The sequence below is a fragment of the Oncorhynchus clarkii genome, chromosome 20 (assembly GCF_045791955.1).
Source record: "Oncorhynchus clarkii lewisi isolate Uvic-CL-2024 chromosome 20, UVic_Ocla_1.0, whole genome shotgun sequence".
Lineage (NCBI taxonomy): Eukaryota > Metazoa > Chordata > Actinopteri > Salmoniformes > Salmonidae > Oncorhynchus > Oncorhynchus clarkii.
This window is the reverse complement of record NC_092166.1, coordinates 50,732,760-50,866,851: the sequence shown is the minus strand read 5'-3', so window position 1 is coordinate 50,866,851 and position 134,092 is coordinate 50,732,760. Positions and strand designations below refer to the sequence as shown.

The window sequence follows — 134,092 nt, the reverse complement described above, 5'->3', positions numbered from 1 at the left end:
GGAGCCTGGTTTGTAGGAAAGGGTGAACACAAAATGGGAGAAAAACATGGCCCACCTTGCCGAGGGTTCAGTCTCCTCGCTGCCCTAATGTACTCCAGATTGTGGTGGTCAGTCCAGATGAGAAAAGGGTGTCTAGCCCCCTCAACCCAATGTCTCCACACCTTCAAGGCCCTGACGACAGCCAACAGCTCCCGGTCCCCCACATCATAGTTTCGCTCCGCCGGTCTGAGCTTCCTCGAGAAGAACGCACAGGGGCGGAGCTTCGGTGGCTTACCCGAGCGCTGAGAAAATACGACTCCTATCCCATCCTCGGACACATCCACCTCCACTATGAACCACTCTCGCAACCACCCCGTGAGAGCCCTTTTTGGCCAAGAAACAGTGGGGTCATGACAAGCTAACCAGGGTAGGCCTAGCACCACGGGAAACGCAGGAGAGTCAATAAGGAAGACATTCTCTCCTTGTGACCGCCCTGCGTCACCATGCCCAGAGGAGCAGTGGCCTCCCTAATCAACCCTGACCCTAATGCTCAACTATCTAAGGCATGAATGGGGAAGGGCACGAGTGCCTTATGCTGGGAATGCGTGGCAAACTCAGGAAAAGTGACATACACAAATATATGTGCAACAGAGGGCTCTGGGTGAGAATGGTGCCGGCTCACCTGGGGTGACACCAGAGCGCCCTGCCTGCTGCCTCGATACCCAGAGGAACCAACCCAGCACCGACCGGCAGTGTGACCTCTGTGGCCACAGATGGTGCACGAGCTGGAACCCCCTCCGGTCTCCCTGCGCACCGCCCCTTCCAGCTCCATGGATATCAGAGAGGGGGTGCGGGGGGGTGGAAACAACATACCCCGATCTGAATGTCCGCGGGTAGCCAGCAGGTTATCCAGCCGGATGGACAGGTCCACCAGCTGGTCGAATGTGAGGGTGGTGTCTCTGCTGGCCAACTTTCGATGAACGTCCTCGCGCAGACTGCAGCGATAATGGTTGATCAGGGCCCTGTCGTTCCATCCCGCGCCGTCAACCAGTGTCTGAACCTTCAGGGCGAACTCCTGGGCGCTCCTCGTCCCCTGCCTCAGATGGAAGAGGCGTTCGCCCGCCGCTCTAAATTCGGGCGGGTGGTCGAAGACTGCCTGGGTGAACTCCTCAAACTGGTCCAATGCCTCATCTCCCTCTCTCCACATGGCGTTGGCCCACTCCAGGGCTTTCCCGGTTAGGCACGAGACGAGGGCGGACACCCTCTCACGGCCCGAAGGAGCCGGGTGGACGGTTGCCAGGAATAAGTCCAGCTGCAACAGGGACCCCTGGCAGTTCGCAGCTGTCCCATCGTATTCCTGGGGAAGGGAGAGACGAATCCCACTGGGACCAGGAGAAGAAGGGGCGCGTATTGGAGACTCTGGTTGTGCTGGTGGAGGCACTGGGAGAACTCACTGTCCCTCCCAGCGGTCCATTACCTGGACAATGCGGTCCATGGTGGTGCCAAGACGGTGGATCATATCTGCGTGCTCCCGGACGCGCTTCTCCACCCCTATACCCGGGGTACCTGCTCCTGCTGACTCCATAAGTTTGGTCCGGAATTCTGAAGGGGGTGCGTACTTGCGACAGAGAAGTCAGACTCAGGAGAGCAAAAACTGATGTACAACGGCGCAGTTTAAAAAATAAAACCACCGTAAACAGAACAATAAATCAATGGGTAACAAAACCTGTCACACACCAGCATAACTTGCACAAGCCCTACAATAAACAAATCCGGACAAGGACATGGGGGGAACAGAGGGTTAAATACACAACATGTAATGATGGAATTGAAACCAGGTGTGTGTGTGTGAAGACAAGACAAAACAAATCGAAAATTAAAAGTGGATTGATGATGGCTTGAAGACCGGCGACGTCGACCACCGCCCGAACAAGGAGAGGAACAAACTTTGGCAGAAGTAGTGACACCTACGTTGAACATAATAAATGGCTCCCTATCCACCTGATGTGTACCAAACTCACTAAAAGTTGCAGTAATAAAGCCTCTCTTGAAAAAGCCAAACCTTGACCCAGAAAATATAAAAAACTCTCGGCCTATATCGAATCTCCCATTCCTCTCAACATTTTTAGAAAAAGCTGTTGCACTGCAACTAACTGCCTTCCTGATGACTAACAATGTCTAAGAAACACTTCAGTCTGGTTTTAGACCCCATCACAGCACTGAGACTGCACTCGTGAAGGTGGTAAATTACCTTTTAATGGCGTCAGACCGAGGCTCTGCATCTGTCCTCGTGCTCCTACACCTTAGTGCTGCTTTTGACATCATCGATCACCACATTCTTTTGGAGAGATTGGAAACACTAAATGGTCTACATGGACAAGTTCTGGCCTGATTTAGAGCTTATCTGTCGGAAAGATATCAGTTTGTTTCTGTGGGTGGTTTGTCCTCTGACAAATCAGCTTTAAGTTTCGGGGTTCTAACATTGCAAAAATCAGCAACTTTCTGTCCAAAAATGATGCATAAAAGTTAATACATGCTTTTATCACTTTGACTACTACAAATGCTCTACTTTCTGGCTACCTGGATAAAGCACTAAATTATCTTCAGTTAGTGCTAAATACGGCTGCTAGAATCTTGACTAGAACCCCCAACAATTATAATTTACTCCAGTGCTAGCCTCTCTACACTGGCTTCCTGTTAAGGCTAGGGCTGATTTCAAAGTTTTACTGATGACCTACATAGCATTACATGGACATGCTCCTACCTATCTCTCCGATTTGGTCCTACCGTACATACCTACACGTACGCTATGGTCACAAGACGCAGGACTCCTTATTGTCCCTAGAATTTCTAATCAAACAGCTTGAGGCAGGCCTTTCTCCTATAGAGCTCCATTTATATGAAATTGTCTGCCTATCTACAGTGCCTTGCGAAAGTATTCGGTCCCCTTGAACTTTGCGACCTTTTGCCACATTTCAGGCTTCAAACATAAAGATATAAAACTGTATTTTTTTGTGAAGAATCAACAACAAGTGGGACACAATCATGAAGTGGAACGACATTTATTGGATATTTCAAACTTTTTTAACAAATCAAAAACTGAAAAATTGGGCGTGCAAAATTATTCAGCCCCCTTAAGTTAATACTTTGTAGCGCCACCTTTTGCTGCGATTACAGCTGTAAGTCGCTTGGGGTATGTCTCTATCAGTTTTGCACATCGAGAGACTGACATTTTTTCCCATTCCTCCTTGCAAAACAGCTCGAGCTCAGTGAGGTTGGATGGAGAGCATTTGTGAACAGCAGTTTTCAGTTCTTTCCACAGATTCTCGATTGGATTCAGGTCTGGACTTTGACTTGGCCATTCTAACACCTGGATATGTTTATTTTTGAACCATTCCATTGTAGATTTTGCTTTATGTTTTGGATCATTGTCTTGTTGGAAGACAAATCTCCGACCCAGTCTCAGGTCTTTTGCAGACTCCATCAGGTTTTCTTCCAGAATGGTCCTGTATTTGGCTCCATCCATCTTCCCATCAATTTTAACCATCTTCCCTGTCACTGCTGAAGAAAAGCAGGCCCAAACCATGATGCTGCCACCACCATGTTTGACAGTGGGGATGGTGTGTTCAGCTGTGTTGCTTTTATGCCAAACATAACGTTTTGCATTGTTGCCAAAAAGTTCAATTTTGGTTTCATCTGACCAGAGCACCTTCTTCCACATGTTTGGTGTGTCTACCAGGTGGCTTGTGGCAAACTTTAAACGACACTTTTTATGGATATCTTTAAGAAATGGCTTTCTTCTTGCCACTCTTCCATAAAGGCCAGATTTGTGCAATATACGACTGATTGTTGTCCTATGGACAGAGTCTCCCACCTCAGCTGTAGATCTCTGCAGTTCATCCAGAGTGATCATGGGCCTCTTGGCTGCATCTCTGATCAGTCTTCTCCTTGTATGAGCTGAAAGTTTAGAGGGACGGCCAGGTCTTGGTAGATTTGCAGTGGTCTGATACTCCTTCCATTTCAATATTATCGCTTGCACAGTGCTCCTTGGGATGTTTAAAGCTTGGGAAATCTTTTTGTATCCAAATCTGGCTTTATACTTCTTCACAACAGTATCTCGGACCTGCCTGGTGTGTTCCTTGTTCTTCATGATGCTCTCTGCGCTTTTAACGGACCTCTGAGACTATCACAGTGCAGGTGCATTTATACGGAGACTTGATTACACACAGGTGGATTGTATTTATCATCATTAGTCATTTAGGTCAACATTGGATCATTCAGAGATCCTCACTGAACTTCTGGAGAGAGTTTGCTGCACTGAAAGTAAAGGGGCTGAATAATTTTGCACGCCCAATTTTTCAGTTTTTGATTTGTTAAAAAAGTTTGAAATATCCAATAAATGTCGTTCCACTTCATGATTGTGTCCCACTTGTTGTTGATTCTTCACAAAAAAATACAGTTTTATATCTTTATGTTTGAAGCCTGAAATGTGGCAAAAGGTCTCAAAGTTCAAGGGGGCCGAATACTTTCGCAAGGCACTGTATGTGAGAGAAGCAGACTCGGTCTTGACCTTTAAATCTTTATTGAAGACTCCTCTTCAGTAGGTCCTATGATTGAGTGTAGTCTGGCCTAGGGGTGTGAAGGTGAACGGAAAGGCACTGGAGCAAAGAACCACCCTTGCTGTCTCTGCCTGGCCGGTTCCACTCTCTCCACCGGGATTCTCTACCTCTAACCCTGTTATTAAGGGGGCTGAGTCACTGGCTTAATGGTGCTCTTCCATCCCATCCCTAGGAGGGGTGCGTCACTTGAGTGGGTTGAATCACTGACATGATCTTCCTGTCTGGGTTTGGCTCCCACCTCGGGTTCGTAATGTGGGGGAGATCTTCGTGGGCTATACTCAGCCTTGTTGGTGGTTGAAGATATCCCTCTAGTGGTGTGGGGGCTGTGCTTTGGCAAAGTGGGTGGGGTTATATCCTGCCTTGTTGGCCCTGTCCGGGGGTATTGTTGGATGGGGCCACAGTGTTTCCCGACCCCCTCCTGTCTCAGCCTCCAGTATTTATGCTGTAGTAGTTTGTGTCGGGGGGCCAGGGTCAGTCTATTATAACTGGAGTATTTCACCTGTCTTATCTGGTGTCCTGTGTGAATTTAAGTGTCCTCCCTCTAATTCTCTTTTCTCTTTCCCTAATTCTCCCTCCCCTCCTAGAGGATCTGAGCCCTGGGACCATGCCTCAGGACTACCTGGGCTGATGATTCCTTGCTGCCATGTACTGTTATAATCTTGGTTCCTCTCTAGGTTTCTGCCTTTCCAGGGAGTTTTTCCTAGCCAATGTGCTTCTACATCTGCTTTGCTTGCTGTTTGGGGTTTTAGGCTGGGTTTCTGTATAGCACTTTGTGACATTGGCCGATGTAAAAAGGGTTTTATCAATACATTTGATTGAAATTTGCTTGAAACAACAGGGATTATCAAGTCCTCAGTACATTCTAATGTCCAAAGACATGACATTTCCACCTTTAGATTTTGTGACGTAGAGAAAGTCAAGATACCAGACAAAATAATACTCTGAGCAAAATATTATGTTTTTTGGATTCACCCTCCAGAACCCCAAAAGGTCTTAATGATGAAATGCATGTTACGTTGTAAATGTGAACATGAACTAATGCCACCACTTCAGCCTACTTCGACGTTTTTTCTTGCGCTGTACCCAATGATTTATGAAAACTTACTTGATAGGTCAATGTCCTCATTGAGGTTTTACAGATGTGTTTAATACGTTTTATGTACACACTTTATTAGAATACTTATTAAATGCACATTGTTATATATTTGGTAACACATGCTTATTTTCCCTAGACTCCAACCCCATTTGATGAGCTGAACAGATGTAGGTGGAGCAAAGTCTACATAAGGGTGCAAATTTAAAACACTCACAAAAGCTCTGAAGAAGGCCTTGAGGCCGATACGTAAAGCTTAATAAAGAGCAGTGATACTAGCAAGAGCAGTGTGTGGGTTTCTTCTTTTTTCTCAAGGGTAATTTGACCCAAATATAGATTTTGCATGAACTATCCCTTTAACTATCCCTCTTTGGACATTATTTGGCACTTAATAGGCTCTTACTATTGTTATTTCTTCATTTAACGTTTTAACGCAGTTATAAAGGCGTCATAAACACTGCATAAATGTGTTACAAATCATCTCTAACCATATGTCATGCTTTATATAAGGTTCATAAATGTGGCATAACTGTGTGACATAACCACCAATGTCAAATGTGACACAACCCACTATGTGAAATATGATATAAACCTGTGCTTTATAAAGGGTGGTATAAGCAACGCTAAATACAGTACATGCATTGTAAATCTAATTAAATCGGGGCTGTCATGCATCTTGGTAGAGCATTGCAATGCCAGGATAGTGGGTTCAATTCCCGGGACCACCCATATGTAAAAATGTAGTCGTGCATGATTTTAAGTCACTTTGGATAAAAGCGTCTTTAAATTTGACATATTATATTATTCCAAAACTTTTCTAGAATGGCACAATCTCTTTACCCCCATTTATTTTTTTATTAATAGAAAAAAACAAAATAGGATTTTCTGTGTTCACAAAAATGCTTTCACCACACACACCAGGGAATGATTATTGACGTCTGGGAAACTGTTTGTATTTTGTATTTATTTTTTGTATTTTACCCCCTTTTTCTCCCCAATTTCACGATATCCAATTCCGATCCAATTCCGATCTTGTCTCATCGCTGCAACTCCCCAACGGGCTTAGGAGAGGCGAAGGTTGAGTCATGCGTCCTCCGAAATATGATGCCGTAGCAGTGCAGACGTGGTTTGTCGTCCTCTCGTTTACTTTTTGTATTTTTCGTCTTTTTTGTAAATATTTCAATTTATTTCAATCTCTTTTCCATTAATGAATTAAATATGCCTTCCGGTAACCAGCCTCACCCAATGTGACACGGATCCGCTATTCTTTCGACCTTATAGCCAGAACCTCCATCAGAGGCTAGCCATCAGAAGCTAACTAGCTACTAGCTATTTAGTCATTGTTTGCCATTGTTAGCGGCCTTTACCTTCTGCACAGACACCAGCTGTTTTTAAGCCTGGATAATACTTGCCGGTATCGGACTGTTTTCGCCATTACAATGCCGGATTCCTTCCGTAAACCCTGGACCATTACTCATCTCTATGGGGGTGCCACAGGGTTCAAATCTTGGACCGACTCTCTTCTCTGTATACATCAATGATGTTGCTCTTGCTGCTGGAGTCTCTGATCCACCTCTATGCAGACGACACCACTCTGTATACTTCTGGCCCTTCTTTGGACACTGTGTTAACAACACTCCAGGCAAGCTTTAATGCCATACAACTCTCCTTCCGTGGCCTCCAATGGCTCTTAAATACAAGTAAAACTAAATGCATGCTCTTCAACCGATCACTGCCTGCACCTGCCCACCTGTCCAACATCACTACTCTGGACGGCTCTGATTTAGAATACGTGGACATCTACAAATACCTAGGTGTCTGGTTAGACTAAACTCTCCTTTCAGACCCACATCAAACATCTCCAATCCAAAGTTAAATATAGAATAGAACACTATGGTGTTGAACGCTGAACAGTATTCTCACAGGTGTTCCTTTTGTCCAGGTGGGAAAGGGAAGTGTGGAGCGCAATAGAGATTGCATCATCTGTGGATCTGTTGGGGCGGTATGCAAAATGCAGTGGGTTTGAGGTTTCTGGGATGATGGTGTTGATGTGAGCCATGACCAGCCTTTAAAAGCATTTCATGGCTACAGACATGAGTGCTACGGGTCAGTAGTCATTTAGTAACTGATGCAAGCAGTAAAATTAGATTGAAAAAACAGATAAAAATGCAACTTATGGAACAGCAGGACTGTGAAGAAACACAAACACAGGCACAGACACACGCTTACACACACTCACACAATAACATACACATACTATACACATACGTACACATGGATTTTGTATTGTAGATATGTGGTATTGGTGGAGTAGGGGCCTGAGGGCACAAATTGTGTTGTGAAATCTGTGAATGTATTGTAATGTTTAAAAAAAATTGTATAACAGCCTTAATTTTGCTGGACCCCAGGAAGAGTAGTTACTGCCAACCGCTAATGGGGACCATAATAAATACAAATACAAAGCTTATGTTTGTGTGTGTGTGTCAGAACCAAGATGTTTTGGGGTAGTCCAACATGAGACTACTGCACACGTTATTCCTCTTTGTTTCCCATGCCGGAGACCATGGCTTGATTAAAACTTGTTACAATGGTGCCAACATTTTGTGGCTGATCTTCCAGTGGACGAGTGGCTGAATGTGTCAAAGACATGACAGGACCCAGCACCGCACAGTATGGCTCGTTTTTGTTGTGTTTGGGAAGTGAAGAACATGTAGCGTGGTTCCAGAAGAAAGCCACTTTCAATTTCTTTAGGTTGGGGGCTTTCATCAAGGTAAGTATTGATTGGTGTAGCATCTTCCCCAGGCTATTGCACACACAGCACATATAAGTCTTGGATATCAATCATTCAAAGTTGGCCTTAATGGGAGTGACCACATAATTCTATAGGAGTGACCTTAGTAAAGTACTTGTCATCGTCACTAGTTAACACAAAGTCATAATTATGGCAAAACCCTGCACATATCCACAATGTATCTTCTCAAAATTAGATTTTAAACCTAACCCTAACTAATGAAGAGCCAATATGGCTGGAAGTGTCTGCGAACAAGATTAGATTTTAAACCTAACCCTAACTAATGAAGAGCCAAGTTGGCTGGAAATGTCTGCGAACAAGATTCGATTTTAAACCTAACCCTAACTAATGAAGAGCCAAGTTGGCTGGAAGTGTCTGCGAACAAGATTAGATTTTAAACCTAACCCTAACTAATGAAGAGCGAAGTTGGCTGGAAGTGTCTGCGAACAAGATTAGATTTTAAACCTAACCCTAACTAATGAAGAGCCAAGTTGGCTGGAAGTGTCTGCGAACAAGATTAGATTTTAAACCTAACCCTAACTAATGAAGAGCCAAGTTGGCTGGAAATGTCTGCGAACAAGATTAGATTTTAAACCTAACCCTAACTAATGAAGAGCCAAGTTGGCTGGAAGTGTCTGCGAACAAGATTAGATTTTAAACCTAACCCTAACTAATGAAGAGCCAAGTTGGATGGAAATGTCTGCGAACAAGATTTGATTTTAAATCTAACCCTAACTAATGAAGAGCCAAGTTGGCTGGAAGTGTCTGCGAACAAGATTAGATTTTAAACCTAACCCTAACTAATGAAGAGCCAAGTTGGCTGGAAATGTCTGCGAACAAGATTAGATTTTAAACCTAACCCTAACTAATGAAGAGCCAAGTTGGCTGGAAGTGTCTGCGAACAGGATTAGATTTTAAACCTAACCCTAACTAATGAAGAGCCAAGTTGGCTGGAAGTGTCTGCGAACAAGATTAGATTTTAAACCTAACCCTAACTAATGAAGAGCCAAGTTGGCTGGAAGTGTCTGCGAACAAGATTAGATTGTAAACCTAACCCTAACTAATGAAGAGCCAAGTTGGCTGGAAGTGTCTGCGAACAAGATTAGATTTTAAACCTAACCCTAACTAATGAAGAGCCAAGTTGGCTGGAAGTGTCTGCGAACCAGATTAGATTGTAAACCTAACCCTAACTAATGAAGAGCCAAGTTGGCTGGAAGTGTCTGCGAACAAGATTAGATTTTAAACCTAACCCTAACTAATGAAGAGCCAAGTTGGCTGGAAGAGTCTGCGAACAAGACTAGATTTTAAACCTAACCCTAACTAATGAAGAGCCAAGTTGGCTGGAAGTGTCTGCGAACAAGATTAGATTTTAAACCTAACCCTAACTAATGAAGAGCCAAGTTGGCTGGAAATGTCTGCGAACAAGATTAGATTTTAAACCTAACCCTAACTAATGAAGAGCCAAGTTGGCTGGAAGTGTCTGCGAACAAGATTAGATTTTAAACCTAACCCTAACTAATGAAGAGCCAAGTTGGCTGGAAATGTCTGCGAACAAGATTAGATTTTAAACCTAACCCTAACTAATGAAGAGCCAAGTTGGCTGGAAGTGTCTGCGAACAAGATTAGATTTTAAACCTAACCCTAACTAATGAAGAGCCAAGTTGGCTGGAAGTGTCTGCGAACAAGATTAGATTTTAAACCTAACCCTAACTAATGAAGATCCAAGTTGGCTGGAAGTGTCTGCGAACAAGATTAGATTTTAAACCTAACCCTAACTAATGAAGAGCCAAGTTGGATGGAAATGTCTGCGAACAAGATTTGATTTTAAACCTAACCCTAACTAATGAAGAGCCAAGTTGGCTGGAAGTGTCTGCGAACAAGATTAGATTTTAAACCTAACCCTAACTAATGAAGAGCCAAGTTGGCTGGAAATGTCTGCGAACAAGATTAGATTTTAAACCTAACCCTAACTAATGAAGAGCCAAGTTGGCTGGAAGTGTCTGCGAACAGGATTAGATTTTAAACCTAACCCTAACTAATGAAGAGCCAAGTTGGCTGGAAGTGTCTGCGAACAAGATTAGATTTTAAACCTAACCCTAACTAATGAAGAGCCAAGTTGGCTGGAAGTGTCTGCGAACAAGATTAGATTTTAAACCTAACCCTAACTAATGAAGAGCCAAGTTGGCTGGAAGTGTCTGCGAACAAGATTAGATTTTAAACCTAACCCTAACTAATGAAGAGCCAAGTTGGCTGGAAGTGTCTGCGAACCAGATTAGATTGTAAACCTAACCCTAACTAATGAAGAGCCAAGTTGGCTGGAAGTGTCTGCGAACAAGATTAGATTTTAAACCTAACCCTAACTAATGAAGAGCCAAGTTGGCTGGAAGAGTCTGCGAACAAGACTAGATTTTAAACCTAACCCTAACTAATGAAGAGCCAAGTTGGCTGGAAGTGTCTGCGAACAAGATTAGATTTTAAACCTAACCCTAACTAATGAAGAGCCAAGTTGGCTGGAAATGTCTGCGAACAAGATTAGATTTTAAACCTAACCCTAACTAATGAAGAGCCAAGTTGGCTGGAAGTGTCTGCGAACAAGATTAGATTTTAAACCTAACCCTAACTAATGAAGAGCCAAGTTGGCTGGAAGTGTCTGTGAACAAGATTAGATTTTAAACCTAACCCTAACTAATGAAGAGCCAAGTTGGCTGGAAATGTCTGCGAACAAGATTAGATTTTAAACCTAACCCTAACTAATGAAGAGCCAAGTTGGCTGGAAGTGTCTGCGAACAAGATTAGATTTTAAACCTAACCCTAACTAATGAAGAGCCAAGTTGGCTGGAAGTGTCTGCGAACAAGATTAGATTTTAAACCTAACCCTAACTAATGAAGAGCCAAGTTGGCTGGAAGTGTCTGCGAACAAGATTAGATTGTAAACCTAACCCTAACTAATGAAGAGCCAAGTTGGCTGGAAGTGTCTGCGAACAAGATTAGATTTTAAACCTAACCCTAACTAATGAAGAGCCAAGTTGGCTGGAAGTGTCTGCGAACAAGATTAGATTTTAAACCTAACCCTAACTAATGAAGAGCCAAGTTGGCTGGAAGTGTCTGCGAACAAGATGAGATTTTAAACCTAACCCTAACTAATGAAGAGCCAAGTTGGCTGGAAGTGTCTGCGAACAAGATTAGATTTTAAACCTAACCCTAACTAATGAAGAGCCAAGTTGGCTGGAAGTGTCTGCGAACAAGATTAGATTTTAAACCTAACCCTAACTAATGAAGAGCCAAGTTGGCTGGAAATGTCTGCGAACAAGATTAGATTTTAAACCTAACCCTAACTAATGAAGAGCCAAGTTGGCTGGAAGTGTCTGCGAACAAAATTAGATTTTAAACCTAACCCTAACTAATGAAGAGCCAAGTTGGCTGGAATTGTCTGCGAACAAGATTAGATTTTAAACCTAACCCTAACTAATGAAGAGCCAAGTTGGCTGGAAGTGTCTGCGAACAAGATTAGATTTTAAACCTAACCCTAACTAATGAAGAGCCAAGTTGGCTGGAAGTGTCTGCGAACAAGATTAGATTTTAAACCTAACCCTAACTAATGAAGAGCCAAGTTGGCTGGAAGTGTCTGCGAACAAGATGAGATTTTAAACCTAACCCTAACTAATGAAGAGCCAAGTTGGCTGGAAGTGTCTGCGAACAAGATTAGATTTGAAACCTAACCCTAACTAATGAAGAGCCAAGTTGGCTGGAAGTGTCTGCGAACAAGATTAGATTTTAAACCTAACCCTAACTAATGAAGAGCCAAGTTGGCTGGAAGTGTCTGCGAACAAGATTAGATTTTAAACCTAACCCTAACTAATGAAGAGCCAAGTTGGCTGGAAGTGTCTGCGAACAAGATGAGATTTTAAACCTAACCCTAACTAATGAAGAGCCAAGTTGGCTGGAAATGTCTGCGAACAAGATTAGATTTTAAACCTAACCCTAACTAATGAAGAGCCAAGTTGGCTGGAAATGTCTGCGAACAAGATTAGATTTTAAACCTAACCCTAACTAATGAAGAGCCAAGTTGGCTGGAAGTGTCTGCGAACAAAATTAGATTTTAAACCTAACCCTAACTAATGAAGAGCCAAGTTGGCTGGAATTGTCTGCGAACAAGATTAGATTTTAAACCTAACCCTAACTAATGAAGAGCCAAGTTGGCTGGAAGTGTCTGCGAACAAGATTAGATTTTAAACCTAACCCTAACTAATGAAGAGCCAAGTTGGCTGGAAGTGTCTGCGAACAAGATTAGATTTTAAACCTAACCCTAACTAATGAAGAGCCAAGTTGGCTGGAAGTGTCTGCGAACAAGATTAGATTTTAAACCTAACCCTAACTAATGAAGAGCCAAGTTGGCTGGAAGTGTCTGTGAACAAGATTAGATTTTAAACCTAACCCTAACTAATGAAGAGCCAAGTTGGCTGGAAATGTCTGCGAACAAGATTAGATTTTAAACCTAACCCTAACTAATGAAGAGCCACGTTGGCTGGAAGTGTCTGCGAACAAGATTAGATTTTAAACCTAACCCTAACTAATGAAGAGCCAAGTTGGCTGGAAGTGTCTGCGAACAAGATTAGATTTTAAACCTAACCCTAACTAATGAAGAGCCAAGTTGGCTGGAAGTGTCTGCGAACAAGATTAGATTGTAAACCTAACCCTAACTAATGAAGAGCCAAGATGGCTGGAAGTGTCTGCGAACAAGATTAGATTTTAAACCTAACCCTAACTAATGAAGAGCCAAGTTGGCTGGAAGTGTCTGCGAACAAGATTAGATTTTAAACCTAACCCTAACTAATGAAGAGCCAAGATGGCCGGAAGTGTCTGCGAACAAGATTCGATTTTAAACCTAACCCTAACTAATGAAGAGCCAAGTTGGCTGGAAGTGTCTGCGAACAAGATTAGATTTTAAACCTAACCCTAACTAATGAAGAGCCAAGTTGGCTGGAAGTGTCTGCGAACAAGATTAGATTTTAAACCTAACCCTAACTAATGAAGAGCCAAGTTGGCTGGAAGTGTCTGCGAACAAGATTAGATTTTAAACCTAACCCTAACTAATGAAGAGCCAAGTTGGCTGGAAGTGTCTGTGAACAAGATTAGATTTTAAACCTAACCCTAACTAATGAAGAGCCAAGTTGGCTGGAAATGTCTGCGAACAAGATTAGATTTTAAACCTAACCCTAACTAATGAAGAGCCACGTTGGCTGGAAGTGTCTGCGAACAAGATTAGATTTTAAACCTAACCCTAACTAATGAAGAGCCAAGTTGGCTGGAAGTGTCTGTGAACAAGATTAGATTTTAAACCTAACCCTAACTAATGAAGAGCCAAGTTGGCTGGAAATGTCTGCGAACAAGATTAGATTGTAAACCTAACCCTAACTAATGAAGAGCCAAGTTGGCTGGAAGTGTCTGCGAACAAGATTAGATTTTAAACCTAACCCTAACTAATGAAGAGCCAAGTTGGCTGGAAGTGTCTGCGAACAAGATTAGATTTTAAACCTAACCCTAACTAATGAAGAGCCAAGTTGGCTGGAAGTGTCTGCGAACAAGATGAGATTTTAAACCTAACCCTAACTAATGAAGAGCCAAGTTGGCTGGAAGTGTCTGCGAACAAGATTAGATTTTAAACCTAACCCTAACTAATGAAGAGCCAAGTTGGCTGGAAGTGTCTGCGAACAAGATTAGATTTTAAACCTAACCCTAACTAATGAAGAGCCAAGTTGGCTGGAAATGTCTGCGAACAAGATTAGATTTTAAACCTAACCCTAACTAATGAAGAGCCAAGTTGGCTGGAAGTGTCTGCGAACAAAATTAGATTTTAAACCTAACCCTAACTAATGAAGAGCCAAGTTGGCTGGAATTGTCTGCGAACAAGATTAGATTTTAAACCTAACCCTAACTAATGAAGAGCCAAGTTGGCTGGAAGTGTCTGCGAACAAGATTAGATTTTAAACCTAACCCTAACTAATGAAGAGCCAAGTTGGCTGGAAGTGTCTGCGAACAAGATTAGATTTTAAACCTAACCCTAACTAATGAAGAGCCAAGTTGGCTGGAAGTGTCTGCGAACAAGATTAGATTTTAAACCTAACCCTAACTAATGAAGAGCCACGTTGGCTGGAAGTGTCTGCGAACAAGATTAGATTTTAAACCTAACCCTAACTAATGAAGAGCCAAGTTGGCTGGAAGTGTCTGCGAACAAGATTAGATTTTAAACCTAACCCTAACTAATGAAGAGCCAAGTTGGCTGGAAGTGTCTGCGAACAAGATTAGATTGTAAACCTAACCCTAACTAATGAAGAGCCAAGATGGCTGGAAGTGTCTGCGAACAAGATTAGATTTTAAACCTAACCCTAACTAATGAAGAGCCAAGTTGGCTGGAAGTGTCTGCGAACAAGATTAGATTTTAAACCTAACCCTAACTAATGAAGAGCCAAGATGGCCGGAAGTGTCTGCGAACAAGATTCGATTTTAAACCTAACCCTAACTAATGAAGAGCCAAGTTGGCTGGAAGTGTCTGTGAACAAGATTAGATTTTAAACCTAACCCTAACTAATGAAGAGCCAAGTTGGCTGGAAGTGTCTGCGAACAAGATTAGATTTTAAACCTAACCCTAACTAATGAAGAGCCAAGTTGGCTGGAAGAGTCTGCGAACAAGATTAGATTTTAAACCTAACCCTAACTAATGAAGAGCCAAGTTGGCTGGAAGTGTCTGCGAACAAGATTAGATTTTAAACCTAACCCTAACTAATGAAGAGCCAAGTTGGCTGGAACAAAATGAGGTGTAATGTGACTGACATGACTGGACTTTAGAGCGTATGCCGTCTTTCAGCACAACGTCACCCTTTATCAGGAAATAACACAGATCAAAAACATTTTCACACTTTTACAGTGTTTGTTTCATCACTTGTTGTACAAAATGACAAAAACCACAGGTAAACTTAATGTTTACTGCACTGGGCCTTTAACAAAGCAGCCCATAACAATGAAGTAAAAACACAGAGCTCAAGGGATATTTTTCAGCTAAGCTGATTTTCTTTTTTATTCAAATGAAAACATCACTTGACAATGGAGTGCAGTAAGTAATACATTCTCAATATACAGCATGATATACAGTACCAGTCAAAAGTTGACACACCTACTCATTCAAGGGTTTTTCTTTATTTTTACTATTTTCTACATGTGTAGAATAATAGTGAAGACATCAAAACTATGAAGTAGTAACCAAAAAAGTTTGACTTTGCTTATTTGAGCTGTTCTTACCATAATATGGACTTGGTATTTTACCAAATAGGGCTATCTACTGTATACCAACCCCTATCTTGTCACAATTGATTGGCTCAAACGCATTAAGTAGGAAAGAAATTCCACAAATGTGCTTTTAAAAATGAATCTGGTTGAGAGAATACCAAGAGTGTGCAAAGCTGTCATGAAGGCAAAGGGTGGCTACTTTGAAGAATCTCAAATATAAAATATATTTTGATTTATTTAACACTTTTTTGGTTACTACATGATTCCATATGTGTTATTTCATAGTTTTGATGTATTCACTATTATTCTACAATGAAGAAAATGTTAAAATAAAGAAAAACCCTTGAATGAGTTGGTGTGAACAAACGTTTGACTGGTACCGTATATGTATGAGGAGAGCGAGAGACCAATCAGAGACAGATCGTCTTTGTCCCTATTGGTTAAACTCCCACCCTCACTATAGGAAAACCTTTCATCACCCTCAGCTTTTAAACACTCTGTCAAACCCAGTTGAATGGAGCTACAGAACCATTGCATTCAGATTCAAACTACAAACAGATCATTTTAAAGGAGTGCTTGCAATCCTCGTTTGTTCTTTTGATTTTTGAAATTTAAATAAGAGCATGTTTGTGATTATTTACATTTTTTATGGGCTTTAGGTTGGAATCTACACTTACAGTAGATATTACCTTTTGATCAACCCACAATAGTGTTCAATGCTCTAAACCACAGGAGGTTGGTGGCACCATAATTGGGGTGGACGGGCTCGTGGTAATGGCTGAAGTGGAATAGGTGGGATGGTATCAAATACATCAAACACATGGTTTCCATGTGTTTGATGCCATTCCATTTGCTCCGTTCCAGACATTATGATTCATCCTCCCCTCAGCAGCCTCTACTGCTCTAAACCCAACCTGCTTCTCAAGGCCACTTCATACTCACAATACCGGCGGTTTTTAACCTGGGCTGGGTTCCGATTCTCTACCCTTCTCCAGAAGTGTGCACTCGTTCACCCCCCATTCATTTAAAAGCATTGGATTGGTGCAAGCACGGCTGGAGAGTTTCCACCAACATATTCCTCAGACCAGTCCATTCCTTTTAAATCCACGAGGGGGAGTGAATGGGTGCACACTTCGGGAGAAGGGTAGAGAATTGGAATGTAGCACCAGTGTCTCACAAGTAGATTATATACTGCACAAAATCATTATCATCCTCGTCTCACTGTTCACTTTGTAGGATAATGCTCTAAATTACATACACACAATTTAAATGTTATACTGGAAGTCTTGTCTGAGTTTAGGCCTCAGGATATTTGAGTTTTGAAGTCTGAACCAAACCCCTTCAAATTCCTAACTCACAGCCCAATAAGCTTCCCCAATGAGGTTATCTAACATATAACCAACTCTATAGACCCTGTGTATTTGGTTCTGAGACTGGGCAACTCACAAGTGTATCACAGCATATGAGGGAAAAGAAAAGAGACACTCCCAAGTAGTAACAAAAATGAAAAAAGTCTATAAATACAGTATAGTCATTTAACAACTTTCAAAGAAGTGGATCAGCAGCACGGTAGAGCACCCCCCCCCCCCCCCCCTCCCAAATAAAACCTCAACCACAGATCCCCTTCAATTTTAAGGCACCAGATATCCTGTTGATGGTTTGGTCATTTGTTTAAGTGTTTGTTTAAGTGTTTGTTGTTGTTTGGAGTCTGGAGAGCAGTCTGCTATCACGGGGTGAGCTCATTCTAGTGTGGGGGCTCTGACTTTGGGGGTTAGGAGGCACCTTCCCCCAGGGGAATTTTTCAGGTGTACTCAGACTTGCGAATATAGTTGGAGGGGATGTAGCCTCGCCTGCCCCCCGCCTCACCGAGCCACCACTCGCTGTTGCCGTTCATGTCCTGGAACTCCAGGATGCGGACACGCTGATTGGCCGAGATGCTCAGCTCGTTAGCACAGCGGGCAGTGAATGAGTAGATGGCATAGTAAATCTAGAATGAAAAAAATATTAGATTGTCTTCTGTTAACAATGTCTGAACAAAGGAATAATGTAAAATCATAATACTGCATTCAAGATGGTTTCAAACAATAATATTTGGAGGAATACTTGAAAACCTATTCCAACATAATAAATACACAACATAACCATTTATCAAATGACTGATTTATCTACATTCCTCTAATAACAGACTTTATTTCGCAGTCTTATTGTAGGCCCGTCATACCTGATGCCCATCGAGCTCTGACTCTAGCTCAGGTTTGGGCTCCGCCTCTGGTTCAATGAACTCATCCCTTGAGTATGGGGACCTCCTCTGACCACCAAAGTCTCCATTCCGTTGGTGCGAGCCGAGGGCCGCCTCAGTTGGGCCAGATCTCTGAGATAGACCCAAACGGTTGTTTCTGTGCGAAGAACAAGATTCTGTCTCCGAAGAGTCAGACAGCTCCTTGTGATTGGTTGTTGTTGTTTTACTTGAGTCGAACGAGTCCCTGTGATTAGAGGACTGTCGGTAGGTGGGGTCTGTAATGTCTCTGTGATTGGGGGAGTTTCGGAGCGCTGGGTCCAACAGGTCCCGGTGATTGGAGGGATTTCTGGGGGAGTCTACAGGATTGCGGTTTGGCGAGGGAGTGTCTCTGTGGTGGGTTCTGCGGGAGAGGGTGGGGTCCTGGTTTAGGTCAAGGTTGGGGCGGGGTGAGGAGTGGCTTGTGTGAGGAGCAGTGGAGAAGCTGACGGCTGACGTTTCCTGGTTGAAGGTCAGCGTGCTGTTACTGTTCTGGCGGGAGAACACAGGGGATGAGCCACCATAGCCTGACTCATTGGAGGACTGGCTCTCAATGGAGACATCCGATTGGCTCCTGCGTTGGTTGTAGGGTTTCAGGAAGGAGCTGTACACAAAGCCCTTGGAGACTGCAGAGAGAAAAAATATGAATTAATCACTGATCAGCAATCATGCCAATGCAGAATCACATTAATTTTCACACTATACGACACTAATCAATGAGTTCTACTACCACCAACCAACTTCAGTGTAAACAAAAATAGCAAGTTACACTTTATTTTACAGTCTGCAGTCAAGGGTTTTGGGATCGGAACAAGCACGTACAATCAAATAAGTACGCAAAACTATCTATTGTCACCACATGATTTTGTAGAGTACCTACAGCCCCATTATTTCCCAACCAATATTGTCCATCTCAATAGCTCTGCTTCTTGTGTTGCACCCCATACCTACCCCCGTTATCGATGAGCCAGCGGTTGTTGCTGCCCATGGGGTCCTGTTGTTTGATGACGCCCACCATGTCTCCCACTAATATGGACACGTCCAACTCCTGGGCCGCGTTAAAGTTCCTCTCCGCCTGGAAGAGTTTCTCTGGGCTGTACCGGGCCAACAGTCCCGCTCTCTGCTCATCTGTCTGCAGGATGTAGTTAGGCTAAGATATCAAGAGAGAGAAACAGACATTCAACACCATTAATACATCATTATATATCATTATTATGCCAGTGGAACTGGCATCTAGGTAAGCAGAAACACTCACCGGTCCCTGCAACTGCTTCTTGGAGGTCTGTTTCTCCAGGGTCTTCTTGTCAAGAGGCTTGCGTGTGGAGGTGGAGGGTGGCAGGCTCTCTTGGCAGAAGCTGAAGCGCTGTAGAAGCTGGAGGACTCTACCATACTCCTCTTGGAACAATGATATCAGGTTCCCCTCATTGCCCCCAATGCATGATAACTGAAGCAAGAGAGAATCAAGAGAGAGAAAAAAGCAATAGACACTAGTTACTAAAGCCAGCAGTAACCCTTGTGTGCCAGTAAGACATTAACTAGAAATGAATGTGGTCTCATGCAGATGCCATTCACTCAGCTGGGAGCTAGATCAATTATGCCAATAACGCAAAGATACTGTAATAGTATAATACCTCTAGCACTCTGCACTCAAAAGTTGAATTCTGAATATCAAGAATACAAAAAAGATATATTGTAATAATTCCTGTATTGTCCATGCCTGTGGTGTCCAACATGTCCTGTCCTGAATTTGATTTAGAATAATCCCCATATGGCATGCAGGATTCAGGTCCCAACATAATGTCACCCTCTAGCACACACACACACACGCACGCACGCACGCACGCACGCACACACACACACACACACTTACCTGTAGCAAAGGCTGCAGCTGCCCTAGCGTTAGCTTGGTAAAATCTCTCTGCGCCTGTGCAAAGGCTCTCACACAGCCAGTAAACAGGTCTTCAGCGGCACGATGAAACTTGGGCAGCTCGTCCAACAGCTGGGCATTGAGCGCCTCGTAGTTGTTGCGTGCCGCCTGCAGCTCGTCCTGGACGCGGCGGTCTTTGAGGCGCTCAGCACGCTCCTTGCAGTTGTCGTAGTCCAGCAGCTTGTCAAAGCGCTTCTGAATGAGCTTGTGGGGCCCGGCAAACATGAGCAGAAGCTGGGTGAGAGGGAAGATGACTAAGGCTTCCGCTCGCTCCTTCTGCTTACACACATACACGCACGCGTACACACACACACAAACGGGAAAGGGAAGAACGTTTTAGTTTGTTTTCTATATAGGGACATGCTTCATAATGGTCTTATGATTAGAACAAAATTGGATGTCAACACTCACAAAGTGGGGGAACTGCTTGTCGCTAATGGAACGGTGGGCTCTCTGGAATCGTTCAGGGTCCAGCTGGCTCCGGTCTGTGTAGATGTCACAGAAACTGATAGCAGCCAGCACCTTCACTGAGGCCGATTCCTATTGGACAACACACACGCCAGTCAACACATGGGCCAGCCGATGACATGATAGAAGAAGAGTGATTGATCTGGGTCGTGTTCATTAGGCACCAATTGGAAGAAAATGGACTGAGGCAAAAAGGGACTTTTTAAAAATGGTTTTCAGTTGTATGCCCGAAGGAAGAAATCCCTGGTCAAAAGTCCATTTTGGAGCAAGTTTACAGTGCAGTAGAAACAGTCTAGGTGGGTATCGCTGATAGTGATTGAACATTAGCAATAGTGCATACCATTCATTATATGTGCTTTTTGACATGCACATATCTTTATTTTATTCACTTAACCTTTATTTAATTAGGCACGTCAGTCAAGAACAAATTCTTATTTACAATGACGGCCTACCCAGGCCAAACCAGGACAATGCTGGGTCAATTGTGCACCGCCCTATGGGACTCCCAATCACGGCCGGATGTGATACAGCCTAGATTCGAACCAGGGACCTTAGTGACGCCTCTTGCTCTGAGATGCAGTGCCTTAGACCGCTGTGCAACTCAGGTGTACTACAACTTGTGCTACAACAACAGCCGTTGCTATGATGCAGTGATTTAGACCACTGTGCCACTCAGGTGTACTACAACTTGTGCTACGACAACAGCCGTTGCTATGATGCAGTGATTTAGACCACTGTGCAACTCAGGTGTACTACAACTTGTGCTACGACAACAGCCGCTGCTATGATACAGTGATTTAGACCACTGTGCCACTCAGGTGTACTACAACTTGTGCTACGACAACAGCCGTTGCTATGATGCAGTGATTTAGACCACTGTGCCACTCAGGTGTACTACAACTTGTGCTACGACAACAGCCGTTGCTATGATGCAGTGATTTAGACCACTGTGCAACTCAGGTGTACTACAACTTGTGCTACGACAACAGCCGCTGCTATGATGCAGTGATTTAGACCACTGTGCCACTCGGGAGCCCAGTCTTCTGCTTGCATTCATTCTGAATGCTTGTATTTGAATGACCAACTCACTTGTATGTGAATGAATGCATTTGAAGTGTGATTCTACATACTATAGTGTGACTGTATGTAGTAGGATATTACTATTTACCCGAATATGCTGCAGGTACAGAGAGATGTCCCTGATGAAGGACTTGATGAGTCTCTCCTGGAGTCGGAACCTCTTCTCTGCCTCATCAAACGCCTCATCTTTGATCTGAAGAAAAGGGGGTGGAGAATCATCAGCAACTACAGATTTCATCACCAGTCCAAATTCAAATAGGAGCGCAAAGGGAAGACTGCCGCTAGTTTAGAGATGTTTAAAGATGTATGTGACAGACATAGTGAGACTTACGGCCACTTCTATTTTACACTCAATCAATGTAGTCATGGACAAATGTAATGTGACCATGGAGGTCATCTTTGGTCAACCTTTAGCCATACCTGGGGGGAGATCCCGGTGAGATGTTTGAGGTGGCTGCTCACGCGGTTGGACTTCTTAATGATTGAGTGCATGCTCAGCTTGGAGATCTTGTCAATGAGGGTGTCCTCGTCCCCTTTCCTGTACTTGAGCACTGTGGACAGAAGGGGACACGAGTTAAAAACTGTTGCTAAATACACTAGTAAACTAAAGTTTTGGAAGGGGACCAGCGTGTACAGGCTTTTGCTCATACCCAGGTCCTTCCTCCTCTTGTATTCATTTATGTTGACATTGATCTCTTTGATGGACAGCAGTGCCTGGGCCAGTAGGGGCCTGTCGTGGTGAGACTCGGGCGTGGCACTCAGCAGCTCCATTAGTAGCAGTGGGTACCGCATCACCCTCTGCACCGGCTTGATCAGGAATGAACCCAGGTTGATGTAGTTGGTCTTCCCCCTGAGACGGGGGATAATAGGAAGGAGATTGAGAGAAAGGTGGTGAGGATTGGGAATGGAGAAATACAGAGAGAGAGAGAGTTTGAAGGTAAAGGAGGAGTGAGGAGAAATGGGAAAGGACAGGATTGAAATTCAAAACAGAGAGAGAATTAGAATGTGAGCAAGAGATGCTTTGGAACACCCAACGGTCACTTTGGGAAGGGACACAACCACAAACCAAGCTGGCTACACCCACCAGTCACTTTGGGAAGGGACACAACCACAAACCAAGCTGGCTACACCCACCAGTCACTTTGGGAAGGGACACAACCACAAACCAAGCTGGCTACACCCACCAGTCACTTTGGGAAGGGACACAACCACAAACCAAGCTGGCTACACCCACCAGTCACTTTGGGAAGGGACACAACCACAAACCAAGCTGGCTACACCCACCAGTCACTTTGGGAAGGGACACAACCACAAACCAAGCTGGCTACACCCACCAGTCACTTCAGGAAGGGACACAACCACAAACCAGGCTGGCTACACCCACCAGTCACTTCAGGAAGGGACACAACCACAAACCAGGCTGGCTACACCCACCAGTCACTTCAGGAAGGGACACAACCACAAACCAGGCTGGCTACACCCACCAGTCACTTCGGGAAGGGACACAACCACAAACCAAGCTGGCTACACCCACCAGTCACTTCGGGAAGGGACACAACCACAAACCAAGCTGGCTACACCCACCAACTCTGACATCACTTGACACGTCCCTCGCCAAGTGATGCCCTATATCAGTGGTCACCAACCGGTCGATTTCCAAGGTATTCCTAGTCAACCAAACATTTATGTAAAAAACCCAACGATACCCGGTAGGCCTAGAGAGCAAATCAAGTGCACCTACAATATAGGCCTAACACTGGCCAATCAGATAGCTCAGATTACCGTGTCTGCACAGTTTCCTTGAACATCTGACTAAAAGGAAGACTCGAATGCACAGCAAAGTCGATACTGTGAGATTTCAAAACATTTAAAATCATGACTAGAGACTCAACGAATACAGCGAAAAGCTGCTGTTTTTATGTTATGTTTAAGTCGCTATTCAGCACTATCAACACTTATAAGCCATAAAATGCACTTTCTCCCTACTTCCACTCACACAGCACTGCATCTGCAATGAATTACATAAGCTTGCATTGTTATTATTTTGCGGCTTGTGTCTTTTTTTTAAATAATCGAGGAATATTTCTGTTCATAGGGGTAGCTAACAACATGAATTAGCGCGTGAGGCAGCAATAATGCAATGCGACTAGAGTTTTGCCATCAGCTGGAAGACTGTTTCCCTTTTCTCGAGGTAGCCTCACCACTGCTCTCTCCCTCTCCTCAGTCTGACCCTCAGATGCAGGCCATCGATCCAGGAAAAAAGGAAATCATTATGCTCACTCAGCTGTGCCTCACAAGTAATACAAAAACATTTATATTACCAGTGTGATCATATACCAAACTTTACAAAAACATATCATTTCAAAATGGTCTGAAAAGAACAACATCGGCAGGGCAATTCAAGCTTAGCCAATATGCAGTGATGACGTATTGGGCCTATAGATAAAAAAAATCTGCGTGGTAGATATCGGCTTGCATTGAGACTCCGGAAGTGATCTTGACTGAGAAAAGGTTGGTGACCACTGCCCTTCATCAATGACACTGAACACACGCTCACATTTGTGCCATTGATCCAGTTACAAGTGCATATGTACTGTAGGGCCCTGTAAAATTATTTGTATTTTTTCCCCAAATTCAGTTTTCTCCTTAATGATGTCCCAGGTGTCCATTTTCCCCTCTAAAATTCACTTTTTTAATAGAAAAAAAACCTAAATGTGATGTTCTAAGTCCAGAACAAACCACACCAGCAGAACACTTCTGAGTTCTGGATTACCCCTTAATTCCTAGCAAGATTTTGTTTAGCTGTGTTTTTGTAGAGTTTAGAGTCATTTGATGGTAGAGTTTGCAAAACAAATACCATAATTATTTGGATCAATCCAGTGGGTATCATTCTGCCAGGTAAGAATAGGCTACTTCGTATACTGAAAAAAATAAACGCAACATGCAACAATTTGAAAGATTTTGCTGAGTTACAGTTCATATAAGGAAATCAGTCAATTTAAATCAATTAATTAGGCCCTAACCTATGAATTTCACATGACTGGGAACACAGATATGCATCTGTTGGTCACAGATACTTTTAAAAAAAGTTATGGGTGTGGATCAGAAAACCAGTCAGTATCTGGTGTGACCACCATTAGCTTCATGCAGTGATTGTTGCCTGGAAGACTGTGGAATGTTGTCACACAGCCATTGAAGAGGGTGAGAAGTTACTGGACATGGGCAGGAACTCAATTTGTGACATGTCTTTGTTTTTTGTTGCTGGATATTGGTGGGAACTGGGACACGCTGTCCTACACGTCGATCCAGAGCATCCCAAACTTGCTCAATGGGTGACATGTCTGGTGATTATGCATGCCATGGAAGCTTCCAGGAATTGTGTACAGATCCTTGTGACATGGGGCCGTGCATCATCATGCTGAAACATGAGGTGATGGCGGCGGATGAATGGCACGACAATGGGCCTCAGGATCTCGTCACGGTAGCTCTGTGCATTCAAATTGCCATTGATAAAATGAATTGTGTTCGTTGTCCATAGCTTGAGCCTGCCCATAACATAACCCCACCTGGGGCACTCTGTTCACAGCGTTGACATCAGCAAACCGTACACCCACATGACCCCATACACATACGTGGTGTGTGGTTGTGAGGCCAGTTAGATGTACAGACAAATCCTCTAAAACGACATTGGAGGCAGCTTATGGTAGAGAAATTAGCATTACATTTTCTGGCAACAACTCTGGTGGACATTCCTGCAGTCAGCATGCCAATTGCACACTCCCTCAAAACTTGAAACATCTGTGGCATTCTGTTGTGTGACAAAACTGCACATTTTAGAGTGGCCTTTTATTGTCCCCACCACAAGGTGCACCTATGTAATGATCATGATGTTTAATCAGCTTCTTGATATGCCACACCTGTCAGGTGGAAGGATTATCTTGGCAAAGGAGAAATGCTCACTAACAGGGATGTAAACAAATGTGTGCACAAAATATGAGATCAATTAGCTTTTTGTGCATATGGAAAATTTCAGGGATCGTTTATTTCAGCTCATGAAACACTTTACATGTTGCATTAATATGTTTGTTCAGTGTAGTTAACATGTAATTTTTGGGAAGGTTTTTGGGAAAGCCTTTCCATCTACCAGAAGACTTCTCATTAACATCATCGCTAAATGCTACACAAAGTTGTAGATGTACGCACCGCACATACACAGATAGGGGGAATTCTCAATGCCTCTTCAGAGAGTTGTAGATGCACGCACCGCACATACACAGATAGGGGGAATTCTCAATGCCTCTTCAGAGAGTTGTAGATGCACGCACCGCACATACACAGATAGGGGGAATTCTCAATGCCTCTTCAGAGAGTTGTAGATGCATGCACCGCACATACACAGATAGGGGGAATTCTCAATGCCTCTTCAGAGAGTTGTAGATGCACGCACCACACATACACAGATAGGGGGAATTCTCAATGCCTCTTCAGAGAGTTGTAGGAAATACCAATCACTGATGCATTCTGCAAATTAATACATTTTCAATACATTTAGTTGATTCCCTACTAAGTTCAATACATTTAGTTGATTCCCTACTAAGTTCAATACATTTAGGTGATTCCCTACTAAGTTCAATACATTTAGGTGATTCCCTACTAAGTTCAATACATTTAGTTGATTCCATACTAAGTTCAATACATTTAGTTGATTCCCTACTAAGTTCAATACATTTTTGAATATTGTTGAATTCCTTTTTAATGTCTAGATTTCATGATTCCTTCCACGTTCTCCACATCACAGATTTTATAGGGCCCTACATGCACTATATGACCAAAAGTATGTCGACACCTGCATGTCGAACATCTCCTTCCAAAATCATGGACATTAATATGGAGTTGTTCCCCCATTTGCTGCTTCAACAGCCTCCACACTTCTGGGAAGGCTTTCCACTAGATGCTGAAAAATTGCTGTGGGGATTTCCTTCCATTCAGCCACAAGAGCATAAGTGAGGTCGGGTACTGATGTTGGGTGAACAGGCCTGGCTCACAGTCTGCGTTTCAATTCATCCCAAAGGTGATCGACGGGGTTGAAGTCAGGGCTCTGTGCTAGCCAATCAAGTTCTTCCACACCAATCTCAGCAAACCGCTTTGTGCTAAGAGGCATTGTCATGCTGAAACAGGAAAGGGCCTACCCCAAACTGTTGCCACAAAGTTGGAAGCACAGAATCGCTACAATTTCATTGTATGCTGTAGCATTTAGATTTCCCTTCACTGGAACTAAGGTGCCTAGCAAGAACCATGAAAAACAGCCCCACACCGTTATTCCTCCTCCACCTAACTTTACAGTTGGCACTATGCATTGGGACAGGTAGTGTTCTGGTGTCCTTCAAACCCAGATGATTCGTCCGTCGGACTGCCAGATGGTGAAGCGTAATTCATCACTCCAGAGAACGCATTTCCACTGCTCCAGAGTTCAATGGCGGCAAGCTTTACACCACTCCAGCTGACGCTTGGCATTGCGCACAGTGATCTAAGGCTTGTGTGCGTGAGGCTGCTTGGCCATGGACACCCATTTCATGACGATCCAACAAACAGTTGTTGTGCTGACGTTGCTTCCAGAGGCCGTTTGGAACTAGTGATCGGGAGTGGTAGTGTTGCAACCAAGGAGTAGTGGTAGTGTTTCAACAAAGGAGTAGTGGTAGTAGTGGTAGTGTTGCAACCAAGGAGTAGTGGTAGTAGTGGTAGTGTTGCAACCAATGAGTAGTGGTAGTAGTGGTAGTGTTGCAACCAAGGAGTAGTGGTAGTAGTGGTAGTGTTTTAACAAAGGAGTAGTGGTAGTAGTGGTAGTGTTGCAACCAAGGAGTAGTGGTAGTAGTGGTAGTGTTGCAACCAAGGAGTAGTGGTAGTAGTGGTAGTGTTGCAACCAAGGAGTAGTGGTAGTAGTGGTAGTAGTGCAACCAATTTTTTGGTGCTTCAGCACCCGGCGTTCCCGTTCTATGAGCTTGTGTGGCCTACAATTTCACGGCTAAGCCATCGTTGCTCCTAGACATTCCACAATAACAGCCCTTACAGTTGACCGGGCAGCTCTAGCAGGGCTTGTTGGAAAGGTGGTATCCTATGAGTGGTGGTATCCTATGAGTTCTTCAGTAAGGCTACTGCCAATGTTTTTCTATGGAAATTGCATGGCTGTGTGCTCAATTTTACACACCGGTCAGAAATGAGTGTAGCTGAAATAGCCAAATTGGCTAATTTGAAGCGGTGTCCACATACTTTTGTATATATAGTGAATGTAAGGAATGTGCTGGCCATTCAATCATTATCATCAAAAGTGCACATATTTGAATGATGAGTCTCATGTGGAAATGGAGGGACTCAACATGTGTCCAGTAACTATATAACATCCACCTTTACTGGCTTAGTTTTAATGTATTCCAAGAGAAAAAGCTACTTAGGCAACCTTACACAGGATTCAATTATTGATATTTCATTTATAGGTAAGATACTAAATGTAAAGCTAATTACAGCAAAGCAAATGAAGATCTGTATATTTTGAATGTTAAATTATTAGCTGGGGGCCTCCCGGGTGGCGCAGTGGTCTAGGGCACTGCTAGCTGTGCCACCAGAGAGTCTGGGTTCCAGGCGGCCAGAGAGTCTCAATTGGCCTAGCGTCGTCCGAGTTAGGGAGGGTTTGGCCGGTAGGGATATCCTTGTCTCATCGCGCACTAGTGACTCCTGTGGCGGGCTGGGCGCAGTGCACGCTAACCAGGTCGCCAGGTACAGTGTTTCCTCCGACACATTGGTGCGACTGGCTTCCGGGGTGTTTTGGAGGACGCATGGCTTTCGACCTTCGTCTCTCCCGAGCCCGTACGGGAGTTGTAGCGATGAGACAAGATAGTAACTACTAACAATTGGATACCACGAAATTGGGGAGAAAAATAATAAATAAATTATTAACTTTAAAAGCAATTTTTCTGATGAATATCTTAAAGTAGATTATTTCAGTTAATAAAATATTGTCCATACGTAAATGGTGAAGGGATTACTACTGTACTCCACTACGTCTGTTCAGTCACCAACAATAATCTTTGTTGGCCCTTAGAAAACTGGACCCACAAAACAGAAGTCAACATTTCACTTTACCAAAGGCAGTCACAACAGTAAACACAGATGCACATACACACACAGAGCATAAAACACAGCAGCACATTGTGTGAGCTCCAGACTTGTGCCAAAATAGTATTTGCTTTCTCTCAAATACTTAAGGTGTGCTTGATTTAACTCCCCCGATACAATGGAACTAATGGAATAGTATCATATTTGCAAACCCTGCCCCCCTAGACCCGAGGCAAGCTACAAGTGCCTTCAGAAAGTATTAATACCCCTTAATTTATTCCACATTTTTCTTTGTTACAGCCTGAATTAAAATGTATTACATTTATTTATTTCTCACACACAATACCCAATAATGACAAAGTTAAAAAAAATCAAAAAATATAAATGAAATACAGAAATATCTCATTTATATATATTAACCCTTTGTTATGAATTGAGCTCAGGTGCATCCCCATTTTCTTGGATCATCCTTGAGATGTCACTACAACTTGATTGGAGTCCACTTGTGGCCAATTCAATTGTTTGGACATGATTTAGGAAAAATTAACCTGTCTATATAAGGTCCAACAGTTGACAGTGCATGTCAGAGCAGACACTATACCATGTAGTCCAAGGAACTGTCCGTAGAGCTCCGAGATAGAATTCTGATGGGGCATATATCTGGGGAAGGGTATAAAACAATCTCTAGAGTGTTGAAAGAGTCCATAGTGGTCTCCATAGGGGCACTTCCAGTTGACACAGGAAGCTGAAAGTGAACAAATAGCCTCCTTGGGGTAGGCTCTTACGGAATCCTGCGTTTTAAGTCTTTACGTTAAGAAACGACTGATTTACACAGGGTTGAATGCGGTGTGTTTCACAAACTGCAGGTTGGGTATATCAAAACACCTTTAGGGTAAATTAAACCACTTCTGGTTGCTCCAGGAAGCTTAGAATCAACACAGGTAGACCTCATAGTGGCCTGATGGATTGTCATGCAATAAAATGCAAATTAATTACTTAAAAATCATACAATGTAATTTTCTGGATTTTTGTTTTAGATTCTGTCTCTCACAGTTGAAGTGTACCTATGATACAAATGACAGACCTCTACATGCTTTGTAAGTAGTAAAACCTGCAAAATCAGCAGTGTATCAAATACTTGTTCTCCCCTCTATATATCTGTATTTAATTTTCTCTAAATTTGAAAACATTTATAAAAACATGTTTTGACTGTCATTATAGGGTATTGTGTGTAGATGGGTGAGGAAAAAATCTATATTTATTCCATTTTGATTTCAGGCTGTAACAAGGGGTATGAACACCTTCTGAAGGCACTTTAAATCAAGTGCATCTAAGTAATATAAACATGTTCAGCACACACACACCAGCTTTAAAACTATTAAAGGAGAAAACACATGTAGACAAAGCTTATTTTGGGGTTAGTGAGCCACAGTCATGCAGTCCGGCGGTTTCTCATGCAGATATCATAGCAACACTCTTTAGGGAGACTTACCAGTCGCGATACACCGCCCTGGGATGGGGAAGAGGGTGGGAGAAGCAGAGGGATGGGGAGAGTGAGAGTGAGACAAGAACACATACAGAAGACATTATAAAGCTTGGCTAAAGAGCATACGGCCTGGGTCTTTGACATATACCTTCCTGTCCAGTAATCAGGTGTTTCCCTTACAGAGAGTCACTGCTATTGTCTAGCAGTTCAGAGTTTATTAGCACTAAGATGTGATAGGAAAGTTGATTTTGTTCATCTCAAAGACCACAGCTACATTCCAGGCTTTGGGAGGATCACACAAACAACCTTAGGAAACACAGCAGTAAACCGTACAGAGGTCATACAACCTGCAGTTTGTCAAATCCACTTAAATCTTAAAATACACTACATTAAATGTCAATTTCGATGCTACACTCAATTATGTGAGGATACACTTTTCTAATATAGCCTTGCATACCCTTGTAACATATACTGTAGTGCCAACTTTGGGTGTAGGGTAAAGTTGCCCCTACATGCTGATATTGGGTCAGTTTTCCATTTCCTTCACCAATGGTTAAGGTTAGGATTGGGGGAAGGAGAGCTGTTCCTAGATCTGTACCAAGAGGAAACTTCACCCTGGAGTGCTAATTTTAAGAGCTTTAAAGTTCGTAGTTCAACTGCAGAAATCCATGAATCCAAGTTAGAGTTAATAAACTGTCCAATGCTATAGCAACGGCTGTTGTTGTAGCACAAGTTGTTGTACACAGAGTTGCACAGCTGTCTAAGGCACTGCATCCTTTCCAACCAACAAGTGCGCTAACAAATAAAGAATGATTCATTTAAGATTGACTTTGAGTGTCCCTGTGGAAGAATTTCCACGACATTATGACCGTTGCCATAATGTGTTATGCCACTGGGTGTCAAGTAAAACGTGTTGCCGAATGAATAATCACCTTTGAAGCGCTGTCCATTTAGTTGTGTTTGGCTTAGAATCAGCATCCACAACGACTATGTTTTCCACTCAGTTTCAACCTATTCTTGAACTTCTTTCTTCAAACTGATCATCACAGTAGCTAGGTTTCCATCTAATTTGCGATATATTTTCATGCTAATATATATAGTTTTTGCATAAAACAATATGCACATTCTCTCCAGAGATGCTTCCATCAAACTTACTTTTTGTGGATAAAAGCCTGTGTGTGATGACTTTTACTGTTAAATTCCCATGCACCAAATTAAAAATACAAGTTAAATGGGTTTCCATTGCATTTTCAACTTTATTGGTGTTTTTGTCACAAAAACTGTTGCGTTATAGGGCAAACGTGCCCACTCTGGTCTTGGCACATGCGCTCTAGCCAACAGCTTGCAAATACAGTGCAGGTAAGCTACCTACACGATGAGATTATTATGGACAAAAGAGCGATATGATTTGTATTTGTCAAAAGGCAGCCAAGCATTGATCATCATGTCACCAGAATAAGACCCTTGATATTTATTGGAAAGGAGCATCAAGCTCATCACGCTGCACATTCACCAACCTGTGAAGTTCAACACAATTTATTTAATTTGTAGCCTAATAAACTGTACGGTTTGCCAAGTCGTAGTGAGAGGACCACACAGCATGTCATTGTCTGACTCCAAGTTTACGTCGATATGATGGTTATTATATCAATATTAAGGCGTTTCCGTCACCATTTCTCACGTAATTAATGTTACAGACACAAAAACATCCTACCATGTTGAATAGAAAGATTGTCTGCCGGGACCATGTATAAAACGGTCCCGGCATTTCATGTTTCCATCAGCCCGGTCGTCACTTTGTTGATGCATCAGGTAATTCATCCGCATTAAATGGTTGGATAGAAACGTGGTTAGTGAGGTCAAAACATGTAGATACTGTTTTGGTGATAAGTGTTTGATGTTTGACTGCATTTGCTTTGATGTCAGAATGGTTAGAGGGACAGTAGAGCCCTGAGTACGAGGCCATTCGCGACCTGATGGAGGGACAATAGAGCCCTGAGTACGAGGCCATTCGCGACCTGATGGAGGGACAATAGAGCCCTGAGTATGAGGCCATTAGCGACCTGATGGAGGGACAATAGAGCCCTGAGTACGAGGCCATTAGGACCTGATGGAGGGACAATAGAGCCCTGAGTACGAGGCCATTCGCGACCTGATGGAGGGACAATAGAGCCCTGAGTACGAGACCATTCGCGACCTGATGGAGGGACAATAGAGCCCTGAGTACGAGGCCATTAGCGACCTGATGGAGCGACAATAGAGCCCTGAGTACGAGGCCATTAGCAACCTGATGGAGCGACAATAGAGCCCTGAGTACGAGGGTATTAGGACCTGATGGAGCGACAATAGAGCCCTGAGTACGAGGCCATTAGCGACCTGATGGAGCGACAATAGAGCCTTGAGTACGAGGGTATTAGGACCTGATGGAGGGACAATAGAGCCCTGAGTACGAGGCCATTCGCGACCTGATGAGGGACAATAAAGCCCTGAGTACGAGGCCATTAGGACCTGATGGAGGGACAATAGAGCCCTGAGTACGAGGCCATTCGCGACCTGATGGTCAGGCACTATCAACGCATGTCCAGAGTGCATAAAAGGAGATTAACATGACTCAACGGTCACATGGAATTTGACTGCGGTCATGACTCATGACTGCCGGTGTGGCGGTAATATGGTCACAGCCCTAGGTAGGCCCTCTTTTCAGGGTGTGTACTCGTACATCAAGCTTACTTACGACATGTATTCTAGGCAATTGTGAAGAAAGTTGAGCCAAGTTGAACACAGAACGCCGTTGCCCAGGCCCTTCTTTTTAAATGAATCATAGTATCTTTCTTCAAACATGGCCCACACCAGCACACTAGTGGATAAACAAAACGGTGTTAGCCCTAGTCTCTGATGAAAGACTGGGTGAAACAAGACTGGAGAGGTGAAACTAGGCAGGGCACATTTTTCAAACTCCACATGATTACAATGTACTGGGACAGAAAGGACATCCCATGCATTGGACTACTCATACATAGTGTTTGTGCGTGAGTGTGCTTAGGGGTATAAGGCCAAATGATCTCGATGCCTATGCTCGAGATGAGTTCAAAGTATGGAAGCATGGCAAAGTAGCTCCACTCTACTCAGACTCATTTAAATCAAGGCATTACTAGTTGCTAGGCAGACAAAAAATTTGGATTTGACCAAATCCGAGCTCAATCAATAGAGGCGAGAATCTAGCTACATTAAAGATATGCAAAGATTTTCCTCCGATTGCCCAATGGTCATCATTGCTTGTAATATGCAATAATAAGTCCTTCATACACAGGCTCACACACATATTTTATATAATATTAAGTTCAGTAGTGAATGAATGGTCTCCAGACAGAATTGGCTATTGCTCCTGTCAATTTGGCTAGTCTTATATTTGCAATTATTGTAACAGGCATTCAGCAGTTTTTTTGTAAAACGCCCACTGATATTTGATTAGGTTTTTATTGCAGAGTGTGAACTAAAGGGGGCGAATTGTCAGAAATTGGGAAGCAGGGGTGAAAGTGGGAGGGTAGACTATATAAACTATAGACTATATAAACTATACTCAAGTGGGAGAGACACAACATAGCTAGACTGTTGTTTTACTATTCAACTCAATAGTACTGTTTTTAATTTTGTAAAGCAGCTTTGTGTTTCTTAACCAGGCAAAGGATAGCTAAATAGTAGGCTGGTGACTGGTTACGGGGAAGCAAGAGTCGCTTGTTCAATGAGTATGATCGGAGGCGGAGCCAGAGCAGAGCGGAGCCTGCCTGTTTGCCCACATTTATCGCTTGCTTCCCCCACAGTCCAGACTGCGCTGCGCTGAGTACCTAGTGCTGTTAATATTCTGTTCATAGCCTATCCAGTCTAAGTCTAAAATCCCAGTACAAAGAGAATGTGATCAGGCTATACTATCCCATAAGTCTAAAAACCCAGTACAAAGAGAATGTGATCAGGCTATACTATTCCATAAGTCTAAAATCCCAGTACAAAGAGAATGTGATCAGGCTATACTATTCCATAAGTCTAAAAACCCAGTACAAAGTATTCCATCTCTCAACCTCAATGAGGTGAGATTTCTATGACAACAATACGGTTTCCATTACAATCCATTTTCAACAACATGGTGCATCCATTTGGTCAATGTAGAATTATTTTCTAGATGTTGTCACAAGTAGACAGGCTCACACACAAACACGCCACTCGTTGCAGAAGGGTGAGTAAGGTTTCTCTATCAATTCACATGCAATAGTACATAATGGTACAATGTCTCATTAAACAAGGCTTTGTTTTAGTATGTCCCAATTCTCTTTTGAATATAACTCCCTTTCCTTGTGTCCGTTCATTCATGGTTGCTGGTAAACTAAAAAACTGGTTTCAATCCAAAGCAAAGAAAGGATGGGTTGAGGTTACGTAAGAGTTAAGAATTGTGACGCAACCATGGGGTATTTCTCAACAATCTGAAGTTTCTTCCTCGTCTCCTTTTCTTCTTCTACATTTATGTGAATACTGGTGGCATCCAGCATTTTGAAAAAGAGGAGAGGGGAAAAAAAAGGCACTATACATTGTTGAGAGCAGGGTTGGAGTCAATGTCATTCATTCCAGTGAAATCAGGAAGTTAACTGAAATTACAATGAAATAAAATAAAATATTCCTAATTTAAAATTGTAGTTTAAAAACCTTAATTTGAATGACTATTTATCTGCCAAATGCATTGCATTAAAATGGAATTGACCTGATAGCACTTATTGGCCTTGTCCCAAAAAACAATAACTTCTACCCCTTAGACACCTATGTAGATCTGAAATAGTCGGATTGGTTCAAGCAATGTGTTAGTACCTCTAAATTTCCCTCAGGTGGAAATTTTGCCATATTGCTTACACTTATCCAATTCTTTCAGATCTGCCCATGGTGGTATGGGCTTCTGGACGGGACTGTGGTCTCTCTCTCAGGCTTTAAATCTGCTCTGTTTGTGTGTAGTCACCTGAGTTTCTCCAGGCACTCCAGCACGTGTCTCTGGATGCTCTCGTCCTTCTCGTACATTTCCAGGAGAGAAATGGCGTCATCGTGGTTCTGACAGTAGATCTTGTACACCTCCTCGAGCTCTACCTTAAAGTCCAGGAACACTTTTCCTGGGAAATGCAACAGAGCAATATCACTGTCATTCTATTGTTCCTCATTTATCAATTCTTAAAGGTAAAGTTCATATTTTTTAACCAAATCTAAATGTTTTATGTAAATAGCATGTTAGAGAAGAGTCACTTGGTTTTGAGAATTTTACCCCAACCAGCAATATAGTCCCTCATGCTCATTCTGCACTACCAGGGCACGGCTAAAACCTGAACAAAGGCTCCAATAACACCCAAATACGTTGTTTTAGAAACGGCAACACTCTCAGTATAGTGATGCAGGTCTTTAGATGTTTTACACATGACATTGTGTAATTCTAAACTTTTTCTGCAAAGTTATATCCCATTTTGTTGGACTCGAGTGATACTTTACCATGTGTCCATGCGTTGGTTACACAGAGAAGTATCGCTCGAGTCCAACACAATGGAATATACTGCACTGCAGAATGAGCATAATTAAGTTTCTCAAAACCAAGTGAAATCGCCAAAAACATGTCTGGACTCTTCTATAACATGCCATTTACATCAAACATAGAGATTTGGTTAAACAAATATGAACTTATCCTTTAAAGAAAGTCATGGAAAACTGGTTTGGGACTTTTGTCTAGATTATTTCTTTAAGTCTACCATGTCCCACCAAACCGCATCTCCCAAAGTCAAGTGTGTGATGGCCATAGTGGGAGGAAGCCTGGCTGACGTGACCCACGAGGTACACAGCGAGAGAGAGCTGTGACACACTGGTCTGGAAAGGAGTCCATTTGTTGATGCAATATTCGCCTTGAGATTTTTAATTGGTTCTCTCAAATATTATTTTTTCCCTGAGGGATTGAGACCTCTCATTGTTGTTGAAAATACAACAGTTGTCATGGAAGGGAGCAGCGCTCAGGGCTGTGTGTGGCTGTACATGTGGCTGTTTGAGTGAGGAACAACCAACCAGTTAAAGCACATATTATTATCGATGTGCCAAAACAGTCCAGAGGACTTTGAGTTGGGTCTCAGTCAGACTTAGTGGGAGGCACATCTTTCAAGTCATTACGTTTTCAAATAAAAAGGGTTGGCATTACCAATGGAGTCAGTGTCCTGGAGGGTCTTGAAGAGACGACGCGAGAGGTCGATCACAGAGTTGATGTTGCCAAAGAGACCGTCATAGTCAATGTTCTGCACCTTTAGGATGAGCAGAGGTACAGAAATATTTACTGAACTTTTTAAATATTTTTTCTTACATAGACAATGCACATGAATCAACAACCCTGCAAGATGTATTTGTTTTTATATGTTGTCTCTGGGCAGTTGGGTAAACATTTTAGAATGACAAAATAGTGTGTGCGTAGGTGCGTGTGTATATAAGTTAGATGTGCAATACATAAGCTCTGTAAAGCTTATAATGTCTATAATAGTGGCATATGTCTTCTTCATTTGGGTGTAATATTTATTGTTATGAAGCTGACCATTAAAATCCATAAAGAATGATAGAGGACGCAATGTTGCATCTGTCCCATTATGGCGACTGTGAACGCACAGGCAGCGCCATTGAGGCATGTCCATTTTGAAGTAGTCAATTGTCTTCTTCTACTAGTTCTAGTAGTGTGTGTACCTGTTTGCGTTGGAGTGGTTGGATAATCTCCTTGACACACATCTGCAGGTCCTTGATGTAGTCCTTCTCTGTCTGCAGCAGCTCTTCTATGACCTTTGGCCTTTTCTCCAGCATCCTCTGCTCGGGGTCCTCGATGGCCACCACTGCAGAGACCGGGGCTGACTCCAGGCACTTGGGCTGGGTCGACAGGAGGGTCATCTCTGAAAGAAAAAAAGCGAGAAAATAGAGAGGGGGGAAAGAGAGAAAGAGATTTCATAGTTAGTGAATGGAATGTGAAAGTTAGCATGTCAACAAGCATAGTTGCCGTGAACGTTAAGCACCTGAGGAGCAGTGGAGAAAAATACAATTTATTCCACTCTTCTGATTAGGCATTTATACTACCTGGTTATAAACAACTTTGGAACAAGACCCATTATCTTTAGACATGTCAGGCTAGACTTTCATCTAGATCTCTGGTGTCAATGGCTGGTCTCTGTGGTGCATGGGAACGGACGGAGAGCCCGTTTCACGCACTGCTGAGCCTTCTGAATGGGCTATGGACTGGAGTGGACTCAGCTCTTTGTCAATGGCACAATAGACTATGACAGCAGCTAGTGAGATATAGGCCTCAGTGGGACAGCGGAGAGACGAGGGATGGGAAGGAGGACAGTTTTGGGAACGGAGAGGAGGAAAGAGGACTGTGGGGATAGAGGGAGAAAGAAAGTCAGGAATTAACAGGTGGGAAAGGAAGGGATGTGGGAATGGAAACTACCGAGAGGACATAAAGAGTGCGTGGAAGCATAGACAGAGAGATGAAAGTGAAGAACATAAGGAAGAGGAGGGACATGGATAAAGGAAAGAGGGAGATGGAGGAAGAAAGGCATTAATAATACATCTGGGAATATGGAAAGCATAAACAAAGATATACAATCAAGCAAAAAGGAGAGAGTGGAGTATGGATAGGACAGAGGGAAACTGGGAATTTAGGAGTGGGGGGGAGCATGGACAGAGGATAAAGGACCAGGGTTGATACCAAAAGTAGAATATATTATCAGATTAGGGTCATTGGGTGTGTGTGTGTGTCTATTAAAATATAATTACAGTCATTATCAAACAACACATTTCACTGCACCCCTCCGGTATATGTGACTATAACACTTGTTTTTTTCTTTACTAGGAGGGGGTCTCAGGAGAAGACAATGTCAACCTGTGTCACTACACCACAGCAAATGTGTAATGTTGCTGAATCATTAGAAGAGTGTTGTTTATAAATTAGCAAAGCCACCAAACCCTGTACAGGCCTAAGGCTCGACAGAACTCCTTCCCGTTTTTGTTCAGTATTTGGTCAGGACTGTTTCTATTATTAATAATAGGGCAAGGAGGGTGTCCAAATATGAAGTGGTTACCAGGGTTGGGTAGGTTACTTTCTAAATGTAATCCTTTACAGTTACTAGTTACCTGTCCAGAATTGTAGTCAGTAATGTAACTTCTGGATAACCCAAACTCAGTCACGTAATCTGATTACATTCAGTTGCTTTTAGATTACTTTCCCCTTAAGAGGCTTTAGAAGACAAAAATGTATGTTACCATTTGAACGCCGTCTATTGCAGGATTAATCAATGTTAAAGTTTATATAGTTGGCCATGTATGTATGTTAAATTGTACTTTATGGGTTTTTCACTGGCTGTCCACTGGTTTAAAAAACAATGATTGATAGGCAGCTTAAACTTCTTGAATTCAACCATTATTGGGTTTAAATACACATTTAGATTTATGAACATAGCCATCCACAACAACCACAATCCGTAAGGCACACATAGCTAAATGAGAGAGCAGCAGTGTGATTCACATCAATATGCTGTGTAGATATCAATAATAAGTGATATCCGTATCATCGTAGACTACACCACTACTGTCATTCTTACCTCCAAGCGTTTATTCAAGTTGGATAATCTTTGGTTGCTGACAGCAGTCGCACCATTGGAAGACATAGCTTGGACTGTAGCCTATAAAAGCTTATTCCTACTCTTTTCCCGCCATCCATCAAACACATTTGGTGTGTCATCATAGTGGTCAACTTGTGGTCAACCACACTGAGGTAGGGCTGGGCGATATGAAAATATATATCGTGTAACGATAGACGTTTTTCTATCGTTTCATATTATGCTCTGTTGTTTATTTTGTTGTGTTGCAAATCACACTCTTTACGACAATATTTTTTGTTAATTGGATGATGCTTTGCGTCCACACGTATCGTGTGGAAGGAAATTTGAAACACAAACAAACATGGAGGAGAGTGAACGACACAGAGACACGGAGCTCGTACCTAAAAGAGGGGCTACTTCGGTCGCATGGACGTGGTTTGGGTATGAGAAGTCTGACACGGACCAGAAAACCGTCCTCTGCAAAGACATGGCTCCAATTCACACAGTCGAGAAACGGGGGTTTCGTGAGTTGGTGCGAACACTCAACCCAAGGTACCAAACGCAAATTGAAATGTGACACGTATTAAAACTTCTTATGGCTGGGGGCAGTATGGAGTAGCTTGGATGAATAAGGTGCCCAGAGTAAACTGCCTGATCCTCAGTCCCAGTTGCAAATATATGCATATTATTAGTATATTTGGATAGAAAACACTCTGGGCAAACTGTTGATGTCTGTGAGTATAACAGAGCTCATATGGCAGGCAAAAACCTGAGAAGAAAATCCAACCAGGGAGTGGGAAACTTGATGTTGGTAGATTTTCAACTCAGCCCCTATTGAGGACACAGTGGGATATTGGTCATGTTTCACTTCCTAAGGCTTCCAATAGATGTCAACCGTCTTTAGAAACTTGTTTGAGGCTTCTACTGTCAAGGGGGGCTGAATGAGAGGGGAATGAGTCAGAGGTCTGCCAGCAGCCACGAGCTGGTCACGTGCATTCACATGCGGTAGCTCGCGTTCCATTGCTTTTCTGAAGACAAAGGAATTCTCCGGTTGGAACATTATTGAAGATTTATGTTCAAAACATCCTAAAGAGGGCCTCCCGGGTGGCGCAGTGGTTAAGGGCGCTGTACTGCAGCGCCAGCTGTGCCATCAGAGTCCCTGGGTTCGCGCCCAGGCTCTGTCGTAACCGGCCGCGACCGGGAGGTCCGTGGGGCGACGCACAATTGGCCTAGCGTCTCCCGGGTTAGGGAGGGCTTGATCGGTAGGGGTGTCCTTGTCTCATCGCGCACCAGCGACTCCTGTGGCGGGCTGGGCGCAGTGTGTGCTAACCAAGGTGGCCAGGTGCACGGTGTTTCCTCCGGCGCGTTGGTGCGGCTGGCTTCCGGGTTGGATGTGTGCTGTGTTAAGAAGCAGTGCGGCTTGGTTGGGTTGTGTATCGGAGGACGCGTGACTTTCAACCTTCGTCTCTCCCGAGCCCGTACGGGAGTTGTAGCGATGAGACAAGATAGTAGCTACTACAACAATTGGATACCACGAAATTGGGAAGAAAAGGGGGTAAAATTTAAAAAAAAAAAAAAAAAAAAAAAACATCCTAAAGATTGATTCTATACTTCGTTTGACATGTTTCTACGGACTGTAACGGAACATTTTGACTTTTCGTCTCCTCCTAGTGAAAGCGCTTCGTGAGTTTTGATTTGTTTACCAAACGCGCTAACAAAAGGAGCTATTTGGACATAAATGATGGACATTATCGAACAAATCAAACATTTATTGTGGAATTGGGATTCCTGGGAGTGCATTCTGATGAAGATCATCAAAGGTAAGTGAATATTTATAATGTTATTTCTGACTTCTGTTGACTGCACAATATGGCGGATATCTTTTTGGCTTGTTGGGTCTCTGAGCGGCGTACTCAGATTATTGCATGGTTTGCTTTTTTGAAATCTGACACAACGGTTGCATTAAGGAGAAGTTTATCTATGTTTCCATGTATAACACTTGTATTTTCATCAACATTTATGAGTATTTCTGTAAATTGACGTGGCTCTCTGCAAAATCACCAGATGTTTTTGGAACTACTGAACATAACGCGCCAATGTATACTGAGATCTTTTAAAATAAATATGAACTTTATCGAACAGAACAAACATGTATTGTGTAACATGAAGTCCTATGAGTGTCATCTGATGAAGATCATCAAAGGTTAGTGATTAATTCTCTCTCTATTTCTGATTTTTGTGACTACTGGAAAAATGGCTGTGTTTTTCTGTGACTTGGCTCTGAACTAACATAATCGTTTGTGGTGCTTTCACTGTAAAGCCTATTTGAAATCGGACACTGTGGTGGGTGGGATTAACAACAAGATTACCTTTAAAATGGTATAAGATACTTGTATGTTTGAGGAATTTTAATTATGATATTTCTGTTGTTTTGAATTTGGCGCCCTGCACTTTCACTGGCTGTTGTCATATCGATCCCGTTAACCTTAAGAAGTTTTAATGCCAAAATAACATGCAAAACAGGCAAGCCCCCCAAAATATCTATATATATTTTAGGCCTATACTTATTTTGTTTGCAACTATAGTTTAAGTGTTTTCTTTTTATATTTCCGATTTTATACATTAATATTTTGTTACTTAATTGAAAATTTACACAAAGGTTCTAAATAAAATGAGAAATAATCAAATACGAGTAAGTACATTTTTATATACACTGCTCAAAAAAAATAAAGGGAACACTAAAATAACACATCCTAGATCTGAATTAATTAAATATTCTTATTAAATACTTTTTTCTTTACATAGTTTAATGTGCTGACAACAAAATCACACAAAAATGATCAATGGAAATCAAATTTATCAACCCATGGAGGTCTGGATTTGGAGTCACACTCAAAATTAAAGTGGAAAACCACACTACAGGCTGATCCAACTTTGATGTAATGTCCTTAAAACAAGTCAAAATGAGGCTCAGTAGTGTGTGTGGCCTCCACGTGCCTGTATGACCTCCCTAAAACGCCTGGGCATGCTCCTGATGAGGTGGCGGATGGTCTCCTGAGGGATCTCCTCCCAGACCTGGACTAAAGCATCCGCCAACTCCTGGACAGTCTGTAGTGCAATGTGGCGTTGGTGGATGGAGCGAGACATGATGTCCCAGATGTGCTCAATTGGATTCAGGTCTGGGGGAACGGGCGGGCCAGTCCATAGCATCAATGCCTTCCTCTTGCAGGAACTGCTGACACACTCCAGTCACACATCTTGCATTAGGAGGAACCCAGGGCCAACCGCACCAGCATATGGTCATATGGTATGAGGATCTCATCTCGGTACCTAATGGCAGTCAGGCTACCTCTGGCGAACACATTGAGGGCTGTGCGGCCCCCCAAAGAAATGCCACCCCACACCATGACTGACCCACCACCAAACTGGTCATGCTGGAGGATGGTGCAGGCAGCAGAACCTTCTCCACGGCGTCTCCAGACTCCGTCACATGTGCTCAGTGTGAACCTGCTTTCATTTGTGAAGAGCACAGGGCACCAGTGGTGAATTTGCTAATATTGGTGTTCTCTGGTAAAATGCCAAACGTCCTGCACTGTGTTGGGCTGTAAGCACAACCCCCACCTGTGGACGTCGGGCCCTCATACCACCCTCATGGAGTCTGTTTCTGACCGTTTGAGTAGACACATGCACATTTGTGGCCTGCTGGAGGTCATTTTGCAGGGCTCTGGCAGTGCTCCTCCTGCTCCTCCTTGCACAAAGGCGGAGGTAGCGGTCCTGCTGCTGGGTTGTTGCCCTCCTACGGCCTCCGGCATGTCTCCTGATGTACTGGCCTGTCTCCTGGTAGCGCCTCCATGCTCTGGACACTACGCTGACAGACACAGCAAACCTTCTTCCAACAGCTCGCATTAATGTGCCATCCTGGATGAGCTGCACTACCTGAGCCACTTGTGTGGGTTGTAGACTCCGTCTCATGCTACCACTAGAGTGAAAGCACCGCCAGCGTTCAAAAGTGACCAAAACATCAGCCAGGAAGCATAGGAACTGAGAAGTGGTCTGTGGTCACCACCTGCAGAACCACTTCTTTATTGGGGGTGTCTTGCTAATTGCCTATAATTTCCACCTGTTGTCTATTCCATTTGCACAACAGCATGTGACATTTATTGTCAATCAGTGTTGCTTCCTAAGTGGACACTTTGATTTCACAGAAGTGTGATTGACTTGGAGTTACATTGTGTTGTTTAAGTGTTCCCTTTATTTTTTGAGCAGTGTAAATATATTGTTTTGGTTTACTATTTAATAGTAAAGACATCAAAACTATGAAATAACACATATGGAATCATGTAGTAACCAAAAAAGTGCTAAAAAAAATCTAAATATATTTCATATTCTAGATTCTTCAAAGTAGCCACCCTTTGCCTTGATGACAGCTTTGCACACTCTTGGCATTCACTCAACCAGCTAGTCTACCTGGAATGTTTTTCCAACAGTCTTGGAGGCGGTTGAAACCAAAAATCTCAAATTTGGACTCCAGACCAAAGGACAGATTTCCACCTGTATAATGTCCATTGCTCAAGTGTTTTTAGGCCCAAGCAAGTTTCATCTTCTTATTGGTGTCCTTCAATAGAGGTTTATTTTCAGCAATTCGACCATGAAGGCCTGATTCGCGCAGTCTTCTCTGAACATGTGTCTGTTACTTGAACTCTGTGAAGCATTTATTTGGGCTGCAATTTCTGAGGCTGGTAACTCTAATGAACTTATCCTCTGCAGCAGAGGTAACTCTGGGTCTTCCTTTCCTGTGGCGGTCTTCATGAGAGCCAGTTTCATCATAGTGCTTGATGGTTTTTGCAACTGCACTTGAAGAAACTTTCAAAGTTCTTAATATTTTATGTATTGACTGACCACGTCTTAAAGTAATGAAGGACTGTCATTTCTCTTTGCTTATTTGAGCTGTTCTTGACATAATATTGACTTGGTCTTTTACAAAATAGGGCTATCTTCTGTATACCACCCCTAACTTGTCACAACACAACTGATTGGTTTAAACGCATTAAGAAGGAAATAAATTCAACCAATTAACAAGGCACACCTGTCTAGATTGAGAAACAGACGCCTCAAAAGTCCTCAACTGGCAGCTTCATTAAATAGTACCCACAAAACACCAATCTCAACAGTGAAGCTCTCTTGTGAACAGTGAAGAGTTCCTCTGTCCAGTGTCTGTGTTCTTTTGCTCATCTTAATATTTTATTTTTATTGGCCAGTCTGCGATATGGCTTTTTCTTTGCAACTCTGCCTAGAAGGCCAGCATCCCGGGGTTGCCTCCTTACTGTTGATGTTGAGACTGGTGTTTTGGGGGTACTATTTAATGAAGCTGCCAGTTGAGGACTTGTGAGGCGTCTGTTTCTCAAACTAAACACAATTGTACTTGTCCTCTTGCTGAGTTGATTGTGAGGCCCCGGTGCACCTCTTTCTATTCTGGTTGGCCAGGTTTGCGCTGTTCTGTGAAGGGAGTAGTACACAACGTTGTACGAGATCTTCAGTTTCTTGGCAATTTCTCGCATGGAATAGCCTTCATATTTCAGAACAAGAATAGACTGATGAGTTTTAGAAGAAAGTCTTTGTTTCTGGCCATTTTGAGCCTGTAATCAAACCCACAAATGCTGATGCTCCAGATACTCAACTAGTGTAAAGAAGGACAGTATTATTACTTCTTTAAATCAGCACAACAGTTTTCAGCTGTGCTAACATAATTGCAAAAGGGTTTTCTAATGATCAATTAGCCTTTTAAAATTATAAACTTGGATTAGCTAACACAACGTGCCATTGGAGCACAGGAGTGATGGCTGCTGATAATGGGCCTCTGTACGCCTATGTAGATATTCCATAAAATCTGCTGTTTCCAGCTACAATAGTCATTTACAACATTAACAATGTCTACATTGTATTTCTGATCAATTTGATGTTATTTTAATGGACAAAAAAATTGCTTTTCTTTCAAAAACAAGGACAGCTCTAAGTGACCTCAAATTTTGAACGGTAGCGCACATACACAGACATCATTACATATTGATAATGATTTATTTCATTGCATCTTTACTTAACCAGGTAGGCTAGTTGAGAACAAGTTCTCATTTACAACTGCGACCTGGCCAAGACAAAGCAAAGCAGTTCGACAGGTACAACGACACAGAGTTACACATGGAGTAAAACAAACATACAGTCAATAATACAGTAGAAAAAGTATATATACAGTGAGTGTAAATGAGGTAGGATAAGGGAGTTAAGGCAATAAATAGGCCATGGTGGCGAAGTAATTACAATATAGCAATTAAACACTGGAGTGATTGATCTGCAGAAGATGAATGGGCAAATAGAGATACTGGGGTGCAAAGGAGCAAGATAAATAAATAAATACAGTATGGGGATGAGGTAGTTGGATGGGCTATTAACAGATGGGCTATGTACCGGTTCAGTGATCTGTGAGCTGCTCTGACAGCTGGTGCTTAAAGCTAGTGAGGGAGATATGAGTCTCCAGCTTCAGTGATTTTTGCAGTTCGTTCCAGTCAATGGCAGCAGAGAACTGGAAGGAAAGGCGGCCAAAGGAGGAATTGGCTTTGGGGGTGACCAGTGAGATATACCTGCTGGAAAGTGTGCTATGGGTGGGTGCTGGTATGGTGGCCAGTGAGCTGAGATAAGGCGGGGCTTTACCTAGCAGAGACTTGTAGATGACCTGGAGCCAGTGGGTTTGGCGATGAGTATACAGCGAGGGCCAGCCAACGAGAGCGTACAGGTCGCAGTGGTGGGTAGTGTATGGGGCTTTGGTGACAAAACGGATGGCACTGTGATAAACTGCATTCAGATTGTTGAGTAGAGTGTCGGAGGCTATTTTGTAAATTACATCACCAAAGTCGAGCATCGGTAGGATGTTCAGTTTTACGAGGGTATGTTTGGCACCATGAGTGAAGGATGCTTTGTTGCGAAATAGGAAGCTGATTCTAGGTATGATTTTGGATTGGAGATGCTTAATGTGAGTCTGGAAGGAGAGTTTACAGTCTAACCAGACACCTAGGTATTTGTAGTTGTCCACATATTCTAAGTCAGAACCGTCCAGAGTAGTGATGCCAGCCGGGCGGGCGGGTGTGGGAAACATTTGGTTGAAGAGCATGCATTTTGTTTTACTTGCATTTAAGAGCAGTTGGAGGCCACGGAAGGAGAGTTGTATGGCATTGAAGCTTGTCTGGAGGTTAGTTAACACAGTGTCCAAAGAAGGGCCAGAAGTATACAGAATGGTGTCGTCTGCGTAGAGGTGGATCAGAGAATCACCAGCAGCAAGATCGACGTCATTGATGGACAGAGAAGAGAGTCCACCCAATAATTTAACCCTGTTGCACCCCCATAGAGACTGCCAGAGGTCCAGAAAACAGGCCCTCCGATTTGACACACTGAACTCTATCAGAGAAGTAGTTGGTGAACCAGGCGAGGCAGTCATTTGAGAAACCAAGGTTGTTGAGTCTGCCGATAAGAATGTGGTGATTGACAGAGTCGAAAGCCTTGGTCAGGTCGATGAAGATGGCTGCACAGTATTGCCTTTTATTGATGGCGGTTATGATATCGTTCAGGACCTTGAGCGTGGCTGAGGTGCATCCATGACCAGCTCGGAAACCAGATTGCATAGCGGAGAAGGTACGATGGTACTCGAAATGGTCGGTGATCTGTTTGTTAACTTGGCTTTCGAAGACTTTAGAAAGGTAGGGCAGGATAGATATAGGTCTGTAGCAGTTTGGGTATAGAGTGTCACCCACTTTGAAGAGGGGGATGATCGCGGCAGCTTTCCAATCTTTGGGGATCTCAGACAATACGAAAGAGAGGTTGAACAGGCTAATAATAGGGGTTGCAACAATTTCGGCAGATCATTTTAGAAAGAGAGGGTCCATATTGTCTATCCCGGCTGAACATCAGCAATCTGGATTTGGGTGAAGGATAAATGGGAGAGGCTTGGGCGAGATGCTGTGGGGGGGGGGGGGGGTTGACCGGGGATCCTCTACTGGCGGGATGAGGTCAATATCCTTCCAGGATACCCGGGCCAGGTCGATTAGAAAGGCCTGCTCGCTGAAGTGCCTTCCTCTTGCAGGAACTGCTGACACACTCCAGTCACACATCTTGCATTAGGAGGAACCCAGGGCCAACCGCACCAGCATATGGTCATATGGTATGAGGATCTCATCTCGGTACCTAATGGCAGTCAGGCTACCTCTGGCGAACACATTGAGGGCTGTGCGGCCCCCCAAAGAAATGCCACCCCACACCATGACTGACCCACCACCAAACTGGTCATGCTGGAGGATGGTGCAGGCAGCAGAACCTTCTCCACGGCGTCTCCAGACTCCGTCACATGTGCTCAGTGTGAACCTGCTTTCATTTGTGAAGAGCACAGGGCACCAGTGGTGAATTTGCTAATATTGGTGTTCTCTGGTAAAATGCCAAACGTCCTGCACTGTGTTGGGCTGTAAGCACAACCCCCACCTGTGGACGTCGGGCCCTCATACCACCCTCATGGAGTCTGTTTCTGACCGTTTGAGTAGACACATGCACATTTGTGGCCTGCTGGAGGTCATTTTGCAGGGCTCTGGCAGTGCTCCTCCTGCTCCTCCTTGCACAAAGGCGGAGGTAGCGGTCCTGCTGCTGGGTTGTTGCCCTCCTACGGCCTCCGGCATGTCTCCTGATGTACTGGCCTGTCTCCTGGTAGCGCCTCCATGCTCTGGACACTACGCTGACAGACACAGCAAACCTTCTTGCCACAGCTCGCATTAATGTGCCATCCTGGATGAGCTGCACTACCTGAGCCACTTGTGTGGGTTGTAGACTCCGTCTCATGCTACCACTAGAGTGAAAGCACCGCCAGCGTTCAAAAGTGACCAAAACATCAGCCAGGAAGCATAGGAACTGAGAAGTGGTCTGTGGTCACCACCTGCAGAACCACTTCTTTATTGGGGGTGTCTTGCTAATTGCCTATAATTTCCACCTGTTGTCTATTCCATTTGCACAACAGCATGTGACATTTATTGTCAATCAGTGTTGCTTCCTAAGTGGACACTTTGATTTCACAGAAGTGTGATTGACTTGGAGTTACATTGTGTTGTTTAAGTGTTCCCTTTATTTTTTGAGCAGTGTAAATATATTGTTTTGGTTTACTATTTAATAGTAAAGACATCAAAACTATGAAATAACACATATGGAATCATGTAGTAACCAAAAAAGTGCTAAAAAAAATCTAAATATATTTCATATTCTAGATTCTTCAAAGTAGCCACCCTTTGCCTTGATGACAGCTTTGCACACTCTTGGCATTCACTCAACCAGCTAGTCTACCTGGAATGTTTTTCCAACAGTCTTGGAGGCGGTTGGAACCAAAAATCTCAAATTTGGACTCCAGACCAAAGGACAGATTTCCACCTGTATAATGTCCATTGCTCAAGTGTTTTTAGGCCCAAGCAAGTTTCATCTTCTTATTGGTGTCCTTCAATAGAGGTTTATTTTCAGCAATTCGACCATGAAGGCCTGATTCGCGCAGTCTTCTCTGAACATGTGTCTGTTACTTGAACTCTGTGAAGCATTTATTTGGGCTGCAATTTCTGAGGCTGGTAACTCTAATGAACTTATCCTCTGCAGCAGAGGTAACTCTGGGTCTTCCTTTCCTGTGGCGGTCTTCATGAGAGCCAGTTTCATCATAGTGCTTGATGGTTTTTGCAACTGCACTTGAAGAAACTTTCAAAGTTCTTAATATTTTATGTATTGACTGACCACGTCTTAAAGTAATGAAGGACTGTCATTTCTCTTTGCTTATTTGAGCTGTTCTTGACATAATATTGACTTGGTCTTTTACAAAATAGGGCTATCTTCTGTATACCACCCCTAACTTGTCACAACACAACTGATTGGTTTAAACGCATTAAGAAGGAAATAAATTCAACCAATTAACAAGGCACACCTGTCTAGATTGAGAAACAGACGCCTCAAAAGTCCTCAACTGGCAGCTTCATTAAATAGTACCCACAAAACACCAATCTCAACAGTGAAGCTCTCTTGTGAACAGTGAAGAGTTCCTCTGTCCAGTGTCTGTGTTCTTTTGCTCATCTTAATATTTTATTTTTATTGGCCAGTCTGCGATATGGCTTTTTCTTTGCAACTCTGCCTAGAAGGCCAGCATCCCGGGGTTGCCTCCTTACTGTTGATGTTGAGACTGGTGTTTTGGGGGTACTATTTAATGAAGCTGCCAGTTGAGGACTTGTGAGGCGTCTGTTTCTCAAACTAAACACAATTGTACTTGTCCTCTTGCTGAGTTGATTGTGAGGCCCCGGTGCACCTCTTTCTATTCTGGTTGGCCAGGTTTGCGCTGTTCTGTGAAGGGAGTAGTACACAACGTTGTACGAGATCTTCAGTTTCTTGGCAATTTCTCGCATGGAATAGCCTTCATATTTCAGAACAAGAATAGACTGATGAGTTTTAGAAGAAAGTCTTTGTTTCTGGCCATTTTGAGCCTGTAATCAAACCCACAAATGCTGATGCTCCAGATACTCAACTAGTGTAAAGAAGGACAGTATTATTACTTCTTTAAATCAGCACAACAGTTTTCAGCTGTGCTAACATAATTGCAAAAGGGTTTTCTAATGATCAATTAGCCTTTTAAAATTATAAACTTGGATTAGCTAACACAACGTGCCATTGGAGCACAGGAGTGATGGCTGCTGATAATGGGCCTCTGTACGCCTATGTAGATATTCCATAAAATCTGCTGTTTCCAGCTACAATAGTAATTTACAACATTAACAATGTCTACATTGTATTTCTGATCAATTTGATGTTATTTTAATGGACAAAAAAATTGCTTTTCTTTCAAAAACAAGGACAGCTCTAAGTGACCTCAAATTTTGAACGGTAGCGCACATACACAGACATCATTACATATTGATAATGATTTATTTCATTGCATCTTTACTTAACCAGGTAGGCTAGTTGAGAACAAGTTCTCATTTACAACTGCGACCTGGCCAAGACAAAGCAAAGCAGTTCGACAGGTACAACGACACAGAGTTACACATGGAGTAAAACAAACATACAGTCAATAATACAGTAGAAAAAGTATATATACAGTGAGTGTAAATGAGGTAGGATAAGGGAGTTAAGGCAATAAATAGGCCATGGTGGCGAAGTAATTACAATATAGCAATTAAACACTGGAGTGATTGATCTGCAGAAGATGAATGGGCAAATAGAGATACTGGGGTGCAAAGGAGCAAGATAAATAAATAAATACAGTATGGGGATGAGGTAGTTGGATGGGCTATTAACAGATGGGCTATGTACCGGTTCAGTGATCTGTGAGCTGCTCTGACAGCTGGTGCTTAAAGCTAGTGAGGGAGATATGAGTCTCCAGCTTCAGTGATTTTTGCAGTTCGTTCCAGTCAATGGCAGCAGAGAACTGGAAGGAAAGGCGGCCAAAGGAGGAATTGGCTTTGGGGGTGACCAGTGAGATATACCTGCTGGAAAGTGTGCTATGGGTGGGTGCTGGTATGGTGGCCAGTGAGCTGAGATAAGGCGGGGCTTTACCTAGCAGAGACTTGTAGATGACCTGGAGCCAGTGGGTTTGGCGATGAGTATACAGCGAGGGCCAGCCAACGAGAGCGTACAGGTCGCAGTGGTGGGTAGTGTATGGGGCTTTGGTGACAAAACGGATGGCACTGTGATAAACTGCATTCAGATTGTTGAGTAGAGTGTCGGAGGCTATTTTGTAAATTACATCACCAAAGTCGAGCATCGATAGGATGTTCAGTTTTACGAGGGTATGTTTGGCACCATGAGTGAAGGATGCTTTGTTGCGAAATAGGAAGCTGATTCTAGGTATGATTTTGGATTGGAGATGCTTAATGTGAGTCTGGAAGGAGAGTTTACAGTCTAACCAGACACCTAGGTATTTGTAGTTGTCCACATATTCTAAGTCAGAACCGTCCAGAGTAGTGATGCCAGCCGGGCGGGCGGGTGTGGGAAACATTTGGTTGAAGAGCATGCATTTTGTTTTACTTGCATTTAAGAGCAGTTGGAGGCCACGGAAGGAGAGTTGTATGGCATTGAAGCTTGTCTGGAGGTTAGTTAACACAGTGTCCAAAGAAGGGCCAGAAGTATACAGAATGGTGTCGTCTGCGTAGAGGTGGATCAGAGAATCACCAGCAGCAAGATCGACGTCATTGATGGACAGAGAAGAGAGTCCACCCAATAATTTAACCCTGTTGCACCCCCATAGAGACTGCCAGAGGTCCAGAAAACAGGCCCTCCGATTTGACACACTGAACTCTATCAGAGAAGTAGTTGGTGAACCAGGCGAGGCAGTCATTTGAGAAACCAAGGTTGTTGAGTCTGCCGATAAGAATGTGGTGATTGACAGAGTCGAAAGCCTTGGTCAGGTCGATGAAGATGGCTGCACAGTATTGCCTTTTATTGATGGCGGTTATGATATCGTTCAGGACCTTGAGCGTGGCTGAGGTGCATCCATGACCAGCTCGGAAACCAGATTGCATAGCGGAGAAGGTACGATGGTACTCGAAATGGTCGGTGATCTGTTTGTTAACTTGGCTTTCGAAGACTTTAGAAAGGTAGGGCAGGATAGATATAGGTCTGTAGCAGTTTGGGTATAGAGTGTCACCCACTTTGAAGAGGGGGATGATCGCGGCAGCTTTCCAATCTTTGGGGATCTCAGACAATACGAAAGAGAGGTTGAACAGGCTAATAATAGGGGTTGCAACAATTTCGGCAGATCATTTTAGAAAGAGAGGGTCCATATTGTCTATCCCGGCTGAACATCAGCAATCTGGATTTGGGTGAAGGATAAATGGGAGAGGCTTGGGCGAGATGCTGTGGGGGGGGGGGGGGTTGACCGGGGATCCTCTACTGGCGGGATGAGGTCAATATCCTTCCAGGATACCCGGGCCAGGTCGATTAGAAAGGCCTGCTCGCTGAAGTGTTTTAGGGAGCGTTTGACAGTGATGAGGGGTGCTCTCCCTCTCTCCCTCTGTGTCTCTCTCTCTCTCCCTCCCTGTGTCTTTTCTTTCTTTCTTTCTTTCTCTCTCACTCTCTGTGTTTCTCCCTCTCTATCCCTGTGTCTTTTGTTTCTTTCTTCCTCTCTCTGTGTGTCTCTCTCTTTGCGTCCCGGTATCTGTCTCACTTTATCTCTCTCCATGTCTCCCTCTCTCCTCGCTCTGTGTCTCTGTGTCTCTTTCCATCGCTCTGTGTCTGTCTTTCTGTGTCTCTCTCTCTCTCTGTATCTCTCTCCATCGGTCTTTCTTTCTCTCCCTTGCTCTCTGTGTGCATCTCTGTCTTTCTCTGTGTGTGTCTCTGTCTCTTTCAGTCTCTTTCTTTCTGTGTCTCGGTCTCCCTGTGTCTCTCTCCCTCTGTCTTGGTCTCCATCAGTCTCTCGCTCTGCCTTTTCTTTCTTTCTCTCTCACTTTCTTTGAGTGCGTCCCTCTCTCTCTCTTTGGGTCCCAGTATCTGACTCTTTCTCATTCTTTCTCTCTCCATGTCTCTCTTGCTCAGTGTTTCTCTATGTGTCTCTTTCCCTCACTCTCCCTCTGTGTCTCCGTGTCTCCATCTCCGTGTCTCTGTCTCTGTGTCTGCGTCTCCGTCTCTGTGTCTGCGTCTCGGTCTCTGTGTCTGCGTCTCGGTCTCTGTGTCTGCGTCTCGGTCTCTGTGTCTGCGTCTCGGTCTCTGTGTCTGCGTCTCGGTCTCTGTGTCTGCGTCTCGGTCTCTGTGTCTGCGTCTGCGTCTCTGTGTCTGCGTCTCCGTGTCTGCGTCTCCGTGTCTGCGTCTCCGTGTCGCCGTCTCCGTGTCGCCGTCTCCGTGTCGCCGTCTCTCCGTGTCTCCATCTCCGTGTCTCCATCTCCGTGTCTCCATCTCCGTGTCTCCATCTCTGTGTCTCCGTCAGCGTCGCTGTCTCGGTCTCGGTCTTTCTGCCTCTTTTTCTCTCGGTCTCTCTCGCTATCTGTCTCATGGGTCTAGTAGAGCTCCCAGTGCATCTGGTGTTGCTCCTGGTAAGGGTATGTGCTTTCATCTGTGTCTGACAATACTGGCTCACTGAGTCAGTGGCTAAGATAGTCGGGGTGAGGACAACAGAAAGTCAGGTGCAAGGGCTGTGGTTATTCTGGCTGCTTATCCTAGGATGCAAGAGGTGGCAGGGAGGCTCAGGTAACGACTACCTGCCAGGCAATACAAATAATATATAATATACACCCATGTCATGACAGTCCTGTGAGGATCAGAATGGGTCAGATCAGACTGGTGTGGGATGACAGTAACCAGGTCTCTCTCTCTCTCCCACAGAGGGTGGAGGGGGCTTCTGGATGGTCAACAGTTTACACCCCGTTGTAAATTACAGGAGAAAGAGACTTTCTTTCCCCTTCCAGTACTTAACCCAAGGAATGTTCTTTGTTAACAGACTTTTTCCTGACGAAAGTAACACGTTCAAAAATGTGAATAGTGGAACAATATTTTTAACAATGTGGGGAAAGGTCAGTGGGGAGCTATAGAACACTAATGTCATATGGGTTTTCATTTTGTGATGTTGTTAAAAAAATTGTAAAGATGAAATACTGTAACTTGTAACTTTATCTGTCAAGCTTCCATCCAATACACTGTGCTTGTTAAGATATTAATAATTTTAGGAGTCAGATACTGTGGAAAGGATATGACTGCAAGTTAAGTAACCACGCCCCGAGTGAGGACAGAGAGCGTGTCAGACTGACGGAACCGTCCCCTTTTGCCTAGAGTGCATAAAGGCTTGGGAGAGAAATCAATCTTCAGACCAGAACATTGCCAGGTTGCAGCTGTGCGTGTAAAGTGGTCGGAATCCTGAACCCTGAACAATCGACACGAGGTGTAGGCGAGAAGCTCATTTCCCATACAGTCACTGGTACGGCTAGTTAGCTGTCCTAAGTCAGATACAGAAAAGTGAATCTAAGAGGGACCATCCTACGACTCTTCAAACCATCCCATCCTACTACGAGTCTCAAATCACCATATTCTCCCAACACCATCACCAATGGGAACCGTCGACATGGCTGGCTATCTCCAGAGTGAACAACAATAGAAGAGACTTGTCCGGACCCTTTTGGACAATCAGAGCCTTATAAGCGTGCAGCTGAAAGGCCAACCCACATCCTTCCTAAGATGGCTTGGTTCCGACAGAGATAAACGGCATTCACACATAAATACATTCATGATTTCATAATGGGCGGCGGTTCGTGTGCAAAGTATATTATTAATGTGAGAATAGTTGTCAAATGTATCCATGACAAGTGTCTCTTTCGCTCTCACCCCCCCCCCCCCCCTCTGTTGTAACAAGTCATCATATTGTGTTAATACGATGGAAACAGGTCGATAGCGGACTAAGTTTCTAGTCAATAATCTATACCGTGTGTGTGTTAATCCTGTGTTATTATTAAATTAGCTAGTAAATAAATAAACCAATTTGTGTAGTACTGAATCATGAGTAAGGCTGGGGTTTTTGCAGATGCATGAGGTTATGACTGTTCAGAACTATGATATGACAAGAGGTTATGATTAATATGTTGGCTGTTTTATGGATGTTATAGGTAAAGACCGTATAGAGTTTAATTCGGGAGATGGTAACTCTAACGTGATGCCCCAAATTCCTAATGAGTTAATTGTTACATGATTCATTTAAAATTAGGTAACAATTAAACATAGTTAGTGGATTAAATAAATAACAGTCATCAGATTAATGAAAGTCACAACACCCAATATACACAGATGTTCCCACTTCCAGCTCAAAACAATTCAATCATTGTCAGGAGCTCTTTGAGAAACTTACAAGAAAGTGCATTCAATCAAAGTAGTTGAGACAACAACATATTGTGAGCAAGTAAAAGTCCTCAAACTAGCTGCTATCTGCAGAATCCGTGCTAAAAAAGGAAAAATGGAAAGGGGAAACAAACAAAGGAGGGTGACAGGGCAGGGAATAAACTTTGACATCCCATTAATATTATTGCCTTGTAGCCCAGTTTGATTTAGATACTTTGCTTACATGCTCAGGTCTTGTAGTTTTATGTACACTCAACTTGAACTGCGCTGAGGTATCACTAGTCACTTTAAATAACGACACTTTAATAATGTCTACATATCCTACATTACTCCTCTCATATGTATATACTGTACTTAATACCATCTAATGCATCTTGCCTATGCCACACGGCCATGGCTCATCCATATATTTATATGTACATATTCTCATTCATCCCTTTAGATTTACGTGTATAAGGTAGTTGTTGTGAATTTGTTTGATTACTTGTTAGATATTACTGCACTGTCGGAACTAGAAGCATTTCGCTATCTGCTAACCATGTGTATGTGACCAATACAATTTGATTGAATTTGATTCGGTTTGTCAACACTTCTTACGAAAACAAGTAGTGAAGATGTCAATCTCTCTTCTACTTTGAACCATAAGAGATTGACATGCATGTCATTAATGTTCGCTCTCCGTGTACTTTTAAGGGCCAGCTGTGCTGTCCTGTTCTGAGCCAACTGTAATTTTCCTAAGTCCCTCTGTGGCACCTGACCACACGACTGAACAGTAGTCCAGGTGCGACAAAACCAGGGCCTGTAGGACCTGCCTTGTTGACAGTGTGGTTAAGAAGGCAGAGCAGCGCTTTATTATTGACAGACTTCTCCACAAGTGTTCGACGCGTAAATGTGTGTCTTCAGGCCTCAGGCAAGTTTACTTATTAAGCTAGTTCTCTGAACCAAATGGAAGCCTGGGTTGCAGGACAAACTTGAGATGAGAGGTAGAGCACAAATATCCTCTATGTGAACTGGATGGGAAATCCTCTATGTAAACTGGATGGGAAATCCTCTATGTGAACTGGATGGGAAATCCTCTATGTGAACTGGATGGGAAATCCTCTATGTGAACTGGATGGGAAATCCTCTATGTGAACTGGATGGGAAATCCTCTATGTGAACTGGATGGGAAATCATCTATGTGAACTGGATGGGAAATCCTCTATGTGAACTGGATGGGAAATGTTAAGACACATTTTTAACACCAGTGAAAGTTATGCTTTTTGATCAAACAGTCCTTTGCCAAGGATGGGGCACTCAACTTCACACTCCTCTTTTGACCGCATTAGGATTTGTTTTTACAAGACTTCAATTAACGCCACAAAATGCTTAATTGAAAGACCTTGGGTCAAACACAGGCCAACAATCTTCACTCTAAAATCAGGATATGTTTCGATACAGCCCATATTTATTTAAAAAAATGACTTCCTTTCTTAAAAGTTCAGAGAACAGGTACTGCTACCATTGTGAAGGCCAACATTAACATTGATATCTCAACTGAGAACTTAAGTGAATGAAAGAGGGAAAGAGACAGAGAGAGAGACCCACCTGTAGCCAAGCACCTTTGCTCCACCCTGCCCCACGCCCACACACTCCCACAAACAGGTTCAAGTCAGCCCAGTCATTCCTAGGCAGCCTATTCTCCAAAGTACAGTCCCACTTGTAGTTTCCCTGTCTTGATCTAGCCTCATGGAAGGGTTTCTCTATTTGTCTCAGTGCACAGGCTCTATTCTGTTCCCACATCACCATGAGAATGAATGGAAACCCTCCATGATTAGACACAACCCAGTGCACGCATATACCCCGGTGCACAGTAAAGACTTGAACTGGACTTTATGTCTGGACTGGATTATTCATGTCCATGAAGAAAAACTGTGTGAGTGTTTCTGAATACCAAAAAGACCCTTAGAACATACTCCCAAGCCAATCCTGTAGAACTTTCATTACAATGCTTAACAATTCCTTATACACCTATCCAATCTATATATTATACATCTATCCAATCTATATATATATATTATACATCTATCCAATCTATATATATATATATATATCTATTATACATCTATTATACATCTATCCAATCTATATATATATATATATATATATATATATATATATATATATATATATATATATATATATATATATATATATATATATATATTATACATCTATCCAATCTATATATATATATATGTATACTATACATCTATCCGATCTATATATTATGCATCTATCCGATCTATATATATATATATATATTTTATACATGTACCAATCTATATATACATATTAAACATCTATATATATATATATATATTATACATCTATCCAATCTATATATATTATACACCTATCCAATCAAAATATACATACATATATTATTTATATATATATACACACACATATATATTATACACCTATCCAATCTATATATATATATATATCACACACACACACATATATACATATAATCTATGTATTATATACAGTGGGGCAAAAAAGTATTTAGTCAGCCACCAATTGTGCAAGTTCTCCCACTTAAAAAGATGAGAGGTCTGTAATTTTCATCATAGGTACACTTCAACTATGACAGACAAAATGAGAAAGAAAAATCCAGAACATCACATTGTAGGATTTTTAATGAATTTATTTGCAAATTATGGTGGAAAATAAGTATTTGGTCACCTACAAACAAGCAAGATTTCTGGCTCTCACAGACCTGTAACTTCTTCTTTAAGAGGCTCCTCTGTCCTCCACTCGTTACCAGTATTAATGGCACCTGTTTGAACTTGTTATCAGTATAAAAGACACCTGTCCACAACCTCAAACAGTCACACTCCAAACTCCACTATGGCCAAGACCAAAGAACTGTCAAAGGACACCAGAAACAAAATTGTAGACCTGCACCAGGCTGGGAAGACTGAATCTGCAATAGGTAAGCAGCTTGGTTGGAAGAAATCAACTGTGGGAGCAATTATTAGGAAATGGAAGACATACAAGACCACTGATAATCTCCCACGATCTGGGGCTCCTCGTAAGATCTCACCCCGTGGGGTCAAAATGATCACAAGAACGGTGAGCAAAAATCCCAGAACCACACGGGGGGACCTAATGAATGACCTGCAGAGAGGTGGGACCAAAGTAACAAAGCCTACCATCAGTAACACATTACGCCGCCAGGGACTCAAATCCTGCAGTGCCAGACGTGTCCCCCTGCTTAAGCCAGTACATGTCCAGGCCCGTCTGAAGTTTGCTAGAGAGCATTTGGATGATCCAGAAGAAGATTGGGAGAATGTCATATGGTCAGATGAAACCAAAATATACCTTTTTGGTAAAAACTCAACTCGTCGTGTTTGGAGGACAAAGAATGCTGAGTTGCATCCAAAGAACACCATACCTACTGTGAAGCATGGGGGTGGAAACATCATGCTTTGGGGCTGTTTTTCTGCAAAGGGACCAGGACGACTGATCCGTGTAAAGGAAAGAATGAATGGGGCCATGTATCATGAGATTTTGAGTGAAAACCTCCTTCCATCAGCAAGGGCATTGAAGATGAAACATGGCTGGGTCTTTCAACATGACAATGATCCCAAACACACTGCCCGGGCAACGAAGGAGTGGCTTCGTAAGAAGAATTTCAAGGTCCTGGAGTGGCCTAGCCAGTCTCCAGATCTCAACCCCATAGAAAATCTTTGGAGGGAGATGAAAGTCCGTGTTGCCCAGCAACAGCCCCAAAACATCACTGCTCTAGAGGAGATCTGGGCCAAATGGGCCAAAATACCAGCAACAGTGTGTGAAAACCTTGTGAAGACTTACAGAAAACGTTTGAACTCTGTCATTGCCAACAGAGGGTATATAACAAAGTATTGAGATAAACCTTTGTTATTGACCAAATACTTGTTTTCCACCATAATTTGCAAATAGATTCATTAAAAATCCTACAATGTGATTCCTACAATTACAGGCCTCTCATCTTTTTAAGTGGGAGAACTTGCACAATTGGTGGCTGACTAAATACTTTTTTGCCCCACTGTATATATATATATATATAGATTGGATAGATATATATATATATATTTATATTATACATTACACACATCCAATATATATATATATATACACATATCCAATCTATATCAAACAAGCTAAGTGTCAGTATAGAGACAAAGTAGAGTCGCAAATTAACGGCTCAGACACAAGAGGTATGTGGCAGGGTCTACAGTCAATCACAGATTACAAAAAGAAAACCAGCCCCGTCGCGGACCAGGATGTCTTGCTCCCAGACAGGCTAAATAACTCTTTGGCTCGCTTTGAGGACAACACAGTGCCACTGACACGCCCCGCTAGCAAAACCTGCGGGCTCTCCTTCACTGCAGCCGACGTGAGTAAAACATTTAAACGTGTTAATCCTCGCAAGACTGCAGGCCCAGACGGCATCCCCAGCCACCTCCCCAGAGCATGCGCAGACCAGCTGGCTGGTGTGTTTACGGACATATTCAATCAATCCTTATCCCAGTCTGCTGTTCCAACATGCTTCAAGAGGGCCACCAGTGTTCCTGTTCCCAAGAAAGCTAAGGTATGTGAGCTAAACGACTACTGCCCCGTAGCACTCACTTCCGTCATCATGAAGTGCTTTGAGAGACTAGTCAAGGACCATATCACCTCCACCCTACCTGACACCCTAGACCCACTCCAATTTGCTTACCTCCCCAATAGGTCCACAGACGACACAATCGCAACCACACTGCACACTGCCCTAACCCATCTGGACAAGAGGAATACCTATGTGAGAATGCTGTTCATCGACTACAACTCAGCATTCAACACCATAGTACCCTCCAAACTCGTCATCAAGCTCGAGACCCTGGGTCTCGACCCCGCCCTGTGCAACTGGGTACTGGACTTCCTGACGGGCCACCCCCAGGTGGTGAGGGTAGGTAACAACATCTCTACCCCGCTGATCATCAACACTGGGGCCCCACAAGGGTGCGTTCTGAGCCCTCTCCTGTACTCCCTGTTCACCCACGACTGCGTGGCCATGCACGCCTCCAATTCAATCATCAAGTTGCCAGACGACACTACAGTGGTAGGCTTGATTACCAACAACGACGAGACGGCCTACAGGGAGGAGGTGAGGGTCCTCGGAGTGTGGTGTCAGGAAAATAACCTCACACTCAAAGTCAACAAAACAAAGGAGATGATTGTGGACTTCAGGAAACAGCAGAGGGAGCACCCCCCTATCCACATCGATGGGACAGTAGTGGAGAGGGTAGTAAGTTTCAAGTTCCTAGGCGTACACATCACGGAAAAACTGAATTGGTCCACCCACACAGACAGCGTTGTGAAGAAGGCGCAGCAGCGCCTCTTCAACCTCAGGAGGATACAGAAATTCAGCTTGTCACCAAAAGCACTCACAAACTTCTACAGATGCACAATCGAGAGCATCCTGTCGGGCTGTATCACCGCCTGGTACGGCAACTGCTCTGCCCACAACCGTAAGGCTCTCCAGAGGGTAGTGAGGTCTGCACAACGCATCACCGGGGGCAAACTACCTGCTCTCCAGGACACCTACACCACTCGATGTCACAGGAAGGCCATAAAGATCATCAAGGACAACAACCACCCGAGCCACTGCCTGTTCACCCCGCTATCATCCAGAAGGCGAGGTCAGTACAGGTGCATCAAAGCAGGGACCGAGAGACTGAAAAACAGCTTCCATCTCAAGGCCATCAGACTGTTAAACAGCCGCCACTAACATTGAGTGGCTGCTGCCAACATACTGACTCAACTCCAGCCGCTTTAATAATGGAAATTGATGTAAAAAATGTATAACTAGCCACTTTAAACAATGCCACTTAATATAATGTTTACATACCCTACATTACTCATCTCATATGTATATACTGTACTCGATACCATCTACTGCATCTTGCCTATGCCGTTCTGTACCATCACTGATTCATATATCTTTACGTACATATTCCTTATCCCTTTACACTTGTGTGTATAAGGTAGTAGTTGTGGAATTGTTAGGTTAGATTACTCGTTGGTTATTACAGCATTGTCGGAACTAGAAGCACAAGCATTTCGCTACACTCACATTAACATCTGCTAACCATGTGTATGTGACAAATACAATTTGATTTGATATATATATACATCTATCCAATCTATATCTAGCTATATATATATATATATATATATATATTAATTAGACATCTATCCAATATATATATATATATTATACATCTATCCAATCTATATATATATATATATTAAAGATCTATCCAATCTTCACAGATCTACATGAGAGACTGGGTGTAGTAGGGGCTAGGGGTCGTTTTGCAATTAAGTGTATGCACATGATGTGCGAGGGTATGTAAGATCTGTATAACTGCATGCACACACGCAACAAGGCTGTATCTGAAAACAATCGTCCTTGCTTCCTTGATCCTTGTTTTCTCCAGTCCTCTCCTCTCAGAGTGGGAAAGACGGGAGGTGAGGAATGCAAAAAAACAAGGACAGAGGAAGCAAGGATTTGACGGTGTGTAATGTTTTCAGATATAGACCCACTGTCTAGGTAGAAGGCGTGGTTTCTGGACAGGGCCAACATGAACACCCACAACACTCCTCTTCTGACACACACGCCTGGTCCAGTCTGATTTGCAAGCCAGGCTCTGCGTTTTAAATCGGAACTAGGCCTAATAACTGACACAACTACGCCCCCAACAGGCTGAATACCATCTTGAGGAGCTGAAACAGGTCCCACATTTCTCTCTCTCCCACTCTTTTCTCTCACTGTCTGTGTGTAACTGTTATAAGGAACTTGCAGCATGTGTCTCATATCAACATTTAAATGATAAATAACAGAGAGAAATTAGTTGGCAACATTGTATGACAAACTCATTTGAGACAAAGATTTTTGTTGTGGGGGGTAAATGTAGTCAAACATTTTTTCTGATAAATGTGATCTGTGAATTCCTGAGTTTTATGTGGAACATGCAACACTGCCTAGAGGTCACCTGCTGAGTTTGTGTTTCAATGTGAAGTTGAAGGTTGCGCACAATAAGCGCTGTGTGCTCAAAGTTCACCCAACAACGCCCTGTTGCTGTGGCAACCATAATAGCATGGGGGCCTCTTATAGTCAAGCCAAGCTTTGGAGTGTGGGGAGTGGCTTCGCTGGAACGGAGTTATAGATTGTGGAACAGAGTAAAAAAGCTGAAGGGAAAAAAGTGTACAAGTCTAGTCACAATGCCAAAATTAAGCAAGTACATTTCTTCTCTTTAAAATAGTCTATCAGTCTGTGGCTTGCATAAACTAAGGTATAAACATTAAAAAAAAGATATACAAAAATGTATCATACAAACCGCTGAATCTCTATCCTGACTTTGTGGAGCCTATTCTTCCCCTGAATGTGTGCCAGTGAATATAATCTTATCTTGTTCCTATTCTGAAACTCACAATACATTAAAGTTGCCCATTTACAGTTGAAGTCGGAAGTTTACATACACCTTAGCCAAATGCATTTAAACTCAGTTTTTCACAATTCCTGACATTTAATCCTAGTAAATATTCCCCATCTTAGGTCAGTTAGGATCTCCACTTTATAAATTAAGAATGTGAAATGTAAGAATAATAGCAGAGAGAATGATTTATTTAAGCTTTTATTTCTTTCATCACATTCCCAGTGGGTCAGAAGTTTACATACACCCAATTAGTATTTGGTAGCATTGCCTTTAAACTGTTTAACTTGGATGAAACTTTTTGGGTAGCCTTCCACAAGCTTCCCACAATAAATTGGGTGAATTTTGGCCCATTCCTCCTGACAGAGCTGGTGTAACTGAGTCAGGTTTGTAGCCTCCTTGATCGCACACGCTTTTTCAGTTCTGCCCACAAATTTTCTATAGGATTGAGGTCAGGGCTTTGTGATGGCCACTCCAATACCTTGACTTTGTTGTCCTTAAGCCATTTTGCCACAACTTTGGAAGTATGCTGGGGTCATTGTCCATTTGGAAGACCCATTTACGACCAATCTTAACTTCCTGACTGATGTCTTGATATGTTGCGTCAATATATTCACAGAATTTTCCTTTCCTCATGATCAATCTATTTTGTGAAGTGCATCAGTCCCTCCTGTAGCAAAGCACCCCCAGAACATGATGCTGCCACCCCGTGCTTCACGGTTGGGATGGTGTTCTTTGGCTTGCAAGTCCCCCCCTTTTTCCTCCAAACATAACGATGGTCATTATGGCCAAACAGTTCTATTTCTGTTTCATCAGACCAGAGGACATTTCTCCCAAAAGTACAATCTTTGTCCCCATGTGCAGTTGCAAACCGTAGTCTGGCTTTTTTATGGCGGTTTTGGAGCAGTGACTTCTTCCTTGCTGAGCGGCCTTTCAGGTTATGTCGAATAAAGGCCTCGTTTTACTGTGGATATAGATACTTTATAATTGACTGTATGTTTTGTTTATTCCATGTGTAACTCTGTGTTGTTTGTGTCGCACTGCTTTGCTTTGTCTTGGCCAGGTTGCAGTTGCAAATGAGAACATGTTCTCAAATAGCCTACCTGGTTAAATAAAGGTGAAATAAACTTGTCTACCTTGTCTATAGGCCTCGTTTTTACTGTGGATATAGATACTTTTGTACCTGTTTCCTCCAGCATCTTCACAGGGTCCTTTGCTGCTGTTCTGGGATTGATTTGCACTTTTCGCACCAAAGTACGTTCATCTCTAGGAGACAGAATGCGTCTCCTTCCTGAGCGGTATGATGGCTGCGTGGTCCCATGGTGTTTACACTTGCGTACTATTGTTTGCACAGATGAACGTGGTATCTTCAGGCATTTGGAAATTGCTCCCAAGGATGAACCAGACATGTGGAGGTCTACACTTTTTTTTTCCTGAGGTCTTGGCTGATTTATTTTGATATTCCCATGATGTCAAGCAAAGAGGCACTGAGTTTGAAGGTAGGCCTTGAAATACATCCACAGGTACACCTCCAATTGACTCAAATGATGTCAATTAGTCTATCAGAAGCTTCTAAAGCCATGACATCATTTTCTGGAATTTTCCCAAGCTGTTTAAAGGCACAGTCAACTTAGTGTATGTAAACTTCTGACCCACTGGAATTGTGATACAGTGAATTATAAGTGAAATAATCTGTCTGTAAACAAATGTTGGAAAAATAACTTGTGTCATGCACAAAGTAGATGTCCTAACCGATTTGCCAAAACTATAGTTTGTTAACAAGAAATGTGTGGAGTGGTTGAAAAATTTGTTTTAATGACTCCAACCTAAGTGTATGTAAACTTCCAACTTCAACTGTATTTCCATGCCCCTTTTTTTACACTTATTTTATACACAAGTTGACCTATTTTGGGAAATTCCATTGGTTGGTGTGTTATTAGCGTCTACTTCTTTCATTGGTTGATTTATTTGTTCCCGGAAATACAAGTGACTAACAGCAAGCATATTTGTTCCAAAAGGTGTAAGCAAGAGTTGGTAATTATGGACCCTACAAGTTCACAAGAGCTGAGAAAGTAAAACAAACTCCTTCGAGCCCACAGTATAATTAAAATTCCACCACACTGGTTTCAGCAAGCAGTGAGATGGGCCACAGGAAAGGAAGACACTCCACATGTTGGACAGTAGGATACCTCTGTTTACTCCAACAGCTTAAAGGTCAATTTTGTCTCTCTAGTTAACCCTACTGTAAACTCCAAATGCTGTTGGGTGTCTCTGAAGTAGGGTGCAGGGGCATTCACATACCCAAGCCTGAGTTGCACCAGTGTTTCTTCTATCCACTCACAAATTCACTTCAGACCACTGGGGTTTCTTTCAAAACATGCACTGTGAAGTTACTTTCATTGAGCAAAGTACTTGCAGTAAATAAAGTATGCTGATGCCAATCATTTTACGCACTGATAACACAACATTTATGGAAGGTCGGATGAAATGACAATAGTTTTAACAGTCTAATTTCCAAGTTAGATGTAGAAGTTTGAATTGAAGTTCAAAGGATTTAGAATTCGAGGTGGAACAAAAATGTTTAATCCTTGCATGAGTTACGGCAAACTCAATGTCTTATGACCCTTCTTCCCATTGATGAGATAAAAGACAATTGAGTTGCTCTAGTTCAGCAAATGAAATTACAAATACCAGGTCCTGTTCAATCAAAACCTGTATTGAGAAGTTTGAGAAACACAGCAATATTCCTCTTGCAATACACTGATATAGATTTTGATTCCTATGGTAAATTGAACTTCAGAACACTGTAAAAATCAGAGACAATCAACATCATAGTCAAGCACGCGAGAAGTTTTCAGCGCATTGCAAAACTTAAGAAATGTTTTTTTTTTTTTTTAAGTGCCCCAAGCTGCCCCAGAGGTCTACGGGCCTTGGTTCGCCTCACACCCGAACATAAAAATACAAATACATGTACAAACAGTAGGTGATATATATATATATATATATATATCACAATAAGTCAAAATAAATTAAGTGGAGAGCTAAACTTCGTATCGATACAAAACTTTTGTATCAATTCTCAAAAATGAGTGCAGATCAGCTGTTGAGAAGAAATCTCCCCCGATGAGTGAATGATTGTATTCTGCACATTGCAAAGTAAGTGCCACTGTAGAAGACATTATAGTCTGTTATTTGGCAAATCTTGCTAGCTTCTTCAACAGTTTCACAAGATAATGTGCTAACTAGCTTGTTGATTTGTGTAAAAACAAATGAGGGAATGTACCAGCAGATAGTGAAGTTATTTCAAATACATGTAACAGGAATACGTGTGTGTGTGTGTGTGTGTGTGTGAGAGAGACCAGATGTCAGTGTTTGTGTCAGAGAGCTTGTGCAGTGTTTCTGACCTACATTAGCTGGCTAATTCCCTCCTCGGCTCGAGACCTGGGGTATTTGTCTGCCAGGCTGGCCCCTCGACAGAATGTTGTGAGAATGTTGTGAGAATGTTGTCTAAGGAGTTTCTGATTAATCCCCCATCTGCCCATCAGCAGCTGCTGCGCATGGATTACTACGGAGACCAGCAACAGGCACCTCCACAGACCAACACGCACGCACACTCTTGGTACACGCAACTTGAAATTCAGTCCCTCTGTGGAGGAGTCAACCTAGTGTTCAAAACAGCCTGGGACCAGACAGAACTCACTACCTTATCTTCCTCCTCACTATGTTGACGTTAGGGATTACTGGTTGGAAGCATGGTCAGTGTGTGTGTTTGGGGGGGAGAGAAGGTAGTGAGTTCTGTCTGGTCCCAGGCTGTGTTGAGCACTAGGGTGCTTCACCTGCTTGTTCTAAGAAGCAAACTCCTGAGAAGTGCTCTCTTCTTGCTCTGACATATTTAGGCATGCACACACAAATACTCACTCAGTTCACCTGAATGGTGATACAATGGTAATCTGCGGTGCTTAACACCTGCCAAAGACATTCCATCCAGCCAGGACAAAGTCCTACTTTGACAGAGCGTCTAAGAGCAGCCCCACCATTAAATGGGTAGTTCACCAATACGACAAAATGAAGTGTGAAAAATACAAATATTGGTATCAATAACTTGCATTGGATTTGTGCCTTTGGAAACAGTGACCAGGTAACAAAAACAAAGCATGGATTGGTGTCTTACGTCGTCTATAACCTGCTTACAGGGTACGGAAACCAATATGCAATTTAGTCATTTGGGTGAACTATCCCTTTAAGACAGCAATGGAATGAGTCATGTCAAACACCTGAGCAAGAGACTGATGACAAATGCCACTACTTCTGTGCAGATTTGAAGATAGAAACAGACAGAGAGATAGAAAGACAGACACAAAGAGACAGACACACACACACACACACACACAGGGACAGACGGGACAGACAGACGGGACAGACAGACGGGACAGACAGACGAGACAGACGAGACAGACGAGACAGACGAGACAGACGAGACAGACGAGACAGACGAGACAGACGAGACAGACGAGACAGACAGACAGACAGACAGGACAGACAGGACAGACAGGACAGACAGGACAGACAGGACAGACAGACACAGAGAGAGAGACAGACACAGAGAGAGAGACAGACACAAAGAGAGAGACAGACAGAGAGAGACAGACAGACAGACAGACAGACAGAGAGAGAGAGAGAGACAGACACAGAGAGAGAGACAGACACAGAGAGAGAGACAGACACAAAGAGAGAGACAGACACAGAGAGAGAGACAGACAGACAGACAGACAGAGAGAGAGAGAGAGAGAGAGAGAGAGGAGAAAAGGAGCCAACAAAAACCAAGAACCAACATAACCTGCTTCACTGGTTCCTCCGCCCTAAAATACTTTCAGGTTCACCTTCCTAAGACAATAGGCGAAACCACCACGCGCTACAAGCCTCAGACTATGTCTGACACACACATGCCTGGAGAGTGAGTGAGCACCTTGGCCTCATTTATAAAAGTTGCCTACTAAATATCTGCCATTTCTGAAGAGAATGTGTAGGTATAAAAACGGGAAGGATCATATAGAGCAAAACACTTGAAATAGATTTTCTATTTACTACGATGAAGTAGGTACAATTAAATAAGAGATGGGACGAATAGTATCTCTATTTATTTTGTAGGATGGTCTAAAGTTTGCGTGGGGGTAAGAACATTCTAACGTCAAGTGTCAGTTATTATAAATGAGTGGAAACTATTGCACGCTCGTTTTGGGGTATATTTTGTACGTATGCAACGTTTTAATAAATGAGGTCACAACACTTTAGACGTCCATTGTAAGTGCAACTAAAGGTCATTTGTCTGAGGTTGAGACTTTGGAAAATACAGCACACTTCACATTACAATCGTGGCTTACAATTCAATCTTGGTGAAATTTTCCTATGATCCAATCGTGAGTGGAAATGAACTGGTGACTCGTTGTTGCTGGGCGGCTGGGTTGCTCCCCAAAAACACATTTTTTATTTTGTAAGCGCTCAATGGATTGGTGTCAGGAAAGCTGATCCTAGATCAGTAATAAAGAGGAAAACTTCCTATAACCCCATGTTCTGCCCTCTGCCTACTTTACATACCTGAATCCTTCCCAGCACAAAGATGTTTACCTTGTTTCAGCTTACTGTTGATGGCAAACTCTGACCTCCGCAGAGCGCTGGGGGCGGTCTTCCTGTAGAAACTGTTACGGTCAAGGGAGCCCATGTAGAGGGGCTTACGTGCCCGCCTGGGTTGGTTCACGGTCCCCATGAGGCTACCAGAATCCAGTTGGGACCCATTTTCACTGTCCTTGTTGTGGCACAGATGACGGTCGTAGGACCGTCGCTCCCGTTCGGGCTGATTGTGGTACTGGTCCTCAAACCATTCTTCACAGTGCTTCCCACTGCCGGGGTATTCCTCATACCTGGAGTCCATAGATAATGATCGCAAATCCCTGTAATGGTCTTCTTCCTTACGATCATAGTGGTCCTTTTCCTTGTGATCACAGTGGTCCTTTTCTCTGCGATCCCAGTGGTCCTTTTCCTTGTAGTTGTAGTGGTCCTTTTTCCTGTGGTCATAACTATCACTCTTTCTAAGCAAATAGTGGTCCTTATCCTTTTGGTCAAAGTGGTCATTTTCTCTGCGCTCATAATGGGTCTTCTCTTTACGGTCATAATAATCCTCCCTGCGAACCAAGTGGTATTTTACGTAGTGGTCCTCTTTCCTATCGTCTTGTCTGTAGTCCAAATAATCATTTTCTGTGTGGTCATTCTTGATCGGTCTCCTGCGGTCAAAATATTCCTGATCTTTAAGGTCGTACTGGTCACCATCTTTGCGGTCATGGTGGCCTATATCCCTAGGGTTGTACCGGTCTGTGTGATCATACTGGTCTGACTCTTTGCGATCATAACGGTCATGTTCTTGATAAAACTCTTTTCCCAGGTCCCAATAGTCCTGTTTTTTGCAGTCATAGTGGTCCCCATCTCTGTCTTTATAGAGGTCACACTGTTTGTAGGGATACTCCTCCTCTTTGTGGTCATATTTGTCCCTGTCTATGTCATACTGCGCCTGACTTCTGTGGACATCCTTGTAATCCTTGATTTGTGTCTCTCGGTTGTGCTCCTGGTAGTTGTGGTCCTCCGGGCCTGGGTAGAAGCAATGGTTACCAGACCACTCTTGCACTCTCCTGGGTTCCAGGTGGCCATTATCTGAGGCAGAGCGGAAATAAAGGCCCCTGCTTTGAGGCCTTGTGTCTCTATAGGGCACTCTGTCATAGTCCTCATACTCCCAGCTGGCCATCCGACCGGCATTCCCCTGCCTCAGGTTGGTCTGGTAGTCCCATTGCCCTGGCCAAGGAGTTGTCACAGACCTTGGAGCTGCCACCGGTTCAGGGGGCAGCACTGGAGCTAGCTTATAACCGTGGTATCCAACCACCTGTTGCTGCTTCTGCTGGAACTGTTGTTGCTGTTGCAGACGGACCATCCTCTCCCTGTCACAGCCACAATTCCCTAACTCTTCCATACTCTTGCCCCTCCGAGGGGGCATCCCAGTGCCGTAGTTCCAGTCCAAGGGTCCAATCTCAGCCTGGAAGCCATTAACTACCTGGCCCTTCATGGTGCCGTTTCTGATACAGCTCTCAGTGCTGCCGTTGCTCCTACTACGATGTGATGGCTTATTCTTATCTCCCCAAACTACGGCATTCCAGAGCACAGCAATGTGGGAGACTTAACCACCTGTCAGACATACTCGCTCTTTATCGCTCTCACTCCTTCTCTTAGGGCTGCCTGAACTGGACTGCCCTGCTATGGCACTTCCCAGTTTCTGTGTTACAAAATCCTTCCCTCCCCCGGCAGCCCAGTGAATCACGTCAGTGGGGAGGGGCAGGTGAAGGAAGGAGGGGCCATTCTTGGTAAATCATTCAGTAGTCACATGAGTGGTGGATTACAGTCAGCCCCTCTCAGCGTTTTCATTGGTCAGTTGCTATGTTTGCAGGAAAACACAGACTGGCTGGGCAGATTTCCTTCTCCGGAGGAAGGAGACTAACGGTCTTTTCAAGAGAATGCCTTTGGCGTGTGTGAGACTTGGCACCAAGAAACTTCCACTTCAGAGAATGTTCCTTTTGTTTTTCCATCCTCTTTTGCTTTTCTTTCATTTACACATTATGAAAAAGAACAATTTCTTAATCAAATTCTCCACATTATCTGGGTAAACTTCCAGACTAATGTGTTTTCTCAGTTCCTCAGAACTTAAGGCGAATCAAGTCGTCTTATGTTGGAGCTTGGTCAATGTAAACACGGAACCAGTTATTCTGTGCAAAAATAATAGCAAATCAACAGCGTATGAGGCCCTGTTTGCCCTACATTTGGAGTGGAATAACACATTTACGCATGAACACATTCACATGATTTCATTAAAAAAAAGTCTGGAATGTGTCTGTGACCGAGAGAGTGAAAGGAGGTGGAAAAGGCTTTGGGGACAGGGGCTGATTATTCTAGAGTGTACAATGTACTGGAAAGTGTCTCTTCACTCTACAATGAGCTATTGTTGAAAGCCTGTCCCTGGTTTCAGAGGCTACGGTATATTTCAGTGTGAGAAAAAACCCAGGCCTATTCATAAGCTTGGGGTATAGGATATCCCCCCTTTCCCTTCCATCAAAGAGCCAATTATAAGATGGTCGACTTTTACAGCCCCCCTTCCCCACACAAACAGTATCTCTCCATCTCCCAACCATCCCCTACTGATGTAGGGAAGAGGGAAATAGAGAAATGGGAGAAACTGAAGTTAAGCTTATTCATTGGATAAAAAATGTATAAATGCAGACAGAATTTGTTTGTTCGACATGGTGGGATCTTAGTCTGTAAAATTAATTATGGGAGAAATGGAGGTGGAAACGCCTTTATGCACAAATTGTGATATAATAACAATCCGTTGGACAAATACAAATGATTCTTGCTCTTATCCATAATAATCTCATCATGTAGACTAGCCTAGCTGCACAGCATCTGTGAGTCGTTGGCTAGAGTGCACTTGCCAAGACAAAACTATTGGTATAGTTGTGAATGCGATGTAAACGCATCAAACTAGATTTTTATTTGATACATGAAAACTTCAGTGAAAAAGTACATTTGTGTGCACTACGTCATCACACACGGATTGTTATCTGGAACAAGTCAGCTTGGTGGAAACACAGGTCTGTTGGGAAAATGCACATTTTCTTTACGCAAATTCTTTGAATATTCGCATAAAAATCAGATGTCAATTGGATGGAAACATACAGCACCTACTATAAAGGATATAGTTTTCTTATGTAATGCTCTTTTATTATCAGTATTTAAGATTTTGACTTCCAATCCCAGGGACCCAACCGAAACTGTGTGTGTGTGTGTGTGTGTGTGTGTGTGTGTGTGTGTGTGTGTGTGTGTGTGTGTGTGTGTGTGTGTGTATTCTCATTTACTTCAGGGGGATCAGGTGCAACATTCCAGTTCTGTAATGTTAAGCAAGGCAAGTTTCTGTCATTTAGTTGCCAGTCTTTCTGAGAATTGTCTGAATATCCTGTCAAACAGAACACATACCCTCATATCCATGTTTAAGTTGTCTGACAGGTGATACCACGCAGGTTAAAGAGATTTACTCAGTCAACCTGGAAATGAATTGGTTGCAATGGAAAGTCAGGTTAAAGAGAGTGACTGCTCCTAAACACCAACTAATTCCTTTGAAAACAGCGTATGTGCCATCAATATGAGTCAGAAACGTTTATTCTAGTGTCAAAATGGAATACAAAGTGTCAAAATTATCATTTTGATCATAAAGTAAGTTTTGTCTAAAATGGAATTTGGAATCTCGGTGTGTCACAACGAGTAAATGGATTACAATTATGTCAACAAATCATGCCCCCTTTTGCCAAGCTCCACGTGCAAATCGCCCCTCTGCTCACTTCGCTTCCCATCATTGAATGGGGCTCTGTTGTTTCATCGCCCCCAACAATTTCAAAGGTTACAGCCATTTGAGACTGAAAAGCCCTTTACGGATTGACTAACTGTGGTTTGCATGCCTTGCCGAAGGACCCTTTCATGAGGAATAGGTGGTTGGAGTTTGTTATAGGTGGTTGGAGTTTGTTGGTCCCCACTGACGGTGAGTATAGAGGTAAGCTAGGCCATAGATTGCTGGTTATGTAAATATTGATAATCATATTCACCAGTATCGCTAACATAGCTGACGTTAGCTAGCTAGCTCAAATCAAATTGTATTTGTCACATGCGCTGAATTCAACAGGTGTAGACTTTACTGTGAAATGCTTACTTATGCCCTTTCCCAACAATTCAGAGTTTTAAAAAATGTGCTAATTAATTAATAACAATAACAAGGCTACAAGGAGCACCGGTATCGAGTCAATGTGCAGGGGTACTAAGTAGTTTAGGTAATGTGTACATGTAGGTAGGGGTAAAAGTGACGAGGCAATCACAATCCCTCGCCTTCCATTTGGCAAATCTGATCATAACTCTATCCTCCTGATTCCTGCTTACAAGCAAAAATTAAAGCAGGAAGCACCAGTGACTCGGTCTATAAAAAAAAAGTGGTCAGATAAAGCAGTTGCTAAACTACAGGACTGTTTTGCAGCACAGACTGGAATATGTTCCGCGATTCCTCCGATGGCATTGAGGAGTACACCACATCAGTCATTGGCTTCATCAATAAGTGCATCAAGGATGTCGTCCCTACAGTGACTGTACGTACATACCCCAACCAGAAGCTATGGATTACAGGCAACATTCGCCCCGAGCTAAAGGGCAGAGCTGCCGCTTTCAAGGAGCGGGACTCTAACTCAGAAGCTTATACAAAATACCACTATGCCCTCCGACCAACCATCAAACAGGCAAAGCATCAATACAGGACTAAGGTCGAGTCGTACTACACCGGCTCCGAAGCTCGTCGGATGTGGCAGGGCTTGTAAACTATTACAGACTACAAAGGGAAGTACAAGCGAGAGCTGCCGAATGACACAAGCCTATCAGACAAGCTAATTCATTTCTATGCTCGCTTTGAGGCAAGTAACAATGAAACATGCATGAGAGCATCAGCTGGTCCGAATGACTGTGTGATCACGCTCTCCGCAGCCGATGTGAGTAAGATCTTTAAACAGGTCAACATTCACAAGGCCGATGGGCCAGACGGATTACCAGGACGTGTACTGTGAGCATGCGCTGACCAACTGGCAAGTGTCTTCACTGACATTTTCAACTTCTCCCTGTCCGAGTCTGTAATACCAACACGTTTCAAGCAGACCACCATAGTCGCTGTGCCCAAGAACACTAACGTAACCTGCCTAAAAGACTACCAACCCGTAGCACTCACATCTGTAGCCATGAAATGCTTTGAAAGGCTGGTCATGGCCCACATCAACACCATTATCCCAGAAACCCTAGACCCACTCCAATTTGGATACCGCACCAACAGATCCACAGATGATGCAATCTCTATTGCACTCCACACAGCCCTTTCCCACCTGGACAAAAGGAACAACTATGTGAGAATGCTATTCATTGACTACAGCTCAGCGTTCAACACCATAGTGCACTCAAAGCTCATCACTGAACTAAGGACCATGGGACTAAACACCTCCCTCTGCAACTGGATCCTAGACTTCCTGACGGGCTGCCCCCAGGTGGTAAGGGTAGGTAATAACACATCCGCCACGCTGATTCTCAACACGAAGGCCCATCGTGCTCAGTCCCCCCCTGTACTCCCTGTTCACTCATGACTGCACAGCCAGGCATGACTCAAACACCATCATTAAGTTTGCTGATGACACAACAGTGGTAGGTCTGATCACCGACAACAATGAGACTGCACATAGGGAGGAGGTCAGAGACTTGGCCGTGTGGTGCCAGGACTGGCAACCTCTCCCTCAACATGATCAAGACAAAGGAGATGATTGTAGACTCCTGGAAAAGGAGGACCGAGCACACCCCCATTCTCATTGACGGGGCTGTAGTGGAGCAAGTTGAAAGCTTCAAGTTCCTTGGCGTCCACATCACCAACAAACTAACATGGTTCAAGCACACCAAGGCAGTCGTGAAGAGGGCATGAGAAAACCTATTCCCCCACAGGAGACTGAAAAGATTTGGCATGGGTCCTCAGATCAACTGCTCTGCCTCCGACCGCAGTACATCACCAGGGCCAAGCTTCCTGCCATCCAGGACCTCTATACCAGGCGTTGTCAGAGGAAGAACCTAAAAAAAAAGACTCCAGCCACCCTAGTCATAGACTGTTCTCTCTGCTACCACACAGCAAGCGGTACCGGAGCTAGGTCCAAGAAGCTTCTAAACAGCTTCTACCCCCAAGCCATAAGACTCTTGAACAGCTAATCAAATGGCTACCCAGACTATTTGCAGCCCCCCACGCTGCTGCTACTCTCTGTTATTATCTATGCATAGCCACTTTAATAACCCTACCTGCATGTACATAATTACCTCTACACCGGTGCCCCCACACATTGACTCTGAACCGGTACCCCCTGTATATTTTTATTTTATTTCTATAGCCCCGCTATTGTTATATACTGCTGTTCCTTAATAATTGTTTTTTCTTTTCTCTTACTATTTGTAGGTATTTTCTTAAAACTGCATTGTTGGTTGTAAGTAAGAATTTCACTGTATTCAGAGCATGTGACAAATATAATTTGATTTGAGATGCAGTATAACTTTAGCCAGCTAACTAAGATTGAGGGGACCTCCATATTTTAGCAATCTAACATTAGCATTGCTGTTTTGACAAACTTTGCTGGTACCAGTAATCGCAACATTGCGATCTCTCATATCCGGCCAGAAAACCTCACTTGTCAGCAACAACAGCTTTCACAGGCTCATCATTTGTAACTCACTTCATTACTTTCATAACAGAATTGTGAAACATAATTTAATGTAAACTGACATTATTTGATGCTTATTTTCTACTTCTTATGTATCTACTTCTTTGATACATATAATGTCCAGAGCATAACATAGCCTCCCAGAGAGAGAGAGAGGTAAATGGAGGCAGGTACTGGGATAGTCAGAATACAGATACACACATTTTACTGTATGTGTTAGTGTGTGTAAGTTCTACACCTGTTGTATTAAGTGCATGTGACAAATAACATTTGATTTTGATACTGGGGGAGGCACACTCCCGGGAACAGGACCCAACACCAGGCACTCCCCATTTGGACGAGGACAAAAGCACCCAACTCAGGAATGAGTGGGGAGAGTATCACACTTTTTTTTACATTTCTTTCCTTGATTATCTCTTAGTCTTCTCATTTATGGTGTTCTTTTTTACTCTGCCACGCAACATGGTTTCCATAACTTCAAGACAACTCTACTGAATTCTACTCCATAAAGATACAGTATATTGGCTGGATATACACTACCGGTCAAATGTTTTAGTAGACCTACTCATTCAAAAGGTTTTTCTTCATTTTTTACTATTTTCTACATTGAAGAATAATAGTGAAGACATCAAAACTATGAAATAACACATATGGAATCATGTAGTATACAAAAAATTGTTGGGGGGTATACAGAAGATGGCCCTATTTGGTAAAATACTAAATCCATATTATGGCAAGAACAGCTCAAGTAAGCAAAGAGAAATGACAGTCCATCATTAATTTAAGATATGAAGGTCAGTCAATACAGAAAAGTGCAGTCGCAAAAACATCAAGCGCTATGATGAAACTGAGGACCGCCACAGGAAAGGAAGACCAGAGTTACCTCTGCTGCAGAGGATACGTTCATTAGAATTACCAGCCCAAATAAATGCTTCACAGAGTTCAAGTAACAGACACATCTCAACATCAACTGTTCAGAGGAGAGTGAGTGAATGAGGCCTTCATGTTCAAATTGCTGCAAAGAACCATCTACTAAAGGACACCAATAAGAAGAAGAGACTTGCTTGGGCCAAGAAACATGAGCAATGGACATAGACCGGTGGACATTTTTCCTTTGGTCTGGATTCCAAATTTGAGATCTTTGGTTCCAACCGCCATATCTTTGTGAAACGCGGTGTGGGTGAACGGATGATCTCTGCATGTGTGGTTCCCACCGTGAAGCATGGAGGAGGTGGTGTTATTGTGTGGGTGTGCTTTGCTGGTGACACTGTCTGTTATATATTTAGAATGCAAGGCACACTTAACCAGCATGGCTACCACAGCATTCTGCAGCAATATGCCATCCCATCTGGTTTGGGCTTAGTGGGACTATAATTTGTTTTTCAACAGGACAATGACCCAACACATCTCCAGGCTGTGTAAGGGCTATTTGACAAAGAAGGAGAGTGATGGAGTGCTGTATCAGATGACCTGGCCTCCACAATCCTTCGACCTCAACCAAATTGAGATGGTTTAGGATGAGCAAGACCGTGGAGTGAAGGAAAAGCAGCCAACAAGTGCTCAGCATATGTGGGAACTCCTTCAAGACTGTTTGAAAAGCATTCCAGGTGAAGCTGGTTGAGAGAATGCCAAGAGTGTGCAAAGCCGTCATCAAAGCAAAGGATCGCTATTTGAAGAATCCCAAATATAAAATATATTTTGATTTGTTTAACACTTTTTGGTTACTACATGATTACATGATGTGTTTTTTCATACTTATGTCTTTACGATTATTCTACAATGTAGAAAATTGTAAAAAATTAAGAAAAACCCTTGAATAAGTAGGTGTTCTAAAACTTTTGACCGGTAGTGTACATGTGAAAATATTGTTGAAGAGGCTTTAGATGATAACGGATAAAATCAAATTCTCCGCCACTCTTTTCTGTTAAGTATATTTGTCATCTATTTGTCAGTCTACCTGTTCATATCTGCTTTACTTAAAAAATCTTCTCCTCTATTCACACAACAACAATCAGGACTTTAAACTCTCTTTTGTACAGTGCACAGTTATCTCAAACTCCCAGCTGAGCAACTCACACACCCTGTTAGAACAAAGAAAACACTCTGACACACACTGCAACAATGCCATGCACAGTAGTGACACACACACTACCACTTGAACTCCTAAGAATGGGATTATTTAATTTTGAGGCATGACATGCTTTACGACTAGCTAGGTTTCCATACAAGTTGTGACAGAGTTTCATATAGATATATAGACAGATATTCTAAAATCTACATAAAAACAATATGCGCTTTTCCCCACCAGAGATATAATACCATCAAATTGACTTGCAGATAAAATGCTGTGCGTGATGTTATAGTGCGTCTCAATAACTTTTGCGGTTAAATTCTCATGTACTGAATAAACAAATACAACTTAAATGGCTTTCCATCGCATGTTCAACCCTATTGATGGGCGCAGGGTGTGCTTTAGGCTAGAGCGCACATATAGCCTATATGATGAGACTATTATGGACAAAAGATCAAGATTATTTTTATCTGTCAAATGGCAGACAAGCATCAATGATCATGTCATCAGAAAAATACCCTCAATATTTATTGGAAAGGAGCATCAAGCTCATCACCTTGCACTTCCACTACCCTGTGAAGTTCATCATAATTTATTTAAATCAAATATTATTGGTCACATACATGTGTTGAGCAGATGCTATTGCGGGTGTAGCGAAATGCTTGTGTTTCTAGCTCCAACAGTGCGGTAATATCTAAAATATCTAATATCTTGGATGAACAATGTCAGAGCGGCACAGACTAAGATATAGTAGAATAGAACAGAATACAGTATATACATGAGTAATGCAAAATATGTAAACATTATTAAAGTGACTAGTGTTCCATTATTATAATGGCCAGTGATTTCAAGTCTATGGGTATAGGGCATCAGCCTCTAAGATGCTAGTGATGGCTGTTTAACAATCTGATGGCCTTGAGATAGAAGCCTTTTTTCTGTCTCTCGGGGATGAATACATTTGCAAGGCACTGTATGAGATGAGTAATGTGATATGTAAACATTCTTAAAGTGGCATTATTAAAGTGACTAGTGTTCCATTTATTAAAGTGGCCAAATGATATCAAGTCTGTAGGTAGGCAGCCGTCTCTCTGTGCTAGTGGTGGCTGTTTAACAATCTGATGGCCTTGAGCTGTTTTTCAATCTCTCTGTCCCAGCTTTGATGCACCTGTACTGACCTCGCCTTCTGGATGATAGCGGGATGAACAGGCAGTGGCTCGGGTGGTTGTTGCTACTTCGTTTTGCTGACGTTGGGTATGAGGCTATAATCCTGGCACCACACTCCCAGGGCTCTCACCTCCTCCATGTAGGCTGTCTCGTCATTGTTGGTAATCAGGCCTACTACTGAGGTGTCGTATGCAAACTTGATGATGGAGTTGGAGGCGTGCGTGGCCACGCAGTCATGGGTGAACAGGGAGTACAGGAGGGGGCTGAGCACGCACCCTTTTGGGGCCCCAGTGGTGATGATCTGTGAAGTGGAGATGTTGTTTCCTACCTTCACCACCTGGGGGCGACCCGTCAGGAAGTCCAGGACCCTGTTGCACAGGGTGGGGTTCAGACCCAGGGCCTCGAGCCTAATGATGAGATTGCAGGGTACTATGGTGTTGAATGCTGAGCTATAGTCAATGAACAGCATTGTTACATAGGTATTCCTCTTGTCCATATGGAATAGGGCAGTGTGCAGTGCGATGGCGATTGCATCATATGTGGATCTATTGGGGCGGTAAGCAAATGGAAGTGGGCCTAGGGTGTCAGGTAAGGTAGAGGTGATATGATACTTGACTAGTCTCTCAAAGCACTTCATGATGACAGAAGTGAGTGCTGTGGGGTGACAGTCATTTAGTTCTGTTACCTTTGCTTTCTTGGGAACAGGAACAATGGTGGACATGTTGACATCTTGCATGTGGGGACAGCAGACTGGTATAGGGAGAGATTGAATATGTCCGTAAACACTCCAGCCAGCTGGTCTGCGCATGCTCTAAGGACGCAGCTAGGGATGCCGTCTGGGCCGGCAGCCTTGCGAGGATTAACAAGCTTAAATGTCTTACGTCGGCCACGGAGGAGAGCCCACAGTCCTTGGTAGCGGGCCGCGTCGGTGGCACTGTGTTATTCTCAAAGCAGGCGAAGAGGTGTTTAGCATGTCCGGAAATGTTCCCTTTGTAGTCCATGATTGTCTGTAGACCCTGCCATGTCTCGTGTCTGAGCCATTGAATTGAGACTCCCCTTTGTCTCTATAATGACTTTTTGCCTGTTTGATTGCCTTACGAAAGGAATAACTACACTGTTTGTATTCTGCCATATTCCCAGTCACCTTGCCATGGTTAAATGTGGTGGTTCGTGCTTTATTTTTGGAGTGAACGCTGCCATCTATCCATGGTTTCTGGTTAGGGTAGGATTTAATAGTCTGATAAACTCAGTAACCGTTTCAGTGTATTCGTCAATGCTATTCTTGGAGGCTACCCGGAACATATCCCAGTCCACATAATCAAAACAAATGTGAAGCGTGGATTCCGATTAGTCAGACCAGCGTTGAATACTCCTTAGCACGGGTACTTAATTTTTTTGTATCTGCCTATAGGAAGGGAGTAGCAAAATGGAGTCATGATCAGATTTGCCGAAGGGAGGGCGGGGGAGAGCATTGTAGGTATCCCGAAAGTTGGAGTAGCGGTGGTCGAGTGTTTTAGCAGCGCGAGTACTACAGTCAATGTGTTGATAGAACTTCAGTAGCATTTCCACAAATTTGCTTTAAAATCACCAGCTACAATAAATTCAACTTCAGGATATGTGGTTTCCAGTTTGGTTCTTTGAGGGCTGTCGTGGTATCGGTTAGAGTGGGAATAAACACGGCTGTGACTATAACCGTATTCTAATAAATTTTGTTTTGTAGACTTTGGGAAAGTCTAACAAAAAATGTTCAGTTTCGCCCGGGCCCGTCATTAACTTTCTTATCCGACATGCACTTTACTTACATAAAAAGGTTTGATAGAAACCTGGGTACTGTAAGGAAAGTATCACTTAATAAAGAGAAACAAAGCTGTGATTACAAACCATGTTCATATTTGTAGCTATTACTGTGTAATGATACAAGTATATGAGCAAACCTAAATAAAGTCACAATTAAGATTTTTTTTAAACTGTAGCGTCACTGATCACAGAACAGTGAAAGGCCTTGATAACATTAAGATAAGATGTATAACAATCACAATATTTGATCTATTACACAAACAATCACCAGACCCAATAATATAGAGAAAGAAAAAATGAATGTCAATAATAAAAAAACTGTAGTAATATTAATTTATCTGCACTTCATGTCATTTTAATGTTATTTTCTATCCAATTTGTTTTTCATACATGTGTAGTTCATTACACAATTCAGTACATGTAACAAATTCTCATGAATGATAATAAATATTCTGTATGTCTGTTGGTTTGGCAATTTTGACTTGCTAATAAAGCATTTTGAACTTACAGTGGGGCAAAAAAGTATTTAGTCAGCCACCAACTGTGCAAGTTCTCCCACTTAAAAACATGAGAGGCCTGTAATTTTCATCATAGGTACACTTCAACTATGACAGACAAAATGAGAAAAAAAATCCAGAAAATCACATTGTAGGATTTTTTATGAATTTAATTGCAAATGATGGTGGAAAATAAGTATTCGGTTCAAGTTTATTATCCATGGGTCTGCACCTCGTCAACCATTTGGGTGAGTAAAGAACGAGAGTTCTTTACTTACTTACTTTATTGTCCACATGGGGAAATTTTGTTGCAGTGTCATGTTTACATTTAAAGTGGCGTTTAAATACAAAACAAGATTGACAACACAACTATCATAACAGTTACGCACCAATAAAAATAATAATAGTAAGAAATAAGAAATAAAATACAATTTAAAAAAGACTAGCCTGCTGGCCTTATGGAGTCAATGGGAACATTCGCCCGAGCTATTTAGGAGGGATATCACACCTGGTACAAATGATTGTCTCGTTCTATTTTTCCTGCTGAGGGGTGCCCTATACCTGCGCCCAGAGGGGAGTAATTCAAAGTCCAGGTACAGGGGGTGGCTTGGGTCTAAAATGATTTTGTGAGCCTTACGGAGGGCCCTGACCTTAAAGATCTCATCCAGGCCTGTCTGTTTGACTCCAAGTACCTTGCTTGCTGTGGTAATACTCCTTCTCAGCATGTTTCTCTGGCTGACAGTGGCATTACCAAACCAACAAACAAAGGAAAGGATTTGTAAAACAGTCAGTATAGTACAGTCTATATTAAAAGAACCCAACTGTTTTAGAAAGTACAGTCTCTGTTGGCTTTTTTTGTAGATCAGGTCTGTACATTTACTCCACTGAAGCTTATTGTCCAAGTGGACACCAAGATATTTATATTCCTATACAATTTCTATATTCTGACCTCTGATAGATGTTGCAGAGGTAGGTGTTGTACGCTTCCTGAAGTCTATGCACATCTCTTTGGTCTTGTTGGTATTGAGGACCAAGTGTGATTCCTCACACCACTCTACAAAGTCATCTAGAACCGGGCCATGATGTTCCTCATCATCATGCAACAGGTTGATCAAGGCAGTGTCGTCAGCGAACTTAACGAGGTGTCTGTCAGTATGGGAACTAGTACAACTATTAGTGTACAAGATGTACAGAAGTGGGGACAAAACACATCCCTGAGGAGAGCCTGTGTTGGTATAGCGTATATAGCTTTGCTATAGCAGCTTCTAGCAACAAGCATTTGTACAGAGAGACTTGGAATCCAGACTTGACTGTGTGTTTTGGACAACATAAAAGGACAGTTCACTCCAAAATCAAAGCTTTTCCATTACTTTGGGGATGAGGCAAAGGGCTTGGAGCTGGATTTACACAACAGATAGAAGGCATTAAACACCTCTTGACATTACTTTTGAGGTAGACCTGAACTTTGACTTTGGATTGAACTGTTCCATCAAAAAAAAATGTATACTCTTGATAAAAATCTTATCAAAAAGCTGGTTGGTTGCATCTTGTCTGCTCAGAAATATTTGCCATACTACAGTAATCCCAGTTGAAAGTGTCCCAAATGAAAACTAAATGGAACTGGCCTCATTCTGAGGCACTACATTTTTATTTTACTTCCTTATCACAGGGGGAATTAGTAACTGGTTTAAAATCAGAGCTATGTAGTTTGCATAAATAAATAATTCTGGTACATTTTCAGCAATCCCCAAAAATGCCTACAGTCAACCTTTTGTGAAGCACCACAGCACAGTGGACAAATATATGGCAAATAGAAATCCAATAAGGATGGTGTTTAAGAGATAGATGGGAGAGGTTGAATGGAGCTGAAGGTTGGGACTAATAACAAGATAACCAATGTAAAACATATGGGTCTGTAAAATGTATATAGGTTCAGAACATTTGTGAAACAGCATTTACAAATATATTGCAAAAAGAAATCAAACTGGATTGTCAAGACTAAAAACAAACTAAATATAACTATTGTAAAATAGATAGTGTCTGTAAAATGTGTATAGTACGTATAAGCTGGAAGTAGAAGCCTAAGTGTTACTGTTTATTAGTTTATGCCAATTGGAGGGGTGGTAGAGTTTGCGGGGGGGGGAAATAATGGTATATTAAAAAAATTAAATGTAAAGTGTGTGTATATATATTACACACACACACACACACACACACACACACACACACACACACACACACACACACACACACACACACACACACACACACACACACACACACACACACACACACACACACACACACACACACACACACGTCTATTCTTGTTCTGATAAATGAAGGCTATTCCATAAAAAATTGCTAAGACACTGAAGATCTGGTACAACGTTGTGTACTACTCCCTTCACAGAACAGCGCAAACTGGCTCTAACCAGAATATAAAGAGGAGTGGGAGGCCTCGGTGCATAACTGAGCAAGAGGATAAGTCCATCCAGTTTGTGAAACAGACGCCTCACAAGTCCTCAACTGGTAGCTTCATCAAATAGTACCTGCAAAACACCAGTCTCAAAGTCAACAGTGAAGAGGCGACTCCGGGATGCTGGCCAACACACACACATATACACAAGTACAAGTATATATATATATATATACACACACTGCTCAAAAAAATAAAGGGAACACTTAAACAACACAATGTAACTCCAAGTCAATCACACTTCTGTGAAATCAAAGTGTCCACTTAGGAAGCAACACTGATTGACAATAAATGTCACATGCTGTTGTGCAAATGGAATAGACAAAAGGTGGATATTATAGGCAATTAGCAAGACACCCCCAATAAAGGAGTGGTTCTGCAGGTGGTGACCACAGACCACTTCTCAGTTCCTATGCTATATATATATATATATATATATATATATATACACATACACACACACACACACATAATTGAAGTCAGAAGTTTACATACACCTTAGCCAAATACATTTAAACTCAGTTTTTCATATACACACACACACACACACACACTGTACATACAGTGCCTTGCGAAAGTATTCGGCCCCCTTGAACTTTGCGACCTTTTGCCACATTTCAGGCTTCAAACATAAAGATATAAAACTATATTTTTTTGTGAAGAATCAACAACAAGTGGGACACAGTCATGAAGTGGAACGACATTTATTGGATATTTCAAACTTTTTTAACAAATCAAAAACTGAAAAATTGGGCGTGCAAAATTATTCAGCCCCTTTACTTTCAGTGCAGCAAACTCTCTCCAGAAGTTCAGTGAGGATCTCTGAATGATCCAATGTTGACCTAAATGACTAATGATGATAAATACAATCCACCTGTGTGTAATCAAGTCTCCGTATAAATGCACCTGCACTGTGATAGTCTCAGAGGTCCGTTAAAAGCGCAGAGAGCATCATGAAGAACAAGGAACACACCAGGCAGGTCCGAGATACTGTTGTGAAGAAGTTTAAAACCGGATTTGGATACAAAAAGATTTCCCAAGCTTTAAACATCCCAAGGAGCACTGTGCAAGCGATAATATTGAAATGGAAGGAGTATCAGACCACTGCAAATCTACCAAGACCTGGCCGTCCCTCTAAACTTTCAGCTCATACAAGGAGAAGACTGATCAGAGATGCAGCCAAGAGGCCCATGATCACTCTGGATGAACTGCAGAGATCAACAGCTGAGGTGGGAGACTCTGTCCATAGGACAACAATCAGTCGTATATTGCACAAATCTGGCCTTTATGGAAGAGTGGCAAGAAGAAAGCCATTTCTTAAAGATATCCATAAAAAGTGTTGTTTAAAGTTTGCCACAAGCCACCTGGGAGACACACCAAACATGTGGAAGAAGGTGCTCTGGTCAGATGAAACCAAAATTGAACTTTTTGGCAACAATGCAAAACGTTATGTTTGGCGTAAAAGCAACACAGCTGAACACACCATCCCCACTGTCAAACATGGTGGTGGCAGCATCATGGTTTGGGCCTGCTTTTCTTCAGCAGGGACAGGGAAGATGGTTAAAATTGATGGGAAGATGGATGGAGCCAAATACAGGACCATTCTGGAAGAAAACCTGATGGAGTCTGCAAAAGACCTGAGACTGGGATGGAGATTTGTCTTCCAACAAGACAATGATCCAAAACATAAAGCAAAATCTACAATGGAATGGTTCAAAAATAAACATATTCAGGTGTTAGAATGGCCAAGTCAAAGTCCAGACCTGAATCCAATCGAGAATCTGTGGAAAGAACTGAAAACTGCTGTTCACAAATGCTCTCCATCCAACCTCACTGAGCTCGAGCTGTTTTGCAAGGAGGAATGGGAAAAAATTTCAGTCTCTCGATGTGCAAAACTGATAGAGACATACCCCAAGCGACTTACAGCTGTAATCGCAGCAAAAGGTGGCGCTACAAAGTATTAACTTAAGGGGGCTGAATAATTTTGCACGCACAATTTTTCAGTTTTTGATTTGTTAAAAAAGTTTGAAATATCTAATAAATGTCGTTCCACTTCATGATTGTGTCCCACTTGTTGTTGATTCTTCACAAAAAAATACAGTGTTATATCTTTATGTTTGAAGCCTGAAATGTGGCAAAAGGTCGCAAAGTTCAAGGGGGCCGAATACTTTCGCAAGGCACTGTACATACATACATACATACGTGTGTGGGGTTAAAAAGGAATTGGCTAAGGAGAAACGTATCAGACCAGTACATTGCCGAGTTACTGCTGGCATGTAAAGTGGTCGGGAGCCGAACACTGAATAATCAACCATTAGACCAGAAAGACATGAGACTGTGGTCCACACGTTGAAATGGTTAGAAACTCTGAAACTCAACACCAGGTGAAGAAAACAAACTTTCCAGACCAGGACACCGCCAGTCTGCAGGTGCAAGTGTAAAGTGGTTTGTAACTTTGACTATGTACCCGAGGAAGAGGAGAAGAAAACTCCCCTCTCAGACAATCACTGGTACAGCTAAGTAACTGTTCTTCGGAAACAGCCCATTGTGAAGGAAGGACATTGTGACCTCTGGTGGACAATCAGAGCATGTACAAGTGGCCCACAGGAAACAACTTTCTGAGAGGGCTTGGTTCCGACCGAGATAAACAACGAACTAAATGCATTCAACACGTAAATACATTCATTATTTTCTTATTCCAAACGGGTGGCCGTTCATGTGCAAGGCATATGATTAATGTGAGGACAGTCCTAGAATGTATCCACAATAAATGTCAGTTTCTCTATCTATTTTCCCCACCCCCTTCTCCATCGCTGTGTAATAAGCTGTCATATCTTGTCAGTCCACTAGGGACCTTTGTCTCATGTAAATGTGTATTCTGTGTTATTTTGTTCGCTAGTAAATAAATAATTAAACCAATTTGTGCAGTACTGAATAATGCTCAAGGCTGGGGTTTGTGCAGATCCAAGAAGGTTACAAGTATTCAGAATGAGAATTGATATGAGGTAATGATTTAATAATTGACTGTTATCAATATATAAGTTATATATCTTCTAGAGTTTAATTCGGGAGATTTTAACTCGTTAAAAAACGTATTCTGTGGTGCCCCAAATTCCTAATGATTTAATTGTTACATGATTCATTTAATTGGGTGGCTAGGAGCCACAATGTGTTATGTGCTCAATGGTTCAGAGGGGTTGGCTTAAATGCGGAAGACACATTTCAGTTGAATGCATTCAGTTTGCAACTGGCTAGGTATCCCCTTACTTTTCCTACATACACACACTTTAACAGTCATTTAAACATTATGCAAATGTATGTACATCCCCATTTGTGGCCTGCGATGATTGTGGAGAGATAGACAGCCCAGTTATTCAAATAAGATGTGGTTACCAAATTGAGATTAGCCTCGGTGTGTTTGTCTCTCTGTGAGATTAGAGATTGGACTGAAGATGCAGCAGCCAACCTAAAAGAAACGACGGTGGGTGCAGAACAAGTCCCTTTTCTCTACTGCTAACCAGGGATCTGTTTGGCCAGTGTGTTAGAGGGGACCCTCTGACCTTACCTTACACAGCACCTACCTCAGGGGTGCTGACAGGGATTTGGGAGACCAAGCCAATTCTGGAATGAATTTTATATCTGACACTTGGTGACAACATCAGGTTTTGGTCTAAGGGCCAGGTTGCTAACTGGTTTTATGAGCCAACTCTGGCATCAATCTCCCCAATTGTAAACATAACCCGTACTTTATAACAGCTGCTTTTCCTGGGTCAGTGTTCAGAGGTCAATTTTGGCACTAGTATGAATTGATTGCATGCAGCATACCTAGCCTTTAGCGAAGCAGAATAGCATCATATTGAGCAGACGATCCAGGATTGAAACCCGATCATTTAAATTCAACATTGGCTCCCTATTCTGTTGCCGTTCCATATTCAGTGCCTGTTATATGAATCTCTCTCTGTCCTAGTATCTGATGCTGTTGTTCAGATCTGAAAGATTTGGATGGGTGTAGAGAATATGGTAGTAGCTTCACCTTTGCCCTCTGATAGAGTAAGTGGGATTTTGCCATATTGCCTAAACAACACACATTCCTTTCAGATCTACAAGAGTACCTAAAGGATAGGGCCTATAGGGCTGTTTCTGAAGCAGCCTTTCGTGGACCTCTTGTGAACTTGTTGTGAGATAAGTGAAGCCATTTACCTTGTAGCTGCTGCTGTAGATGCTGCTGTTCCAGGGCCAGAGTTGACAGGGTGTAAGTGCAGAATTCCAGGTTCTCCAGGGTCTGCAGACAGGACGTCTCATCCTCCTCCTCCTCCTCCTCCTCCTCTTCCTCCAGCATGGCCCTCAGCTCTGAGGCTGTGTGGGAGTATGCCTCCATGTCCTTCTCCACCTCCTGCAGCCGCAGCAGCAGCCTGTACTCCTCCTTTTGCTGCATCTTTCTTTGCCTCTCAATCTTGATATCCCTGTCCATCTCAAGGTGCTGCTCCATCTCCTTCTCTTGTTCCAGAGCCAGGTCACCGAAGGCAGGTTCAGATTCTTCTCTGCTCTCAGTCTCTGTCACATACCCCTCCCCCTCCTCGCAGGTGTAGAAGAGGGGTCCAAAGGGCTGGAGGTTGTTAAGGGGAGGGGATGGTTGCCGGGGACAGGGTGGGCGAGGCGCAGGGCGTGCCGGTTTGTAGGGAGCTCGAACTGGGGGGTGGAGGATTCTTGGACGAGGGGGAGGGGGGCGAAGGGTTTTGCACCTCTCCAGGGAGGACGATGAGGAAGAGGGTTGGAGGAGGGTCAGTTGGGAGTGAGAGGAGCCTCGCATGATGTCGCTCTCGCTACTGAAGTCCATTATGGAAAAGTGACGGGAGATGTTGGATTGTCGGCTTCCATTGTCCTTGGCAGCAGCCCCAACAACATCCCCAGCAGCAGCCCCGACAAAATCGACCCCTCCTTGCCCCGGCAGGCTCCTCTCAAACTGCAAGAGCTGTTGGGATAACTTGGTCTCCAGGTCACCGACTGATGTTGCCAGGGAATCCAAGGTGAGGGAAGCGGGCAGGAGACCATTGGAGCATTGTCCCTTCCGCTGGGACAGCGCCCTACGCTCACCACGGCAACCAAGTAGCAAGTCTGCATCATTGACGCTAGAGTGGCGGGTCAGCTTTTTCTGCCTGTGGCCCTCCACCACTAGACTTAACAGTTCCTTGCCCAGACTAGGACCTTTGCCATTGCTGGTGGCGCCCTCTAGTGCTCCGAGGTAGTGGCCGTTACCTTTGGACCAGGCTGACTGGGTGCTAGGTGTAGCTAGGCTAAGGGCTCTGTTGAGTAGTGGTGGTAGGGTCGTATCAGGGTGGCTAGTCCTACTACCATTATTGGTGGCGTTAGGGCTGATGTGATGCCTGTGGCCCAGAGATGGCACACTAGGTCGAGGGAGAAGCCTGGGCCTTGCCTGAGGGACAGAGCTGGGTCTCTGGGGCCCATGGGGGGCTGTAGGCCTGTGAGGTTGCGCTTTAGCCCCATCTCTTCTCTCCCCCCTGTCCTGGGTCTGGTCCCCTGCAGTCTCCTGGGAAAGACTCTCGCTGACAGAGTCCCCCTGCCACATCCTTTCTTCCACCCTATCAAAGTAATCCAGGTCCCACACAGTGTGGTCCTCTTGGGGTCTCCACTCAGAACCGTACTTCGTCTGGCTATGGTCCTGTTGACCGGAGCTGCAGTCCAAGGTGTAGCTGCTATAGTCCTCAAGCTCTTCCATTTTTACAGCTTCCATGTCTTCCCTCATGTTTTGCCCATAATCCTCAATCTTGACAAAGCGATGAGGAAAGACCCCACATCGCCCTCTCAGCTCGCCCGACAGCCAACCGTCCTCCAGGGTGTTCACCACCCGGATACGGTCCCCCACGTCAAATTCCAACTCTCCTGGCTCCATGGCCCGAAAGTCGTGCAGAGCTACCCCATACACCCCATCCTCCTCCTCTTCTTCATCCTCCCTGGAAAACACCTCCTCAATACCTTTCCCACTACTGTAGGGCTCATAGGTCAAAGGTTCAGTCTTGTAGTTCATGGGGTCAACCTCTGTATCATGTGGGGACCTCAGGGGCCCCAGAAGCTCCACAAATCCCTCAGGAAACACCCCCCTGCGTCCGACCAGCTCTCCCTGGAACCAGCCAGGCTCGGGTAGGCCGATGATGGTGATAAGGTCCCCCTTGCAGAAGTCTAACTCCTCATGGAGCTGTGCATGGAGGCCCATGAGTGCCCTGGCCTGGCCGAAGGCATATGGGGGGAGCTCGGAAGCCTGGGCCTGGGCGCTGCGCTCCGACAGCTGCCTGGATTGACCAGACAGGTGGAGCTCTTTCACGCAGGACACAGGGAAGAGGCCACGAGCGCCCCAGGCATTACGCCCCCTCTGCCAGGTCGTCCCTGGGTCCACGCTGCTCTCGGCTGCCACCACGTCACCTAACAAGAGAGAGGGAGGGGAGAGCAAAAGAAAAGAGACGAGAGGAAGAAGATGAAGGTATTAAGAAATAAAGAGAGGGAAGAATGAGGAAGAGCAAGAAGAGCAGAAGTCAGATGAGATATTGTATGGCTTGAGAATTCTGTCACAGCAGGTGGTGGAAATGTAACTTGACTCTGGGCCTCATTTGTGACCCGTTTCAGGAAACTAGGCGTATATCGCGAGTCACACCTTCACAGGAAACAAACTTGTATGCCATCTGTAAATATAAGAAAACTTGTAACAAACTTAATGCCTTCTATAAAAATGAATAAAATAAATTACAAGCCTAGTTGTTTTAGCCACAGAAAAAGAAAGCAACCTTCCCGCTAGCCATGATTGGCAGAGATAATGAGTGTGCTGGAAATGCCCAAGAGATGAGTTTGGATTGGTCTGCCATTAGGGCTGGGCGGTATAACGTATTTTATGATATACCGGTATTGATGCAGGGACCGGTTTGGGTTTTTACTTCACCTTCTATACCGGTATTTGAATGTTTGGTTTGTTAAATGTGATACGCCATGTGCAATGTCAATTTTTATAGTTTACTTAGCTACTTGGGTCATCTCTCTCAGCTCCTTCTCTCCGTGCCACTTTCCACATAGACCTAGCCACGCCCCCTGTCACTCAAGGAGCCCATTTGATGTTCCTCAACCGTGAGACACTAGCATTCAGCCTGCATGGTCAATGCAGCACATGCAACAATGTTGATGACAACAATGCTATTTTCACTTTGCTTAATATAAATATACTAGCGTTCTATAAAGACACTATTAGTTTGTGTTTCTTATATCAGCAAACAGCTAGTTTGTCTTTTCTTAGCAAGTTACCCTAAATCTTGTGAGACGCTAATTGTTAGCCACTAATGCTAATAGCTAGCTAGCTAATAAATGTACTGAGTAAGAGGAAACGTAGCTAGCTAATACAGCCTGATAATACCAGTGATGGTGTAGACCTAAATCAGCATGTTGTTTGTGCAACAGTATCTTCTAAATCAATGAGGAATATGCAAAGCAGGAATATGTTAGCTACATGAAGTAGCTAAGAGAAAACATGCAATGTAGCCAAAGCTTATAGGGTCCCCTAGGAAATACGCATGAACACTTAATTCCTACCCTGTCACAATAACTCCTTCCTGGTATTTTCCTTCGCTGTCATCTCAAACAACACTGTATTCATAGTGCCCACTATTATATTCTAACTATATAATTAGACTAGTCATTCTATTTCCATGATTCCAACAGTTTTGCTTGAATTCGCAAGTCAAATCGCAATTGCAACATTTGGTTAAAAATAAGTCCTAGATTAATTGCCCATATCGTGCAGCTCTACGTGGCAGTGTGGACATTCTCAATTGAGCAGTGGTGTAAAGTACTTAAGTATAAATACTTTCAAGTACTACTTCAGGTGTTTTTTGGTATCTGTACTTGACTATTTTTTATTTTTGACAACTTTTACTTCACTACATTCCTAAAGAAAATACTGTACTTTTTTAATCCATACATTTTCCCTGACAACTAAAAATACGTTGCAGAACGCTTAGCAGGACAGGAAAATGGTCCAATTCAAACACTTGTCAAGTGAACATCCCTAGTCATCTACTGCCTCTGATCTGTAAAACTCACTAAACACAAATGCTTTGTTTGTAACTTATGTCTGAGAGTGTTGGAGTGTGCCCCTGGCTATCCGTAAATAAGAAACTAGAAAATGGTTTGCTTAATATAAGGAATTTGAAATGTATAATTTTAAGTACATTTTATCAATTACATTTGATACTTAAGTATATTTAAAACCAAATACATTTAGACTTTTACTCAAGTAGTATTTTACTGGGTGACTCACTTTTACTTGAGTAATTTTCTATTAAGATATCTTTAATTTTACTCAAGTATGACAATTGGGTACTTTTTCCACCACTGCAATTGAGTGCAGGAAATGCAGAAATTATTAAAGGGCTGAACATTGTTTTGGTTGAAGTTGAAATGAACAGTATAAAACAATCAGAATGGAGAAAGACTCATTGACATCCCTTAGAATGTCTGTGTTGCCACTCTAGGATCACTCACTACTCATAGAGCAAATGTAGAACTTTTATTATTCAAAATCTCAACATACTGTCAAACCGTCCATGTTTTTTTATAAATGCCGTGATATTATATTTTGGCCATATTGCCCAGCCCTATTTGCCATATTTCTGTCTATTTGAGCTGGTCAGTATGTCTAGGTCATCCTATCTAAAGCAGCTTAAATTTTTTTTAAATCTATTGTATAGTGAAACTGCATAAGTGTTGCTCTCCACTTTCTGGAGGACTGAGTTTGGAAATCAGTGGAATTAGAGTCTGATAGCAAAAGAGATGGAGAAAACACCCGTCACCAGATTACATCTTCAAACTAAGGGCAACCTTGGTATCCATCATGATGTAAGAGTCTAGCAGGCTACATTTTCAGATAGTACACATTTCTAATTTTGACAGAATGTAGATTCACTTCAACTTAAAGTGTGCTGTTAGCTAGCTAACAATCTTATTATTCAAATCTCAAAGACATTGTTTGGCTGGTTATAATGTTAGCTAGCTAACATTGAACTTGGTTGGTTAGCTACCTGCAGATTCATGCAGGGTAGTGACGTCATGGTTGGTTCATTTATGGTTCATTGTTTACCTAAATAGCTAGCTAGCTACATGTCTTAACAAAAGACTCCACTATGCAAGCAACCATTTCGGTTGCATATGTAAATTGAGTCTGAGCATCTACTCCGATGAGCACTCTCATCCGAGTGTACCAGAGCGCAGAATAACTAACAAATTTACGAACGCTCAACACCCGTTGAATATGGCCGGTGTCAGTAAACATCAGCAAAAAAGCGTAATTGCCAGCAGCACAGTCACCATCACTCTGAATAACCAACTCTGCTAGGGCGAGTAAAATGGTCAGAGTGGGGTGGGGTGTTCTCTGGAAGTGTGTCTGGAAGAAGCTAGCCAATGTTAGCCAGTTAACTTGGGTGCTTGACTGCCGTTGGTCAGAACATTCGGATTAACCCCACTCATCAGCCAGAGCGTCCAGTGTGCCCCCAGAACGCTCCAAGAGCGCAACGCTCTGAATTTACGAACGGACAATCTGACAGCACAGTTGCAGTCACCAACCCTCTGGATAACATCCTAACCAGCTCTGCTAGGGCGAGTAATGTTCTGTGAGCTGTTCTCTCATTTGTGTCTGGAAGTAGCTAGCAAATTAGCTTGGGCGCTTGACTGCTGTTGTTAGTACAGAACAATCGGATCAACCCTTAAAGAAATGGGTGAGGCTAAAGCTTAAAAGGTTGTGAACGATGCTGAATAGGTGTAGACAAAGAAGGGGTCTCCAGTAGTAGTACCAAAACATTCAAAGGCCATTTTCTCAAAAGTAAGTTTATCAACTTTCAAAGCAGAATTACTTTCCCATTGTTCCTCAACTGTAACTGAGGAACAATGCACCAACAATATGAACAAGAGAAAATCAAAAGAAAACAACAATGCAAAAATCAAGACGCAATGTCAACTGAATATGTTTGAGTATGAGTATGTACGTTATTATTTTTATTTGTGTGTGTGTTTGTCCGTACATGTGCATTTCAATGAGTGTGTGTGTATAGGCATGTGTACAAACACCTGCATAGCATCAGCCTCAGGCGAACAGGCATTAGTTCTAGGTTAGACTACTGCAATGCTCTACTTTCCGGCTACCCGGATAAAGCACTAAATAAACTTCAGTTAGTGCTAAATACGGCTGCTAGAATCCTGACTAGAACCAAAAAAATGGATCATATTACTCCAGTGCTAGCCTCTCTACACTGGCTTCCTGTCAAAGCAAGGGCTAATTTCAAGGTTTTACTGCTAACCTACAAAGCATTACATGGGCTTGCTCCTACCTCTCTCTCTCATTTGGTCCTGCCGTACATACCTACACGTACGCTACGGTCACAAGACGCAGGCCTCCTAATTGTCCCTAGAATTTCTAAGCAAACAGCTGGAGGCAGGGCTTTCTCCTATAGAGCTCAATTTTTATGGAACGGTCTGCCTACCCATGTCAGAGACGCAAACTCGGTCTCAACCTTCAAGTCTCTACTGAAGACTCATCTCTTCAGTGGGTCATATGATTGAGTGTAGTCTGGCCCAGGAGTGGGAGGGTGAACGGAAAGGCTCTGGAGCAACGAACCACCCTTGCTGTCTCTGCCTGGCCGGTTCCCCTCTTTCCACTGGGATTCTCTGCCTCTAACCCTATTACAGGGGCTGAGTCACTGGCTTACTGGGGCTATCTCATGCCGTCCCTGGAGGGGGTGCGTCACCTGAGTGGATTGATTCACTGATGGTCATCCTGTCTGGGTTGGCGCCCTCCCCCCCTTGGGTTGTGCCGTGGCGGAGGTCTTTGTGGGCTATACTCAGCCTTGTCTCAGGATGGTAAGTTGGTGGTTGAAGATATCCCTCTAGTGGTGTGGGGGCTGTGCTTTGGCAAAGTGGGTGGGGTTATATCCTTCCTGTTTGGCCCTGTCCGGGGGTGTCCTCGGATGGGGCCACAGTGTCTCCTGACCCAGGACTACCTGACATGATGACTCCTTGCTGTCCCCAGTCCACCTGGCCGTGCTGCTGCTCCAGTTTCAACTGTTATGCCTTATTATTATTCGACCATGCTGGTCATTTATGAACATTTGAACATCTTGGCCATGTTCTGTTATAATCTCCACCCGGCACAGCCAGAAGAGAACTGGCCATCCCACATATGCTCTCTCTAATTCTCTCTTTCTTTCTCTCTCTCTGAGGACCTGAGCCCTAGGACCATGCCCCAGGAATACCTGACATGATGACTCCTTGCTGTCCCCAGTCCACCTGACTGTGCTGCTGCTCCAGTTTCAACTGTTCTGCCTTATTATTATTCGACCATGCTGGTCATTTATGAACATTTGAACATCTTGGCCAGTTATAATCTCCACCCGGCACAGCCAGAAGAGGACTGGCCACCCCACATAGCCTGGTTCCTCTCTAGGTTTCTTCCTAGGTTTTGGCCTTTCTCAGGAGTTTTTCCTAGCCACCGTGCTTCTACACCTGCATTGCTTGCTGTTTGGGGTTTTAGGCTGGGTTTCTGTACAGCACTTTGAGATATTAGCTGATGTATGAAGGGCTATATAAATACATTTGATTTGATAGAGGACTGAGGGTCTTCCAAATATTGAAAGTGTGTAAATAGTTACCCATGTTATTTTGGGGGGGGGGGGGGGGTGTTAGAAAACCATTTTGGCATTTTGTATATAGTTATTTGTTTCAAAATGTATACCTTCACCAATTTGGCCACTTGGGTACATTTGGGCTACTTGTGTGGGACACCTGGGTGACTTCATGATAAATGTCATGTAGCACACTCATTTTGGAAGTTATCATTCTGAAACTTTGCACAAGTACTGTTGCCCTCTCATATTTTTCACTGAAATTGGCCCCATCATCCTACCCGAATGTTTGTTTTATCTTGTTCATTTTAAAGATACAACAATAAAAAGAAAAAAACATGTTTTTTTTCATTGTATTATCTAAACCAGATCTATTGTGTTATATTCTCCTACATTCAATTCACATTTACACAAACTTCAGTGTTTTCTTTCAAATGGTACCAAGAATATGCATATCCTTGCTTCTGTGCCAGAGCTACAGGCAGTTAGATGTGGGTATGTCTTCAGGCGGAAATTGAAAAAAGTAGGGGGGGTTTAAGAGGTTTAACAGCACATTACTCAACACTAGTGAGACCCATGTCGCCTACGTAAGGCTACAGTATATCGAAAAATATGACGTGACTCTCCGCCAATAATTACATAGAGGATTGGAGGATTCTAAATTAAAACCAAAAGCGACCTCGTGGGTCTCCCGGTGGCAGCCGGCACGGTTATCGAACCTGCATCTGTAGCAATGTGTTTTGCACTGCGGGAGCCCCCATCCACGAAGTATCAAAATACAGAGAGGTGTTGGTAAAGGTATATTGTCCTAATAGTCCATAATGGGCTATTATAATACTGTACATGGTGTCCAGGTCAGGATAAATAAAACATTTCTTTATTAAACCCTATCAGAAAGAATGTTGGTACTTATTTATTTATTTTGATCCAAGGCCATGAGTGAGTGTCACTCAGCATTACATTGGTGCCGAGGCTATATGACGTTCATTAATTTGATAATATATAACGATATTTGAAATTATTTTGTTTGTTTTTTAAAACAAAGAGAACAAATGTAATCTGAATAAAGGCCAAAATAATGTATTTTTGTTTTTAGAGGGAGAGAAACGCTGGGCCAATTGTGCGCCGCCCAAAATGCCAAAATATAGCCCTGCTAATAGCCATAATGACACTATACAACAAGTATTTTCCAGTAAGCAACCATGTTTACCTTCATTAGACAATTTTGTTCCAATATTTCTGCAATTCAGTGATATTTTGTCCCTTAGTAATTCATTATGGATCCATAACTAAATAAAAATCGGCATTTAGAATGTATTTTCATCATTATTTTATTAACGAAAGCAGAAAGATGCTGATGAAGAAATACAGCACATGCTATGACATTTGGATAATTAAAAATTTTGAAGATATAAGCCCCCCTGCATTTGTTTATTAGGCTATAGCAGAACAGTATGATGGTCCAGACGGCCCTTGCTGTGCCTGGTGAACAGTTGTGCCTGGTTATGTTGTTAGAAGAGGAATGGAAATGTCAGGGTGAACAGACAACTTGATGAACCCGCCAGGTATGTTGACTCCGCCTGTCGGAGGTGGAGTTCCAGAGGTCACAGGTGTACCTGACACACCGGCACGGGTATGGATTGTGACTCCATCTCTTTTCATCGCCCTCTTCAAAGCGTCATTCTCCGCCTGACTCTCCGCCAATGCCGCCTGGTTCTGGACCAATGCATCAACTGTCACCCGTATCTCTGCCCTCCGATAATGTTTCTCTTTCTGCTGGTCTGCCTTCAATGACTCAATCTCGGTCTTCAAAGTTTGAATCTGATCCATGTGCACCTTCATCATATGACAGAATGGTACAGCCCTGAGCCCCATCGATTACAGTGGCCTATGATAGAAACGGTAGATCAAATAAGAATTAAAAGTGACTCCAACACATAGATGCTTTGTTCACATTAAGAATCTAGCAAAACTAACCGCTTTCTTGACAACCGGTGAGGCCCATTGTCCAGCCCTTTGTCCACTGATCTCCACGGATGGTTGTAGGCATGTTTGTATACTCTGGAAAAAAAACATTCATGTTTTTATTACACAAGATTTTTTAAATGTTTTTATTTATTTAATTATCGATTTTATTACACAGTACACCTACACATTGATAGGCAATAACAAAAAAATATATAAAAAATACCTTTAGTTTTGGTGATCCTCTCAGCTCCGGCTAATTTTCAAGTCCTCTTGTGGTTACGGTCCAAACCCTGGAACGGGTAGCACCATAGAAAGAGGCTGGCTTGATGAAAGCAATGTCCATTTCGTCTGTTCTCTTTGGTCACAATGTCATTTTTTGCAGGTAGGGGGATGTTCACACCTACAGTAGCCGGGCTATAAAGAGTCTATTGTCCTGCTAATCGGGCTACAAGTGTTTGAAAATCTGTTTTCAAAATGCCACCAGCTATCCATCACTACTGTAAATAAAAACACAGCATCTTGTTTACATTCTTTATTGTAACCCCAATGTCACAAATAATTTGTATCTAACTTTCCAATTACCTTGAAGTTTGGGATATACAAATGTGTGCTTTTCATGTCATTTTTGTTAAATCCAGTTCGGATTTAAGTATAACTTTTGAGTGACACCTTTAGTGAGAGGTCTAATGCCTTAATATTTAATAATATCTGCCCTCCCAATTCATTTTTAAAAAGGGGCATTTTTCCCGCTGTTATTAGTTACATTGTTTTAGTTTGAACGTGCAGACTGGCACTAAGAACAGAAGGAACGTTTCCCCAGTCAGTGCCATGATTAGTGAAATGCTCCTTAAAAATTGTTGCTCTGTTCTACCCAGTGGGGCGGGGTGGGGTTCCAACCCCCCTTCCCCATGGGCTAGGTCCGTCTTCTGTGCACGAATCTGCGGGCCCATCCCAACGCCCCTTGCATTGAACCTTTTGCGGCCACCGCTGTTTCAGTGGATACAGCTGGAGAACTGCAAGGCAATCCCATTGTGCGCCACTCGGGAGCCACGACCAATATATATTGTCCTGCTAATAACAGGGTTAATAATATATCTGAGAATATCCAACGGGCTTTTATATAATTCTAAATTAATAATAATAACTTGCTTTGTTTAGAAAATATATATATATTTTGGAGTTCATTCAGTTTTCAAATAAGTAAAATTAGTGAGGAAAAAGACCATTTTTGAACATGGGGTGAGACATTGTTATTAATTTGTAAATAAAGCCAGTTTGTTATTTAGAATATTTTATTTATGTTTTTAGAGGGAGAGAAACCAAAAACCTAGTGTCATCTCATGGGTCTCCCAGTCGAGGCCGGCACGGGTATTGAACCAGCATCTGTAGCACCATTGAGTACTTTCACCATTTATAAGTAGTCAACTGGGTGGGACTTACTAAGGGTTAAGGAAAGATCACAATCATATCCAGATCATCAGGAGAAATTAGCCAATGAATTATACTCCTGAACAAATATTCCATAACTTCAGCTGGTAGTAAATCACCAACCTTGTCTTTATTCCTGTTCAGACAACACCCTCCAGGTGGCAGGATGCACCCTTTCAGTTTGTTTACAGACTCAGAAGTAGTTAACTTGTTATGGCTTGGGGGCAGTATTTCGACATCTGGATGAGAAGCGTTCCCAAAGTAAACTGCCTGTTACTCAGGCCCAGAAGCTAGGATATGCATATAATAGAATAGATAGAAAACACTCTAAAGTTTACAAAACTGTTAAAATAATGTATGTATGTATGTATGTATGTATGTATGTATGTATGTATGTATGTATGTATGTGAGTATAACAGAACTGATATGGCAGGCAAAAACCTGAGGAAAATCCATCCAGGAAGTGGGATATTTTTGATGTGTGCAGTTTTCAATGGAATGCCTATACAGTATGTAATGGGTTAGGACCCAGATTGCAGTTCCTATGGCTTCCACTAGACGTCAGTCTTTAGACATTGTTTCAGGCTTGTTTTCTGAAAAATTAGGAGGAATGAGACCATTTCGTAAATGGACTGTAGAATGAACCAGAGCTGGTTTGAGCGTGTGACTGACTGCGCGCCCTTCGTTCTTTTTTATTTCTATTGAATACACTATTGTCCGGTTGAAATATTATAGTTTATTTAGACAATAAACAACCTAAGGATTAATTATAAACATCGTTTGACATGTTGAGACAAATTTTACCGCTACTATTAGGATGTATTTGTCTGCATGCTGTGACCGCCATTGAGCCAGTGGATTACTGAACAAAACAGAGTTATTGGGAAATAAAGAGTTACTTTATCGAACAAAACAAACATTTATTGTGTAACAGGGACTCTTGTGACTGCAACCAGATGAAGATCATCAAAGGTAAGTGATTAATTTTATTGCTATTTCAGACTTTCGTGACTCCTCTACCTGGCTTGAAAATGTTTGTATGCTTTTATAAGCGGGGCGCTGTCCTCAGATAATCCCATGGTATGCTTTCGCCTTAAAGCATTTTTAAAATCTGACACAGCGGCTGGATTAACAAAAAGTTAATCTTTAAGCAGATGTATAACACTTGTATCTTCTATGAATGTTTATTATGAGCATTTCTGTATTTTGAATTTGGCGCTCTGCAATTTCACCGGATGTTGTCAAGGTGGGTCGCTAGCGGACAGCCTGCGCCAGAGAAGTTAACTACCAGCATTCAGAAATTGTTTTCCGGACTGGTCACTGGTTGTCAATAACACTGCATCCCTGTCCTTTCACATGAGATCCTACGGTTCAGTTGAGCTTATTCATGTGGGTTGCCGCCCACATTTACAATGTTCTGACACGTCTGCACACATTACTAGAATCGGTTGGGTTCCAAAATTTGGCAGAAATGGGACACGCAGGAAACCCATCCAGAGCCTTATCCGTTTGTGCTCTGGTGTAAACATCCCCCCCCCCCCCCCAGACACAAAATTGGCAGCTAGCTAGATGGAGCTCGAGGAGAACATTTTCAATGAATGTATTTCTCAAGTAAGTAGTTTGCATGCGCCAATACATCTAATGTTAGCATTACAAGCACATAACCACTGACTCGCTATGGCTATAATTAGCTTAGCTATCTGCTTCCACATTGTGTGCGCCTCTGTCATCTTTCTGAGGGGATTATTTTTCAGGAGCACAATTCTTGCTCGCAATTTAATAAGACCCACATACCCAAACTTTTGATTCATTGGAGAGCACCCTTTTCTCCCCTTTTTGAAGTGACCATTTATTTATGTACTAGTAAAGAGGTGTGTGTGTGCTTGCACATACCTCTCTGCAGGGGTAGGCTCCCTGGCTTTGCAGTACTGAAGTCGTTGATACACACATACAGTTTATCCTCTGGTTTAGTGCTGGGGATGGTGACTGCTTCCACAAAAGTGCTGGGAAACTGACCTGGAAAGGGAGATGGAGCAAAACAACTGATGAGAAAGAGGAGGAAGAAGAAGAGACAATAAGTCATAGGAGAAAAGGAGAGATCAGTGACGTGATTCTTTAATCTGGGCAGAGATAATTTGTGACCTCTAATCTCAAACCCTGACCCGCACCTGTGACTCCATCCTTGTTTCCGAGCAACCAGAACTCATCCACCACGTTGAGCACCTCGATGACGTCGCCAGTGAAGAGGGGCAGCTCCTCAGAGACGCTGGGCAGGAACTCAAACACGGCACGGACCACCGAACCCGGCTCCATCACTCATCGCCTGAACAGAGAGAGAATGATGAATAGTAATCAACCATGTATTTGTTTCAAGCATATTTGACCATGCAATGACACTGACACTGTCATTTATAGCAACAACTTAGGCAATATCTGCAGGGGGAAAAGAGGGGCTGAATGACCAAACTGGAAGCTGTGGATAATTATGCACTAACTAAGTTGCAAAGAGCATCTGCTATATGACTCAAATGTAAAAATGGCCATGATGAGGGGCAAGTTGGAAATTTAAGCCAGGACACCTGTGTTCTCAACCTTACTCTTGAAATATGTGCTCATGGATCTTTAATGACAATAGAGCAAGAACCTTTGTTTGGGTTAAGCGGGCGTCGTGTCAAGAAGCAGTGAGGCTTGGCTGGGTTGTGTTTCAGAGGACGTACGGCTCTCAACCTTCACCTCCGAGTCCGTACAGGAGTTGCAGCGATGGGACAAAACTAACTACCAATTGGATACCACGAAATTGGGGAGAAAAAGGGGTAAATATATATATTTAAAGTAAATAGTTACGATTTGTTTTTTTTAAATAATAAAGTAACGATAAAATAACGAGGCTATATACAACGGGTATAAAGGTTAGTCGAGGTCATTTGTCCATGTAGGTAGGGGTAAAATGACTATGCATCGATAATAAACAGCAGTGTAAAAACAAAGGGGGTGGGGGTGTCAATGTAAATAGCCCGGGTGGCCATTTAATTAATTGTTCAGCAGTCTTATGCCTTGAAGCTGTTAAGGAGCCTTTTGGAACTAGACTTGGCGATCCGGTGCCGTGTGGAGGCAGATTAACACACACACACACACACAGTGGGGCAAAAAAATATTTAGTCAGCCACCAATTGTGCAAGTTCTCCAGCTTAAAAAGATGAGGCCTGTAATTTTCATCATAGGTACACTTCAACTATGACAGACAAAATGAGGGGAAAAAAATCCAGAAAATCACATTGTAGGATTTTTAATGAATTTATTTGCAAATTATGGTGCACTACACTCTATAGCGCCTTACAGTCGGATGCCGAGCAGTTGCAATACCAGGCATTGAGGCAATCGGTCAGGATGCACTCGATGGTGCAGATTTTTGAGGATCTGGGGATCCATGCCAAATATTTTCAGTCTCCTGAGGAGGAAAATGTGTTGTTGTGCCCTCTTCACAACTGTCTTGGTGGACCATGATAGTTTGTTGGTGATGTGGACACCAAGGAACTCGACCAGCTCCACTTCAGCTCCGATGATGTAAATGGGGGCCTGTTTGGCCCTCCTTTTCCTGTAGTCCACGATCAGCTCCTTTGTCTTGCTCACATTGAGGGAGAGGTTGTTGTCCTGGCAACACACTGCCAGTTCTCTGACCTCCTCCCTAAAGGCTCATCATTGTCGGTGATCAGGCCTATCACTGTTGTGTCGTCAGCAAACTTAATGATGGTGTTGGAGTCGTACTTGGCCACGCAGTCGTGCGTGAACAGGGAGTACAGGAGGGGACTAAGCATACACCTCTGAGGGGCCCCAGTGTGGAGGATCAGAGTGGCAGATGTGTTGTTGCCTACCCTTACTACTAGTGGGTGGTCCGTTAGTCCCAGGGTTCTTAGCTTACCGATGAGATTTGTGGGCACTATGGTGTTGAACGCTGAGCTGTAGTCAATGAACAGCATTCTCACATACAGTGGCTTGAGAAACTATTCACCCCCTTGGCATTTTTTCTATTTTGTTGCCTTACAACCTGGAATTGAAATGTATTTTTGGGGGGTTTGTATAATTTGAATAGTTATTGTGAAACAAACAAGAAATAAGACAAATAAAATTCGAAAACTTGAGTGTGCATAACTACTCACCCCCCCAAAGTCAATACTTTGTCGAGCCACTTTTTGCAGCAATTACAGCTGCAAGTCTCTTGGGGTATGTCTCTATAAGCTTGGCACATCTAGTCACTGGGATTTTTGTCCATTCTTCAAGGCAAAACTGCTCCAGCTCCTTCAAGTTGGATGGGTTCCACTGGTGTAGTGTAATCTAAGTCATACCACAGATTCTCAATTGGATTGAGGTCTGGCTTTGACTAGGTCATTCCAGGACATTTAAATGTTTCCCCTTAAACCACTAGCGTGTTGCTTTGGCACTATGCTTGGGGTCAATGTCCTGCTGGAAGGTGAACCTCCATCCCAGTCTCAAATCTCTGGAAGACTGAAACAGGTTTCCCTCAAGAATTTCCCTGTATTTAGCGCCACCCATCATTCTTTCAATTCTGACCAGTTTCCCAGTCCCTTCCGATGAATAACATTGTTAAAAATGGTTAACTCAGGGTGATGAGAGGTGTTGGGTTTGCGCCAGACAGTGTTTTCCTTGATGTCCAAAAACTCAATTTGTCTCATCTGACCAGATTACCTTCTTCCATATGTTTGGGGAGTCTCCCATGACTTTTGGTGAACACCAAAGATGTTTGTTTATTTTTTTTCTGAACATGAAAAGTTAAACAAATTAGGCACTCTTGATACAAAATTTTGAAAAGAAATACAATGGTTCATTGAATCAGTCTCAAATTTCACAAATATACTGATATCAAAATTGCACCTGGGCTGGAATAATACAATATTGCCTCTTGTATGTCATAAAATGGTACAAAGTTTTTGTATTATCTTTTACCAGATCGAATGTATTATATTCTCCTACATTCTTTTCACATTTCCACAAACTTCAACGTGTTTCCTTTCAAATGGTACCAAGAAAATGCATATCCTTGCTTCAGGGCCTGAGGTACAGGCAGTTAGATTTGGGTATGTCATTTTAGACGAAAATTGAAGGGGCCGATCCTTAAGGAGGTCTTAAGAGCAGTTGGAGGCCACGGAAGGAGTGTTGTATGGCATTGAAGCTTGTTTGGTTAGTTAGCACAGTGTCCAAGGAAGAGCCAGAAGTATACAGAATGTCGTCTGCGTAGGAGGTGGATCAGGGAATCGCCCGCAGCAAGAGCGAAATCATTGATATATACAGAGAAAAGAGTCGGCCCGAAAATTGAACCCTGTGGTACCCCATAGAAACTGCGGTCCGGACAACATGCCCTCCGATTATTCCGTAAAGTGAGTGTGGAAGAGGTGAAAGACACATTTTTTATTAACAATGACATGCCACTGGGGTCTGACAACTTGAATGGAAAATTACATTTAAATTTCCAATCCTATTTCCCATATCTTCAATTAAAGCCTTCTAGAAAATAGTGCCCTCAGACTTGGAGGTAAGGAAAAAAAAAATTAAATGGTGTTTGACCAGATACAATGCTATTTTACAGTTTACAAAAATTGACAAGAGACATTCAGCACCCTTATAGGCAAGGAGAGCACTTACACAAATGTCCGATTGGCTGAAAAAACGAATCATAAACGATTGTGGGGGCTGTTTTTGTTAGACTTCAGTGTGGATTTTGACATTATCAAATCATCTTCTGCTGTTTGAAAAACTGATGTGTTATGGCTTTCTGACCATAATTATATCCTTCTGATTCCTGTGACTCGCTCAATACGGAAGTTGTCAGATGACACGGATGCTACGTTACAGGACTGTTTTGCTACCACAGACTGGAATACGTTCCAGGATTCATCCAATGGCATTGAGGAGTATACCACCTCAGTCAACGGTTCATCAATGAGTGCATCGACAACGTCATCCCCACAGTGATCGTGCGTACATATCCCAACCAGAAGCCATGGTTTACAGGCAACATCCGCACCGAGTTAAAGGCTAGAGCTGCCGCTTTCAAGGAGCGGGACACTAATCCAGACGCTTATATGAAATCCCGCTATGCCCTCAGACGAACCATCACACAGGCAAAGCACCAATACAGGACAAAGATTGAATCCTCCGACACCGGTTATGACACTCGTCGGATGTGGTAGTCCTTGCAAACGATTATGGACTAAAGGGAAACTCAGCCGCGAGCTGTCCAGTGACGCAAGCCTACCAGACGAGCGAAATGCCTTTTATTATCGCATCGAGGCAAGCAACACTGAAGCATGCACGAGAGCACCAGCTGTTCCGGACGACTGTGTGATCACGCTCTCCGTAGACAATGTGAGCCAGACCTTTTTAAACAGGTCAAAATTCACAAGGCCAGACGGATTACCAGGATGTGTACTCAGAGCATGCGCGGACCAACTGGCAAGTGTCTTCACTGACATTTTCGACCTCTCCCTGACCGAGTCTGTAATACCAACATGTTTCAAGCAGACCACCATAGTCCCTGTGCCCAAGAAAGTGATGGTTACCTGCCTAAGTGACTACTGCACCGTAGCACTCACGTCAGTAGCCTTGAAGTGCTTTGAAAGGCTGGTCATGACTCACATCAACATCAACATCATCCTAGAAACCCTAGACCAATTCCAATTTGGAGACCGCCCCAACAGATCCACAGATGAAGCAATCACACTCCGCACTGCCCTTTCCCACTTGGACGTGCGTGCATATGTATTCATCCCTTTGCTATGAAGCCCCTAAATAAGATCTGTTGCAACCAATTACCTTCAGAAGTCACATAATAAGTTAGATTGCACACAGGTGGACATTAATTAAACGCTAGTAAAACCAAATGCATGCTTTTCAACCGTTCGCTGCACGCACCCGCCCGCCCGACTAGCATCAACACCCTGGACGGTTCTGACCTAGAATATGTGGACAACTATAAATACCTAGGTGTCTGGCTAGACGGTAAACTCTCCTTCCAGACTCATATTAAACATGTCCAAATCAAAATCAAACCTAGAATCAGCTTTCTATTTCGCAACAAAGCCTCCTTCACTCACGCCGCCAAACTTACCCTCGTCACCCTTACCCTCCTGCCGATCCTCGACTTGAGCGATGTCATCTACAAAATAGCTTCCAATACTCTACTCAGCAAACTGGATGCAGTCTATCACAGTGCCATCCGTTTAGTTACCAAATCACCTTTTACCACCCACCACTGCGACCTGCATGCTCTAGTCTGCTGGCCCTCGCTACATATTCATTGCCAGACCCACTGGCTCCAAATCATCTATAAATCTATGCTAGGTAAAGCTCCGCCTTATCTCAGTTCACTGGTCACAATAACACCCACCCGTAGCACACGGTCCAGCAGGTATATCTCACTGATCATCCCCAAAGCCAAAACCTCATTTGGCCGCCTTTCCTTCCAGTTCTCTGCTGCCAGTGACGGGAACGAATTGCAAAAATTGCTGAAGCTGGAGACTTAAATGTCCCTCACCAACTTTAAACATCCGCTATCTGAGCAGCTAACCAATCACTGCAGCTGTACATAGTCCATCTGTAAATAGCCCACCCAATCTACCTACCTCATCATCCCCATACTGTTTTTATTTACCCTTCTGCTCTTTTGCACACCAGTATTTCTACTTGCACATTATCATCTGCTCAGTTGTCACTCCAGTGTTAATCTGCTAAATTGTAATTCTTTGCTACTATGGCCTATTTATTGCCTACCTCCTCATGCCTTTTGCACACACTGTATATAGACTTTGTGTCATTGACTTGTTTGTATTATTGGCTTGTTTATTGTTTACTCTATGTGTAACTGTGTTGTTGTCTGTGTCACACTGCTTTGCTTTATCTTGGCCAGATCTCAGTTGTAAATGTGAACTTGTTCTCAACTAGCCTACCTGGTTAAATAAAGGTGAAATAAAAATATTAAAATAAAAAAATACAAAATTACACTTCATGTCTTTCATAATTTGGTCAGATATGCACTACCGGTCACAAGTTTTAGAACCCCTATTCATTTAGGGGTTTTTCTTTTTCTACAATTTTCTACATTGTAGAATAATAGTGAACATATCAAAACTACGAAATAACACATATGGAATCAAGTAGTAACCAACCATCAGTTGTGTTGTGACAAGGTAGGGGTGGTATACAGAAGATAGCCCTAGACCAAGTCCATATTATGGCAAGAACAGCTCAAAATAAAAGAGAAACGACAGTCCATCATTACTTTAAGACATGAAGGTCAGTCAATGCAGAACATTTCAAGAACTTTCAAAGTTTCTTCAAGTGCAGTCGCAAAAACCATCAAGCGCTATGATTAAACTGGTTCATGAGGAAGACCCAGAGTTACCTTTGCTGCAGGGGATAAGTTCATTAGAGTTACCAGCCTCATATTTCAGCGCAAATAAATGCTTCAGAGTTCAAGTAACAGACGCATCAATGGTTCAGAGGAGACTATGTGAATCAGGCCTTCATGGTAGAATTGCTGCAAAGAAACCACTACTAAAGGACACCAATAAGAAGAGACGTGCTTGGGCCAAGAGAAACAAGCAATGGAGAGTAGACTGGTGGAAATCTATCCTTTGGTCTGGTAAGTCCAAATGAGAGATTCCTGGTTCCAACCGCCATGTCTTTGTGAGATGCAGAATGTGTGATCGGATGACCTCCGAGTGTGTGGTTCCCACCGTGAAGCATGGAGGAGGTGGTGTGATGGTGCTTTGCTGGTGATACTGTCAGTGATCTATTTAGAATTCAAGGCACACTTAACCAGCATGGCTACCACAGCATTCTGCAGCCATACACCAGCCATCCCATCTTGTTTGCGCTTAGTGGATTGAATGGAAGCAAGTCTTTGCAGCAATATTCCAACATCTAGTGGAAAGTCTTCCCAGAAGAGCGAAGGCTGTTAAAGCAGCAAAAGGAGGTACTCCATATTAAATCCCATGATTCTGGAATGAGATTTTCAACAAGCAGGTGTCCACATACTTTTGGTCATGTTGTGTATAATAACCCTCATATCGAAGTAAACTTGGAGTTACACAATGATATCGTCCTCCCACTACGACGACTCGGGAAACTATGCAGTTTATTAGGCTATATATTAAATCAATTATGAACTTTACATGGTGGTGAAAATGCACGGTGATCTTGACGCTCATTTACAATAAATATCGAGGGTCTGATTCTGATGATCGATGCTTGACTGCCATTTACAAATTAAAAAAATATTCTCTTATCCATAATAATCTCATGTAGACTAGCCTACCTGCACTGTATCTGCGAGCTGTTGGCTAGAGCGCACATGCCAAGACCAGGGTAGGCACATTGACTATTTAAATGCAACAGTTTGTGACAAAAATCGATAGAATTGAAAACGCCTTGAACTTTAGATTTTTATTCGGTACATGGAAACTTAAGTGAAAAAGTACATTATGTGTGCCCACTACAACACACAATCAATTGCCTCTTAATTGGTTGACAATGTCATTGGAAACACTTATCATCCTTTCTTTTTCACACAAAAAAATATATGCGCCATTTTCACATATGTTGATGTTGGTGCTGGAGATGATGAATATGAAGTAGAAATCTTTTGAAACTTCCCTTTAAAACGTCATCAATGCCTTCTGTACTTAATGCCAAGGGTCTTCTGTACTCTGTAATTACAGGTTTCACATACTGTGGTATACTAGTAGGAGAGTGAATAAAAGTGTAGTCTGAGTAGTTATTTCTGATGAAATGTGTGATCTGCCTGCCACACAATACAAAGTTGAGTTTGATATAGTAGTTTATTAACGTAATCAGAACAATTATTTTTCTAAAATGTAACTATATTCTGCCACAAAAATACTTTTAAAAGAGCTAAAGCAAGTCCTAACATTTTTCTAAAAATATAACATGTACATTTAGTTAATACTTGGTAATTTATGTACCTAAAATGATCTGACAAATGAAAATCAGAAAGCATGTCAGAGCACATGGCTAGCCATGCAATATGAGCTCATTTGGCAACTGCTGCTCAGACATAACTCCCCATCACGTGCTGAAAGACAAGTTGGGGGGAAAAAGGACAAATGTCCTGTTAATATCTAGAATGATCCACTGGCATACCTGTTCGGCACATTGCTTTTAACTGAATATGTTGTAGTGGATGCAGCACCCTGGAGGGCTGCATTGGCCTGAAGTACAATGAGCAGTCAGTAAACAACCTATTAGAAATAAAAAAGGCTACAACTGCACCATGACCAGTCTAGAGGGTTCTACCGCTTGGTGTGTGTGTTGCTATTGTTCTGTTGGGAGAGGGGCGGCAGAGGCTTCATTGTTGGCATGAGATGGACCCAATTCAATAAATAACGTGGCCAGTCAGCAGATAAGCTGCCACCCACACTCCTGCTCATCAATTAGACAAACACACATGCCTCAGCAACTACAACCTCTCCCAGAGTTTCATCTCTTGAACTTGCAATATGAAATATTACAAACACATTCCTTTACAAGTAAGTACTTGTGTTGCCCTTTCAAATGTGGTCTTTGCAATACACTATGATGTGTTGACATTATTTTCATTCAGGACAAAATGTTACTTACATTTTCATGTGTCCTTATTGATCCGCTGACTTTGAACAAAATGTGATGTCGCCTAAACTCCCTTAAAACCAGACTCCGTAACGTAAGTGAAATATCAAACTGTCGTGGCCGCTGGGCCAGCCACCCTTTTATCCGTAGCAACAATGTACGGCTATCAACGTTAACAGCAGAAAAATGTCATTCTAATTTACATAGACAACAAATACTGTGGTGCAACGATAGCGGCGTTGTCGGCTTGATCTCTCGCAGTGCAAACGCAACAGAAAAAGTCGACCCTCAGCAACTAGCCTATAGAGCAGTTTTGAATTATAAAATAAATCACCATCAAAAGGTTGCAATAGTAAATTCGACATCAGAGAAAAACAATTTGTATTTGTATGTATTAGGGGTCCAAACACACCAAAGCATCCACATTCCATATAAAAACAGTGAACTATGGTTGTACTGAAAGAGCTAAAGATAACAGTACATTATACAACATCCCTAAACCAGCACATATCCACAACAGAGACTGTTCAATACCACCATACAACATTATCACAACGTGTGTGTATGAATGGGTCTGTACCTTTGTGTGTGTCTCTTCACAGTCCCCATTGTTCCATAAGGTGTATATTTACCTGCTTTTTAAATCTGATTCCACTACAGGATGTTGAATATAGTTCCATGTAGTCATGGCTCTATGTAGTACTGTGCGTCTCCCATAGTCTGTTCTGGACTTGGGGACTGTGAAGAGACCTCTGGTGGCATGTCTTGTGGGGTATGCATGGGTGTCTGAGCTTTGTGCTAGTATTTTAAAAACAGACATCTCGGTACATTCAGCTCTTACAAAAACAAGTAATGATGAAGTCAATCTCTCTTCCACGTTGAGCCATGAAAGATTGACATGCATGTCATTAATGTTAGCTCTCCGTGTACTTCTAAGGGCAGGCCGTGTTGCCCTGTTCTGATCCAACTGCAATTTTCCCAAGTCCCTCTTTGTGGCACCTGACCACACTACTGAACAGTAGTCTAGGTCTGACAAAACTAGGGCCTGTAGGACCTGCCTTGTTGATAGTGTTGTTAAGAAGCAGAACTTTATTAAACACATGTTTTTCCTGCAGCAGATTATGATCAATAATGTCAAAAGCTGCATTGAAATCTAACAAGACAGCCCCCACAATAATTGTATCATCAATTTCTCTCAGCCAATAATGAGCCATTTGTGTAAGTGCTGTGCTTGTTGAGTGTCCTTCCCTATATGCGTGCTGAAAGTCAATTTGTTTACTGTGAAATAACATTGTATCTTGTCAAACTATTTTTTCCAGAAGTTTACTAAGGATTGGTAACAGGCTGGTTGGTCGGCTAATTGAGACAGTAAAGGGGGCTTTACTATTCTTGGGTAGTGGAATAACTTCCCTCCAGGCCTGAGGGAACACACGTTCTAGTAGGCTTAAATTGAAGATGTGGCAAATAGGAGTGGCAATATCGTCTGCTATTATCCTCATTCATCGTCCTACCAGATTGTCAGACCCCGGTGGCTTGTCATTGTTGATAAACAATAATTTTTTCACCTCTTCCACACTAACTTTACAGAATTCAAAAGTGCAATTCGTGCCTTTCATAATTTGTTCAAATATACTTGGATGTGTAGTATCAGCGTTTGTTGCTGGCATGTCATCCCCAAGTTTGCTAAGTGTACTTGTCTTGCCAATTAAAAAGTAGTTTGCAATATCAGTGGGCTTTGTGATGAATGAGCCATCGGATTCAATGAATGATGGAGCCGAGATGTCTTTTTCCCCAAAATGTTATTCAACGTGTTTGGGCATAGTTTGTTTTTATTTAGTAACATGATTTCTTAATTTGCAGTACGTTTGCCAGTCTTATTTGCCATACCTTTTGCCTCATCCCTCTCATCCATACAATTTTTCAATTCCTCATCAATCCACAGGGATTTAACAGTTTTTACAGTCCTTTTCTTAATGGGTGCGTGCTTATTAGTAACTGGAATAAGTAGTTTCATAAATGCGTCAAGTGCAGCGTCTGTTTGCTCTTCATTACACACCTCAGACCAACAAATATTATTTACATCATCAACATATGAATCACTACAAAACTTATTGTATGACCTCTCATACACTATATTAGGCCCAGCCTGACCTCTTATACACTATATTAGGCCCAGCCTGACCTCTTATACACTATATTAGGCTCAGCCTTTGGAACTTTGGTTTTCCCAAATATGGCTACTATTCTGTGATCACTACATCCTATGGATTTGGATGCTGCTTTAAAGCAAACTTCTGCAGCATTAGTAAAGATGTGATCAATACACGTTGATGATTTAATTCCTGTGCTGTTTGTAAATACCCTGGTAGGTTGACTGATTACCTGCAACCTGGTTGATGATGAAAGCCAGTCAAAATGTATAATCACCCAGAAAATATTCTTCGCTGTTGATATCACATTCTTTATAAAGCATTTCACACATATTATCCAGATACTGACTGTTAGCACTCTCTAGCAGCTTCCCACAATAATGGGCTAAAGGTGAGGCAGATGAACCTGTAGCCATATTACTTCAACAGTATTTAACATTAGATATTCTAAGCTTTACAGGAATGTGGTTCTTTATATAGACCGCAACACCACCCACGTTAGCATTTGTCTTTTCGGTAGATGTTTTAACCGTGTATTGCCAACACTGTATCAAAGGTATTATCTAAGTGAGTTTCAGAGAGTCAGAATATGAATGTCATCTGTTACAAGCAAGTTATTGACTTCATGGACCTTGTTTCTCAGGCTGCATATGTTAATATGGGCCATTTTTAGCACTTTTCTGGGTTGATTGTTTTTAATGCTTTTACTGTGAAGCTTATCAGAAGTAGACTTGCTCATGTTATTTATATTATAGCTGATTGTGTACCTCACCCTGCACTAAGTGGTCCTCCTACTAGGGCACACCGCCTCAGTCTAACAGTGTGGTTCATAGGCTCACAATTACTGCATCCAATAGCTGTAGGATTAACCTCTCTTGGGTAGGGGGCAGTATTTTCACCTCCGGATGAAAAGCGTGCCCAAAGTAAACTGCCTGTTACTCAGGCCCAGAAGCTAGGATATGCATATAACTGGTAGATTTGGATAGAAAACATTCTAAAGTTTCCAAACTGTTAAAATAATGTCTGTGAGTATAACAGAACTGATATGGCAGGCAAAAACCTGAGAAAATCCATCCAGGAAGTGGAATTATTTTCATGTGGCTGTTTTTCAACTCAATGCCTATAAAGAATCCAATGGGTTAGGAATCAGATTGCAGCTGCTATGGCTTCCACCAGATGTCAAGTCTTTAGACATGGTTACAGGCTTTTATTTTGAAAAACGACAAGTAAACAGCCATTTTGGTCAGAAGACAGAGGAACTTTGCAGACTTGATTTAGCGCGCTCACTGTTTGTTATTTTTCCTTTCTATTGAAAACGGTATTGTCCGGTTTAAATATTATTGATTATAAAGACAATAAACAACCTGAGGATTAATTATAAACATCGTTTGACATGTTTTGACGAACTTTACCGGTACTTTTAGTATGTATTCGTCTGCGTGCTGTAACCGCCTTGGAGCCATTGGATTACTGAACAGTTTTTGGGACAAAGAGGGACTTTATCGAACAAAACAAACATTTACTGTGTAACTGGGAGTCTTGTGAGTGCAACCATATGAAGATCAAAGGTAAGTGATTCATTATATCGCTATTTCTGACTTTTGTGACTCCTCTACCGGGCTGGAAAATGCTTGCATGCTGTGTGCTGGGCGCTGTCCTCAGACAATCTCATGGTGTGCTTTCGCCGTAAAGCCTTTTTGAAATCTGACACGGTGGCTGGATTAACAAGAAGTTAATCTTTAAGCCGATGTATAACACTTGTATGTTTTATGAATTTTTCTAATGAGTATTTCTGATTTAGAATTTGTCGCTCTGCAATTTCACCAGATGTTGGCCAGGTGGGACGCTAGCATTCCACATACCCTAGAGAGGTTTTAACAAAGGTATTCAGGGAAATTAGGGGGACATAAATGAAGTTACCTACATTGTCTGCGAACGACCCTAGGATAATGTACATTTGATGCAGCATTATGACGACTCATTGTCACAATGGTAGGGATTAACTGAGCTGGTCTTGGGTCATTGATAAGTCATTGTTTTAGTGCAGCCTTGAAATATGTGGACAGAGTCCAACAGCCAAGATTATTTGAATGGACTCTGTCATTCCTGTATAGTATATTCTGTTTCCAGAAGGTGTCAAAGTTATCTATAAAAAGTGACTCCAGCAGAGATATAGTAATATTTTAGCCAGATGTGTAATGCCAGTAGCCTGCTGAATCTCACACCAACTGCCAAACAATGGTACTGGACCTGCAATTATAAGTCGTGTTTAATCGGTATTTTAATGCTAAAATTGATTTGTTATTTAAAATCCATTTTCAGATGTTTCGAGCTAGCCCTCCTGATGTCGTTTGATTACGACAGTGTCAGCTCCCGGCATCTGTCAGCTGACAACTCAAGCAAAGTTAGCAAGTAAGTGCATTGACATTTATTTGGCTGTATAGTACACCACACACATAGCAATGCGTGTGTGGATCTATGTGCAACCAGAGAAAATAAAAAAAATAAAACTCTAGACCACCTTTACTCCACACACAGATGCATACATGGCTCTCCCTCGCCCTCCATTTGGCAAATCTGACCATAATTCTATCCTCCTGATTGCTGCTAACATGCAAAAACTAAAAGCAGTGAGTACTGATCCTTCTGATTCCTGTGACTCACTTAATACAAAAGTGGTCAGATGATGCGGATGCTACTCTACAGGACTGTTTTGCTTGCACAAACTGGAATATGTTCCGGGATTCGTCCAATGGCATTGAGGAGTATATCACATTAGTCGACGTCTTCAGTTAACAGCTTCAGAAGCCATGGATTACAGGCAACATCCGCATCAACTAAAGGCTAGAGCTGCGGCTTTCAAGGAGCGGGACACTAATCCAGACTCTTATAAGAAATCCCGCTATGCCCTCAGATGAACCATCACACAGGCAAAGCGTCAATACAGGACTAAAATTGAATCCTACCACACCGGCTCTGATGCTCGTCGAATGAGGCAGGGCTTGCAAACTATTATGGACTACAAAGGGAAACCCAGCCATGAGCTGTCCGTCACTGGACGTCGTGTCACTACGAGCCTACCAGACGAGCTAAATGCCTTTTATTATCGCTTCGAGGCAAGCAACACTGAAGCATGCATGAGAGCACCAGCTATTTCCCAGACGACTGTGTGATCACGCTCTTCGTAGCCGATGTGAGCAAGACCTTAAAAACACATCAACATTCACAAGGCCACTGGGCCAGACAGATTACCAGGACGTGTACTCAGAGCATGCGCGGACCAACTGGCAAGGGTCTCCACTGACATTTTCAACCTCTCCCTGACCAAGTCTGTAATATCTACGTTTCAAGCAGACCACCATAGTCCCTGTGCCCAAGAAAGTGAAGGTAACTTGCCTAAATGACTACCGCCCCGTGGCACTCACGTCGGTAGCCATTTAGTGCTTTGAAAGGCTGGTCATGGCTCACATCAACAGCATCATCCTGGAAACCCTAGACCCACTCCAATTTGCATACCGTCCCAACAGATCAAGCAATCTCAATCACACTCTACACTGCCCTTTCCCACCTGGACAAAAGGAACACCTATGTGAGAATGCTGTTCATTGACTACAGCTCAGCTGTAGTCTACTACACCATAGTGCCCACAAAGCTCATCAGTAAACTAAGAACCAACGGGTAACCCACAGGGAGTAAGGGTAGGCAACAACACATCTGTCATGCTGATCCTCAACACCGGGGCCCCTCAGGGGTGCATGCTTAGTCCCCTCCTGTACTCCTTGTTCATCCATGACTGCATGGCCAAGCACAACGCCAAAACCATCATTAAGTTTGCTGATGACACAACAGTGATAGATAGGCCCGATCACCGACAACGATAAGACAGCCTATAGGGAAGAGGTTAAGGAACTAGCAGTGTGGTGCCAGGACAACAACCTCTCCCTCAATGTGAGAAAGACAACGGAGCTGATCGTGGACTACAGGAAAAGGAGGGCCGAACAGGCCCCCATTAACATCGGGGCTGAAGTGGAGCTGGTCGAGAGTTAAGTTCATTGGTGTCCACATCACCAACGATCTATCATGCTCCAAACATACCAAGACAGTCGTGGCATGGGTCCCCAGATCCTCAAAAAGTTTGACAGCCTGACTATCGAGAGCATCCTGACCGGTTGCATCACCACCTGGTATGGCAACTGCTCGGCATCTGACCGTAAGGTGCTACAGAGGGTAGTGCGTACAGCCCAGTACATCCCTGGGGCCAAGCTTCCTGCAATCCAGGACCTATATAATAGGCGGTGTCAGAGGAGTCATAGACTTTTCTACGCTACCGCACGATAGCGGAGTGCCAAGTCTAGGACCAAAAGGCTCCTTAACAGCATCTACCCCCAAGCCATAAGACTGCTGAGTAATTAATCAAATGGCCACCAGACTATTACATTGCTCCTCTTCCCCTCCATTTGTTTTGTACACTGCTGCTACTCGCTGTTTATTATCTATGCATAGTCACTTCACCCCTACCTACATGTACAAATTACCTCTAACCTGTACCCCCGCACACTGACTGACCTGTACCCCCTGTATATAGCCTTGTTATGGTTACTTTAAAAAATATATATTACTTTCGTTTATTTGGTAAATATTTTCTTAACTCTTCTTGAACTGCACTGTTGGCTAAGGGCTGGTAAGTAAACATTTCACGGTAAGGTCTACACTTGTTGTATTTGGCACATGTGACAAATAAAGTTTGATTTGATGTCCTTGATGATCTTTTTGGCCTGCCTTTGACATCTTAATGTTTTGTTCCCTCAGTTGACGTGTAGAGATTCTCACCTCAATAACTGTCCCTTTATACTCTGCCTCTATATTTTATCTGTTAGCTTCTTAATTTTCCAACTTATTTAGTCTAAATAAAACCTTGAATTACTTATTTGTAATAGGACAACTAAATTAATAGGATAACCAAATTGATTACATTTGATCAATTAATTATACCAGTAATTAAATCAATAAATTATCTAGAATATCCATAACCAAGTCAGAACTAAATCCAGCATAACATCAAATCCATCGAGCGGATATAGTTCATGGGATACAGATCTGCTACAATGACACATGCAGGCAAAGGAATTCTGTTTCTCTCCATCTAGAATCCACTCCAGAAGGAAGCCCACACGGTATTGTCTGTAAGACAAAAAAGATAAATGATACAGTATCTAGCTACTGCCATGTATATCAGGCATGATTAGGCACATTTTTCTAAAGTAAAACCAGTTTTATAGAGATATACAAAAGTAAATTGTTGTATTGTTTCTCCTCACTATTAGCCCATATTTGTTATTTACCTCTGTTGGGAATCCCATCATTCGTCATTTTGTGAGATTTAAATGCATCCACGGTCATAATCATAACCCTTGTCAATTGTTATAGCTAACTACTAAATTATTTACAGTTGCTGATGTTACACGTTTGCAAACGTGAGGCGTGGTGCATCGCAAGTTAGCAGTTGTCTGGCTAATTAGCTAGCCAACTCCAGTCATGTGCTAACGATTGCTGGTAAACCTAGCTTTTAGTGGCTGGTTATAACTTGCTGTTTATTAGCCATATTTACTACTAAAAATAGAATAGGTTTTACAATAGATCTCAGATTGTAAAACCTCTTCTATTTTTGTCATTAATGTGGCTACCTGTAGTTGTTCAGCCAACTTAGCTACCTACCTACGTTAGCAAACAGAAAAAATATTTGATTCCCCCCACTGTAACACAGCATGTTAGGCAACATTATAAACTGGGTGGTTTGAACCGAGAATGCTGATTGGCATATCAGACCGTATACCACAGGGATGAATAAACATTTGTTTTTCCTGCTCTAATTACGTTGGTAACCAGTTTATAATAGCAATAAGGCACCTCGGGGGTTGGTGGTATATGGCCAATATACCACGGCTAAGGGCTGTGTCCAGGATTTTCAACGTGCCTAACAGCCCTTCGCTGTGGTATATTGGCCATATACCACCAACCCCCGAGGTGTAGCGAAGGTTCTGGCTAAATCAAACTCTGTTTCGAATCCTCTTCACTATATTCCAGTTGAAACATGTATGTAGCTAACATAAATTTACAAACATCTAATTTGTGTTGATGAGCAGAATCACTAAAGACATTGCAGTCTGGTCAGTTCTTTCTGCTTTTCCCAATGGATTGTGTGGTTAGTGTCCGATTCCATTTTTTTAAAAGCCTGCCTTGGGGAAGGGATGGGGCTCGAGCACAAATCACACGTGAGTATTAGCATTTCAGAAACTGGAAAATGTTTTGACAACTTGCATATTTAGCAATAATCCGCCAACAGAAACATGGCTGAAAGACATCCAATGGCCCTATCCAACAAGGACAACCGTACTGAATCTACACGCTCAAAAACATCAGCCAAAACAACCGGGATCAGTATAACATAAAGCCTTCGCAAAATGCCACAAAACAGGACATTTATTTTCCGATCTCCTATCCAAAAGGCACTTTATTATTGGAATGACCCAGCCTACCAACTGATTCTGAAGAATATAAATACCTCGCAACAAAAATTGACTGAACATTTTTTCTGTATCTCAGATTGTTCTGTCAATTCTCACAGAAACTTAATTTGGAAGAAAGGATGTTTGACATGCTTTTTACATTTGCATCACAAAACATTTTTGAGAAACGATCTGATATCCGATCCAGACCCAAGTGGGTCCAGGTACTAAATTCTGACATTTTGTCTCAGATCTGGGCCTGGTCTAATATAATTGCCACGAGTCTCAGGTATGTGCAATTAAAATGGATTTACCAACTGGACCCAGTTGGACCTGTCCTCTGTTAATTGAATGCACTGTATGAGTTGATGAGAACTGTGTGAGCTTATTATGTGTGACAGCAAATTGAAACTCAATAAAACATATAGCTTAGGCCGGCCAGGTCCAGCTGAAGAGGGAGAGAGAGCGAGAGGAGCCTTGACCTAGGCTACTGTTGATTGCGCTGATGATCGAGGCCTTTTTCACTGATGCAAAATAAATGCTGCAGAAAAAGAAGAAAAAGGAATATAGTGAAAAGAAGCCGACAAGAGGAATGTCCTCCATGTGGACAAGTTTTAATACTGTCGTGGACAAAAATGAGAAGAACGTACTTGGCACGACCAAATGTAGGCCTACTGTGCAACTCGCGACTCAGGTTTGATGCTGCCAAGACGGGGACCTCGCAATGAAGGCAGTGCGCACTGGCGCGTCATCAAACGCCGACCACTGAACTTGAGGGGAAGAATAATCTTTTAGACCTACCAAAGTTACTCCTATAATCTAACAATACAATGCCTATCTTTACAGGAGTAATTAGGGTTAAGTGCCTTGCTCAAGGGCACAGACCGAACTGTTCATGTGTAATGGGATATTTTTTAAATGCATGAAATTGTGGCTCATTTGGCCAATATTGATATATTGATGGCGCTGGCCTGGTCGGAGGTTTCACTCTCTTTGTACATTCAGATCAGAATGGGTCTCTCGGAACCGAATGGGCACGGGTCTGTTTTTTCGCGTGGCTTTTCATGAACGGGTTTGACTGTCCTCGGGTCCATTTGGAGCACGGCTACGTTTTTGAAAATGTATTTATACATATCGGGTAGAGTTGGAAAGCAAGGGATCCATTTCCATTTCCAGTTTGGCATGTAAGTTGACATCTCTCTGATATCCAATAGTCCTTCCCGGTTGTATGTAATTACACTTCAGGTTTTCTGGGCCAACAATGTAATAAATAATACCATTTTTTATTTTGTTTTTTTAAATACTGTTTCCTAAGGACTAGAAGTAAAGCTGCCATCTCTATCGGCACCATCTTGTGTTAATCAGTACTTTAGCTATATCAGGCCTGTGAGTACATGTGCTGAATTTGCAATGCGAGAGAGATCCTGTGACTGACGAATGCCTAATTTAAACACAATTTTCGCTCCATCTTTTAAAAATCGAAATAATGATCAATACCTAAATTTAAAAATGGCAATGTTTATTTGTCCTTAAATAATTGTTTTCCTTAGCCTTTGGAGAGCATTTAATTAGGTAGCCTATTTTTTGGTTAATCAACAGGCATGGCAAAATAGTTAGGCATTTCTCTGCAATAGGCTTTTTTATGTCGGGATTGTGTTAAATTGTATAGCCTTTCATGTAACCTAAACATTTCTGATTATGTAAGGATATGGCCGTGTTATTTGATGTCATGTAAATCCGGTCAGGCCTTTTGATTTTAACATTTGGAATGTTTTGGTTATTTTGGTATTTTGGTTATTTTGAGATTTTGGTTAAAAGACTCTGGTCACAAAAAAGGAAATGAAACAATATAGCACATTACTTCTTTAATACATGTACCGTTTTAGAAACATTACAAAGCATGCTGATCCATTTTTTTGTGTTTTGTTGGTGTAATTTTAGGGGGGGATATTTTGTGCATGTTGTTTATATTGTAAGTACCAGCACTGCCTTAAATTGCGTGAGTATTGGCACAGTAGATTATACTGTTAACAGATGGTTATTTGTATGAGCACAATACCACTGCGCTGTCATAGTTCACGCAATTTTTATGCTCTGGTGAACTCTAGAACCTGCTAGAAGTCTTGGAGATGGTCCTCTGAGCTCTGCATGCACAGTAAGATTTACAACGCTGTGGCACCAGAAACACCAAGTCGGTGAGAGAGGGGCCATAAATCTAGCCCAGGGATGGGCCGTCGGACCAATTTTTGCTGATGTGTATATGCTGCTCTGTTGTATATTCCTATTGCATGTACAACTATATTAATACTGTCAGATGTACAGGGGGGCAAAAAAGTATTGTCAGCCACCAATTGTGCAAGTTCTCCCACTTAAAAACATGAGAGGTCTGTAATTTTCATCATAGGTACACTTCAACTATGACAGACAAAATGAGAAAAAGAAACCCAGAAAATGACATTGTAGGATTTTTTATGAATTTATTTGCAAATTATGGTGGAAAATAAGTATTTGGTCACCTACAAACAAGCAAGATTTCTGGCTCTCACAGACCTGTAACTTCTTCTTGAAGAGGCTCCTCTGTCCTCCACTCTTTACCTGTATTAATGGCACCTGTTTGAACTTGTTATCAGTATAAAAGACACCTGTCCACAAACGCAAACAGTCACACTCCAAATTCCACTATGGCCAAGACCAAAGAGCTGTCAAAGGACACCAGAAACAAAATTGTAGACCTGCACCAGGCTGGGAAGACTGAATCTGCAATAGGTAAGCAGCTTGGTTTGAAGAAATCAACTGTGGGAGCAATTATTAGGAAATGGAAGACATACAAGACCACTGATAATCTCCCTCGATCTGGGGCTCCACGCAAGATCTCACCCCGTGGGGTCAAAATGATCACAAGAACGGTGAGCAAAAATCCCAGAACCACACGGGGGGACCTAGTGAATGACCTGCAGAGAGCTGGGACCAAAGTAAAAGCCTACCATCAGTAACACACTACGCCACCGGGGACTCAAATCCTGCAGTGCCAGACGTGTCCCCCTGCTTAAGCCAGTACATGTCCAGGCCCGTCTGAAGTTTGCTAGAGAGCATTTGGATGATCCAGAAGAAGATTGGGAGAATGTCATATGGTCAAATGAAACCAAAATACAACTTTTTGGTAAAAATTCAACTCGTCGTGTTTGGAGGACAAAGAATGCTGCGTTGCATCCAAAGAACACCATACCTACTGTGAAGCATGGGGGTGGAAACATCATGCTTTGGGGCTGTTTTTTTGCAAAGGGACCAGGACAACTGATCCGTGTAAAGGAAAGAATGAATGGGGCCATGTATCGTGAGATTTTGAGTGAAAACCTCCTTCCATCAGCAAGAGCATTGAAGATGAAACGTGGCTGGGTCTTTCAACATAACAATGATCCCAAACTCACCGCCCGGGCAACGAAGGAGCGGCTTCGTAAGAAGCATTTCAAGGTCCTGGAGTGGCCTAGCCAGTCTCCAGATCTCAACCCCATAGAAAATCTTTGGAGGGAGTTGAAAGTCCGTGTTGCCCAGCAACAGCCCCAAAACATCACTGCTCTAGAGGAGATCTGCATAGAGGAATGGGCCAAAATACCAGCAACAGTGTGTGAAAACCTTGTGAAGACTTACAGAAAACATTTGACCTCTGTCATTGCCAACAAAGGGTATATAACGAAGTATTGAGATAAACTTTTGTTATTGACCAAATACGTATTTTCCACCATAATTTGCAAATAAATTCATTAAAAACCCTACAATGTGATTTTCTGGATTTTTTTCTCATTTTGTCTGTCGTAGTTGAAGTGTACCTATGATGAAAATTACAGGCCTCATCTTTTTAAGTGGGAGAACTTGCATAATTGGTGGCTGACTAAATACTTTTTTGCCCCACTGTATATGTTTCCTCCCTTTAGAACCACAAGTCCATCCTATGTAGACTAAAGGTTTCAGTGGGAATACTATAGTGTGCGGTAGTGATGAAAATAAAAGTTCTGGACGGAGAAGCATCCATACTGTTCTTGCTGGACAGCGTGTAGTGAATCAGAACCAAATATATCAGTATTCAGTCACTAACGGGTAAGCTCAAAAGCCAAGCGCTCAGATGACTCCAGCGAGTCCATCTCTGTCCGGCGCCGACAGAGATGGCCGCCTCGCTTCGCGTTCCTAGGAAACTATGCAGTTTTTTGTTTTTTTACGTGTTATTTCTTACATTAGTACCCCAGGTCATCTTAGGTTTCATTACATACAGTCGAGAAGAACTACTGAATATAAGATCAGCGTCAACTCACCATCAGTACGACCAAGAATATGTTTTTCGCGACGCGGATCCTGTGTTCTGCCTTACAAACAGGACAACGGAATGGACTCCATGCAGCGACCCAAAAAAACGACTCCGAAAAAGAGGGAAACGAGGCGGTCTTCTGGTCAGACTCCGGAGACGGGCACACCGTGCACCACTCCCTAGCATTCTTCTTGCCAATGTCCAGTCTCTTGACAGCAAGGTTGATGAAATCCGAGCAAGGGTAGCATTCCAGAGGGACATCAGAGACTGTAACGTTCTTTGCTTCACGGAAACATGGCTCACTGGAGAGACGCTATCCGAGGCGGTGCAGCCTACGGGTTTCTCCACTATTCGCGCTGACAGAAACAAACATCTTTCTGGTAAGAAGAGTGGCGGGGGCGTATGCCTCATGACTAACGAGACATGGTGTGATGAAAGAAACATACAGGAACTCAAATCCTTCTGTTCACCTGATTTAGAATTCCTCACAATCAAATGTAGACCGCATTATCTACCAAGAGAATTCTCTTCGATTATAATCACAGCCGTATATATCCCCCCCCAAGCAGACACATCGATGGCTCTAAACGAACTTTATTTAACTCTTTGCAAACTGGAAACCATTTATCCGGAGGCTGCATTCATTGTTGCTGGGGATTTTAACAAGGCTAATCTGAAAACAAGACTCCCAAAATTTTATCAGCATATCGATTGCGCAACCAGGGGTGGTAAAACCTTGGATCATTGTTACTCTAGCTTTCGGAAAAGCTGACCACGACTCCATTTTGTTGATCCCTGCCTACAGACAGAAACTAAAACAAGAGGCTCCCACGCTGAGGTCTGTCCAACGCTGGTCCGACCAAGCTGACTCCACACTCCAAGACTGCTTCCATCACGTGGACTGGGATATGTTTCATATTGCGTCAGATTACAATATTGACGAATACGCTGATTCGGTGTGCGAGTTCATTAGAACGTGCGTTAAAGATGTCGTTCCCATAGCAACGATTAAAACATTCCCTAACCAGAAACCGTGGATTGATGGCAGCATTCGCGTGAAACTGAAAGCGCGAACCACTGCTTTTAATCAGGGCAAGTTGTCTGGTAACATGACCGAATACAAACAGTGCAGCTATTCCCTCCGCAAGGCTATCAAACAAGCTAAGCGTCAGTACAGAGACAAAGTAGAATCTCAATTCAACGGCTCAGACACAAGAGGCATGTGGCAGGGTCTACAGTCAATCACGGACTACAAGAAGAAATCCAGCCCAGTCACGGACCAGGATGTCTTGCTCCCAGGCAGACTAAATAACTTTTTTGCCCGCTTTGAGGACAATACAGTGCCACTGACACGGCCTGCAACGAAAACATGCGGTCTCTCCTTCACTGCAGCCGAGGTGAGTAAGACATTTAAACGTGTTAACCCTGGCAAGGCTGCAGGCCCAGACGGCATCCCCAGCCGCGCCCTCAGAGCATGCGCAGACCAGCTGGCCGGTGTGTTTACGGACATATTCAATCAATCCCTTTACCAGTCTGCTGTTCCCACATGCTTCAAGAGGGCCACCATTGTTCCTGTTCCCAAGAAAGCTAAGGTAACTGAGCTAAACGACTACCGCCCCGTAGCACTCACTTCCGTCATCATGAAGTGCTTTGAGAGACTAGTCAAGGACCATATCACCTCCACCCTACCTGACACCCTAGACCCACTCCAATTTGCTTACCGCCCAAATAGGTCCACAGACAATGCAATCTCAACCACACTGCACACTGCCCTAACCCATCTGGACAAGAGGAATACCTATGTGAGAATGCTGTTCATCGACTACAGCTCGGCATTCAACACCATAGTACCCTCCAAGCTCGTCATCAAGCTCGAGACCCTGGGTCTCGACCCCGCCCTGTGCAACTGGGTACTGGACTTCCTGACGGGCCGCCCCCAGGTGGTGAGGGTAGGCAACAACATCTCCTCCCCGCTGATCCTCAACACTGGGGCCCCACAAGGGTGCGTTCTGAGCCCTCTCCTGTACTCCCTGGTCACCCACGACTGCGTGGCCACGCACGCCTCCAACTCAATCATCGAGTTTGCGGACGACACAACAGTGGTAGGCTTGATTACCAACAACGACGAGACGGCCTACAGGGAGGAGGTGAGGGCCCTCGGAGTGTGGTGTCAGGAAAATAACCTCACACTCAACGTCAACAAAACTAAGGAGATGATTGTGGACTTCAGGAAACAGCAGAGGGAGCACCCCCCTATCCACATCGATGGGACAGTAGTGGAGAGGGTAGTAAGTTTCAAGTTCCTAGGCGTACACATCACGGAAAAACTGAATTGGTCCACCCACACAGACAGCGTTGTGAAGAAGGCGCAGCAGCGTCTCTTCAACCTCAGGAGGATACAGAAATTCAGCTTGTCACCAAAAGCACTCACAAACTTCTACAGATGCACAATCGAGAGCATCCTGTCGGGCTGTATCACCGCCTGGTACGGCAACTGCTCTGCCCACAACCGTAAGGCTCTCCAGAGGGTAGTGAGGTCTGCACAACGCATCACCGGGGGCAAACTACCTGCTCTCCAGGACACCTACACCACTCGATGTCACAGGAAGGCCATAAAGATCATCAAGGACAACAACCACCCGAGCCACTGCCTGTTCACCCCGCTATCATCCAGAAGGCGAGGTCAGTACAGGTGCATCAAAGCTGGGACCGAGAGACTGAAAAACAGCTTCTATCTCAAGGCCATCAGACTGTTAAACAGCCACCACTAACATTGAGTGGCTGCTGCCAACACACTGACATTGACACTGACTCAACTCCAGCCACTTTAATAATGGGAATTGATGGGAAATTATGTAAATATATCACTAGCCACTTTAAACAATGCTACCTTATATAATGTTACTTACCCTACATTATTCATCTCATATGCATACGTATATACTGTACTCTATATCATCGACTGCATCCTTATGTAATACATGTATCACTAGCCACTTTAACTATGCCACTTTGTTTACATACTCATCTCATATGTATATACTGTACTCGATACCATCTACTGTATCTTGCCTATGCTGCCCTGTACCATCATTCATTCATATATCCTTATGTACATATTCTTTATCCCCTTACACTGTGTATAAGACAGTAGTTTTGGAATTGTTAGTTAGATTACTTGTTGGTTATTACTGCATTGTTGGAACTAGAAGCACAAGCATTTCGCTACACTCGCATTAACATCTGCTAACCATGTGTATGTGACAAATAAAATTTGATTTGAGCAGTTTTTACACTTGACATCCCAAAATTTGCTGCAGTGCCTAATGCTAGCTAGCATGAAGACGAAAAGGGCAGTTTTCTAGAAAAACTAGCAGTATCTTCAATGTATCAGTGTGGATAAAAGTAACATTTGAAGTACAGTGGCATATCCCATCCTTGCATTGAGGTACGTTTTCTGACCCTTATCTCTCTCCGGCTCCACGGTGTCTTAAAACGTAACCACGATTGCATTCCGACCCCAGTGAAGCTTAGGGTGTATCACAATTGGTCCCTTTCACGCAGTTTTTTTTTAACTCAGTGCAGTTCGCAACATTTCGTGTGTAGTGTGAACACGCCAAAGGAACTCAGACTAGAGGTCGACCGATTAATCTGAATGGCTGATTTAATTAGGGCCGATTTCAAGTTTTCATAACAATCGGAAATCGGTATTTTTGGATTTAACAAGGAAAGTCAGTTAAGAACTTATTTTTCAATGACGGCCTAGGAACGGTGGGTTAACTGCCTTGTTCAGGGGCAAAATGACAGATTTTTTACCTTGTCAGCTCAGGGATTCAATCTTGCAACCTTACAGTTAACTAGTCCAACGCTTAAGCCTCTCATTGCACTCCACGAGGCGCCTACCTGTTACGCAAATGCAGTAAGAAGCCACAGTAAGTTGCTAGCTAGCATTAAATTATCTTATAGAAAACAATCAATCATAATCACTAGTTAACTACACATGGTTGATGATATTACTAGTTTATCTAGCGTGTCCTGCGTTGCATATAATCGATGCAGTGCGCATTCGCGGAAAAAGGACTGTCGTTGCTCCAACGTGTACCTAACCATAAAAATCAATGCCTTTCTTAAAATCAATACACAGAAGTATATATTTTTAAACCTGCATATTTAGCTAAAAGAAATCCAGGTTAGCAGGCCATATTAACCAGGTGAAATAGTGTCCCTTCTCTTGAATTCATTGCACGCAGAGTCAGGGTATATGCGATAATAATAAACTTTTTGTTTTTGAAATTATATTTTCCGGATTCGACCATATTAATGACAAAAGGCTCGTATTGCTGTGTGTTATTATGTTATAATTAAGTCTATGATTTGATATTTGATAGAGCAGTCTGACTGAGCGGTGGTAGGCAGCAGCAGGCTCGTAAGCATTCATTCAAACAGCACTTTTGTGCGTTTTGCCAGCAGCTCTTTGCTGTACTTCAAGCATTGCGCTGTTTATGACTTCAAGTCTATCAACTCCCGAGATTAGGCTGGTGTAACCGATGTGAAATGGCTAGCTAGTTAGCGGGATGCGCGCTAATAGCGTTTCAAACGTCACTCGCTCTGAGACTTAGAGTAGTTGTTCCCCTTGCTCTGCATGGGTAACGCTGCTTCGAGGGTGGGTGTTGTCGATGTGTTCCTGGTTCGAGCCCAGGTAGGGGCGAGGAGAGGGACGGAAGCTATACTGTTACACTGGCAATACTAAAGTGCCTATAAGAACATCCAATAGTCAAAGGTATATGGAATACAAATGGTATAGAGAGAAATAGTCCTATAAATACTATATTAACTACAACCTAAAACCTCTTACCTTGGAATATTGAAGTCTCATGTTAAAAGGAACCACCAGCTTTCATATGTTCTCATGTTCTGAGCAAGGAACTTAAACGTTAGCTTTTTTACATGGCACATATTGCACTTTTACTTTCTTCTCCAACACTTTGTTTTTGCATTATTTAAACCAAATTGAACATGTTTCATTACTTATTTGAGGCTAAATTTATTTTTATTGATGTAATATATTAAGTTAAAATAAGTGTTAATTCAGTATTGTTGTAATTGTCATTATTACAAATAAATAAAAATATTGGCCGATTAAATCGGTATCGGCTTGTTTTGGTCCTCCAATAATCGGTATCGGTGTTAAAAAATCATAATCGTCGACCTCTAACTCAGACCCCTCAAAAGATTCCTGCGAACAGAGTTTGGCTCATTTAAAAAGGGAACCGGACTGTGGAATTTAGTGCTGAATGATTAACAGACATTTCAGTATTTATTCTGATTATTAAACAACTAATTGACTGACGTCGGTTCAAATAATTTAATTCCATTTTGTTTTGTTTTTTTGGGAGACCATCTCACCATTTCTCTAGAGAGAAATCAAATCAAGAACTATGAGGGTCGCTGGGCTGAAGGGAGTTGAAGGGAGCAAATATTTAACCTAGTTCAGCACAGAAATGTGGTAATTACCTACAATGACCATAATCCATTGCGCCTGATATTTACAGCTCGGATAGAGATGGATACACTTTTACACCGGTTAGGTTAGGTACCCAAAGACCGCATAGACCAAATGAGACAGGAATAAACAACTTCGAGAGAGGGATAGTATGCCTTAACTACTTTGAAGAACTGGTAGAAATGATTTTGTCTAAAGACAGTACAATATGGGGATCACAGAGAACTGGCTTTTTGCCTGAATGGAGATGAGATGACTAAGGAATGAAAAAATATAGTCATCAAATAAAAACTAATATACACAAATGAAATATTTTAGCGAAAAAAAAGTCTGCTGTTTTTGGATATTGACGGTCAAGGATGAACAGAAATGTCAAAATATGTTTTTAGTTGAAGATTATTTGTTTGCAATATGTGATCTATAGGGTGAGATCTTCATAAGCCGTTTATTTGATTGTGGGGTTTGAATAGTGTGAGAAGAAAACATTTGGTAAGATTCACAACAAAGTGTACAAAATCTATTCTTAAAGGGGCAGTAGCCTTCATTGAGTGTACAATTTTCAATTACAGCATTATTTAGTCTGCAGTTAGAGAATTAATAACTATTTGTTCAGATACCAATAATATTTACATGTTAATATTATCTTCTGAGTAATTATTATGTCTCATATTTTAATTAAATGCAATCTATTAGCTTCCAAAATGTAAGTTGGTATATCTAACTGTCCGATAACACCATTCTGATAGAATGGCTCGTCCTGCACTTTGTGCATGAAGTTAACTTTGGAAAATGATCTTGGGTCCTTTCTAAATATCACTTTGAATTCACATTGCTGATTCATACCACAAAATACGTGAAGTGAACTGGAAAAAAATAATTGAGTCCTCATTCAAATGCAAGGGCAGTGGGAATACTTTTTTTTTTTTTTTACCCCAGAGTGCAATCGGTTATTTTAAAAGGGACTATATATGAAAACACACTTAGTGTAAACAAGCGTAACGGTAGGGTGGGAATCTGTTGGCTACAAACAAGTATAGGCTTTGACAGAAGACAAATTATGCTTTTGGAAAGTATATAAAAACCTGCTACACGTCGTTTTGTCGGCGTGGGTTATTCCAACGTCACGTCGCAGGCCTAGGTTTCAGCCTAGGCCTGCAGGCATCATATTTTGTCAATGTTTTCTCTCGCCTCACAAACCTTGACAACGACGAGGCTACGTTTGTCAGATGACTGGTAATGTCATCCACTGCCTAGTTCTCAACCTATACACATCCGTCCTGCTAGTGGTATGGTGACACAACCATCTAGAATTTAGGTACTCCGTTCACGTCCCTCGTTAAGTAGCCCTAAGAACTTTTGTGTTCTGTTGCCGTGGTTGAGTAGCCTATAGCCATACAAAATGTATAGATGGGGAGAGTAATCGATTGTTTTTCATATATTAAGCAATAATTTAAAACATGTTTATTGTATAAAACGCATAACAATTTGCAACTGGTTTCATGTTCACTTATGGGAGTGGAACGACAAATGTAGAGGTAACAATATCGCCATAGCTGCAACACTTCAACTACAGTGTAGCAGCCTATATTCGTGGTAAGTGTGTGACTGTTACAAAGTAGCCTATAATGTGACAGCTGATCGGCTCTGTATGGACGGACATATGTCCCTCATCATGTGATCGTTGATGTCTTCTGCTTGCATGAAAAGAAAATATATCTGATGTAAAAGCATAATAAAAGCAAAAGTTGCCTCCTGATAGCTTACCTGTAGCATCCGTGATGAAGTTACCGAAGTGCTCAAATCAAGTCTTTATATTTCAGTCTGGCAAGTTATCTAACTTTCGGTCCGTATTGCTGTCTTTCGTTGATACTCAGGTAATAAATTCTGCGGCCACATCCACCGCCTACTGCAAGTAAGATAAAATGTTCTTTACAAAACAGACACGTTCACGGTCTACAAATCACTTCCAAAGCTCATTGGTTAGACACATTACAAAAAAAGTCGCTTGCCAACACTTGTGTCATAGTCTTGGAATCAGCTGTCATCCTATGAAAGTTGAATCTCAGGGTCGTTCCCCGTTTACTTAGAAAAATATATAATGGCGAGATGCTCATGTCTCCGCCCTAACAATGGGAGTCGTTGTCCCAAAGGCGGGAAGGCGGGCGACAAGCTTTGGTCCAAAATAAACCCATCGAAACTTATTGGGCTTATTTTGGACTGATTTTGGCAAGAGTGAAGCCTCTCGCTTCGCCTCTTCCTCTCTGACGTCAACGTCACCTCCCCTTTCATGAGAGGGACCCAATGGCTGCCCTTTCTCTGCCTGAATGAAAATAAGACATGGTTTTACCACAGATAGACGAGAGATATTTCAATTCAATTCTATTTAAGGGGCTTTATTGGCATGGGAAACGTGTTAACATTGCCAAAGCAAGTGAGGTAGATAATATACAAAAGTGAAATAAACAATAAAAATGTACAGTAAACATTACAGATACAGAAGTTTAAAAAAAATAAAGACATTACAAATGTCATATTACTTATATATAGAGTGTTGTAACGATGTACAAATGGTTAAGGGTACACAAGGGGAAATAAATAAGCATAAATATGGGTTGTATTTACAATGGTGTGTGTTCTTCACTGGTTGCCCTTTTCTTGTGGCAACAGGTCACAAATCTTGCTGCTGTGATGGCACACTGTGGAATTTCACCCAGTAGATATGGGAGTTTATCAAAATTGGATTTGTTTTTCGAATTCTTTGTGGATCTGTGTAATCTGAGGGAAATATGTCTCTCTAATATGGTCACACATTGGGCAGGAGGTTAGGAAGTGCAGCTCAGTTTCCAGGTCATTTTGTGGGCAGTGAGCACATAGCCTGTCTTCTCTTGAGAGCCATGTCTGCCTACGGCGGCCTTTCTCAATAGCAAGGCTATGCTCACTGAGTCTGTACATAGTCAAAGCTTTCCTTAAGTTTGGGTCAGTCACAGTGGTCAGGTATTCTGCCACTGTGTACTCTCTGTTTAGGGCCAAATAGCATTCTAGTTTGCTCTGTTTTTTTGTTTATTCTTTCCAATGTGTCAAGTAATTATCTTTTTGTTTTCTCATGATTTGGTTGGGTCTAATTGTGCTGCTGTCCTGGGGCTCTGTGGGGTTTGTTTGTGTTTGTGAACAGAGCCCCAGGACCAGCTTGATTAGGGGACTCTTCTCTAGGTTCATCTCTCTGTAGGTGATGGCTTTGTTATGGAAGGTTTGGGAATCGTTTCCTTTTAGGTGGTTGTAGAATTTAACGGCTCTTTTCTGGATTTTGATCATTAGTGGGTATCGGCCTAATTCTGCTCTGCAGAATACATCCAGTGAAATACATATTTCACTGGATGTATAAATGTGAGAGGAAGCCCAGTGGCCGGCAGTGGGAGAAGATTGAGCTAGATGGATTTTGGCCGATATTCTGCACATTTTCTCATAAATTAAACATTTGATCTCTATACAGTTTTCTGTTTCCAAAACTAGAATCTATAACAAACAGAGTGCACTAAGTTTGGTAGACTTGACTTACCTAATTGTTTATATAGATTACTTTGTTTAGGACGAGTACACTAGATAGTGGGCGTTTTCCTAATGAACGTCATGCATATTCCTTGAGGCACAAATGGTCTTCGACCTCTTCTTGGCAGTAGCTAACTAGCTGTCCCAAGTAGATATCTAGCTGGCTAGCTAATTCACAAAAACAAAACATACTTGGCTTAAATAGCTAGAAATCGATTTCTTTGCAAGTTTTCCCTCTACTAGTACTCCTTTTGTGAATCAACTATTTTTCATGATAAGAAACATATGCCATCAATAAATAGCTTGTTCACTGTAAAATGGAAGGGAGGAAAATCCCTTTTCCAGTTTCCAGATGTTGAAAGGTATTTAATAAATAATAAAGATGCATTTGGAGTAATTATTACATGGTGAGGCACACGTTGTTGACTATGTCATCTGTAGTGTGCTGTATCCATGACTACCCATTGAATCAATCACCAAAGCAATAATCACTGATAGATAAAACATGCTAGCTACCAAATCAAATCAAATTTATTTATATAGCCCTTCGTACATCAGATGATATCTCAAAGTGCTGTACAGAAACCCAGCCTAAAACCCCAAACAGCAAGCAATGCAGGTGTAGAAGCAGGGTGGCTAGGAAAAACTCCATAGAAAGGCCAAAACCTAGGAAGAAACCTAGAGAGGACCAGTAATGAAACAAATCTATAGCTGGGTTTAACACAACTAGCACGAGGCAGCATGGCTAGCTAACGTTAGTTTAACAATGTGCCCAGCCATATTACATCCAAGGCCATCCCAGGGTATGCTGCACAATCAATAGGAGCCATCATCTGTGACACTGGGTCATTGCAAAGTAATTTATCGAGATGTAGAACACCATTAAGTACCTCTTAAATTATGGTATATGTCTGTAAAAATAGTATATAGGCAACTACTTGTGTTCTGTTGCCCTATGATCAGATTTTAAGTGAGAATAACACAAAATATAGTATAATAAAATGTGAGATTAAACCTTACACAGTTGTGTAATTATTCAGGAGGAAGATGTGGCTGAGAAACATCAGGCGTAGGGACATCAGTCAGAAGTCCTTTGAGGACGTGAAGAAAGGGGAGTTACGCTATGTGCGAGGAACACTTTGAAGTGTTTTATTCTGATGATTGACTTTGTGAATAAAAATAATTTTCTGTAAGACACTGTCCTCTGAAGCAGTACCTACCAGATTAAATTGCATGAATCCACCCCCTCAATCTGCAACAGCTGAACGTTGTAGTAGACAAATAAGTAAGCCAACAACAACGTTTGTAGCAATTAAAGATATTCAAATGTTTTATTTCACCTTTATTTTACCAGGTAGGCTAGTTGAGAACAAGTTCTCATTTACAACTGCGACCTGGCCAAGAAAAAGCACAGCAGTTCGACAAATATAACAGCACAGAGTTACACATGGAAAAAACAAACATACAGTCAATAATACAGTAGAAAAAATAAAAATCTATATACAGTGAGTGCAATTGAGGTAAGATAGGAGACGTAAGGCAATAAATAGGCCATGGTGGCGAAGTAATTACAATATAGCAATTAGACACTGGAATCGTAGATGTGCAGAACATGAATGTGCAAATAGAGATACTGGGGTGCAAAGGAGCAAGATAAATAAATAAATACAGTATGGGGATGAGGTAGTTGGATGGGCTGTTTACAGATGGGCTATGTACAGGTGCAGTGATCTGTGAGCTGCTCTGACAGCTGGTGCTGAAAGATAGTAAGGGAGATATGGGTCTCCAGCTTCAGTGATTTTTGCAGTTCGTTCCAGTCATTGGCAGCAGAGAACTGGAAGGAAAGGCGGCCAAAGGAGGAATTGGCTTTGGGGGTGACCAGTGAGATATACCTGCTGGAGCGCATACTACGGGTGGGTGCTTCTATGGTGACCAGTGAGCTGAGATAAGGCGGGGCTTTACCTAGCAGAGACTTGTAGATGACCTTGAGCCAGTGGGTTTGGCGACAAGCATGCAGCGATGGCCAGCCAACGAGAGCGTACAGGTCACAGTGGTGGGTAATATATGGGGCTTTGGTGACAAAACGGTTGGCACTGTGATAGACTGCATCCAATTTGTTGAGTAGAGTGTTGGAGGCTATTTTGTAAATGACTTCGCCGAAGTAGAGGATCGGTAGGATGGTCAGTTTTACGAGGGTATGTTTGGCAACATGAGTGAAGGATGCGATAATAAAGTGGTAATAACAGACATGTGCACATGTGTTTCAATTCCGTAATTATGTTTTTGTTAAAGGTGCTACACATATGATTTAAAAAAAAATTTGCATTGTAATTTCAGAAAATGTCCATAATATATCTGCAGTAATAGTGGAATGATAGTGTTTCACAGTATTACTTATCCGCCAGCCAGTGTTCTGATTGGCTGTGATATTCGCCCTAATGATTTCTCCAGCTGGAGCAGCATCTGTTGTCAAAATGTTAAAGTTGTTCTGACTTTGTGGTTGTGTTGTTTAGTGGAAATCATTCTGTCAGTTCCTGGTTGCAAAGATTCTACACAGTCTACTCAATTTCACTCCATGTACAGTTAGGTTCTAATTCTCAGAGTAAAAAACTCAATGGAAAGCTTAACCAAGTTTATTCTTCCCAGAAGGTCAATACAGCCGCATTAGACAAAAACATTTTCACACAAGCACTGAATTTTAACCCTTCCTCCGAGGCTGAGTCTCCTCCTACACATCTGTATAAACATTGTTCTTTACTGCTAGGCAGGACAGTAAGTGATATGGACCATAAACGTTTATTTCTCCCTTAACGTGACCTGACCTGATCTTGACCCCCGCTTCATCAGTAATCCATGGCTCTCTCCCCTCATCAATGCCTGTCACATGTGATCACTTTCCCTCAGTGACATGAATATATTTATAAGTATATTTCATATTCTCAGAATCCAACAGTACCCTCTAAATCACTGTAAAATATATCTTCAATAGACCAGAACTGCTGGTGAAAGCTGGTGGACCAAAATCAAAAGTAACTTGTAGCTTTCGGTTTTGGTCCACCAACTTCAGAAAAGCAGTAAAAATGCTATTTTTTTCTTATTGAAAATATATTTCAAAATATATTTCTTATATTTCTTTCCCTTGTTTTCTTTCACAGCCTGAAATTGAGTGAACAGCGTAGAATTTTAGCAACCAGGAAATGACAGAGCTATTTCCACTAGATAACACAGCCACAAAGTCTGATGTAGCAAAATTTGAAAATTTGTTTTTTTTAACGTTGGATAAAATTACAGACTCAGAGCTAGAAAATGGTATATCATAAACTACAGTTGAGGAACAATGGGAAAGTGTTTTTTTATTTTTTTATTTTGAACTTTAACCCCCCTTTTTCTCCCCAATTTCATGGTATCCAATTGGTAGTTACAGTCTTGTCTCATAGCTGCAACTCCCGTACGGACTCGGGAGAGGCGAAGGACGAGAGCCATGCGTCCTCCGACACACAACCCAGCCAAGCCGCACTGCTTCTTGACACAATGCCCGCTTAACCCGGAAGCCAGCCACATCAATGTATTGAAGGAAACACCATACACCTGGAGACTGTGTCAGTGTGCATGCGCTTGGCCCGCCACGAGTCACTAGAGCGTGATGGGACAAGTAACCCGGACAACATTGGGCCAATTGTGCGCCACCCCATGGGTCTCCTGGTCAAATCAGGATCTCTAGGGGCACCGCTAGCAACTGCACCACTCGGCCTTAGACCACTGCACCACTCGGCCTTAGACCACTGCAGCACAGTGCCTTAGACCACTGCACCACTCGGCCTTAGACCACTGCACCACTTGGCCTTAGACCACTGCACCACTTGGCTTTAGACCACTGCACCACT

The 134,092-nt window shown here is 42.6% G+C and overlaps 1 protein-coding gene across 3 annotated transcripts; it reads right to left on the bottom strand.

The window, feature by feature from the left end:
• Nucleotides 1-15,528: 15,528 nt before the first annotated feature.
• Nucleotides 15,529-128,881, bottom strand: LOC139376470 (dynamin binding protein). Of its 3 annotated transcripts, none has more exons than XM_071119091.1 (17): nucleotides 128,427-128,881; nucleotides 99,731-99,885; nucleotides 99,456-99,578; nucleotides 86,697-88,934; nucleotides 36,851-37,050; nucleotides 36,321-36,420; nucleotides 35,112-35,259; nucleotides 30,119-30,136; nucleotides 22,167-22,366; nucleotides 21,937-22,067; nucleotides 21,605-21,709; nucleotides 20,380-20,508; nucleotides 19,912-20,244; nucleotides 19,297-19,485; nucleotides 18,993-19,191; nucleotides 17,988-18,667; nucleotides 15,529-17,753 (listed from the first exon to the last, which is right to left on the bottom strand). In XM_071119091.1, exons 2-17 carry the CDS (start codon nucleotides 99,873-99,875, stop codon nucleotides 17,568-17,570), a joined length of 5,124 nt encoding a protein of 1,707 aa, XP_070975192.1. In that variant the 5' UTR covers nucleotides 99,876-99,885; nucleotides 128,427-128,881; the 3' UTR covers nucleotides 15,529-17,567. The 3 variants fall into 3 exon arrangements, with proteins under 3 accessions (XP_070975192.1, XP_070975193.1, XP_070975194.1); XM_071119092.1 differs by lacking the exon at nucleotides 128,427-128,881 and adding an exon at nucleotides 100,207-100,506; XM_071119093.1 differs by lacking the exons at nucleotides 86,697-88,934; nucleotides 99,456-99,578; nucleotides 99,731-99,885; nucleotides 128,427-128,881 and adding an exon at nucleotides 67,752-69,442.
• Nucleotides 128,882-134,092: the final 5,211 nt, after the last annotated feature.

Bases quoted from the DNA above. Each gene is read 5' to 3' on its own strand.
- LOC139376470 (XM_071119091.1), bottom strand. From the start codon at position 99,875: ATGGAGCCGGGTTCGGTGGTCCGTGCCGTGTTTGAGTTCCTGCCCAGC. The intron at 88,935-99,455 runs GTATGTGCAAGC...CTCTCTTGTTAG, and splicing joins GAGCCTACCCCTGCAGAGAG to GTGACGTGGTGGCAGCCGAG. The intron at 22,068-22,166 runs GTATGAGCAAAA...TTCTGTCCACAG, and splicing joins CAAGAGGAGGAAGGACCTGG to TGCTCAAGTACAGGAAAGGG.